The 144179-nt window shown below is 50.6% G+C and overlaps 2 protein-coding genes across 3 annotated transcripts in view; one reads left to right on the top strand and one right to left on the bottom strand.

Annotated features, from left to right (window-relative positions):
• Nucleotides 1-21475, bottom strand: part of rpap1 (RNA polymerase II associated protein 1) — a 145216-nt gene extending 123741 nt beyond the window's left edge. Inside the window, 3 exon segments of the mRNA XM_038790256.1 lie at nt 4023-4165; nt 14290-14490; nt 21353-21475. Of these exon segments, the coding sequence (XP_038646184.1) occupies nt 4023-4165; nt 14290-14467 (321 nt within the window). The 5' untranslated portion in view covers nt 14468-14490; nt 21353-21475.
• Nucleotides 21476-37416: 15941 nt separating this feature from the next.
• Nucleotides 37417-119382, top strand: LOC119956637 (transmembrane protein 151B). 2 transcript variants are annotated; one of them, XM_038783988.1, is made up of 3 exons: nt 37417-37704; nt 115350-116719; nt 117102-119382. In XM_038783988.1, the coding sequence occupies exons 1-3, from the start codon at nt 37618-37620 to the stop codon at nt 117136-117138; spliced, it is 1494 nt and encodes a 497-aa protein (XP_038639916.1). In that variant the 5' UTR covers nt 37417-37617; the 3' UTR covers nt 117139-119382. The 2 variants fall into 2 exon arrangements, with proteins under 2 accessions (XP_038639916.1, XP_038639908.1); XM_038783980.1 differs by having other exon boundaries at nt 115350-119382.
• The last annotated feature ends 24797 nt before the right edge of the window (nt 119383-144179 follow it).

The raw sequence follows: 144179 nt of genomic DNA, 5'->3' as shown, positions 1-144179 counted from the left end.
ATCGAGACACAGGGTTCAACCATGGGGACCAAATTCGCACATCAATATGCCAACACCTTCATGCACAAGTTTAAACAAGACTTCCTCACCGCACAGGACCTTCAACCGACGTTATAAACCAGATACATCGATGACATTTTTTTCCTTTGGACCCACGGTGAAGAATCACAAACGATTACACAATGACATCAATAGGTTCCATCCCACCATCAGACTCACCATGGACTACTCTCCAGAATCGGTTGCATTCTTGGACACACTCATCTCCATCAAGGATGATCACCTCAGCACTTTGCTTTACCGCAAGCCCACGGATAACCTCACAATGCACCACTTCTCCGGCTTCCACCCAAAACACATTAAAGAAGCCATCCCTTATGGACAAGCCCTCCTTATACACAGGATCTGCTCAGACGAGGAGGAGCGTAACAGACATCTACAGGCGCTGAAAGTTGCCCTCGTATGAACAGGATATGGCGCTTGACTCATCGATCGACAGTTCCAACGCGTCACAGCAAAAAAACACACCGACCTCCTCAGAAGACAAACATGGGACACAACTGACAGAGTACGCTTCGTCGTCCAGTACTTCCTTGGAGCGGAGAAACTACGACATCTTCTTCGCAGCCTTCAACACGTCATCGATGAAGATGAACATCTTGCCAAGGTCATCCCCACACACTCACTACTTGCCTTCAAACAACCGCGCATCCTCGAACAGGCCATTGTTTGCAGCAAACTACCAAGCCTTCAGAACAGCGACCATGACACCACACAACCCTGCCATGGCAATCTCTGCAAGACGTGCCTGATCATCGACATGGGTACCGCCATTACACGCGAGAACACCACCCACCAGGTACGTGGTACATACTCGTGCAACTCAGCCAACGTTGTCTACCTCATAAGCTGCATGAAAGGATATCCCAAAGCGTGGTACATTGGCGAGACCATGCAGACGCTGCGACAACGGATGAACGGACATCGCGCGACAATCGGCAGGCAGGAATGTTCCCTTCCAGTTGGGGAACATTCAGCAGTCAAGGGCATTCAGCCTCTGATCTTCGGTAAGCGTTCGCCAAAGCGTTCTCCAAGGTGAACAACGCAGAATCATCGAGCAGAAACTTATAGCCAAGTTCTGCACACACGAGTACGGCCTCAACCGGGACCTTGGATTCATATCGCATTACATTCAACCCCCACCATCTGGCCTGGTGAAATCCTACCAAATAGAACATAGAACATAGAACAGTACAGCACAGAACAGGCCCTTCGGCCCTCGATGTTGTGCCGAGCAATGATCACCCTACTCAAACCCACGTATCCACCCTATACCCGTAACACAACAACCCCCCCCCAACCTTACCTTTTAGGACACTACGGGCAATTTAGCACGGCCAATCCACCTAACCCGCACATCTTTGGACTGTGGGAGGAAACCGGAGCACCCGGAGGAAACCCACGCACACACGGGGAGGACGTGCAGACTCCGCACAGACAGTGACCCAGCCGGGAATCGAACCTGGGACCGTGGAGCTGTGAAGCATTTATGCTAACCTCCATGCTACCGTGCTGCCCCTAATGTCCTGGCTTGAGACAATTCACACCTCTTTAACCTGTGATTATCCCTCTCTCCAGTTGTTCCATCTGGACCTGTAAGGACTTAATTACCTGCAAAGACTCGATCTCAAAGTATCGTCTTGCATCATTGACTTTGTCTATATATATGTTTCTGGAACCCACCTCTTCATTCACCTGAGAAAGGAGCTGCGCTCTGAAAGCTAGTGATTTGAAACAAACCTGTTGGACTTTAATCTGATGTTGTCAGACTTCTTACTATGCTCACCCCAGTCCAACGTCGGCATCGCCACATCATGAGTATTTGTTGGCAGTTTATACATCATTGTAAGCTCGACTCCATGTCGCTGTTAGCCCCTATTTGTAGGAATCATCTCTTTGTGCCAGCGGGCCTAGACTCGAAGTTCAGGTCAGGTCTGGAGAGGTTTAGGGACCTGTTTTTGGAGTATAGATTTTTTGGTTTTGTGGAACTGGTGGACAGTGAGGCTCTTCACATGGTCAACTCATACACTAGGCTTAGCTTGATTCAGTCAAAATGGTGCACAGGCACATCTGACCAAGGCGAGGATGAGTGTTCTTTTCTCGAGGGTAGAGGATAGGTGCGAACGTTGTTCTCAGGGGCCAGCGAATCATACCCACATGTTCTGGTTGTGTCCTAAGCTAGTAAACTGTTGGATCTCCTTCTTTAACACCATGCCAGGGGTTCTTGATGTCGAGCTGGAGCCTTGGCTGCTGGTGCCATTTTGGGGTTTCGGACTCGCTGATGCTGCAGATTGGGGTGTTCACTTGTCAGAAAAACTAGAAGCAGAGGACACAATCTCAGACTAAAGGGACAGTCCTTTAAAACAGAAATGAGGAGGAATTTCTTCAGCCAGAGGGTGGTGAATCTGTGGAACTCTTTGCCGCAGAAGGCTGTGGAGGCCAAATCACTGAGTGTCTTTAAGATAAAGATAGATAGGTTCTTGATTATTAAAGGGCTAAGGGGTGATGGGGCGAAGACAGGAGAATGGGGATCAGAAAAATATCAGCCACGATTGAATGGCAGGGCAAACCCGATGGGCCGAGTGCCTAATTCTGCTCCTATGTCTTATGGAGATCTCCTACCCCGCCCAGTGTCTCGGCCTGGTTGGGTGACCTAACGGAGTTCCTATATCTAGAAAAGGTCAAATACACCTTTAGGTGGTCGGTGGAAGATGGCAACCATTCATTTCCTTTTTCAGAGAGTTAGTCACCGTCAGGGGAACCGGAGCACCCAGAGGAAACCCACACAGGCACGGAAGAAAGTGCAAATTCCACACGGTCACTCAAAGTTGGAATCGACCATGATCCCTGGCGCTGTGAGGCACAGTGCTAACTACTGTGCCGCCTCTCGGAGTGCTCTGAAGTAGCTTTCTCAAAAATTATGGTCTTATTTAACATACCAATGATTACAAAGTGCCTTTCACAACTCTGGGCTGCCCCAAATTGTATTACAGCCAATGAATGATTTTTGAATAACAGTCACGGGTATAATCTAGGAAATACAGCAGCCAATTAGCTTAGAGCCCCACAAACATCATGTAGTTATGACCAGATAATCTGTTTTAACGATATTGGTTAAGCGATAAATACTGGCCAATACATTTAATTACTGTTCTACAAAATAGTGCCATGGAACCTTTGATGTCACCAGAGAGGACAGACAGGGCCTAGTTTAGCAATTCATCTGGAAGTTCGCACCTCACACTACTCTGGAATGCCAGGCTAGTTTCTGTATTCAAGCCTGTGGAGTGGGACTCTATCTCAAAATCTTCTGACTCAAGAGGGTGGCAGTGCTACTAATTCAGCCAGATGGAACATAGCGATGCAAAGCCCAGTGACAACGAGTGGATCATCAATCTATTGAGTGGAGACAAAACATTTGGGGTAGCACGATGGTACAGTGGTTAGCACTGTTGCCTCACAGCAGTTAGCACTGTTGCCTTAAAGTGCCAGGACCCGGGTTCAATTTTGGCCACTGTCTATGTGGAGTCTGCACGTTCTACCCGTGTGTGCGTGGGTTTCCTTCGGGTGCTCCGGTTTCCTCCCACAGTCCAAAGATGTGAGTGTTAGGTAAATTGGCCATGATAAATTGTTCCTTCGTGTCTCGGGATGTGCAAGTTAGGTTATGGAGGTACAGGCATTGGGGGGAGTGGGCAAGGTGGAATGCTCATTCGGTGGGGTTGGTGCAGACTCGATGGGCAGAGTGGCCTCCTTCTATACTGTGGGGGTTTTATGATATAACCAGATACCAGCGAGTGTGCATGATAGGTCTGATAGCTTGAGACAATGAGCCAATGATAAGAATAAGGCTTCCAGGCTCCTTGGAACCTTTTTACACACAAGGAACCTTTTTTCACACAAGCGCTGCTATTTTCCACATGAGCATCCTGGCGTGAGACACCTTGAATTTGTGCAAAACTTACGATAATCTTTGACAAGACAGCTGTGATGTGTCTATCCTGTAGATCCATCTGCTCCTCACCATCATCTCCTTGGAATCTAACTTTTCCTGCCTTGGATTTTTTGGGTGGAGTTGGCATTAATGATGGAGGACAGTCAGGAAGACCTGAAACAAAATAGACAAACAGTTGGCTTCTGGTCTGCAGCTGCAAGGTCCCACAGACAGCACTGTGATAATGATCAAATTGTCTGTTTTAGTCACATTGGTTGAGAATTGAGTATTGGCTGGGAGATGAAGGAGAACTCTCCTGTTCTTCTTTTAATCATGCCATGGAAACTCTTAGCCAACTTGAAAGCGCAGACTAATTTTAATGTTGCATTGAAAAAGCAGCAATCGGACTTCCGGTTGCGGCTATGACCAGCTAAGTCGCACGTTTGGCTGCTCCTGCTACAAAGGTGTTTTCGGGCCGATTGGAGGGCCCCAACGGCGCTGTAAGGACAAATCCCGGTGGGGGAAGGCTCCCTGAAGAGAACCAGACCAACTTTATGGTCGGTACCCGGAGTGGGGTGGTAAAGAAAGCAACAGCAGCTCCCAAAAAAAAGCGGGGGAAGAAGACCAAAATGGCGGCCGGTGGAGCACCCGAGGAATGGAGGAAATGGGCGGAGGAGCAGCAGGCCGCTCTCCTGCGCTTCTTTACGGAGCTGAAAATGGAGCTCTTGGAGTCAATGAATGCGACGACCACCAGGCTGATGGGAGCCCAGGCGACCCAAGAGGCGTCGATTCGGGAGCTGCAACAGGAGATGACTGTGAGGGAGGAGGAGGCCACGGTCCTCGTGGGAAAGGTAGAGGTGCACGAGGCACTCCACCTGAAATGGCAGAGCCGTTTTGAGGAGCTGGATACCCGAATGAGGCGGAAGAACCTGAGAATCTTGGGTCTGGCAGAAGGCCTGGAGGGGTCAGACCTCCCGGGATATGTAGCAGAAATGCTGAGCTCCCTGATGGGGGCAGGGGCCGTCCCTTCGCCCCTGGAGCTGGAAGAGGCCTACAGGGTCATGGCTAGGAGGCCAAGAGCAAATGAGCCCCCGAGGGCGGTGCTGGTGCGGTTCCAGCGACTCAGCGACCGTGAGAGAGTGCTGGAGTGGGCCAAGAGGGAAAGGAGCAGCAAGTGGGAGAATTCGACGGTGAGGGTCTACCAGGACTGGAGTGCGGAGGTGGCAAAGCGGCGGGCCCGGTACAACCGGACGAAGGCGGTGCTACATGCAAAACGGATCAGGTTCGGAATGCTGCAGCCAGCGCGCTTGTGGGTCACCTACAGGAACCAACACCACTATTTTGAGTCCCCAGAGGAGGCGTGGGCCTTTGTACAGGAAGAGAAACTGGACTCGAATTAGACCCAGGGGATACTTGGCGGCCGTAGCCGCTCGGGTACTTTCAGCTGAATTCTTTGTTTGGATTTTGAACTCTTGCTGTGGTTTTTCTTCTGATGTTTTTTCCCCCTTTGCCAACTTCCCTTAGTTATTGTTATTGTGGTTATTCATGGTTATTTATGGTTATTTATGCTGTTTGGTAGAGGGCGACTGTTAAGTACATTGTTATTTGTTATTTATCTGTTATTTATAATGTTAAGTTGGGGAGGTGGGACGGGGGGGAGAGCAGATCGGGGATATGGGCTCCTAGGGGGGGTTCTTTTACAGGCATGGACGGGGACGGGGGTGGAACTGAAGATGGCGGGGTGGGGTGTGGCAGGGCGAAAGCGCGGGCTTTCCTCTGTTTTCCCGCGCGCGGGGCAGAGGAGGGGGGAGGGGAGGAGTGCGGGGCGTGGCTAGCAATGGCGACCTTTCCCGCGCTGGAGCGGGGCCAGGGAGGAGTGGCAAGGGGGGGGGAGGCCCCCCCCCGAGCCGGGGGGAGTCGGAGTGGGGCAGGAGCAGCCGGGTCAGCGTGAACCAGCTGACTTACGGGAGTACGATGGGGGGTACATCGGGGCTAGGAGGGGTCCTAGCCTGGGGGGGGGGGGGGGGGAGGGGGGTTAGGGAGGGACACCGGGTTGCTGCTGAAAAGACCAGAAACGGGAAGTGGAGGACTGGAGAGGTGGGGGGAGGGGGACATCGCCATGGGGAGCGGGTCAGAAGGGGAGGGTCGACCCGGGGCGAGCAGGGAACAGGACATGGCTAATCGGCAGGGGAAGGGGGCAGGTCGTCCCGCGACCCGGCTGATCACTTGGAACGTGAGGGGGTTGAATGGGTCGGTCAAGAGATCAAGGGTATTCTCACACCTGAAGGGACTGAAGGCTGATGTAGCAATGTTACAGGAGACCCATTTGAAGGTAGTGGACCAGGTTCGCCTGAGAAGGGGGTGGGTGGGACAGGTGTTCCACTCTGGATTGGACGCAAAGAACCGGGGGGTGGCGATTCTGGTGGGAAAGAGGGTGTCGTTCGTGGCGGAGGAGGTGGTGGCGGATAAGGAGGGTAGGTATGTGATGGTGAAGGGTAAGCTGCAGGGGGAGAAAGTGGTGATGGTCAACGTATATGCCCCGAACTGGGATGACGCGGGTTTTATGAGGCGCCTATTGGGCCTCATTCCGGGACTGGAGGCAGGGGGCTTGATCATGGGGGGGGACTTTAACACAGTGCTGGACCCCGGGCTAGACAGATCGAGCGCAAGGACCAATAGGAGGCCGGCAGCGGCAGAAGTGCTGAGGGGGTACATGGAGCAGATGGGAGGAGTAGACCCATGGAGGTTTGGTAGGCCGAGGGCGAGGGAGTATTCCTTTTTCTCCCACGTCCATAGAGTGTACTCCAGAATCGATTTCTTCGTGTTGAGCAGGGGGCTGATCCCGAGGGTACGGGAAGCTGAGTACTCGGCCATTGCGATCTCTGATCATGCACCGCATTGGGTGGATGTGGAAATGGGGGAGGCGCGGGACCAGCGCCCGCTGTGGCGGCTGGATGTGGGGCTGTTAGCGGACGACGAGGTGTGTAAAAGGGTCCGGAAGAGCATTGAGAGCTATCTGGACTTGAATGACACGGGTGAGGTGCAGGTGGGGATGGTCTGGGAGGCCCTGAAGGCAGTGATCAGGGGAGAGCTGATCTCCATAAGGGCGCATAGAGAAAGAAAGGAGAGGCAGGAGAGGGAGAGGCTGGTGGGGGAGCTATTGGAAGTGGATAGGAGATATGCGGAGGCACCAGAGGAGGGGCAGCTGGAAGAACGGCGCAGCCTGCAGGTCAAGTTCGACCTGCTGACCACCAGGAAGGCAGAGACGCAGTGGAGAAGGGCACAGGGCGCGGTCTATGAGTATGGGGAAAAGGCGAGCAGGATGCTGGCACACCAGCTTCGCAAACGAGATGCGGCTAGGGAGATTGGGGGAGTGAAGGAGAGGGGCGGGAAGGTAGTGCAGAAGGGGCAAGAAGTGAACGGGGTCTTCAGGGATTTTTACAAGGAGTTGTATCGGTCTGAGCCGCCGACAAGGAGAGGGGGAATGGAGGACTTCCTAAACAAATTGAGGTTCCCAAGGGTCCAGGAGGGGCTGGTAGAAGGGCTGGGGGCGCCAATAGGGCTAGAAGAGCTAGTCAAGGGAATAGGTCAGATGCAAGCGGGGAAGGCGCCGGGGCCAGATGGGTTCCCGGTGGAATTCTATAAGAAAAATGTGGACTTGGTGGGACCGGTACTGGTACGAGCCTTTAATGAGGCGCGAGAGGGGGGGGTTCTGCCCCCGACAATGTCGCAGGCTCTGATCTCCCTGATACTGAAGCGGGATAAAGACCCCGTGCAGTGCGGGTCCTACAGGCCTATCTCGCTTCTGAACGTGGATGCCAAGTTGCTGGCAAAGATCCTGGCAGCTAGAATAGAGGATTGTGTGCCAGGGGTAATCCATGAGGACCAGACGGGGTTCGTGAAGGGGCGGCAGCTCAACACGAACGTGCGGAGATTGCTGAATGTAATTATGATGCCGGCAGTGGAGGGGGAGGCTGAGATAGTGGTAGCGCTGGACGCGGAGAAGGCATTCGATAGGGTGGAGTGGGAGTACCTGTGGGAGACGTTGAAACGGTTTGGGTTTGGGGAAGGGTTTATTAAGTGGGTGAAGTTGCTCTACTCGGCCCCGACGGCGAGTGTAGTGACAAACGGGAGGAGGTCGGAGTATTTCGGGCTCCACCGAGGGACCAGGCAGGGATGTCCCCTATCCCCCCTACTTTTCGCACTGGCGATTGAACCGTTGGCGATGGCACTGAGGGGTTCAGGGGGGTGGAGAGGACTGACTAGGGGAGGGGAGGAACATCGAGTATCGCTGTATGCGGATGATCTACTGCTGTACGTGGCAGACCCAGAAGGGGGAATGCCGGAGATAATGGAACTATTAGCAGAGTTTGGGGACTTTTCGGGGTACAAATTAAATTTGGGCAAAAGCGAGGTTTTTGTGATACACCCGGGGGACCAGGGAGAGGGTATTGGGAGACTCCCCTTCAAGCGAGCAGGAAAGAGCTTTAGGTACTTAGGGGTGCAGGTGGCAAGGAACTGGGGGACCCTCCACAAGTTGAACTTTTCCAGGCTGGTGGAACAGATGGAGGAGGAGTTTAAGAGGTGGGACATGGTACCGTTGTCGCTGGCGGGGAGGGTGCAGTCAATCAAAATGACGGTCCTCCCAAGGTTCTTGTTTTTATTTCAGTGCTTGCCCATCTTCCTCCCTAGGGCCTTCTTCAAAAAGGTGACGAGTAGCATCATGAGCTACGTGTGGGCGCATGGCACCCCAAGGGTGAGGAGGGTCTTTTTGGAGCGGAGTAGGGACAGTGGAGGGCTGGCACTGCCCAATCTCTCGGGGTACTACTGGGCGGCAAATGTGTCAATGGTGCGCAAGTGGATGATGGAAGGGGAGGGGGCAGCTTGGAAACGAATGGAGAGGGCGTCCTGTGGCAACACAAGCCTGGGGGCCCTAGTAACGGCACCATGGCCGCTCCCCCCCACGAGGTACACCACGAGCCCGGTGGTGGCGGCCACCCTCAAGATATGGGGGCAGTGGAGGCGACATAGGGGTGAAATGGGAGGTCTGTTGGCGGCGCCAATAAGAGGGAACCATAGATTCATCCCGGGGAACATCGACGGGGGATTTCAGAGCTGGTACAGGGTGGGCATACGGCAGCTGAAGGACCTGTTTATAGAGGGGAGGTTTGCGAGCCTGGGAGGGCTGGAGGAGAAGTTTGAGCTCCCCCCGGGAAACATGTTCAGATATTTACAAGTGAAGGCATTTGCTAGGCGGCAGGTGGAGGGGTTTCCCCTGCTCCCCAGTAAGGGGGCGAGTGATAGGGTGCTCTCGGGGGTCTGGGTCGGAGGGGGGAAGATATCAGACATCTACAAGATAATGCAGGAGGCGGAAGCAGCATTGGGGGAGGAGCTGAAAGCCAAGTGGGAAGGGGAGCTGGGAGAGCAGATAGAAGACGGGACGTGGGCGGATGCACTGGAGAAGGTCAACTCTTCCTCCTCGTGTGCGAGACTGAGCCTCATTCAATTTAAGGTGCTGCATAGAGCTCACATGACGGGGACAAGGATGAGCCGGTTCTTTGGGGGTGAGGACAGGTGTGTCAGATGTCTGGGAAGCCCAGCGAACCATGTGCATATGTTCTGGGCATGTCCGGTGCTGGAAGGGTTCTGGAAGGGGGTGGCAAGGACGGTGTCGAAGGTGGTGGGGTCCAGGGTCAAACCAGGATGGGGGCTTGCGATCTTTGGGGTCGGGGTAGAACCGGGGGTACAGGAGGCTAGGGAGGCCGGAATACTGGCCTTTGCGTCCCTAGTGGCTCGACGAAGGATATTAATTCAATGGAAGGACGCGAGGCCTCCAAGCGTTGAAACTTGGATTAACGATATGGCTAGCTATATTCAGCTGGAAAGGATCAAATTTGCCCTGAGAGGGTCGGTACAGGGATTCGCCAGGCGGTGGCAACCTTTCCTTGACTTTTTAGATCAGAGATAGACGTTCGGGGTCGTGGCAGCAGCAACCCGGGGGGGGGGGGGGGGGGGGGGGGGGGAGGGGAGGGGGGGGGGCAGCAAGGGTCGTGGGGGGACACGCACGACTGTAACACGGGCAAGCCTGCTCGCTGCTCATGTCTGAAACTGTAGGCTGCCTTGGTTGTTAAGGTTGCCTGGGGGGGGGGGGGGGGGGGGGGGGGGGGGGGGGGGACTGTGTGCGCGCGAGAGGGCGGGCGAGGGAGGGACATTTGCCTAGAGGGATTGTGTTGTAAATAATTTAAAAATTAGTAGGGGTAAATGTCTGTATGGAAAAACTCTTTCAATAAAAATTATTTAAAAAAAAAGAAAAAGCAGCAATCCCTCAGTACTGGACTGAAACGTTTGCCTAGATTTTGTGCTCATGTCTCCAGAGTAGGACTTCAAACCATAACCTTCCGAGATGTGATCACATTAGCATAAGAAACTGTCCAAAGGTCATCGATTTTGGATGAAAAAGGGACATTGGTGAAAAGCTAAGAACAGTGGAGGGACGTCAAGGAGATTGAGGGGTTCATGTAACAGATTTTTTAAAAGTGTAATCAGGCACAAAAAATAATCAAAGACCAATGCATTTATGACAAGGTGGCAAGATGATTTTCACAGTAACTTCGTTGCACTGTTGTGACACTAATAAAGATTATTATATGTAGAAGGGAGTAAGTTTTTGTACAGCTATACAAAATCCTCATCGCACTACATCTGGAGTACAGAGCACCATGCCCTCGAAAAGGATTAACTGGAGGGCAGCTCAGATTCACCAGAATCGTACCAGAGCTCAAGGTTAAATTTTGAGGAGAGATTGGATAAACTAGTCTCGTGTTCCCAGGAATTTAGAAAGCTGTGAGGTGATATGATTAAGGTTCATACACCATTTGGGTGAAATTTGTACCAGTGCAACACTGGGAAGGTCTAATGGTCAACATTCATAACAACACAAGTCGTCTACTAAAAAAGGACAACATTATAGTGGAATGAAGCACATGGAAATCCCAGCCAGGTGTGTTGTAAACATGGGGAATATAAAGAACTCGGAAAATTAGCCACAGCTACAACATAAATGTCCAACGTCAAGTCCTGGTATATGCAAACACCAGCACCGGCCCACTGCACCTCCCGCTTCTGCTTCGTCCAGCTTAACACCTTCTCCTTCATGTGGTACTTGTGAAAGCAGATGATCACTGCCCTTGGCGGCTCATTTAACTTTGGCTTCGGCCTCAGTGACCATTGAGCTCGGTTCAGTTCATACCGGGAGGGCTCCTCACTCTCCTCAGTCAACTCCGCCAACATCTTGGTGCCTCGAGCGGTTCTCCAGGTCCTCCAGCTTTGCTAAAAGCCCCTTATTGGCCTTGACCACCCTCCGCAGCTCATCCCCCGTCGAGGTGACCTGATCACTGTGCTGTGACATGGCTTCCTCCACTCCCTTCATCCTCTCGCTCTGCTCCCTCACCTTGACCGATGACTTCGCCACAGCCACCCTCGCCGGGGCGACTGCCTCCTCCACCAACGTCTTGAAGGCCACTGCCATCTCCTTCCTCTATGTGCTTCGCAACCTGCTTCTCCAGCTCCAAAGACTCACCTCAAGTCATCCTCTCTGCTGTGAACAGTATGGCCCCACCCAGCAGCCCAGCCTCCACCATCATGCCAGCTCCCTGGCTGGCCCTCTCACTCGAACGTGAACACTCACTTCTTCACGACTGTTTGTCATAATCCTTTTGTCATCCTTTGCCTTCCTTGTACATTCTTTCAATTCACAAATTACCCCCAGGACCGGACTTTAAAACTCCTAAAAGCACGCCTCAAGCAGGAGCCACCAGCATGCGGCTTCCTCTCTACATGCCGCCACCGGAAGTCAATCAGAATGGATTAATAAAATGTGGATTCTAATACTGACTGGGATAGACAGATTCCTGGTCTCTCAGGGAATCAAGTGATTTGGGGATCGGGCAGGAAAGTGGAGTTTAGAATCACGAAATTGTTATGGCTCAGGAGAAGGCAATTTGGCCCATCGTGTCTGCAAACAAGCATCATGATTTAGTGCCATTCCTCTGCCTTTTCCCTGTATAGTTGAAGTCCAAAGATACGTAGGTTCGGTCGAGTGGCCGGCTAAATTGCCCCGTAGTGTCTGACAGTTAAGTGTGTGTGGGGGGGGTGGGGGGGTGGGGAACAGGCAGGATGCTCTTTCAGAGGGTAAATACAGACTCGATGGGCCGAATAGCCTCCTTCTGCAGTGTAGGGATTCTATGATCAGCTATGATTGTAATGAATGGTGGAGCAGGTTTGAAGGGCCATATGGTCCTTTCCTGCTCCTATCTCTTGTGTTAAGATATCGAGAGGTAAGAAGTGAAGGATTTCAACGTGGAGGCTGAAATTATTGTAATGTTGACACATTGGTTTGTGGGAAGCCTTAATTAATTTTCTCTCACATACATACAACAATATTAAATACAGACATGACAAATGATGAAAGATCACTGCAAAAATTGACTTGATGCTGAGTTTAATGATGATGCCCATTTCATTTTGGGGGAAAAAACATACCATCTTCAGGATAACTAAAATAATTAGTTTAATCTAAAATAAAAGCAAAATACTGCAGAAGCTGGAAATAGAACCATAGAAAAGTTACGGTGCAGAAAGGGGCCATTCATGTCTGCGCCGGCCAAAAAAAGGGAAAAAAAAGAAACTAGACGCTCATTTCAATCCCACTTTCCAGCACCTGGTCAGTAGCCTTGCAGGTTACAGCACTTTAGATGCAGATCCAGGTGACATTTAAATGAATTGAGCATTTCAGCCTCAACCACTAACTTGGGCGCCAACTTAGGCAGTGAATTCCAGACGCCCACTACCCTCTGCATGAAAATATTTTTCCCCTATTTCCTCTACCAATCACCTTAAATCTATGCCCCCAGGTATCTGACCCCTCAGCTGGGGAAAACAAGTCTTTATTGTCTATCCTATCCAGGTCCCTCAAAATTTTGTATACCTCAATTAGGTCACCCCTCAGCCTCCTCGGTTCTAAGGAAAACGATCCTAGCCTATCCCATCTCTCCTCATCACTGAAAGTTTCAAGCTCTGGCGACATTCTGAAATAAATCTGGACAAATCTGAAATAAAACAAGAAATGCTGCAAAGACTCAGCAGGTTGGGCAACATCGGTGAGTTAACGTTTCAAAGTCCAATACAACTCTTTTTCAGAAAGGAAAAAAAATTATTTAATCTATTGTATCTGAATTGATACACATAAATCGGACTGAGGGACTAGGAAAGTCTTAAATTTGGTGCAGAACTCTGCAAACGAAATTAAATAGCTGTCGATGAAAATCGCTTATTCAGTCAGGGTAAGCGATAGGAGGGAGGGGGGTCAGGTCTGTAAGGAAACAGCACACATGCTCCATCAGAATGCGATAAACGGCATGCGAAACTGTTCGTAGTTGAAAAATGCACGTGCTAAACTTGTCAAAATCAGCTTAACACTGAAAGTAATTATCTTATAGATATATTAGTTTCATGTTGAGATGTCAACCATGAACTGAAGTAAATTCAAAAATGTAATATGCACAATGGAAGGGGTTAAAGTGGGGGAGGGTGGGGTGCGCAGATCGCAGAAGGGATTAAGGGGACCTGAAACAAGAGAAGCACCGTGATCCATTGTTTCTCTCTTCAGCCCTGCTTAAAATGTTGAAATTATTCGATCGCGAGGAACTATTTCCTCTGGTTGGGGAATCAAGAAGACGATCATTTTAAAATTGGGAGTTAGCCATTCAGGAGGAAAGCCTTGAAGTACCTTTTGGAATTCTCTCCCCAAAAGCCTGTGGATGCTGGAGTACAATTGGAGCTTTCAGTACTGAGATTGATAGGTGAGTTCTGAAGAAGTCACACTGGACGTGAAACATTAACTCTAACTCTCTCCAAAGAAGTTGCCAGATCTGCGGGAAATTTCCAGCACTTCCTGTTTTTATTTCAGATTTCCAGCATCCACAATATTTTATTTTATTTCTATGGATAGATTTTTGTTGTCAAGGAATATGGACTAATACAGGATAATGAGACTGAGGTCTTGATCAGCCATGATCTGATTAAATGGTGGAGCAGGTTCGAGGACCAAATGGCCGACTCACATTGTTATCCATAATTCTTAATATATCAATTAGTACCCAATTAAAAATGTCCCGATACGACAAGCTCTTACCACTAAAAAGCCTGGTTTCATTCCTGCTCATCCCTAACCCCCTTACATTAGATCCATCACCTGATTCCCACAGTAAGGCTACAGAACAAAAAAAATAAATTCAAACCTTCCAAAGTGACCATGTCCCGTAGGTCTGTATTGGCATGGCCTCCATCAGTATTTTCCAATTCTACTTTCCTCTTGTTTACGACTTTGGCAGCTGGAGATGTTCCTGCTGCGAGGAACTGCTGCTGGAACAGGAGGAGATCGTCCTCAGATTCTCCAGGCTTCGGTCTACACAACATCTTTCTTGGTTTATGATGGCCTCCTGTAAATGGGAGAGTGGTACAGTCAGTCTCACTGCACTGGAAGGCACATAACTGAGATAATATCATTTTGGACAGCCCATTTCACTGGTTGCTGTCAGCATTAGAATCGCCCGGCATAGGAGGCCACTTGGCCCATCATTTCTGTACCAACTATTTGAAAGAGCTATCCAATTAGTCGCACAACCTGCCCTTTTCCCATAGTTCGACAAACATTTCCTTTTCATGGATTTACCCAATTGCCTTTTCTAAGTTACTGCTTCAAGTACCCTTTCAGGCAAATGTGTTCCAGATCAAAGCAACATGTGGCAAAAAACCAAATTTTCTTCCCTCTGGTTCTTTTGATGATTATCAGAATCTGAAGCCTCTGGTTACTGACCCTGCCATCAAGGGAAACAGTTTCTCGCTATCTACGCGGTCAAAACTGCTCAATTTTGGACCCTTCCATTAACTCTCCCATGAATCTTTTTGAATCTCTGTGCATAACTGAAGCTCCTCAGGCCTGGTATCATTTTGGTGAATCTCCTGCATCTCCAGAGCCTAAAGGTGGCTGCCTGAATTTGGACAAAATGCTTCAGCTGGGGCCTAACCAATGGTACCCCACTTTCTCCTCCTCCCTTAATGCAGGGAAAAGTGATTAGCAATTACTGATTTCCAACTGCCGAAGCCCTTGACTGCGGTCCACTGGCAATAACAGACCTGGGGCCACTGGGCGTCTGTCAATCCAGGCACGGAGTGGCACCAGATCTTTCGACTGCAAGAGGTTTAACTGCCAAGCCCTGTCCCATCTTGATCTGTTGTTCATCCACGAGCATTTTCCAGTGGGAGATGGTGGCTTGGATTGAGGTTGGGAGAGTGGGCGAAATAAAAACCATGGTTGATTTCCCATTTCACCTTAATGATCTGGAACGGAGATGTCAATAGCAGCCAGAAATCAGGAAACTTATGGGAAACCATGGCCCAATTGTTTTACCACTAATGCAAAATGTATTCCAAAAATAAAGTCTGGAATTTCAGTAGAGCCTTTTGAGACCTCTGGAACTCAAAAGCAGTTTAGAATCAATGAAGTACTTTTGAAATGCAATCACAATAATGTAGGAAAGGCAGCAGCCAAACCTGTTCACAGCAAGGTTCCACAAAAACAATGTGATAATAGCCAGGTAATCTGTTTTAGTGATGTTTGTTGGGGAATTAATATTTGCCAGGATACTCTTGCACTCTTCTTCAAAGTAAAATTAACTGAGAGGATAGAGCCTGGATTCAACAACTCATCTGAAAGATGGTACCTCAGACAACACTTGTCAACAGATAGCACTTTCTTGGTATAACACTGCAGAGTCATTCTGGACTATGGGCTCAAGTCTCCGTACCCATGACCTCCTTGACTCAGAGTCAAGAGTGCCAGCACAAAGTCACAGGCGACAGTTTCTTCTTTTCAACTCTTAAAGAGTGCTAAATGTAATAAAGGAACAGGCTGATGGTCCTCCATCTTAACCTTGCTTAATACAGAAATGTTGCAGGATAATGACAATCTGGAAGCAAATATTTTATTTAAGGTGGCACGGTAGCATAGTGGTTAGCACTGCTGCTTACAGCCCCAGGGTCCCAGGTTCGATCCCCGGATTGGGTCACTGTCTTTGCGGAGTCTGCACGTTCTCCCCGTGTCTGCGTGGGTTTCCTCCCACACGTGCCAAAAGACGTGCTGTTTGGTGAATTGGACATTCCGAATTCTCAGTGTACCCGAACAGGCGCCGGAAGGTGGCAACTAGGGGCTTTTCAGCAGTGTTAATGTAAGCCGACTTGTGGCAATAAAGATTTTTTTAAATTAAAATTTAAAATCCCTGCAACTTGAATCCAATGGTCCATTCCACAGGCATCAGAACTGCAGGCAGTCCACAATGGAATTGACACCCGATGCATGGCTGGGCTATAAAGGAGCAGTTCCTCACAGTCACCCTATTGTGTCAGGCCTAACCCGTGTCCTGGTCTGCCAACCTTCACCATAGCTCCAACTGGACAGGAATCGATCTTGCAGCCTGCGTTCAGACTACCCGTCTGAAAGGGCCAGCCACAAACCATCCAGTTCAAAGGTTCAGGAATCAACTTAGAAACCCAGCACGGAAAATCTGCAGAAAAGCCAAACCGTACATCGTTCAATTAAAAATATAGGGCAGTCCATAGGTAAAATATTCACCACTCTCTGACCATCCCAGATTTGTCATTCTGCTTATACTCATGAAGAAGTTTTTTTGGCCAATGATTCAAGAGGAGGAAAAATTAAGAAAGCGACTGAGTATGAAGAAACTGTAAGGAGGAGGAAGGCAGAATTAGAGAAAGCAATGCACATCAGTGCCTGCCCTTCCCTCTCTTCTTTCGGCTCTCCCTCATGCTGTTGGCCCGTCCATCCCTCTCCTATTGTGCTTTGCTCTGGGCTAAACATGCCTATTTCAGGTTCTGTTCATATCCCTCCAGCAGGTTTATTTGATACGTCCTCTGTAGGTGGAGAGTTAGCTTTTTGTGCTACTTTGCTTCTCATTTTTAGCCTACACCACTGGCTAGCAGCAAAAGATGGCCAACTGTGCAAGTCTCCCCCTCTCCATACAAAGCGTCTCCACTGTCAAGTCCCTCAGCTATGCCTCCTCACGGTGACTCAAGGAAACTGGGTCTCTCGTGGCCCCCGGCTGAAGTTTCTGAGGAACTCCGAGAAATTTTGGCCCTCAGGCATCCATCTGCCCACTGGTATGTGCACACGCCTTGGCATGCATGATCCAAACTCCCAGCTGCAACTGAATAGCTCTGGAGTAGAGGCCAAAGGGGACTGATGTCTAAATTGGTCATCTTTCATGCAACTCCTGCAAACAAACAAGTATCAAATATAGTACTTTATATTTCTTTGCAGTTTGGGGCACCTTACTGACCACTTTAATCACATTTTGGTTTGATATTTTTAAGCTTAATTTGTGATTCACATTTTGTTTTAGGCAGTTTCCCTCGAAGGGACTGTCCTTATTATTTGTCCCTCAGTTTATTAGATTTAGTTTACTTGGTTGTTTGTGTTCATCAAAATAGTTGGACTCAGCCCAGGAGGTCCAGAGGGAGACCCTGACGTTTGGGCAGCCCAGGGTCTCCATAAACTTTAACCAGGCTTGCAACCCAGAGAGGACATCCCAGTTTTGCTGCAGAGCATGAACACAACACAGGAGGCAGCAGTTAGGAGTGATGAGCACAACTCAACTAACACAGGGAGCAGGTGGGAAGGGCCAGTGTCCTACTGGTCAACCACCACCCATCTCAAGTCAGGCAATCCCCAAGAGGCAGCTGCGATCCATCTGCTTCAATAAGTGTTTGGGAGCTTAGAGTCTCTGCACAGCAAGTGGATGGAACCCCTCGCACCAGGCAAACAAACAAAAGGGAAGATGCCGACACTTCGATTGGCAAGACGGAATCTCAGGACCAAGTGCACGGGACTGATAGATGACTTGCAGGCCTTGATAATGTCTGTGTAGACATGCAATTTGATAAGCTGACCATTGATGTGGCTTCCCTCACAAGAGACCAGGCTCATTGAAAACAGATCATTGAAAGAAAAACATTATGTGTTCATGTGGCAGGGGAGGAGTTTGGAGGAAACACATGAGCAAGGTGTAGGCTTCACTGTAAGGGACTCGCTACTATCGATGATAAACCCTCCAAAAAATGGTTCAAAATGCGTTTCTCCACCTGCCTCATAACTCAAACAAGACGAGTTAGCCTCATGAGTATTTATGCTCCAACATTGCACTCCCGGACACAGGTGAAAGATCAGTTGTGTGGGGAGCTTGATATTGCTATCAGCAGAATCTCTAAATCAGAACATCTCCTACTTGGGCCATAGGACATGGTCTTCCTGCCTGGAACATCATAGCCTGGGAAAAATAAATGAGAATGGACAGAGACTATTTATGCTTCGCTGCTACAATGAGCTTTTTGTAACTAACACCTTCTATCGGAACAAATCATGCCATAAGGTGTTCTGGAGACATCCAGGATCAGCTGGATTTGACCATGACCAGGCGTGACTCTCTGCTCTGAACAGTGCTGACTGTGATACAGATAACACCCTGGTGTGCATCAGTTTAGGATAAAACATCAAAGAAAAACTCAATTCAAAGCAGAAGTGACCCTCGTATCAAAGTCAACCATACTGCCCACCCAGATAAAACCCATAATTTCCTCAACTCGACTCTACAGGCACTCCCTGACATTTCCAGTGTGCAGAAAATAATGGAATATAGTTCAAGACACCATGGACAATACTGCGCTCTCAACAGATGGGAAGCAGGAGCAGAAAAGTGCTGACTGGTTCAGTACTAACATCACTGTGAGGGAGCCCATCATTGAAGCCAAGCAGTTTGCTCTCATTAATTACAAGAAAGATCTGCTGCTGGAAGGAAAGTCGAACAGACTGTCAGGCGATACGCCAATGACTACAACTTTACCAGAATATCCAGATGTCCTTCGATGCCATGAACAATAGGGGAAAGTCTGAATCAATAAAAAGGGAAACACATGCATCAGCCATGGCAAGAAAATGGCTCCACTGAAAACAAAACTTGCTATGGGCAAAGCTCCAGGTGCTGATGACATGCCACCTGAACTCATCAAACACGGGAAACCAGCATTCCAACAGCATCGGCACAAACTCCTGTCTCTGATGGAGGGAGGGGGCCGTGTCCCAGGTTATGCGTGATACAAGGGTTATGACCCTGTACCAGAACTAGGGCGACTGCGGTGATTGCAACAACGATCTAAGCATCTTTCTGTTGAGCATCTTGGGAAAAATATGTGCCCATGTTGTCCTTGTCAGATTGCAGATCTTGGTTAAACACTTCTATTCTGAGTCCTAGTGTGGTTTCAGAACTGGAAGATCTACAATTGGCATGATCTTCTCAGTCCAGCAGCTGCAAGGGAAATGCTGTGAACAAAGGAGACCACTACATATTGTCTTCATCGGTCTCACCAAGGCCATGTGGGCAAAGCCAATCATTTTAGCTGCTGGAGAAAATTGTCTGCCCACTGAAGGTGCTCAGTGTGATCTCGTCTATCTACAACAATATGATGGATGAGATCAGCTATGACGGAACAACATTGGAACCATTGAGGTCCACACTGGGGCCAAACAGTTGTGTTCTGGAACCAACACTCTGAAATATTCTTCTGTGTTGTGGCCTTATGTCTTTGGTCATCTACACAAACCCAAACTGACAGAATCTTGCTCGCCTGAGATCCAAAATAAAAGTGCAATGTCCTCATCGGACATTTGTTCTACACCGATCGTGCCATACCAGCATTCCAGACCTAGGAACACCTTCAGCAGCAAATGGACCGACTCTCTCCCGCCTATGTAGAGTTTGATTTGATCATCAGCATCAAAAGAAATGTCACAGTCCAGGATAATGTATACTGCCAACTATTAGCATTAACAATGTGACACAGAGGGTTGTTGATAACTTCACATAACTCAGCTTCACAAACACCAGCAATCTGTCATTTAATGATGAAATCAACATGCCATCAAAAAAGCTGCAACGATTATATCCAAGCTGAGTAGGAGAATGTGGAACAGAAATTTGACTGAAAACGTCATACTGTGAGTCTACCAAACCTGTGTCGTCCACGACCGAGGACCCGGGTTCGATCCTGGCCCCGGGGGCCACTGACTGTGTGGAGTTTGCACATTCTCCCCATTTCTGCATGGATCTCACCCCCACAACCCAAAAGGATGTGCAGGGGAGGTGAGTTGGTCATGCTAATTTGCTCCTTAGTTGGAAAAAAAATTAGGTACTCTGAATTTAAATTTTTAAAAATCTGTGTCCTCAACACATTCCACTGCTGTGGTGCGACCTCAACAAAAAATGGTAGGCAGGGGAAATGGCTGAACAGTTTCAACCTTCGCTGTCACAGGTGTATCCTCGCCATCCCCTGGCAGGACAGTCACCAACTCAGAGGTCCTGCAGTGTGCTAATCCCATAAGTATACACCCATTGTCAAGCCCAATGGCACCTCCACTGGCTCAGCCACATTCATTGGATGGATGGCGGTTGTATACCCTTGGACCTCTGTATGATAAACCCGTCGCTGGGTCATGACCTTCTGGATATCCATACCTCTACTCCAAGGACACTAGCAATGAAATAGGAAGATGGCAGACGTTGAAACCGACGACTAGGAGACTGTCACCGATGAAGGGAAGAGGCAAACAGAAATGAAAAGCTGAACTGGCTGAGAAGAGCATCCAGAAAAACAGAGACCAGTGAATTGTGCAGCTTCTCAGCCACTGTCTTCCTCTGCAGCAAATGCATCAGAGATGGTCATTCTTGAATGGGGTTCCTAACGAAAATGAAAATCGCTTTATTGTCACGAGTAGGCTTCAATGAAGTTACTGTGAAAAGCCCCTAGTCGCCACATTCCGGATCCTGTCCCGGGAAGCTGGTACGGGAATCGAACCGTGCTGCTGGCCTGCTTGGTCTGCTTTAAAAGCCAGCAATTTAGCCCAGTGAGCTAAACCATCCCCTAACTACCACCAGTTGATGCTTAACAGAGTTGACCGTTGACCATCATAGCACAAACTATCGTTTTGCAAAACAGAAGATTAGCAGGACTGTCCCTCACCCCCAAGAACTGAGTTTACTCAACAGACATTGCTATTGCATCTTAAAAGTTAATGCCTGCCCACCAATCTCCTGTGTACACCATTCCCTCTCTCCTTCCCTGAAGGATCTCTGCACCCTCGGTATCTATCTCTCTCTCTCTGGCTTAGCTATTTCCTGGGAAACATCTCCTCGGATATTTCCCCGTCTCCCTCTCTCCCTGGCCCTCGCTTACTTCTGACTTCACCGCCTCCTCTTGCAAACCACACCAACAGCCACTTCCGCCCCGCTCGGTGTTACACACATAAAGCTCCCCTCAGCTTCCTGTCGGTGCCGGCTACCGACGCCTCATTCCCCGCAGTGCGGCGGTTAAATCTATCCCCCCGCAACTTCCTTCCGCCCGCTCTCAAGTTCCGAGCAGCTGTGGGAAGAGTGGGGAAGAGGCTTAAACAAACCTGCTGCTGCTGCTGAACTGAAATAACCTGACAACGCAGGGCTCTTCTTCATTGAAGGCAGCAATGAGCTAACACTCCAACAGTAAAATAAAAGCAAATTCCTGCGGATCTGGAATCTGAAAGAAAAACAGAAAAAACTTGACAATCTCAGCAGGTCTGACAGCACCTGGAACTTTAACAAAGAATCATCCAGACTCGAAATATTAGCTCCCTTCTCTCTCCACAGCTGCTGTCAGAGCTGCTGAGATTGTGTGTTTTGTTATTAAACATTAAAAGTTGGGGTGGATATACTCTTGTGGGCCAGTCCTCATCCCAAGCTCCAGGTTTAAATAAATATCTCATTAGGGCTCCAGGTAAATGTCCAACATCACAACAGTGACTGTTTTTCGAAAGTACCTCAGAAGCAGCTAACCCCAGCAATTTTTTTTCCACTTTGAAATTTCAGGAGGGGTTATTTCAGGAGGGGTTACACCCTGCCCCCCCCCTTGCTCTCCCGGCGGCCTCATTCCCCTGCAAACGGAGAAAGAGCTCGGATCGGTTGTTTCCATTACATTGACACCAGTCAACTCTACATTGACACCAGTCAACTGGCCATTGTTTTCCAAAGTAGATCTTGCTTTATTGCAATGTGAATTGGTGGAGGTGGAATTCTGAGAGGGAAAGGTGCAGAAAGGAAATTTACCTCAGTTTTCTGCCCGGCAACAAGCCCTCAGCCATCTGCACCGGATAACACGATGACTGGCCATTTAAAAACAGAAAATGCTGGACAATCTCACCAAGTCTGACAGCATCTGTGGAGAGAGAAAGGAGCCAACGTTTCAAGTCTGGATGCCTCAAGGCCCTCAAACGATGCCTGGGACTGTTCTACTACGCCCAGTGGGTCCCCCAACTATGCGGACAAAGTCCGCCCACTTATTCAAACCACCACATTTCCCTGATGGCTGAGGCCCGCTCGGCCTTCAGCCACATCAAGGCCGACATCACCAAGGCAGCTGTGCACGCGGTAGACGAGTCCGTCCCCTTTCAGGTAGAGAGCGATGCGTCAGACGTCGCACTGGCCACCACACTCAACCAGGTGGGCAGGCCAGTAGCATTCTTCTCTAGAACCCTCTACGCTTCTGAAATCCGACACTCCTCGGTCACGAAGGAAGCACAAGCCATAGTGGAAGCTGTGCGTCACTGGAGGCACTACCTAGCTGGTAGGAGGTTCACCCTCATCACCGGCCAGCGGTCGGTCACCTTCATGTTTGACAACGCACAACGGGGCAAAATAAAAAATGACAAAATCCTGAGGTGGAGAATCGAACTCTGCACCCACAATTACGATATCAAGTATCGTCCTGGGAAGGTCAACGAGCCCCAGATGCCCTGTCCCGCGGCACATGCCAGCTCGCAAGATGTCCGACTTCAGGCTCTCTACAATGACCTCTGTCACCCGGGGGCCACCCGGCTTACCCACTTTATTAAGGCCCGCAATCTGCCCTTCTCCACCGAGGAGGTCAAGGCCATGACCAGGGACTGCCAGGTTTGCGCAGAGTGCAAACCGCACTTCTACCAGCCAGACAAGGCCCGCCTGGTAAAGGGCTCCCGGCCCTTTGAGCACCTAAGTATGGACTTCAAAGGGCCCCTCCATTCCACCAACCGTAATATATACTTTCTAACCATCGTCAATGATGGATTTTTTTGTGGTGAGCCGAGCGGTGCTGGTGGGGTCGGTAGGGGCAGAGTCTGCAGGGATTGTGGTCTCAGACTATGTGCCACACTGGTTAGATGTGAGGCTTTGTTCGGGAAAGGTGCAGAAGCCGGGATGGGGGTTGGACTTGGGAATTTTGGCCGATAAGGAGTTTTGTGGTGATTAAGGACTCTGTGGAACTCAACCTGAATGGTGAGGAATTAACAGCTATGTTCTGGGAGGCCTTGAAGGTGGTGGTCCGAGGGGAAATTATTTTGTTCAAAGCGTATCGGGATAGGATGAGGAGGGAGGAGCTCTGGTGGTTATTGGACGAGATAGTTGAGGTGGGCAGGAGATACTCGACGGCCCCCACAAAGGAACTGTTGGCAGAGAGGAAGAAGTTGTAGGGGCAGTTTGATCAGTTGACAACGGGTAAGGTGGTGGGGCAGCTGCGGAGGGAGGGGGGTGTGTGGTATTGTGTGAAGCAAATAATGGCATGATGGGAAAACTAGTCAAGTCTTCTTGGTACAATTGAATTTAAACTGATTTCACATAACCTAAGGCACAGATACAAATACACAGATACAAACAGCCGAGGTCAACTTGACCTGAGAACTGGGTGACTCGGAAATTCTAGGATAAGGCGTGTTTGCCATGAGACTAGAAGCAGTCTCAATACATACCAAGCTGAAAAACTGTCTCTTCCTGTACGTAAACAAATTTGTCCATTTCTTAAAACAAAGACAAGATAATGATATGAGACTCCAGTCCCCTAAAGGTCAGCAAGGTGACGCCATTGTAACGATTATTACTTATGTTTTACTTTCGATCAAATTCCTGACCAAGCTGTATTCATGTTATCTTGATCCTATAATGTATAAAAATCGCCTTATTCTTCTGTAATATCGCAGACTTGGGACGGACGCAGCAGTTTGTATTTGACTGCCTTCCGACTTCAAGTCTCAGCCATACTGCTAGCAGTCAGTTCTAATTCGTAAATAAAGCTTAGTTTTGCTTACCTAATGAATCATGTTTGCATCGTTCTATCACAGTCCAGAAGCGGGGAAAATATTGACTACGACAGGTGCAATATGAGTATGGGAAGAAGGCGAGTCGTATGTTGGCCCACCAGTTGTGGCATCAGGCAGCATTCAGCAAAACTTTGCAGGTGAAGGCGGAGAAAGGATAGGTGGTGTCGGAGCTGGAGACGATAAATGAGGAGTTTAAAGCTTTCTACAAGTGCTTGTATACGGCTGGGCCGGTGGGGTGGCAGAGGATAAGGGGCTGTTTCTAGATGAGTTGGAGTACCCAGAGTTGGAAGTCGAGAAGAGTCAGGCATTGGAGGAACCGTTGGGATTAAGGGAGGTGATGGAGTGCATTAGTACAGCTGGCTTGTAATGCAGAACAAGGCCAGCAGCATGGGTTCAATTCCCGTACCGGCCTCCCCGAACAGGTGCTGGGATGTGGCGACTAGGGGCTTTTCACAGTAACTTCACTGAAGCCTACTTGTGACAATAAGCGATTATTATTATTATTGTTAGTAGTAGTCGGATGCAGTTGGGCCGGACTACTTTCCGGTCGAGTTTTACAAGTAGTTTGCAACTGAGTTAGCCCCCCAACAGGTGGGTATGTTTAGTGAAGCTGTGAAAAAGGGGGAGTTGCCGGCCACGTTAGCGCAGGCGTCAATTTTGTTGATCCCGATAAAGGGGATGGATCCTGCAGGCCCATTTCACTGCGAAACACGGACATGAAAGCCTTGGCGTAGGCGTTGGCTTGTAAGGTTGGAGGGATGCGTTTCTGAGGTGGTTTCTGAGGACCAAATGTGTTTTGTGAGGGGGAGGCAGCTCTCCAGTAACATTAGGAGGTTGCTGAATGTAATAATGACTCCGTCAGGGTGATGGGAGCCAGAGGTAATAGTGTCCATGGATGCAGAGGAGGCATTCACCGGAGTAGAATGGAGGTATCTGTTTGAAGTTTTGGGAAGGTTTGGGCTTGGGCCGAAATTTGTAGCGTGGGTTTGATTGTTGTAGGTGCGTGTGGGCGGCATGGTAACACAGTGGTTAGCACCGTTGCTTCACAGTCCAGCGTCAGGTTCGATTCCCGGTTTAGGTCACTGTCTGTGCAGATTCTGCACCTTCTCCCCGTGTCTGTGGGTTTTCTTCAGGATCTCCGTTTTCCTCCCACAGTCCAAAGACGTGCAGGTTAGGTGGATTGGCCATGCTAAATTGCCCGTATTGTCCAAAGGGGTTGTGTGGGGTTGCTGGGTTACGGGTATGGGGCGGAGATGTGGGCTTAAGTGGGGTGCTGCTTCCAAGAGCCGGTGCAGGCTCGATGGGCTGAATGGCCTTCTTCTACACAGTAAAATCCATGTTTATGCGTCTCCCATGGCTAGTGTGTGCTGTGAGGAGGATGCAAAGGGGCTACAGGGTGACTTGGACAGGCTGGCTGAGTGGGCAAATAAAATAAAAATAAGAATAAAAAATAAATACTTGGCAAATGCAATATAACGTGGGTAAATGTGAGGTTATCCACTTTCGTAGCAAAAAACAGGAAGTCAGATAATTACCTGAATGGTGGCAGTTTAGGAAAAGGGGAAGTGCAATGAGATCTGGGTGTGATGGAGGAACAGTCGCTGAAGGTTGGCATGCTGGGACAGCAGGCGGGGAGGAAAGCTAATGGCATACTGGCTTCATAGTGAGAGGATTTGAGTATAGGAGTAGGCATGTCTTTCTCCAGTTATACAGGTGTGGTGATCTACCACTGTATATATATGTGTGTGCCTGTATTAGGGGATGTACAGCAGTACCTGTATTACAGGTTTACCGGTAAGCCCCTGCCGGCTAGCTCCGCCCACAGGGAGCAGTATAAATATTCATGAATACTCCTGAGCTGCCATTCTACAGCTGCAGCCAAAGGAATAACATCTCACGGTAATAAAGCCTCTCTTGTACCGATTCGAGTCTTTGTGTGCAATTGTTAGCGCATCAATTTATTACCGTGAGATTTTCCACATCATGGACAGCAGAATTAAACCCGATCGCCTGCAGCTGGATCCGCAATCGCCGAACGCCAGAAAAGACTTTAACTACTGGCTGGCTGTCTTCGAGGCCTACATCACTTCTGCGGACCCTACACCATCGGAAGCTCAGAAAATTCAACTCCTCTACTCAAGGTTGAGCTCCAGCGTGTTCCCGCTGATACAGGACGCGCCGAACTACGCCCGCACCATGGAACCTCTCAACGAAAATTACGTCCAGTCGACGAACACTCTGTTTGCGAGGCATGTACTCGCCACTCGCGTCCAGCAACCGGGTGAGTCGATTGAGGACTTCTGGTGGGCCCTTATCCCTCTAGTACTGGACTGCGAGTGCCAGGCCGTCACGGCCACGGAACATTCGAATCTCCTCTTGCGGGATGCCTTTGTGACGGGTATTGCATCGGACCCCATCCGGCAATGACTGCTGGAAGAGGCCGCGCTCGATCTTGCGGTGACAAAGACTTTAGCGTTCTCTATGATGGTCGCTTCCCGTAATGTACAATCCTACCCCGCCCACCGCGCGGCCCACCCATCCCCTCGTGGACCCCGCAACCGACCCCCCCGACTGGGGCCGCTCCCGCGCAGTATGCCTGCACTGCTCGCCGCACTGCGCACCCTGGGGGTCCCCGCTGCTACTTCTGCGGCAAGCAGAAGCACCCCCGCCAGCGCTGCCCGGCCCGCGCCGCGACCTGTAAATCCTGTGGCAAGAAAGGCCACTTTGCAGCGGTGTGTCAGTCCCGCGCAGTTGCCGCTATCGCGCCCGAACTCTCCCCCTCGCCTCAGCCGATCGCGCAATGGGCTCCGCCGTCCGCTGCTCCCGGGGCCACGTGCGACCGGTGGGCGCCGTCATCTTCCGCCGCCCCGCAATGTGCGCACCATGGGCACCGCCATCTTCCTTCCCCAACTCCACATTCGATCAGTGGGTGCCGCCATCTTGCCCCGCCCCCGCAACGTGCGCTGCATGGGCACCGCCATCTTCTTCCCCGCAGGTACTTCGGACGCCGCCATTTTGTCCTGCCCTCGGGACTGGACCACGGGACCCGGGTCGCTGTAGCTACTCATCAGACTCTACGGACACTTTGGACGATTTCCCGCTACTCGCCTCCATGACGCTCGACCAATCCCGTCCTCGCAACTTGGCTACCGCTTCTACGACGGTGCTCATCAACGGCCAAGCGACCTCCTGCCTCATCGACTCCGGGAGCACGGACAGTTTCATCCATCCAGACACGGTAAGGCGCTGCTCCCTCGCGGTCCATCCTGCCAACCAGCGGATCTCCCTGGCCTCCGGGTCCCACTCTGTCCAGATCCGGGGCTTCTGTCTGGTCAGACTCACTGTACAAGGCGTGGAATTCAGCCGTTTCCGCCTGTACGTTCTCCCCAACCTCTGTGCGACACTTTTACTGGGCCTGGACTTCCAATGTAACCTCCAGAGCCTCACCCTCAAATTTGGCGGACCCCTACCTCCCCTCACCGTTTGCGGCCTCATGACCCTCAAGGTTGACCCTCCCTCCCTCATTGCCAATCTGACTGCAGATTGCTAGCCCATCGCCACCATTAGCAGACGGTACAGCACCCAGGACAAGACCTTCATCAGGTCCGAGGTCCAGCGGCTGCTTCAGGAGGGTATTATCAAGGCCAGCAACAGTCCCTGGAGAGTCCAAGTGGTGGTGGTTAAAACTGGGGAGAAACACAGGATGGTCGTGGACTACAGCCAGACCATCAACCGGTACACGCAGCTCGACGCGTACCCCCTCCCTCGCATATCTGATATGGTCAATCAGATTGCACAGTACCGGGTCTTCTCAACGATTCACCTGAAATCCGCCTACCATCAGCTCCCCATCCGTAAATCGGACCGTCCCTACACTGCCTTCGAGGCGGACGGCCGACTGTATCAATTTCTTAGGGTTCCCTTCGGCGTCACTAACGGGGTCTCGGTATTTCAACGAGAAATGGACCGAATGGTTGACCGGTACGGACTGTGGGCCACGTTTCCGTACTTAGACAATGTCACCATCTGTGGCCACGACCAGCAGGACCATGACACCAACCTTGCCAAATTTCTCCACACTGCATCTCTCCTCAACCTCACTTATAACAAGGAGAAGTGCGTGTTCCGCACAGGCCGTTTGGCCATCCTCGGCTACGTAGTACTAAACGGACTACTGGGGCCCGATCCCGACTGCATGCGCCCCCTCATGGAGCTTCCTCTCCCCCACTGCCCCAAGGTTCTCAAACGATGCCTGGGGTTCTTTTCTTACTACGCCCAGTGGGTCCCACGATACGCGAACAAGGTCCGCCCACTGATCCAGTCCACACAATTTCCCCTCACGGCCGAGGCACAACAGGCCTTCGCCCGTAATCGCTCAGACATAGCCAAGGCCGGGATGAACGCAGTAGACGAGGCACTGCCCTTCCAAGTAGAGAGCGACGCTTCAGATGTCGCCCTTGCCGCCACTCTAAACCAGGCAGGCAGACCCGTGGCATTCTTTTCCCGCACCCTCCATGCCTCCGAAATTCAACATTCCTCTGTTGAAAAGGAGGCCCAGGAAATTGTTGAAGCGGTGCGGCACTGGAGGCATTACCTGACCAGCAGGTGATTCACTCTCCTCACTGACCAACGGTCGGTTGCCTTCATGTTTAACAACACGCAGCAGGGCAAGATCAAAAATTATAAAATCTTGAGATGGAGAATCGAGCTCTCCACCTATAATTACGAGACCTTGTATCGCCCCGGCAAGTTCAACGAGCCCCCAGACGCCCTCTCCCGAGGTACATGTGCCAGCGCACAAGTGGACCAGCTCCGTGCCCTGCACGGCAGCCTTTGCCATCCGGGGGTCACACGGTTTTACCACCTAGTCAAAGCCCGCAATCTGCCCTACTTCGTCGAGGAAGTACGGACAGTCACCAGGGACTGCCAGGTCTGTGCTGAGTGCAAGCCGCACTTCTACCGGCCAGACCGCACGTGCCTGGTGAAAGCGTCACGCCCCTTTGAACACCTCAGCATGGATTTCAAAGGACCCCCTCCCCTCCACCGACCGCAACACCTACATCCTTAGTGTGGTCGATGAATTCTCTAGGTTCCCCTTCGCCATCCCATGCCCGGATATGACGTCTGCCACAGTCATCAAGGCCCTTGATCCCATATTCGCTCTGTTCGGTTTCCCCGACTACATCCACAGTGACAGGGGATCCTCATTCATGAGCGATGAGCTGCGTCAGTTCCTGCTCAGCAGGGGTATGGCCTCCAGCAGGACGACCAGCTACAACCCCCGGGGAAACGGGCAGATAGAGAGGGAGAACGGGACGGTATGGAGGGCCGTCCAGCTGGCCCTACGGTCCAGAAACCTCCCAGCTGCTCGCTGACAGCAGGTCCTCCCTGATGCACTCCACTCCATTCGGTCACTACTGTGCACCGCGACTAACAATACACCCCATGAACGTGTTTTTACGTTCTCTAGGAAATCTACATCTGGGCTGTCGCTCCCGACATGGCTCGCAGCTCCAGGGCCGGTCCTACTTCGTAGGCATGTCAGGCTCCACAAGGCAGACCCTCTGGTGGAAAGGGTACGCCTGCTCCACGCAAACCCCCAGTATGTCTACGTGGAGTTTCCCGACGGCCGCCAGGATACAGTCTCGCTCAGGGACCTGGCTCCCTCGGGTGCCGATCACATGCCCACACCCCTCCCTACCCACGCGTCACCCTCCTTTACCCCGGCGCCCCTGACTTCAGCCCCACCAGGTCCATCCCTCATTCCCCTGCCCACACTAGAGGACATGGAATATTTCGGCATGCTCCCGGAGTCATCCAGCCACTGGCCAGCACCAACACCGCCAGCACCAACACCGCCAGCACCAACACCGCCACCACCGACGCCGTCGACGCCGACACCGCCTGTGCAGACGTCGCCACCGCTGCTGCGTCGCTCTCAATGAACCGTCAGACCGCCGGTCAGACTCAACCTGTGACGGGCACCGGGTTGCAAGATGGACACTTGATTCCCCCCCCCCCTGGTAAATAAGTCACGGATTGTGTATAATAGTTTCACGTCACCCCCGCCGGACTCATTTTTAACAGGGGGTGAATGTGGTGATCTACCACTGTATATATATGTGTGTGCCTCTATTAGGGGATGTACAGCAGTACCTGTATTACAGATTTACCGATAAGCCCCTGCCGGCTAGCTCCGCCCACAGGGAGCAGTATAAATATTCATGAGTACTCCTGAGCTGCCATTCTACAGCTGTAGGCGAAGGAATAACATCTCACGGTAATAAAGCCTCTCTTGTACCGATTCGAGTCTTTGTGTGCAATTGGTAGCGCATCAACAGGTGAGGCCACACCTTGAGTATTGTGTGCAGTTTTGGTCTCCTAGTTTGAGGAAGGACATTCTTGCTATTGACGGTATCCAGAGAAGGTTCACCAGGCTAATTCCCGGGATGGCAGGACTGAGTATGAAGAAAAACTGGATCGACTGGGCTTGTACTCACTGGGGTTTGGAAGAATGAGAAGGGATCGCATAGAAACATAAAATGCTGATGGGACTGGACAGGCTAGGTGTGGAAAGAATGCTCCCGATGTTCGGCAGGTCTAGAACTAGGGGTCACAGCCTAAGATTAAGGGGTAAGCCATTCAGGACTGACATGAGGAAGTACTTCTCTCAGAGAGTTTTGAACTAATGGAATTCACTACCAGACAAAGCTGATGTGAGTTTGTTGGATATATTCAAGAGGGAGTTGGATGTGGTCAGTGTGGCTAAAGGGATCAAGCGGTATGCAGCGAAAGAGAGAGTGAGATACTGAATTTTCATGATCAGCCATGGGATTTGCACATTCTTCCCGTGTCTGCATGGGTTTCGCCCCCACAACCCAAAAGATGTGCAGGGTGGGTGGATTGGCACACTAAATTGCCCCTTAATTGGCAAAAATGAATTAGGTACTCTAAATTTATTTATTTTTTAAATGTTTCTACTTTTGAACGAAAGAGGCAAGTTCAGGGCATTTTAGGGTTGCATACGGGACTAGGCAGGGGTGCCCGCTGAGGCCGTTGTTGTTTGCGTTGGCGATTGAGCCCTTGGCAATGGCCCTTTGGGCGTCGGCTGAGTGGCAAGGGATTGTGAGGGGAGTGAGGGAGCACTGGGTAGCATTGTATGAGGACGACCTGCTGTTGTTTGTGGCTGAGCCATTGGAAAGTATGGGCAGAATTATGAGCTTGTTGGAGATATTCAGAGTGTTTTCCGGCTATAGGTTGAATGGAGGGAAGAGTGAGGTATTCCCAGTGAACGCAGTGGGGGAGAGGCCAAACCTGGGGGTGTTCCCATTTAAGGTGGCAACAGTCCCAACACCCGAGCCAGCACTGCCCGGCCCGTAACGCAAACTGCAGCAGCTGCGGGAGAACAGGATATTTGCCAAAGTTTGCCTGGCCAGGTCCAAGAACTCTAACTCACAGGCCCGATCCTCAGACTCACAGGCCTGCAGACCCCGCAGTGTGGCAGCGTGTCTGCCGACTCCACCCCCTGCAGATGCATCATCAGCCTTGTGCTATCCATGGGGGCAGCCATATTCCAGCCCTCACAGCACGTGCAACTCATGGGGGCCGCCATCTTGGCCATCCACATGCGATCTATGGGGGCTGCCATCTTGGACGCCATCTGCTACGCCGCTCAACGTGTACGATCAACAAGGGCAGCCATCGCGGCGCCGCCCCAGCACCTCCGACCACGCTGACTACCCGCAACTCAGCGCGGTCACCCTGGACCAGTCGCGACCCACGCACCTCCGGAGCTCTATAATGACCGTCCGGATCAACGGGCACGAGACGCCTTGTCTTTTCGACTCCGGGAGCACAGAGAGCTTCATTCACCCGGACATGGTAAGACGCTGCTCGCTCACAATTTTCCCGGCGCACCAAACCATCTCCCTCGCCTCTGGGTCGCACTTAGCAATACAGGGCGCTGAGTACGCCAATTTTAAGTTATATGTGCTCCCAGACCACTGCGCTCCTCTCCTATCAGGACTAGATTTCCAATGCAACCTCAGGAGCCTAACCCTGAAGTTCGGGGGGCCCCTACCCCCACTCACCATATGCAGCCTCGCGACCCTAAAAGTTGACCATCCCCCACTCTTCGCAAACCTCACCACTGACTGCAAACCAGTCGCCATCAGAAGCAGGCGGTATAGCATGCAGGACAGGACTTTTATCTGTGCGGCGTGATCAATGAACAGAGAAACGAAGGAGTAGTCCGAATCGAAGGCTTTAATCTACAAGAAGTGTGCCCAGCAGCAGGAGTACAGAAAGAACGATTGCTGCTGGGAAACACGGGTTCTTATACTCCGCCTTGACCAATGGGAAGACAACACTTGGGCCAATGGGCTGCGAGCCTTCTCCACCAATCGCAGCTCACACTCCCAGGTACCGTAGTACCTCTAGTCATACTACCACAATCAGGTCTGAGGTCCAGCGACTCTTGCGGGAGGGATCATCGAGGTCAGCAATTGCTCCTGGAGAGCTCAGGTGGTGGTCGTCAAGACCAGGGAAAAGAACCGGATGGTTGTAGATTACAGCCAAACCATAAACCTGGAAGACCGGCCTACTGACCCTGCGGTCCAGGAATCTCCCAGTTTCCCACTGGCAGGAGGTCCTCCCCGATGCACTCCACTCTATTAGGTCCCTACTTTGCATGGCCACAAATGAGACCCCTCATGACCTCCTATTTGTTTTCCCTAGAAGATCCACCTCAGGGGCCTCGCTTCCGTCCTGGCTGAAGACACTGGGGCCGGTCCTACTCAGAAAGCACGTCAGGAGCCATAAGTCCGATCCTCTGGTAGAGAGGGTCCAGCTCCTACACTCCAACCCCCAGTATGTTTATATCGAACACCCCGATGGCCGACAGGATACGGTCTCCCTCCGGGATCTGGCGCTCGCTGGTTCCACCACCACCACCACCGCCCCTCCACCATATCCCACCCAACCTACCACGACCAGCGCCCCCGCCCCATATGGCTCCCGCGCTCCCTCTCGCCCGCCATCCCCCTTCACCGATCCACAGGAATGAAGCTCCAGAAGAGACACTCCCAGAGTCCATGTCTGTACCCCCACCGGCGCCCTCACTACTGATGCCAGCATGGATGAGTTTGACACCCGGGCCAGCAACAATGCCAGAGCTTCGGCGATCACAGCACACAATCCGTGTGCCGGACCGGCTGAACTTATGAACCCGTCACCCCCGCCGGACCTCATTTCTTTTAATAGGGGGTGAATGTGGTAAATGTATTATGCCAATAATCCACCAGTGTAGTTGTATCTGTGCTATGCTGTAGTCCTTGTGGGCTTCTCCTGTGGGCCATTATATGGCATTATCCATAGGGGAACATGTTGGGGCATGTATGGGCTCCTCCTATTGCTCCTCCCCTTGAAAGGAGGTATAAAGAGCAGTCGACCTGTAGGCGGGTCTCAGTATTGGTTCAATCGCAGGCAGGCACTGTTCTAAGTTGATTAAAGCCACGGTTTACTTCTACTCTTGTCTCGAGTGAATTGATGGTCGCATCACAATGTTTCTCCCGAAGGCCATTTTCCGGAAGGTGGAGTCACTGGTCTCAGACATTGTGTGGGCAGGTTAGGTGCCGAGGGTGAGGTGGGCTCTGTTACATAGGCTCAGGCAGTGAGGAGGGGGTTGATGCTCCCGAACCTGATGCACTACTATTGGGCAGCGAACGTGGAGAAGGTGAGGTGGTGGTGTTGAGGGCATGGGGTACAAAATGGATCAGGTTGGAGGAGACGTCCTGTAGGGGGCTCAGGTTTGAGGGTTCTGGTGATGGCCCCATTGCCGCTGGGCCCCAGAAATTATACAGAGTCCAGTGGTGGAGTCGACTATTAAGATGTGGAATCAGGTGAGGAGGCACTTTAAATTTGGCCACGTGTTGGTACCGACACCACTGTATGGGAACCACAGGTTTAAGCTGGGGAGTATGGATGGGATGTATAGGTGGTGGAAGGAGGAGGGGTTGAAGTGAGTCAGGGATGTGTTCTTGGAGAGGAAATTTGCTGAGTTGAATGAGCTGCCGGAGAGGTTTGAGTTACCGAGGGGGAAAGAGTTTAGGTACTGGCAGGTGTGGGACGTAACGCATAAGGAGCTACTGACATTTCCCCAACTATCAGAGTACACACGACTGGAGAAACTGCTGCTCCCTGATGAGGTGGGGGAGGGCAGGATTGGGGACATAGACAAGTGGTTGGGTGAGCAGGGTGAGGTGCTGGTGGAAAGGATTTAGCGGAAGTGAGAGGGGGACTTCGGGAGCGGGATAGGATGGGGGCTCTGGTATGAGACGATGCGGCGAGTGAACTTAACTTCCTCCTGTGCTAGAATGAGCTTGATTCAGGTTGAAGTGGTGCACAAGGTACCCATGACTTGTGTTCGGGTGAATAGGTTCATCCCAGGGGTAACGGATAGATGGGAGAAGTGTGGGCCGGGGGCCGGCGAATCACATTCACATGTTTTGGGGTTGCGAGAGGTTGGAGAGCTTCTCAGAGGCTTATTGGAACCTTAATGTGGATGGTGGGAGCTGAGGGGAAGCCAGACCCCATGGTGGTGATCTTTGGGGTTTCGCAGCTGTTGGAGGGGCAGGGGGCCGATGTCACGGCCTTCACCTTTCTGATTGCCCAGTGAGGGATTCTTTAGAACTGGAGGACAGATACACCATGGGGGGTTTCGGCTTGGCTCGGAGACCTGTATGTGTTTCTCCGGTTGGAAAAGATGAAGTTTGCCTTGAGGGGATCGGAAGAGGGTTTTGAGGTTTGGTGGCAGCCGTTCATTACGATATTTGTGGAGCTGTTCATGGTGGGGGGAGGGGAGGGAGGGGTTTAAAGGGGGAAAATGTACAAATTGTTATCTCTGTTTTGTTGGAATGCGGTGTTATTATTGCTTATATTTGGAATAAAATATCTTGATAAAATGATTCCACCCTTCACTTCTCAGTCTCATCATACTTTTACTCTCTCTCTCGATTCCCCCCTCTCCCTCTTGCACAATTATTTCCCCCTGCAATATGTTCCCCTTTGTCCTCTCTTTGCCTATCTCTTATTCTTCTCAGGGCCACCTAATCGCTCTTTTTCTCTGTACTTTGTACATTTCTCCTTCTTTCTTTCTCCTCCCCCCCCCCCCCCCCCTCCATTGCTCGTGGCCTTTCCCTTTTGTTTCATGTCTTTTTCCTCCATTTTCTCTCTATCTGCCTGTTTTTCCTTCTTCCTACTGTTCCAATGCTCTCTCTTCTCCTCCACTTTGTCTCCTGGCTCTTTCCCTTTCTTCCTTCTTTCACCAGCTTTCCTCTTTTCCCACCCCATCCCTGTTTCCCTTTCATTCACCCTGTTTGTTCTTCCCTTTCTCAGCTTCCCAAATTATTCTTTATTCATAAAATTGATAAAAATTCAAAGTTGTCATTACATAAAAGATTGGTTTCTTCAAATACTGTCTGTTACTCACTACATATACAATTACAGTTAGTATTTACAAGATTCATTACATTTCAAAGACACAGCCTGAGGGTTTTTAACCCAGTTTCCTGCCCCTCAGATTGTGGCCTTTCCCTACACTTTAGTGCATCCTTCAGCATGTAGCCCTGGGCTTTGGAATATGTCAATTTGTAAAACTCGCTCAAGGGCAATTCTTTGCACTGGACAGTTTTGGGCAGACCAAAGTGTGTCTTTCACTCAGTTGACTCTCCTCCACCTGCAGTTGGTGTTTATCTCAGAGTGCAGCTCTAGGAACAGCACCACAGAGCTGCTCGGAATGAACTTCGACAAAAACCACCTCATCTCGAACTGGACCCGCTTTGCAAAAGTACATTCCAGAAGGAAATGGGTCTCTTCCCCACCACAATTGCTTCCAGGATGGCACGGGGAAGTAGTGAGACTCCAGGCATGCTGGAAGGATCTGACATGGAGGACCCTTCTCATCACCAGCTAAGCTACATCTTGGTGCTGGTTTGAAAGTTCAGGCAATGAGGCGTTCTGAAAAATAACTTTGACAGTCTGCTCAGGGACCAATCCAAAAGGATCCACCATCTTCTTTTCCCACCTTGCGACTGTTACATACGGACCACTGCCTATTGCACTTGTGGTCAAAGGTGTTTTTCTACATTACCTTCACCATGAAGTACAAGTGGTATGACATGGTCTAGCTGTCTGGAACATTCTGTGGCAACATGCCAGACCCAATCTTCACACCACAGGGAATAGATAGAACCTTAGCACATCACAACATTGCTGTTTCCAGGCAGAGGGTTTATGTACAGCTTGATTAAGCTTCGCATAAAGGTGGACTTCAGGACGAGCGCTATTTTTTTTGATTTCTTCACAGGGTGCGGGTGTCGCCGGCTAGACCAGCATCTTTTGCCCATCCCTAATTGCCCTTGAGAAGGTGGTGGAGAGCCGCCTTCTTGAACCCCTGCAGTCCATGCGGAGCAGGTATACCCACAGTGCTGGTAGGGAGGGAGTTCCAGGATGTTGCCCCAGCAGCAGTGAAGGAACGCCGATATATTTCCAAGTCGGGGTGGTGAGTGACTTGGAGGGGAACCTCCAGGCGGTGGGGTTCCCAGGTATCTGCTGCTCGTGTCCTTCCAGATGGTAAAGATTGTGGGTTTGGAAGGTGCTGTCTAAGGAGCTTTGGTGAGCTTTGCCTCTGTTCATGGGTAGTGGAGGGAGGGAATGTTTGTGGAAGAGGGGTGCCGATCACACAGGTTGCTTTGTCCAAGATGGTGTTGAGCTTCTTGGGTGTTGTTGGAGCTGCACTCATCCAGGCAAGTGGAGAGTATTCCATTACACCCCTGACTTGTGCCTTGTAGAAGGTGGACAGGCTTTGGGGGATCGGAAAATGAGTTACTTGCTGCAGGATTCCCAGCCTCTGCTTTGGTAGTATTTATAGGGTGGTTCAGTTCAGTTTCTGGACACTGTGTTGGGAAGCTTTTTTCTCCCTGTATTACCTGTTTCAATGACTTTCCTTTCGTCCACCTTGCTTTATTCTGCTGTCGCCGTGTGTGCCTCAGCCTCCACAAGGGTGACACAGTGACTGAACTATCTTGAGGTGCTGTGTGTGTGTGAGAGAGGGGAGGAGCTGGGCACAACCCAAAGAGATGAGGCTGCAATGAGAGAGGAGTGAGTGATAGAGAGAGACCCTGAATACATGAAGAAGGCTTGGGACCGTTCTGCAACCTTGGAGGGAACCTGCCTGTGGGAAATGCACCCGCTTTAAAGCCAGCAGCATGCAGCTGATCGGGGCTGGTGGTGCTGCAGTCAGCGGAGCTTTAGCCCGCCTGGGCTGGCCTTGAATCCAGCGCAAATGCAGCCGCAGAGGACGGCGTCGGTGCCGCCTGCAGCCAACGGCATCCCGGGCCAGGAGGATGGATCTGCGGAGGTCCGGGAGGAGGTGAGCCCAGGGCAGGGTTACTGACAGCCCCTGTCAGGGGCAAGCAGCACTCGGGTGCATTTTATTTTGGGCGGGGGAGGGAGCGAGAGGAAAGTTGCAAAATCATCAATTTGAAAAAAAAGGCAGCCGAAGCTGAATGTGGGGAGAGTGGCTCAGCCCCTGACAGTGCAGGTGGAACCAGCAGGGGGGGGGGGGGGGGTGGATCTGCAAACTCCCATTTCTCAAATGCACTCTCTGCTTTCATTGTGTTTCCCTCTTTCTTGTTTTGGTCAGATGGTTTGTTAAGTTTTCGCCGGCGTTTCGGGGTTAAGGTCAATTCCAAGCCTTTAGGAAGAATGAGATCTGTGATTGTAACTGAAAGGGAGGGAGATGCGCCCCCCCCCCCCCCCCCCCGGAGGCGGGGCGGGGAGACAGGGAGACAGAGAGAGCAAGGGAAGATAACAGTGAGGACCCAGGGGGAGAGAGAGGGTGACAGTGAGACCCAGAGAGAGAGAGAGCGGGAGAGAGAGAGAGAGAGAGAGTAACAGTGAGATCCAGAGAGAGAGAGAGCCGGAGAGAGAGAGAGTGACAGTGAGATCCAGAGAGAGAGAGAGAGAGACAGTGAGACCCAGAGAGAGAGAGAGAGAGGGTGACAGTGAGACCCAGAGAGAGAGAGAGCCGGAGAGAGAGAGAGTGACAGTGAGATCCAGAGAGCGGGAGAGAGAGAGAGTGACAGTGAGATCCAGAGAGAGAGAGAGCGAGAGAGTGACAGTGAGATCCAGAGAGAGAGCGGGAGAGAGAGAGTGACAGTGAGATCCAGAGAGAGAGAGAGAGAGAGAGTGACAGTGAGATCCAGAGAGAGAGAGAGCGGGAGAGAGAGAGAGAGTGACAGTGAGATCCAGAGAGAGAGAGAGAGAGAGAGTGACAGTGAGATCCAGAGAGAGAGAGAGCGGGAGAGAGAGAGAGAGTGACAGTGAGATCCAGAGAGAGAGAGAGAGAGAGAGTGACAGTGAGATCCAGAGAGAGAGAGAGCGGGGGAGAGAGAGAGAGTGACCGTGAGATCCAGAGAGAGAGAGAGAGAGCGGGAGAGAGAGAGAGAGGGTGACAGTGAGATCCAGAGAGAGAGAGAGCGAGAGCGGGAGAGAGCGAGAGTAACAGTGAGATCCAGAGAGAGAGAGAGAGAGAGAGAGTGACAGTGAGATCCAGAGAGAGAGTGAGAGAGCGAGAGAGTGACAGTGAGATCCAGAGAGAGAGAGAGAGCGGGAGAGAGAGAGAGAGGGTGACAGTGAGACCCAGAGAGAGAGAGAGAGAGCGGGAGAGAGCGAGAGTAACAGTGAGATCCAGAGAGAGAGAGAGAGAGAGAGAGAGAGTGACAGTGAGATCCAGAGAGAGAGAGAGAGCGAGAGAGTGACAGTGAGATCCAGAGAGAGAGAGAGAGCAGGAGAGAGAGAGAGAGGGTGACAGTGAGACCCAGAGAGAGAGAGAGAGAGCGGGAGAGAGCGAGAGTAACAGTGAGATCCAGAGAGAGAGAGAGAGAGTGACAGTGAGATCCAGAGAGAGAGTGAGAGAGCGAGAGAGTGACAGTGAGATCCAGAGAGAGAGAGAGCGGGAGAGAGAGCGTGACAGTGGAGACCCAGGGAGAGAGAGAGAGAGAGAGAGAGAGTGACAGTGAGCACCCAGAGAGAGAGAGTGACAGTGAGCACCCAGAGAGAGAGAGAGAGGGTGACAGTGAGATCGAGAGAGAGAGAGCGGGAGAGAGAGAGAGAGTGACAGTGAGATCCAGAGAGAGAGAGAGAGTGACAGTGAGATCCAGAGAGAGAGTGAGCGGGAGAGAGAGAGAGTGACAGTGAGATCCAGAGAGAGAGAGAGCGGGAGAGAGAGAGAGAGAGAGAGTGACAGTGAGATCCAGAGAGAGAGAGAGAGAGAGAGCGGGAGAGAGAGAGAGTGACAGTGGAGACCCAGGGAGAGAGAGAGAGAGAGTGTGACAGTGAGCACCCAGAGAGAGAGAGAGAGTGACAGTGAGCACCCAGAGAGAGAGAGAGGGGGTGACAGTGAGCACCCAGAGAGAGGGAGAGAGGGTGACAGTGAGATCGAGAGAGAGAGAGAGAGAGAGAGTGACAGTGAGATCCAGAGAGAGAGCGGGGGGAGAGAGAGAGAGAGAGAGAGTGACAGTGAGATCCAGAGAGAGAGAGTGACAGTGAGAACCAGAGAGAGAGAGAGAGAGTGACAGTGAGACCCAGAGAGAGAGAGGGTGACAGTGAGCACCCAGAGAGAGAGAGAGAGAGTGACAGTGAGACCCAGAGAGAGAGAGAGAGAGGGTGACAGTGAGCACCCAGCGAGAGAGAGAGAGAGAGAGAGAGTGTGACAGTGATGACCCAGAGAGAGATAGAGACAGAGAGTGACAGTGGAGACCCAGGAAGAGAGAGAGAGAGAGAGAGAGAGTGAGCACCCAGAGAGAGGGAGAGGGAGAGAGAGAGAGGGTGAAAGTGAGGACCAGAGAGAGGGAGAGAGAGAGAGAGAGAGGGTGACAGTGAGATCCAGAGAGAGAGAGAGTGACAGTGACAACCCAGAGAGATAGAGTGACAGTGAGCACCCAGAGAGAGAGAGAGAGAGGGGGGGGGGGGGGGTGACAGTGAGGACCAGAGAGAGAGAGTGACAGTGAGGACCAGAGAGAGAGAGAGAGAGGGGGGGGGGGTGACAGTGAGGACCAGAGAGAGAGGGTGACAGTGGAGACCCAGGGAGAGAGAGAGGGTGATAGTGAGGACCAGAGAGAGAGAGAGAGAGAGGACAGTGGCGACCCAGAGAGAGAGAGAGAGAGTTAGTGGAGACCCAGAGAGAGACAGAGTGACAGTGGAGACCCAGGAAGAGAGAGAGAGAGAGACAGTTGAGACCCAGAGAGAGAGAGAGGGTGACAGTGGAGATCCAGGAAGAGAGAGAGAGAGAGACAGTGGAGACCCAGAGAGAGAGAGAGTGACAGTGGAGACCCAGGAAGAGAGAGAGAGAGTGACAGGGAGACCCAGGGAGAGAGAGAGAGAGTGACAGTAGAGACCCAGGGAGAGAGAGATAGTGAGGACCCAGAGAGAGAGAGAGAGAGTGACAGTAGAGACCCAGGGAGAGAGAGAGAGAGGACCCAGAGAGAGAGAGAGAGAGAGAGTGACAGGGAGACCCAGGGAGAGAGAGAGCGAGAGAGAGAGAGAGGGAGGACCCAGAGAGAGAGAGAGAGAGAGAGTGACAGGGAGACCCAGAGAGAGAGAGAGAGACAGTGGAGACCCAGGAAGAGAGAGTGACAGTGGAGACCCAGGAAGAGAGAGAGAGAGACAGTGGAGACCCAGGGAGAGAGAGAGAGAGAGAGTGACAGTGAGCACCCAGAGAGAGAGAGAGAGTGACAGTGGAGATCCAGGAAGAGAGAGAGAGAGACAGTGGAGATCCAGGAAGAGGGAGAGAGAGACAGTGGAGACCCAGAGAGAGAGAGAGAGTGACAGTGGAGACCCAGAGAGAGAGAGAGAGACAGTGGAGACCCAGGGAGAGAGAGAGAGTGACAGTGGAGACCCAGGGAGAGAGAGAGAGACAGTGGAGACCCAGGGAGAGAGAGAGAGAGACAGTGGAGACCCAGGGAGAGAGAGAGAGAGAGAGTGACAGTGAGCACACAGAGAGAGAGAGAGAGTGACAGTGGAGATCCAGGAAGAGAGAGAGAGAGACAGTGGAGATCCAGGAAGAGGGAGAGAGAGACAGTGGAGACCCAGAGAGAGAGAGTGACAGTGGAGACCCAGGAAGAGAGAGAGAGAGAGAGAGAGAGTGACAGTAGAGACCCAAGGAGAGAGAGATAGTGAAAACCCAGAGAGAGAGAGAGAGAGAGAGACAGTAGAGACCCAGGGAGAGAGAGAGAGAGGACCCAGGGAGAGAGAGAGAGAGTGACAGGGAGACCCAGGGAGAGAGAGAGAGAGAGAGAGGACCCAGAGAGAGAGTGATAGGGAGACCCAGAGAGAGAGAGAGAGACAGAGGAGACCCAGGAAGAGAGAGAGAGTGACAGTGGAGACCCAGAGAGAGAGAGAGAGAGAGAGACAGTGGAGACCCAGGGAGAGAGAGAGAGACAGTGGAGACCCAGGGAGAGAGAGAGAGAGAGACAGTGGAGACCCAGAGAGAGAGAGAGAGCGACAGTGGAGACCCAGGGAGAGAGAGAGAGAGACAGAGAGTGACAGTAGAGACCCAGGGAGAGAGAGATAGTGAGGACCCAGAGAGAGAGAGAGAGTGACAGTAGGGACCCAGCGAGAGAGAGAGAGTGACAGGGAGACCCAGGGAGAGAGAGAGAGAGAAACAGTGGAGACCCAGGAAGAGAGAGAGAGTGACAGTGGAGACCCAGGGAGAGAGAGAGAGAGACAGTGGAGACCCAGGAAGAGAGAGAGAGAGAGGACCCAGAGAGAGAGAGTGACAGTAGAGACCCAGGGAGAGAGAGATAGTGAGGACCCAGAGAGAGAGAGAGAGAGTGACAGTAGGGACCCAGCGAGAGAGAGAGAGAGTGACAGGGAGACCCAGGGAGAGAGAGAGAGAGAAACAGTGGAGACCCAGGAAGAGAGAGAGAGTGACAGTGGAGACCCAGGGAGAGAGAGAGAGAGACAGTGGAGACCCAGGGAGAGAGAGAGAGAGAGAGGACCCAGAGAGAGAGAGAGAGAGTGACAGTGGAGACCCAGGGAGAGGGAGAGAGAGACAGTGGAGACCCAGGGAGAGAGAGAGAGTGACAGTGGAGACCCAGGGAGAGAGTATATTTATGTGTGTGTGTGGTATGGTCACCTCGACATAGAGTGTGACAGGAATCTGGAGAGCCTCGGGGCAAGATATGGGTGTAGAGAGTTTGGTGGATAGATTGAATGAAACAGACCCCAGATGGAGAGAGAGAGAGCCAGATAAAGCGGGACACACAGGGAGAGGCAGAGGCAGTTCCCCGGGTATGGAAAGGAGAGACCTGCATCCAACCTGGAGCTGGAAGAAAAGCCTGGTGGGGAAAGCCTGAGGTTTCTCCAGTCAGAAAGCAGCTGACAGGGGTTAGGGTGGGATAGAGATAGGAGGGAGGAGAGGGGAGAGAGAGCAGACTTGTTGTTTGGGTATCTAGTTCCTCCAGCTAACCCCCCCCCCCCCCCCTCTCCTCAGCAACACGATTGCAAAGGTTTGGGAAATGCCTGGGACTGTCAGCGAGCTCGGGCTCCCCGAGTTCACAGGGACTCCCCATTGGGTCTCACCAGGGCAGCAGTATCCGGGCTGGTGTGGTCAGTGCCACTCAGAGGGGTGAAGGCAGGATGCCACCCGGTGATGGGTGTGAGTGTGCGGAAGCCTCTCTGTGCACTGGCTGAGATGTGCCTGCCCTGTGTGTGTGTCTCCCCGTACTGCAGTCTTCTCACTGCAGTTTCATGCAGGGGCCTCTGATGGGAATTAGTGAAGCGTTTAAACGACTGGCATTTGCTGTGTGCAGGCACCACCAGCTGCTTCCATTTTAGCACACCTCAGATTCATTACCCCCCAGCAGGCATTCGGCTGATATCGCTGCCATTGAACCCATTCACCGGGGAAGACACACAATCAGCATGATGTCATTGAGATAGAACAGCAGAGCTTGTCTGTTTGGACATGTGTGGGCAATCGGATTGGTCCCAGTATCTGGGATTGAACACACTGTCTGGGATTGTTCCCAGTATCTGGGATTGTACACACTGTCTGGGATTGTACACACTGTCTGGGATTGTTCCCAGTATCTGGGATTGTACACACTGTCTGGGAATGTCCCCAGTATCTGGGATTGTACACACTGTCCGGGATTGTCCCCAGTATCTGGGATTGTACACACTGTCTGGGATTGTACCCAGTATCTGGGATTGTACACACTGTCTGGGAATGTCCCGAGTATCTGGGATTGTACACACTGTCTGGGAATGTCCCCGGTATCTGGGATTGTACACACTGTCTGGGATTGTACCCAGTATCTGAGATTGTACACACCATCTGGGATTGTACACACTGTCTGGGAATGTCCCCAGTATCCTGGGATTGTACACACTGTCTGGGATTGTCCCCAGTATCTGGGATTGTACACACTGTCTGGGAATGTCCCCAGTATCTGGGATTGTACACACTGTCTGGGATTGTACACACTGTCTGGGATTGTTCCCAGTATCTGGGATTGTACACACTATCTGGGAATGTCCCCAGTATCTGGGATTGTACACACTGTCTGGGATTGTACCCAGTATCTGGGATTGTACACACTGTCTGGGAATGTCCCCGGTATCTGGGATTGTACACAATATCTGGGAATGTACCCGAGTATCTGGGATTGTACACACCATCTGGGATTGTACACACTGTCTGGGATTGTACACACTGTCTGGGAATGTCCCCAGTATCTGGGATTGTACACACTGTCTGGGAATGTCCCCAGTATCTGGGATTGTACACACTGTCTGGGAATGTCCCCAGTATCTGGGGTTGTACACACTGTCTAGGATTGTACACACTATTTGGGATTGTTCCCAGTATCTGGGATTGTACACACTATCTGGGAATGTCCTCAGTATTTGGGATTGTACACACTGTCTGGGATTGTACCCAGTATCTGGGATTGTACACACCATCTGGGATTGTACACACTGTCTATGATTGTACACTCTGTCTGGGAATGTCCCCAGTATCTGGGATTATATACACTGTCCGGAATTGTGCGCACTGTCTGGGATTGTGCACACTGTCTGGGATTGTACACACTGTCTGGGATTGTTCCCAGTATCTGGGATTGTACACACTGTCTGGGATTATACACACTGTCTGGGAATGTCCCCAGTATCTGGGATTGTACACACTGTCTGGAATTGTACACAGTACCTGGGATTGTACACACTGTCTGGGAATGTCCCCAGTATCTGGGATTGTACACACTGTCTGGGAATGTCCCCAGTATCTGGGATTGACACACTGTCTGGGACTGTACACACTGGGAATGTCCCCAGTATCTGGGATTGTACACACAGTCGTGGATTGTACACACTGTCTGGGAATGCCCCAGTATCTAGGATTGTACACACTGTCTGGGATTGTTCCCAGTATCTGGGATTGTACACACTGTCTGGGAATGTCCCCAGTATCTGGGATTGTACACACTGTCTGGGATTGTACCCAGTATCTGGGATTGTACACACTGTCTGGGATTGTTCCCAGTATCTGGGATTTTACACACTGTCTGGGATTGTACACACTGTCTGGGATCGTACACACTGTCTGGGATTGTTCACTGTATCTGGAATTGTACACACTGTCTGGGATTGTCCCCAGTATCTGGGATTGTCCCCAGTATCTGGGATTGTACACACTGTCTGGGATTGTACACACTGTCTGGGATTGTCCCCAGTATCTGGGATTGTACACACTGTCTGGGATTGTCCCCAGTATCAGGGATTGTCCCCAGTACCTGGGATTATACACACGGTCTGGGATTGTCCCCAGTATCTGAGATTGTACCCAGTATCTGGGATTGTAAACACTGTCTGGGATTGTACACACTAACTGGGAATATCCCCAGTATCTGGGATTTTCCCCAGTGCCTGGGATTATACACACTGTCTGGGACTGTACAAACTGTCTGGAATTGTACCAGTATCTGGGATTGTTTCCCAGTATCTGGGATTGTACACACTGACTGGGAATGTCCCCAGTATCTGGGATTGTCCCCAGTATCTGGGATTGTGCACACTGTCCGGGATTGTCCCCAGTATCTGGGATTGTCCCCGGTATCTGGGATTGTACACACTGTCTGGGATTGTCCCCGGTATCTTTAATTGTACACACTAACTGGGAATGTCCCCAGTATCTGGGATTGTACACACTGACTGGGAATGTCCCCAGTATCTGGGATTGGCCCCAGTATCTGGGACTGTACACACTGTCTGGGATTGTACACACTAACTGGGAATGTCCCCAGTATCTGGGATTGTACACGCTGACTGGGAATGTCCCCAGTATCTGGGATTGTCCCCAGTATCTGGGATTGTGCACACTGTCCGGGATTGTCCCTTTAATTGTACACACTAACTGGGAATGTCCCCAGTATCTGGGATTGTACACACTGTCTGGGATTGTACCCAGTATCTGGGAATGTCCCCAGTATCTGGGATTGTCCCCGGTATCTGGGATTGTACACACTGTCTGGGATTGTCCCCGGTATCTTTAATTGTACACACTAACTGGGAATGTCCCCAGTATCTGGGATTGTACACACTGACTGGGAATGTCCCCAGTATCTGGGATTGGCCCCAGTATCTGGGATTGTACACACTGTCTGGGATTGTACACACTAACTGGGAATGTCCCCAGTATCTGGGATTGTACACGCTGACTGGGAATGTCCCCAGTATCTGGGATTGGCCCCAGTATCTGGGATTGTACACACTGTCTGGGATTGTCCCCGGTATCTTTAATTGTACACACTAACTGGGAATGTCCCCAGTATCTGGGATTGTACACACTGTCTGGGATTGTACCCAGTATCTGGGAATGTCCCCAGTATCTGGGATTATACACGCTGTCTGGGATTATACACACTGTCTGGGACTGTACACACTGTCTGGAATTGTACCAGTATCTGGGATTGTCCCCCAGTATCTGGGATTGTACCCCAGTATCTCGGATTGTACCCCAGTATCTGGGATTGTACACACTTTCTGGGATTATACACACTGTCTGGGACTGTACACACTGTCAAGGATTGTCCCCGGTATCTGGGATTGTACACACTGACTGGGAATGTCCCCAGTATATGGATCAAAAAGACTGTCTGGGATTGTTCCCAGTATCTGGAATTGTACCAGTATCTAGGATTGTCCCCCAGTATCTGGGATTGTACACACTGACTGGGAATATCCCCAGTATCTGGGATTGTTCCCCGTAGTTGGGATTGTACACACTGTCTGGGACTGTACACACTGTCTGGAATTGTACCAGTATCTGGGATTGTCTCCAGTATCTGGGATTGTACACACTGACTGGGAATGTCCCCAGTATCTGGGATTGTCCCCAGTATCTGGGATTGTCCCCAGTATCTGGGATTGTACACACTGTCCGGGATTGTCCCCGGTATCTGGGATTGTACACACTGTCTGGGATTGTTCCCAGTATCTGGGATTGTACACACTGCCTGGGATTGTTCCCAGTATCTGGGATTGTACACACTGTATGGGATTGTTCCCAGTATCTGGGATTGTACACACTGTCTGGGATTGTTCCCAGTATCTGGGATTGTACACACGGTCTGAGATTGTCCCCAGTATCTGGGATTGTACACACCATCTGGGAATGTCCCCAATATCTGGGATTGTCCCCAGTATCTGGGATTGTACACACGGTCTAGGATTGTCCCCAGTATCTGGCATTGTAAACACTGTCCGGGATTGTCCCCAGTATCTGGGATTGTACACACTGTCCGGGATTGTACCAGTATCTGGGATTGTAAACGCAGTCGGGGATCGTACACAGTATCTGGGATTGTACACACTGTCTGGGATTGTACCCAGTATCTCCCAGTATCTGGGATTGTACACACTGTCTGGGATTGTACCCAGTATCTGGGATTGTACACACTGTCTGGGATTGTACCCACTATCTGGGATTGTTCCCAGTATCTGGGATTGTACACACTGTCTGGGATTGTACACACTGTCTGGGATTGGCCCCAGTATCTGGGATTGTACGCACTGTCTGGGATTGTCCCCAGTATCTGGGATTGTACACACTGTCTGGGATTGTACCCAGTATCTGGGATTGTACACACTGTCTGGGATTGTACCCACTATCTGGGATTGTTCCCAGTATCTGGGATTGTACACACTGTCTGGGATTGTACCCACTGTCTGGGATTGTCCCCAGTATCTGGGATTTTCCCCAGTGTCTGGGAGTGTACACACTGTCTGGGATTGTCCCCAGTATCTGGAATTGTCCCCCAGTATCTGGGATTGTACACACTGTCTGGGATTGTCCCCAGTATCTGGGATTGTCCCCCAGTATCTGGGATTGTACACACTGTCTGGGATTGTACCCAGTATCTGGGATTGTTCCCAGTATCTGGGATTGTACACACTGTCTGGGATTGTCCCTAGTATCTGGGATTGTACACACTGTCTGGGATTGTACACACTGTCTGGGATTGTCCCCAGTATCTGGGATTGTACACACTGTCTGGGATTGTCCCCAGTATCTGGGATTGTACACACTGTCTGGGATTGTACACACTGTCTGGGATTGTCCCCAGTATCTGGGATTGTCCCCCAGTATCTGGGATTGTACACACTGTCTGGGATTGTTCCCAGTATCTGGGATTGTACTGGGATTGTTCCCAGTATCTGGGATTGTACACACTGTGTGGGATTGTCCCCAGTATCTGGAATTGTACCCAGTATCTGGGATTGTACACACTGTCTTGGATGTACACAGTATCTGGGATTGTACACAGTATCTGGGATTGTACACACTGTCTGGGATTGTCCCCAGTATCTAGGATTGTACACACTGTCTTGGATTGTACACAGTATCTGGGATTGTACACACTGTCTTGGATTGTACACAGTGTCTGGGATTGTACACAGTATCTGGGATTGTACACGGTATCCGGGATTGTACACCGTATCCGGGATTGTATCTAGTATCTGGGATTGTACACAGTGTTCAGGATGTAATCCAGTACCTACGATTGTATACAGCAGTTGGGATTTTAGACTGGCATTATACCCACTATTTGGGATTGTACCGAGTATATGGGACAGTATGTGGGATATCCAGATATTGGGTGGCATGGTGGCACAGTGGTTAGCCCTGCTGCCTCACAGCACCAGCGACCCGGGTTAAATTCCGGCCTCGGGTGACTGTGTGGAATTTGCACGTTCTCCCTGTGGTCTGCGCGGGTTTCCTCCCGGTGCTCCGGTTTCCTCCCACAGTCCAAAGATATGCAGGTTTGGTGGATTGTCCACTCTAAATTGCTCCTTATTATCCAAAAGGTTAGGTGGGGTTGCTGGGTTACGGGGATAGGATGGGGACATGGGCCTAGGTAGAGTGCTCTTTCAGAGGGTCGGTGCAGACTCGATGGGCCAAATGGCCTTTTGCTGCACTGTAGGGATTCCATGATTGTATGATCTGGGATTGTACTCAGTAGTTGGGATTGTATAGTGGCATTATACCCATTATTTGGGATTGTACCCAGTATCTGGGATTGTACACATTACCTGGTATTGTCTCAATATATCTGGAAATGTATCCAGTATGCCTTTGATTTCCCAATACCTGTGACTGTACCCTGTGTCTAAATTATAGTCAATATATATAGGATTTATCCCACATGGGATAATCATATACCAGCAGTCTCTGATTCAGCCCATTCAGCATGTGCTATACAATTCAGTGTCACATTCCAGATACCTCCTATATCCCTGCAAATTAGTTCTCATATGTCCAACTTCCTTCAGAACGTTCCTGTGGAATCTGATCCCACCAGCTGTCAGTTTGTGCATGTTGATCCTCTCTTTGTTGTCCCTTCCATTTCTGTCCATAAGTCTTTGAGGTTCATGATCAGTCACCAATCTACTTACGAGAGGAAAGTTTCTCCCGACTTCCTCTGTCAAAACCCCTCACAATTTGGAATACCTCCTTCAGGTTTTCCCTTAATCTCGTCCTTAATCAGAAGAATTCTACTAGCTCCAATCTCTCCACATAACTGAAGACCCTCAGCCTGGTAAATCCCTCTGCGAATCCTTCACGGTCTTCTTAAAGTGGGGTTCCCAGAATTGTACGCAGTATTCCAGCTGAGGGCTAACCGGTGAATCGGAAAGGTTTAGTGCAGGGGTGGGCAAACTTTTCCGTGCAAGGGCCACATTCAGAAATTCACAATTTTAAAGGGCCGCATAGTATATTAATTAATAGTCCCGGTTGTAACCAATTAGCGTGCGGCATATACCTCAGCGCTTCCCCCGGCGGCATCCTGCCTTTAGCCCTCTTTTTCTATACTTTTCAAAAATGGTGCTTCACCCGGTTATGATTCTGGGCGCCTCATATAGAACATAGAACATAGAACAGTACAGCACAGAACAGGCCCTTCGGCCCTCGATGTTGTGCCGAGCAATGATCACCCTACTCAAGTCAACGTATCCACCCTATACCAGTAACCCAACAGCCCCCCCCATTAACCTTATTAAAAAAAAAATATTTTTTTTTAAATGACTTGATCTTGGTGGGCCGCATAAAGACCTTTGCGGCCCGCGGGCCGTAGTTTGCCCACCCCTGGTTTAGTGTGACTTCCTCATTTACACCTCCGCCCGTATGAAAGGCAACAGTCCCGTGTTCCCAATGGTGGACGTGTCCAGAACCAGGGGTCACAGTCTGAGGATTCAGGGTAAACCATATCGGACAGATGTGAGGAGACATTTCTACACCCAAAGAGCGGTGAGCCTGTGGAATTCATTACCACAGGAAGTAATTGATGCTAAAACATTGAATATATTCAAGAGGCGGTTGGATTTAGCACTTGAGGAGAATCGGATCAAAGGCTATGGGGAGAAAGCAGGATTAGGCTATTCAGTTGGAAGATCAGCCATGATCGTGATAAATGGCGGAGCAGGCTCGAAGGGCCAAAAGGCCTCCTCCTGCTCCTATCTTCTATGTATCTATGTAAGCTTTCTTAACTGCCTTATCAACTTGCCCTACCACTGTCAATAATTTGTGACTGCACCTCCAGCTGCCTCTGCTCTTGCACTCCCTTAAAATAGTAGCAATTAGATTATATCACTTTTCATTACTATTTCTCTCAAAGTGTAACATTTCACACTTAGCAGCATTAAATTGTAACTGCCATGTATCTGCTCATTTCACCAGTCTATCTATATCTTCCTGGGGTCTCTGACTATCCTGCTCACAATTTGCTACACTGGTAAGTTTTGTATCATCTCCAAACTTTGAAACCGTACATCCTACATCCAGGTCCAGGATATTAAAACAAATAAAAGCAATAGTCCTGCAGTCCACCCCAGGGCAGACCCCATTGCATTCTCCTCCACAGTCACCAACATACCCCATCACCACTAGTAGGAGTGTCGAGCTGATACGGCACAGACGGGGCCATTTGGCCCATATTGCCCATGCTGGCCCAAATACTTCCAGGTGCCCTTTCTAATTTTATTTTCCTGCACACGACCCATAACCCTGTAGAAGGGCAGCACGGTAGCATTGTGGATAGCACAATTGCTTCACAGCTCCAGGGTCCCAGGTTCGATTCCCGGCTTGGGTCACTGTCTGTGCGGAGTCTGCACGTTCTCCCCGTGTCTGCGTGGGTTTCCTCCGGGTGCTCCGGTTTCCTCCCACTGTCCAAAGATGTGCAGGTTAGGTGAATTGGCCATGATAAATTGCCCTTAGTGTCCAAAATTGCCCTTAGTGTTGGGTGGGGTTACTGGGTTATGGGGATAGGGTGGAGGTGTTGACCTCGGGTAGGGTGCTCTTTCCAAGAGCCGGTGCAGACTCGATGGCCCGAGTGGCCTCCTTCTGCACTGTAAATGCTATGATTACAGCACTTAAGGGTCAGGTCCAGGAACCTTTTAAAAGAGTTTAGGTCTCTGCCTCCACCACCAATTCGGGCAGTGAATTCCAGACACTCACCACCCACTGTGTGAAAATGATTTTTCCTCTCATGTCCCCTCTAATCCTTCTGCCACTTCGCTTGAATCCATGACCCCTGGTTTTTGAACTCTCTGCCAAGGGGAACAGGTTCCTCCTGTCTAATCTATCTCGACCCCTCACAATTTTGTTCACTCAACCATGTCACCCTTCAGACTTCTCTGTTCCAAGGAAAACAACCCCAACCTCTCCAATCTCTCCTCATAACTACCATTCTCCAGCCCTATCAACAATCTAGTAAATCTTCTCTGCCCTCTCTCCAGACCAATTCCACCCTTCCTGTAACGTGGTGCCCAGAACTGCGCACAATACTCCAGTTGTGACCTCACCAGTGACTTACACAATTCCATCATTATATCCCTTCTTTTGTATCCTATACCTCTGCCATTGAAGGAGAGCATTCCATATGCTTCCTTTACAACCTTATCTACCTGTACTGCTACCTTTAGGGACCTGTGCCTCCAATCCTTTAGTCAATTATCTACCCAAGTGACACTGTTCCTTTATTCCATGCACTTTTATTTTATTAATAAATCATTTAATGTGGCAATTTCTTAAATGCTTTTTAGAAGTTCATATTTGCAACAGCTATTCCACTACTTTCATAAGCCCTCTCCATTATTTAAGAAAGAATTGTACTCACTATCCAGGAAGATGCCCATTATCCGCATTCTGTCTGGTTTCTGGGAATGTACGTTGTATCTGTGGCTATCCTCACCATCTTAGACTTTACTCACTATCACGTTCCCAATATATTTATTTATTTATTTATTTGTTCACAATTTGTGGGCATTACTGGCTAGGCATGCATTTCTTACCCATCCGTAATTACCCTTGCAAAGAAGGAGGTGAGCCGCCACCTCAAAACGCTGTAGTCCATGTGATGTAGGTACGCCACTGTGCTGTTAGGGTGGGAGTTCCAGGATTTTGGCACAGCGACAGTGAAGGAACGGTGATATATTTCCAAGTCAGGATGGTGTGTGGCTTGGAGGGGAACTTGCAGGTGGTGGTGTTCCCACAAATCTATTGCCCTTGTCCTTCTAGGTGGTAAAAGTCACGGTTTCAGAAGGTGCTGGTGAAGGAGCCATTGCTCGTTGCTGCAGTGGCTCTTGTATATGGTACACACTGCTGCTACTGTGCATCAGTGGTGGCGGGACTGAATGTTTATTATGGTGGCTGGGGTGTTAATCAAGCAGGCTGCTTTGTCCTTGAATTGCACTCTTTGTTTGGGACAGTACCTACTCCACGTTCCCTGTACCTGCTCCACATTCCCCTGTACATGTTCCACGTTCCCCTGTACCTGCTCCACGTTCCCTGTACATGTTCCACATTCCCTGTACCTGCTCCACGTTCCCCTGTACCTGCTCCACGTTCCCCTGTACCTGCTCCACGTTCCCCTGTACCTGCTCCACGTTCCCCTGTACCTGCTCCACTTTCCCTGTACCTGCTCCACGTTCCCTGTACCTGCTCCACGTTCCCCTGTACCTGCTCCACGTTCCCCTGTACCTGCTCCACTTTCCCTGTACCTGCTCCACGTTCCCCTGTACCTGCTCCACTTTCCCTGTACCTGCTCCACGTTCCCCTGTACCTGCTCCACATTCCCCTGTACCTGCTCCACGTTCACCTATACATGTTCCACATTCCCCTGTACCTGCTCCACATTCCCCTATACCTGCTCCACGTTCCCTGTACATGTTCCACATTCCCCTGTACCTGCTCCACATTCCCCTGTACCTGCTCCACGTTCCCTGTACATGTTCCACATTCCCCTGTACCTGCTCCATGTTCCCCTAAACCTGCTCCACGTTCCCCTGTACCTGCTCCACGTTCCCCTGTACCTGCTCCACATTCCCTGTACATGTTCCACATTCCCCTGTACCTGCTCCACGTTACCCTAAACCTGCTCCACGTTCCCCTGTACCTGCTCCACGTTCCCCTGAACCTGCTCCACGTTCCCCTGTACCTGCTCCACGTTCCCCTGTACCTGCTCCACATTCCCTGTCCCTGTTCCACATTCCCCTGTACCTGCTCCACGTTCCCCTATACCTGCTCCACGTTCCCCTGTACCTGCTCCACGTTCCCCTATACATGCTCCACGTTCCCCTGTACCTGCTCCACGTTCCCCTGTACCTGCTCCACGTTCCCCTGCACCTGCTCCACATTCCCCTATACCTGCTCCACGTTCCCCTGTAACTGCTCCACGTTCCCCTATACATGTTCCACATTCCCCTGTACCTGCTCCACATTCCCCTATACCTGCTCCACGTTCCCCTGTACCTGCTCCACGTTCCCCTGTACATGTTCCACATTCCCCTATACCTGCTCCACGTTCCCCTGTACCTGCTCCACGTTCCCCTATACGTGCTCCACGTTCCCCTGTACCTGCTCCACGTTCCCCTGTACCTGCTCCACGTTCCCCTGTACCTGCTCCACGTTCCCCTGTACCTGCTCCACGTTCCCCTGTACCTGCTCCACATTCCCCTGTACATGTTCCACGTTCTCCTGTACCTGCTCCACGTTCCCCTCTACCTGCTCCACATTCCCCGAACCTGTTCCACATTCCCCTGTACCTGCTCCACGTTCCCCTGTACCTGCTCCACATTCCCTGTACCTGTTCCATATTCCCCTGTACCTGCTCCACGTTCCCCTGTACCTGCTCCACGTTCCCCTATACCTGCTCCACGTTCCCCTGTACCTGCTCCACGTTCCCCTATACATGCTCCACGTTCCCCTGTACCTGCTCCACGTTCCCTGTACCTGCTCCACGTTCCCCTGTACCTGCTCCACGTTCCCCTGTACCTGCTCCACGTTCCCCTGTACCTGCTCCACGTTCCCCTGTACATGTTCCACGTTCTCCTGTACCTGCTCCACGTTCCCCTCTACCTGCTCCACATTCCCCGAACCTGTTCCACATTCCCCTGTACCTGCTCCACGGTCCCCTGTACCTGCTCCACGTTCTCTTGTACCTGCTCCACATTCCCCTCTACCTGCTCCACATTCCCCTGTACCTGCTCCACGTTCCCTGTACATGTTCCACATTCCCTGTACCTGCTCCACGTTCCCCTGTACCTGCTCCACGTTCCCCTGTACCTGCTCCACGTTCCCCTGTACCTGCTCCACATTCCCCTGTACCTGCTCCACGTTCCCCTGTACCTGCTCCACATTCCCCTGTACCTGTTCCATATTCCCCTGTACCTGCTCCACGTTCCCCTGTACCTGTTCCATATTCCTCTGTACCTGCTCCACATTCCCCGTACCTGCTCCACATTCCCCTGTACCTGTTCCATATTCCCCTGTACCTGCTCCACGTTCCCTGAACCTGTTCCACATTCTCCTGTTCCTGTTCCACGTTCCCTGTACCTGCTCCACATTCCCCTGTACCTGTTCCATATTCCCCTGTACCTGCTCCACTTCCCCCTGTGATGTACCGTCAATTACGACGAGATGAGAATGGTGGAAAAATCGAGGCTTTATTGAACAAGATGTGCCTCCTGTAGCTGGAACCAGAATGGCTGGAGCGCAGGAGAGCAGACACTTTTATATGCCGCCTACTGGGCGGAGCCAGCAGGCTGGGATTTACCATTGAACCTGTAATATACGGGCACTGCCGTAATTCACACAATATGCCACTAGTGGTGACTACAAGACCCTGTACCTGCTCCACATTTCCCTCTACCTGTTCCACGTTCCCTGTACCTGCTCCAGGTTCCCCTGAACCTGCTCCACATGTTCCTAGACCTGCTCTTCGTTCTCCTCCACTTGCTCCACATTCCCCTGTATCTGCTCCACATTCCCCTGTATCTGATCCACATTCCTCTGTATCTACTCTACATTCCCCTGTTCCTGCTTTACATTCCCCTGTGCTTGCTCTGCATTCCCCTGTTTTTGCTCCACATTCACTGTACTGGCTCCATGTTCCCCTGTACCAGCTGCACATATCCCTGTATCTGCTCCATATTCCCCTGTATCTGCTCCACATTTCCCTGTACCTGTTTCATGTTCCACTGTACCTGCTCCACATTCCCCTGTACATAGAACATACAGTGCAGAAGGAGGCCATTCGGCCCATCAAGTCTGTACTGACCCTCTTAAGCCCTCACTTCCACCCTATCCCCGGAACCCAATAACCCCTCGTAATCTTTTTGGCCACATGACCAATCCACCTAACCTGCACGTCTTTGGACTGTGGGAGGAAACCGGAGCACTCGGAGGAAACCCATGCAGACACGGGGAGAACATGCAGACTCTCCGCACAGACAGTGACCCAGTGGGGAATCGAACCTGGGACCCTGGAGCTTTGAAGCCACAGTGCTAACCACTGTGCTACCGTGCTTCACATTCCCCTGTATCTGCTCCACATTCCCCTGTATCTGTTCCACATTCCCCTGTACCTGTTTCATGTTCCACTGTAGCTGCTCCACATTTCCCTGTCCCGGATCCACATTCCCTGTTCCTCTTACGTCTTCCCAAATAACCTATTAGCGTAGGATCATAAGCTAGTAAAGATCAGAAGGACGCCATTTGTTTCATCATGCCCATGCTGGCTCTCCTGCACATCTATCCAACTGGCCCCACTTTCCTCCTCAATTCCAATTTATCCCACAGGTCTGTTTCCTTCAAATATTTGCCTCATTTCCTTTTCAACATTATTGTCGAATCTGCTTTCAGCCAAGGTTTTTACACGTTGTGTCTGGTTATATTGACCAATGCCTCAATTTGCTGTCCTTTTTTTTATTAACCCTTCTGCCACTAAAAGAACTCCTCCTCATTTACTCCATCCAATCTGTTTACGATATTGAATAGCTCTATCAAATCGTCTCTTGCTGTTAGAACCTACCCGGATCCTATTGGTTGGGGATAATTGGTTGCCCCGGTTGGGGACAATTGGTTGCCCCAAGATCCTTGAGGACTATGAGCTCTCCCAATGAGAGGGGGGGAGGGGGGGGGTGCAATCATTGGCAGTGCAGCTGTATAAATAGAGCTGGCCAGGGTGGTACTGGTGAGAGAGGGAAGCAGTAGTGAACTGTTGGCACCGTGTACATATTGTTGGAAATCAAGTTAATTTCTGTTTGACTCTGCAAACTCGTGCTTGATTCCTCCTGGCCCTTATTCCAGGGAAAACCCCAGACTCACCAGTTTCCCCACACAACTGAAGTCCCTCATCCATGGTATCATTTGAATAAATCTCTTTGGCACCCCTTCTAAGGCCTTGACCTCCTTCATAAAGTATGCTAGCCAGAATTGGGTACAAAAGTCCAGCTGAGTCCTTTTATTTATTTTTAAATATAGAGTACCCAATTCGTTTTTTTATCCGATTAAGGGACAATTTTTAACATGGCCATTCCACCTTGCCTGCACACCTTTGGGTTGTGGGGGTGAGGCCCATGCAAACATGAGGAGAATGTGCAAACTCCACACAGACAGTGACCTGGGGCCGGAATCGAACGCAGGTCCTCAGTGCTATACAACAGCAGTGCTAACCACTATGCAACTGTGCCGCCTACTCCAGCTGAGTCCTAACCTGTTTTTATAAATGTTTAGCTTCTTTGCCTTTGTATGCATATGCCCCTGTTGATGTAGGGAAGGATCCAACATGTTTATTTTGACAGTTTTCTTAACTTGCCCTGCATTCTTCAGAGATTTGTGTATGTAAAATCCCCAGGTCTCTTGGTTCTTGCACCTCCTTTAAAAGTGTGTCATTTAGTTTGTATTGCCTTGCATTCCTCCAACTGAAATGAATCACACCATACTTCAATTAATTAAAAACTCCATCTGTCACATGCTGTCCAGTTCACTCCTCTCTCTATGACCTCCTGAAGTCACTTACTATTCTCCTAATTGTTCACTTTTGAGTTCTGTGTTAGCCGCAAACTTTGAAATCATGATCTGCATACTCAAGTCTATGTATTAATATATATCAAACAGGACAGTAGTCCTGACATAAATCCCTGTGGATCGGGAGACTGCCCTCCAGCCTGAACAAAATGGTTCACCAGGACCCTCTTCTTAGTGACCCTCAGCCAATTTCGTATCCTCCCTGCTATTGTCTCTTTGGCCCTATGGGTTATAATTCTGTTAACCAAGTCTTTCTGGTACTTTGCTAATAGCGTTTGAAAGTCCATATAGACATTGTCAACTGAATGATCCTTATCAGCTCGTTCCGTACCTCCCTCAAAGGATTCAATCAATTGTCAGACATAATTTGCCTTTACCAAATCCATGCCAACTATCATTGATGAGATCATATTGTTCCAACTACTAATTAGTTTTGTTCCTGATTATTGACGCTAAACAGTTGCCCACCACTCATGTTAAACTGACTAGCCTGCAGTTTCTTCCAGGGACACAGCGCAAGCAATGTAGCCCAAGAAAAAACAAATCTGAAATTTGCATCAGGATAAAATGAAGGATTAAAAGCTGAGCAGAACTGGAGTTCTTTAAAACGCAGCCACTCCCGTGCTCACACAACATGATCTCCGCCATCTCTTCCTTTAGTCATGAAGGCTGTACCTTCTCAACCTTGCTTCTCGCCTGAGGTGTGGTGATCCTCAGGTCAAGTCACCACCAGTCAGCTCTCCCCATCAAAGGGGAAAGCAGCCTATAGTCATCTGGAACCATGGCGACTTTACCTTTACCGTTACCCTCTTTTAACGGCCTCCCATTGTTCATTTACTGTTATGTCTTCCAGTTTTCAATTCCAATCCACCTGTGCCAGCTCCCTTTTCAACTAACTCAAGTTAGCCTTCCTTCAGTTAAATATTTTCACACTTCATTGCCCTTGTCCTTTTCTATAACAATTCTAAACTTGACGGACATGATCACAGTTCCCCAAATGCTTTCCCATTGGAATATGCTCCACTTGACCTACTTCTTTCCCCAGAACCAGATGCAAGGCCTGTTTCTTTCCACAACGGCTGAAAACACAGTGGCCAAGAAAGTTCTCTTGTGCATATGTCAGGGATTTCTTCCTTTTTTTGTTCTTTGCACCTCATGGTCCCAATGCAACAGACGGGATTTTCCCATCCTGCCCACCGGGGGACTGGAAATTCCCGCCTGAATTCAACAGGCCTTTTGCTGGTCTGCCACATTTTCCATTCCACTTGCTGCGGTTATTGTTGTGGGTGGGACTGGAAAATCCCACCCAATTGAAGCTCCCATTATCACCATTTTGTAGTTCTTCGCATCATTTGGCTGATTAGATACATTTCTCTATCTTGTAGCCTGTAGGATATATCCAGTAATCTAATAGCCCCTCTCTTGCTCCTTAATTCGAGCCACATGGATTCTATGTTTAATTCCTCACACATATCGTTCTTCTCACTCTCTGATAGTTTCTTCCATCAATACTGCCATCTTCCTATTCTCTACCCAACCTCTCAATTCTCTCCTAGATCTCTATGCACCTTATTTTTCCTCTTTACTGTTTCAACATGATACCCACCCCGTTGTCCAATAGTCCATACACTGCCCCACGGCCTAGATAACCTTCCCAATAGGACATTGCTGTCAGCTCTGTTGAGGTGCATCCCATCCACCTTGAACAGATCCTTCCCCGCCAAAACTAGTCTTGATGCCCAGGGATCCTGATTCAGCTCACCCTCTCCACAAACACCCACCCGCATGCGCTGACCCCCACACTCCAGACCATTCCTCTAGCCACATGTTAAGACCATAAGATATAGGAGTAGAATTAGGCCAATCGGCACATTGAGTTTGCTTCACCATTCGATCATGGCTATGTTCCTCTCCTGCTATCCCTAATCTCAACACTGGGAATAATCTGAAACTCCTCTGTCATATCCTCCTGAGTTCCTGATTCCTCTCTGTAAAACCTTAATCCTTTTCCTACAAATGACAGTGGATCCCACCTGGACCACGATCTTTTGGCAGCTAGCTTCTGCACAACAAAATGTTCCGTGCAGTGACATCCGTTGCCCTGGCTTCACCACTTCTATCTAGACTGAGGGTAACAATGGCTTGGGGAGTGCAGAAGAGTGTATCTATGGCACCATGGGGCAATTGCCCGCAAAAGGGGCAAAGAAAATTGTGACTGCAATGATAATTTTCCCCTCTACCCACTCCCTCTGTTTAGCTGTACCAACACCCTGATTTCCTGTGCCTGCTTCCCATGTTTTCCTGCACCTGCTCGACCTGTTTTCTTGCTCTGCCTGTTTTTCTGTTCTATCTATTTTCCTGCATTGCCTGTTTTTCTGTAACTTCTCTACCTGTTTTCCTGCACCTGCTCTGACTGATTCCCTATGACTGTTCCACTTATACTCCTGCACTTGCTCCGCCTATTTTCCTGTGCTAGCTCCAGCTGTTTTCCTGCACCAACTCTGCCTGTTTCCCAGTACCTGCTCCACCTGTGTTCCCGTGCCTGCTCCACCTGTGTTCCCGTGCCTGCTCCACCTGTGTTCCCGTGCCTGCTCCACCTGTGTTCCCGTGCCTGCTCCACCTGTGTTCCCGTGCCTGCTCCACCTGTGTTCCCGTGCCTGCTCCACCTGTGTTCCCGTGCCTGCTCCACCTGTTTCCCTGTCCCTGCTCCACCTGTGTTCCCGTGCCTGCTCCACCTGTGTTCCCGTGCCTGCTCCACCTGTTTCCCTGTCCCTGCTCCACCTGTGTTCCCGTGCCTGCTCCACCTGTGTTCCCGTGCCTGTTCCACCTGTTTCCTGTGCCTGCTCCACCTGTGTTCCCGTGCCTGTTCCACCTGTTTTCCCGTGCCTGCTCCACCTGTGTTCCCGTGCCTGCTCCACCTGTGTTCCCGTGCCTGCTCCACCTGTGTTCCCGTGCCTGCTCCACCTGTGTTCCCGTGCCTGTTCCACCTGTTTTCCCGTGCCTGCTCCACCTGTTTTCCTGTGCCTGCTCCACCTGTTTTCCCGTGCCTGCTCCACCTGTTTCCCTGTACCTGCTCCACCCGTTTCCCTGTGCCTGCTCCACCTGTTTTCCTGTACCTGCTCCACCTGTTTCCCTGTACCTGCTCCTCCTGTTTCCCTGTACCTGCTCCACCTGTTTTCCTGTGCCTGTTCTGCCTCTTTTCCTGTACCTGCTCCACCTGTTTCCCTGTACCTGCTCCACCTGTTTCCCTGTACCTGCTCCACCTGTTTCCCTGTCCCTGCTCCACCTGTTTCCCGTGCCTGCTCCACCTGTTTTCCTGTGCCTGCTCCACCTGTTTCCCATGCCTGCTCCACCTGTTTCCCCGTGCCTGTTCCACCTGTTTTCTGCTCCACCTGTTTTCCTGTGCCTGCTCCACCTGTTTTCCCGTGCCTGTTCCACCTGTTTTCTGCTCCACCTGTTTTCCCGTGCCTGCTCCATCTGTTTTCCCCGTGCCTGCTCCATCTGTTTTCCCGTGCCTGCTCCTCCTGTTTTCCCGTGCCTGTTCCACCTGTTTCCCGTGCCTGTTCCACCTGTTTTCTGCTCCACCTGTTTTCCCGTGCCTGCTCCATCTGTTTTCCCGTGCCTGCTCCATCTGTTTTCCTGTGCCTGTTCCGCCTGTTTTCCCGTGCCTGCACCACCTGTTTTCCTGTGCCTGCTCCTCCTGTTTTCCCGTGCCTGTTCCACCTGTTTCCCGTGCCTGTTCCACCTGTTTCCTGTGCCTGCTCCACCTGTTTTCCCGTGCCTGCTCCACCTGTTTCCCGTGCCTGCTCCACCTGTTTTCCCGTGCCTGCTCCACCTGTTTCCCTGTGCCTGTTCCACCTTTTTCCCTGTCCCTGCTCCACCTGTTTCCCTGTACCTGCTCCACCTGTTTTCCCGTGCCTGCTCCACCTGTTTTCCCGTGCCTGCTCCACCTGTTTCCCTGTACCTGCTCCACCTGTTTCCCGTGCCTGCTCCACCTGTTTCCCGTGCCTGCTCCACCTGTTTTCCCGTGCCTGCTCCACCAGTTTCCTGTGCCTGCTCTGCCTGTTTTCATGTACCTGCTGCAAATGTTTCCCTGTGCCTGCTCAGTTTGTTTTCCTGTAACTTCTCCACCTGTTTTGCTGCACATGCTCCACTTGTTTTCCTCTTCTACCTGTTTTCATGCTCCACCTGCTTTCTTGTGCCTGCTCCGCCAATTTCTGGCACCTACGCTGCCTGTTTTCATACAGCTGCTTTCTTGTGCTCACTGCTCCTGTTTTCCTGCACCTTCTCCGACTGTTTCTCTGTACCTGCTCCAATTATTTTCCTGCACCAACTCCGCCTGTTTTCCTGTATTTGCTACACTTGTTTCCCTGTGCCTCATCTACTTCTTTTGAAGCACCTGCTCCTCCTGTTTCCCTGTCCCTGCTCCACCTGTTTCCCTGTACCTGCTCCTCCTGTTTCCCTGTCCCTGCTCCACCTGTTTCCCTGTCCCTGCTCCACCTGTTTCCCTGTACCTGCTCCTCCTGTTTCCCTGTCCCTGCTCCACCTGTTTCCCTGTCCCTGCTCCACCTGTTTCCCTGTACCTGCTCCACCTGTTTCCCTGTACCTGCTCCACCTGTTTCCCTGTCCCTGCTCCACTTATTTCCCTGTACCTGCTCCTCCTGTTTCCCTTTACCTGCTTCACCCGTTTCCCTGTACCTGCTCCACCTGTTTCCCTGTACCTGCTCCTCCTGTTTCCCTGTCCCTGCTCCACCTGTTTCCCTGTCTCTGCTCCACCTGTTTCCTGTGCCTGCTCCACCTGTTTCCCTGTACCTGCTCCACCTGTTTCCCTGTACCTGCTCCACCTGTTTCCCTGTACCTGCTCCACCTGTTTCCCTGTACCTGCTCCTCCTGTTTCCCTGTCCCTGCTCCACCTGTTTCCCTGTACCTGCTCCACCTGTTTCCCTGTACCTGCTCCACCTGTTTTCCTGTGCCTGCTCCACCTGTTTCCCTGTACCTGCTCCACCTGTTTCCCTGTACCTGCTCCACCTGTACCTGCTCCTCCTGTTTCCCTGTACCTGCTCCTCCTGTTTCCCTGTACCTGTTCCACCTGTTTCCCTGTACCTGTTCCACCTGTTTCCCTGTACCTGCTCCTCCTGTTTCCCTGTACCTGCTCCTCCTGTTTCCCTGTACATGCTCCACCTGTTTCCCTGTACCTGCTCCTCCTGTTTCCCTGTACCTGCTCCTCCTGTTTCCCTGCCCCTGCTCCACCTGTTTCCCTGTACCTGCTCCACCTGTTTCCCTGTACCTGCTCCACCACCTGTTTCCCTGTACCTGCTCCACCCGTTTCCCTGTACCTGCTCCACCTGTTTCCCTGTACGTGCTCCACCTGTTTCCCTGTACCTGCTCCACCTGTTTTCCTGTGCCTGCTCCACCTGTTTCCCTGTACCTGCTCCTCCTGTTTCCCTGTACCTGCTCCACCTGTTTCCCTGTACCTGCTCCTCCTGTTTCCCTGTACCTGCTCCACCTGTCCCTGCACCCCCTGTTTCCCTGTACCTGCTCCACCTGTCCCTGCTCCACCTGTTTCCCTGTACCTGCTCCACCCGTTTCCCTGTACCTGCTCCACCTGTACCTGCTCCACCTGTACCTGCTCCTCCTGTTTCCCTGTCCCTGCTCCACCTGTACCTGCTTCACCAGTTTCCCTGTCCCTGCTCCTCCTGTTTCACTGTACCTGCTCCACCTGTTTCACTGTACCTGCTCCACCTGTTTTCCTGCACCTGTTCCACCTGTTTTCCTACAGCTGCACCCACTCTGCCTGTTTCCCTGCACCCACTCTGCCTGTTTCCCTGCACCCTCTCTGCCTGTTTCCCTGCACCCACTCTGCCTGTTTCCCTGCACCCTCTCTGCCTGCTTTCCTGCACCCACCCTGCCTGTTTCCCTACACCCACTCCACCTGTTTTCCTGCACCTGTTCCCTTCTTTTCTTGCAACCACTCCCACGGTTTTTTACATACACCTGCTACATTTGTGTCCCTGTGCGTGCTCTGCTTGTTTTTGTGTACCTGTTCCACCTGTTTTCCTGCACCTGCTCTACCTGTTTCCCTGTCCCTGCTCCACCTGTTTCCCTGTCCCTGCTCCACCTGTTTCCCTGTCCCTGCTCCACCTGTTTCCCTGTCCCTGCTCCACCTGTTTCCCTGTCCCTGCTCCACCTGTTTCACTGTACCTGATCCACCTGTTTCCCTGTCCCTGCTCCACCTGTTTCCCTGTACCTGCTCCACCTGTTTCCCTGTCCCTGCTCCACCTGTTTCCCTGCCCCTGCTCCACCTGTTTCCCTGTACCTGCTCCACCTGTCCCTGCTCCACCTGTTTCCCTGTACCTGCTCCACCTGTTTCCCTGTACCTGCTCCACCTGTCCCTGCTCCACCTGTTTCCCTGTACCTGCTCCACCTGTCCCTGCTCCACATGTTTCCCTGTACCTGCTCCACCTGTCACTGCTCCACCTGTTTCCCTGTACCTGATCCACCTGTTTCCCTGTCCCTGCTCCACCTGTTTCCCTGTCCCTGCTCCACCTGTTTCCCTGTACCTGCCCCTCCTGTTTCCCTGTACATGCTCCACCTGTTTCCCTGTACCTGCTCCTCCTGTTTCCCTGTACCTGCTCCACCTGCTTCACCTGTCCCTGCTCCACCTGTTTCCCTGTACCTGCTCTACCTGTTTCCCTGTACCTGCTCCTCCTGTTTCCCTGTACATGCTCCACCTGTTTCCCTGTACCTGCTCTACCTGTTTCCCTGTACCTGCTCCTCCTGTTTCCCTGTACATGCTCCACCTGTTTCCCTGTCCCTGCTCCACCTGTTTCCCTGTCCCTGCTCCACCTGTTTCCCTGTACCTGCTCCTCCTGTTTCCCTGTACATGCTCCACCTGTTTCCCTGTACCTGCTCCTCCTGTACCTGCTCCTCCTGTTTCCCTGTACCTGCTCCTCCTGTACCTGCTCCTCCTGTTTCCCTGTCCCTGCTCCACCTGTTTCCCTGTACCTGCTCCTCCTGTTTCCCTGTACCTTCTCCACCCGTTTCCCTGTACCTGCTCCTCCTGTTTCCCTGTACATGCTCCACCTGTTTCCCTGTACCTGCTCCTCCTGTTTCCCTGTACCTGCTCCACCTGCTTCACCTGTCCCTGCACCCCCTGTTTCCCTGTACCTGCTCCACCTGTTTCCCTGTACCTGCTCCACCTGTTTCCCTGTACCTGCTCCACCTGTCCCTGCACCCCCTGTTTCCCTGTACCTGCTCCACCTGTTTCCCTGTACCTGCTCCACCTGTACCTGCTCCACCTGTCCCTGCTCCACCTGTACCTGCTCCTCCTGTGTCCCTGTACCTGCTCCTCCTGTTTTCCTGTACCTGCTCCACTTGTTTCACTGTACCTGCTCCACCTGTTTTCCTGTACCTGCTCCACCTGTTTCCCTGTACCTGCTCCACCTGTACCTGCTCCACCTGTCCCTGCTCCACCTGTACCTGCTCCTCCTGTGTCCCTGTACCTGCTCCTCCTGTTTTCCTGTACCTGCTCCACTTGTTTCACTGTACCTGCTCCACCTGTTTTCCTGCACCTGCTCCATCAATATCCCTGCACCTGATTCACCTGCTTTCCTGCAAACTCTCCACCTGTTTTCCTACAGCTGCACCCACTCTGCCTGTTTCCCTGCACCCACTCTGCCTGTTTCCCTGCACCCACTCTGCCTGTTTCCCTGCACCCACTCTGCCTGTTTCCCTGCACCCACCCTGCCTGTTTCCCTGCACCCACTCTGCCTGTTTTCCTGCACCCACTCTGCCTGTTTTCCTACACCCACTCCACCTGCTTTGCTGCACCTGTTCCCTTCTTTTCTTGCACCCACTCCCACTGTTTTATATATACACCTGCTACGTTTGTGTCCCTGTGCCTGCTCTGCTTGTATTTGTGTACCTGCTCCTCCTGTTTCCCTGTCCCTGCTCCTCCTGTTTCCCTGTACCTGCTCCTCCTGTTTCCCTGTACCTGCTCCACCTGTTTCCCTGTACCTGCTCCTCCTGTTTCCCTGTCCCTGCTCCTCCTGTTTCCCTGTACCTGCTCCACCTGTTTCCCTGTCCCTGTTCCACCTGTTTCCCTGTGCCTGCTCCTCCTGTTTCCCTGTACATGCTCCTCCTGTTTCCCTGTACCTGCTCCTCCTGTTTTCCTGCACCTGCTCCACCTGTTTCCCTGTACCTGCTCCTCCTGTTTCCCTGTACCTGCTCCACACGTTTCCCTGTACCTGCTCCACACGTTTCCCTGTACCTGCTCCACCTGTTTCCCTGTACCTACTCCACCAATTTCCCTGTACCTGCTCCTCCTGTTTCCCTGTACCTGCTCCTCCTGTTTTCCTGTACCTGCTCCACCTGTTTCCCTGTACCTGCTCCTCCTGTTTCCCTGCCCCTGCTCCACCTGTTTCCCTGTACCTGCTCCTCCTGTTTCCCTGTACCTGCTCCACCTGTTTTCCTGTACCTGCTCCACCTGTTTCCCTTTACCTGCTCCTCCTGTTTCCCTGTACCTGCTCCACCTGTTTCCCTGTACCTGCTCCACCTGTTTTCCCCGTGCCTGCTCCACCTGTTTCCCTGTACCTGCTCCTCCTGTTTCCCTGTACCTGCTCCACCTGTCCCTGCACCTGTTCCACCTGTTTCCCTGTGCCGGCTCCTCCTGTTTTCCTGTATCTGCTCCACCTGTTTCCCTGTACCTGCTCCACCTGTTTTCCTGTACCTGCTCCTCCTGTTTCCCTGTACCTGCTCCTCCTGTTTTCCTGTACCTGCTCCACTTGTTTCACTGTAACTGCTCTACCAGTTTTCCTGCACCTGCTTCATCAATATCCCTGCACCTGATCCACCTGCTTTCCTGCAAACTCTCCACCTGTTTTCCTACAGCTGCACCCACTCTGCCTGTTTCCCTGCACCCACTCTGTCTGTTTCCCTGCACCCACTCTGCCTGTTTCCCTGCACCCACTCTGCCTGTTTCCCTGCACCCACTCTGCCTGTTTTCCTGCACCCACTCCACCTGTTTTCCTGCACCTGTTCCCTTCTTTTCTTGCACCCACTCCCACTGTTTTTTCCTGCACCCTCTGCCTGTTTTCCTGCACCCACTCCTTGTGCCCGTTCTCAGTTTTCTCCTGCTTGCTTGAGGTTCACCTGTTCCTGATCCGTGCCTGCTCTATGACCTCCCTACCTGCTTCGTGGTGGTCTTATCTGCTCCATTCCTCTGAAGCCATGTTCCTCAATACCTGCTCCATTTTATTCTATTATTCATTCATGGGATGTGGTTACATAGGCAAGGCCAGCATTTAATTGTACACCTCTAATTGACTTGAAATAACTGTGGTGAGCCTGTTTTTTAAATGCAGCTGTTCATTTTTGTTTCCGCTGTTCCAACTTCCTCTTTTTTTTTAATAGACAATTTTATTGAGGTATTTTTGGCATTGTAAACAATAACAATATACATTAGTGTGCAGATACCAATTACAAAAAACATAGTGCAAATAACAGTACCACTCTCGCAGATAGACCCGCCTATTCTTCCCCCCTACTCTACACTATTCACCTGCAAGTACCGAAAGTCATTCCCCCTCGCCAGCCCGAAACTCTCCTCCAGCGCTCTCATGTTCGCGAAGCTCTCTTCCAGGAGCAAGTCGCCCATCCTTCCCACCCCCGCCCTCCACCATGCTCGAAACCCGCCATCCATCTTCCCCGGGACAAATCGGTGGTTGTCACATATTGGGGACCAGACCGACGCTCCCACTTCCCCCGCATGCTTCCTCCATTGGCCCCAAATCCGCAAAGCCGCCACCACTACAGGGCTGGTGGAGTACCTGGCTGCCGGGAACGGCAGGGGAGCTGTGGCCAGGGCTGCCAAGCTGGTACCCCTGCACGAAGCAGCCTCCACCCGCTCCCAAACCGACTCCGTACCCACCATCCATTTCCTTATCATGGCTATGTTAGCCGCCCAGTAGTAGTTGCTGAGGTTTGGCAACGCCAGCCCCCCCTCGCTACAGTTCCGTTCCAGCATCCCCCTCTTTACCCGTGGGGACTCCCCCGCCCAAACAAATCCCAGGATGATTTTATTCATTCTTTTAAAGAAGGACCGCGGAATGAAAATAGGGAGACACTGAAAAATAAACAGGAACCTTGGGAGGATCGTCATCTTCACTGTCTGTACTCTCCCCGCTAGTGACAGCGGGAGTGCATCCCACCTCTGAAACTCGCTCCTCATTTGCTCCACCAGCCTGGACAAGTTCAACTTATGCATCTTACCCCAGTCACGCGCCACTTGTATCCCGAAGTACCTAAAACTTTCCCCAACCAGCCTAAATGGTAGCTCCCTCAGCCTATTCTCCTGACCCCTCGCCTGCACCACAAACATCTCGCTGTTTGCCATGTTCAACTTCTAGCCCGAAAACCGGCCAAACTCCCCTAGGATATCCATAATCCCGTCCATCCCTGTCGCTGGATCTGACACATACAAAAGCAGGTCATCCGCGTAGAGCGAGACCTTGTATTCTATCCCCCCCCCCCCCCCCCCCCCCCCCCCCCCCGACCATTCCCTTGCCGCTCTCAGAGCAATTGCCAGCGGTTCTATGGCCAATGCAAACAGCAGTGGAGAGAGGGGGCATCCCTGTCTTGTTCCGCGTTGTAGTCTAAAATACTCAGATGTCGTCCTGTTCATCCTTACACGAGCCTCCGGGGCCTGATATAGCAGTTTAACCCAGTCCACAAAGCCCTCTCCAAACCCAAACCGTCCCAGCACCTCCCATAAATAGTCCCACTCCACCCAGTCAAAAGCCTTTTCGGCATCCATTGCCCCCACTACCTCCACCTCTCTGCCCTCCGGGGGCATCATAATCACATTGAGTAGCCTTGCAGGTTGGCTACCAGCTGCCTGCCCTTAACAAACCCCGTTTGGTCCTCCACAATCACGTCCGGTACCCAGGCTTCGATTCTGGACGCCAGGATCTTGGCCAGCAGTTTAGTGTCCACATTAATCAGGGAGATTGGCCTATAGGACCCACAGACCTCCGGATCCTTATCCCGTTTTAATATCAGCAAGATGGTGGTTTGCGACATTGTCAGGGGTAACACCCCATTGTCCCTCGCCTCGTTAAACACCCTAACCAGCACCGGCCCCAGTATCCCCGAGAACGTTTTGTAGAACTCCACTGGATACCCATCTGGCCCCGGGGCTTTACCCGACTGCATGGCCTTCAGGACCCCCATTACTTCTTCAGTTCTAATCGGGACCCCCAGCCCTCTACCATCCCCCGGCCCACCTTTGGGAAGGTCAGCCCATCTAAGAAGCGCCTCATCCCCTCCGGCTCCATGGGGGGTTCCGAGGTATACAGCTTACTGTAAAAGTCCCTGAATACCTTGTTCAATCCTTCCGGGTCTCCCACCCGGTTCCCTGCCCCGTCCCTATCTCCCTGGCCGCCTCCCTCTTCCTAAGTTGCTGTGCAAGCATTCTGCTGGCTTTCTCCCCATACTCATACACCGTGCCCCTGGCCTTTCTGAGTTGCTCTACGGCCTTCCCAGTGGATAGCGCTCCCAGCTCCACCTGCAGTCTCCGTCGTTCCCTAAGTAGCTCTGCCCTCGGGGACTCTGCATATTCCCTATCCGTCCGTGTCATCTCCTGCACCAGTCTGTCCCTCTCTGCCCTATCCGCTCTGTCCCTATGGGCTCGGATTAAGATCAGTTCCCCTCTCACCACCGCCTTCAGCGCCTCCCAGAGCACCGCTGCTGAGACTTCCCCTGCATCGTTGACCTTCAGGTAGTCCTGCATGCATTTCCCCACTCTCTCACACACCCTCTCCTCTGCCAACAATCCCACCTCTAATCTCCATTGTGGACACTGGTAACTTTCTTTGCAGACCAGCAGGTCGACCCAATGTGGAGCATAGTCCGAAATAGTGATCGCCGAGTATTCTGTATCCCTCACCCCCTCAAAAAAGTCCCTACTCATAATAAAGAAGTCAATACGAGAATAAACCTGTGAACATGTGAATAGAACAAGAACTCCTTCCCCGTCGGCCGGCTGATTCTCCAGGGGTCTACCTCCCCCCCCCCCCCCCCCCCCCCCCATTTATTCCATGAACCCTCTCAGTTCCCTTGCCATTGCCGGGACCCTTCCCGTTCTGGAGCACGACCGGACCAGGTCGGGGTCGAGGACTGTATTAAAGTCCCCACCCATAATCAACTTGTGCGAATCCAAGTTGGGGATTTTCCTCAGCAGCCTTTTGATGAAATCTACATCATCCCAGTTTGGAGCATAAACATTCACTAGGATCACCTTCACCCCCTCAAGCTTGCCCCGGACCATAAGAAATCTACCACCCCCATCCGCAACTGTGCTGTCCGCCTCAAATTTAACCCGTTTGTTAATCATGATCGCGACCCCTCTAGTCTTAGCGTCAAGCCCCGAATGGAAGACCTGGCTAACCCAGCCCTTCCATAATCTAATCTGGTCCACCACTTTCAAATGTGTCTCCTGCAGCAACATTACATCCGCCTTCAGAGCCAGTAAGTGCGCGAACACACGTGTCCTCTTGACCGGCCCGTTTAACACTCTAACATTCCAGGTGATCAGCCTGGTTGGAGGGCACCCTGCCCCCCCCCCCCCCCCCCCCAACGCCGATCAGCCATCCCCCTTCTTGGGCCCACCCCCTTCCCATGTGCCGTGCCTCCCCTGGTCCGCCTCTTGGCAGTTCCCACCCCCGACCCCTTCCCTGTTACCTGGTTCAGTTCCCTCCCTTATCAGCAGATCATCTTTCCCCCTCCCCCCACCCCCAGCAACAACCCCCTGTAACCTAACCCCTGCCATATACTGGCTGTATACACATCCCCCACCTCGCTCCCGTCGACTAGCTCAAAGCAGCTAGCCTGGTGGCTCTCAACTCCGGCGCCAACATGTCTCCCACCTATTGTCCCCCCACTCCACTCCCTCCCAGCCATCAACACCACCTCCCCAGAACAGCCCTGTTCGAGCAATCGTTCTGGGACCGAGACAGAGAGAAAACAAACAAAGAACAAAGCTCGCCCCCACAATAGTGCAATTCAAACTGTGTAATGAGGTGGGCGCTACCACCCACCCCCCTCCCAACATTCCCAGAAAAATAGCAAAAAGAACCCGAACAGCCCCCCAGCACCCAATAACTTAAACTTTAACTATCACTTTGGCTTTAACTTTCAAACAGGCAAACACAAACACAAGAACACCCCCAATTTTCAGTAAAAGAGCATGCCGAACGACATCGCTAACATGAAGGGCAATCTACGAACAAATGCAAACATCCCTTAATACACTCTGACTTGAGTCCATGGGTCCTCAGTTCAGCACCAGTCCATGCCCCTTAGCGAAGTCCATCGCTTCCTCCGGGTCGTCAAAATAATGTTGCTGTTCCCGGTATGTGGCCCAAAGCCTCGCCGTGAAAAGTAGCCTAAACTTGACCTTTTTAAACAGGATCTCTTTAATTTGTCTGTCGGCTGCCCTCCTTCTGGCCACCTCCTGGTAGATGCGCAGGACACTGTTGTTCCATGAGCAGCTCCTCGCGCTCTTGGCCCACTGTAGAACCCGCTCCTTGTCCACGAACCTATGGAACCTGACCACCATCGCCCAGCGCCCCCCTCCCCCCCCCCCCCCCCCCCCCCCCCCCCGTGGCTGCCTCGCCTGCACTCTATGTGCCCTGTCCAGCTCCAACGGACGTGGGAAGAAATCATTCCCCACCAGCTTCTGCAGCATGTCTGCCACATATGCCGTGGCATCCACTCCCTCGGCCCCCTCCGGGAGCCCAATGATTCTCAGATTCTGCCGGCGAGACCTATTTTCCAGGTCCTCCAGCTTGTCCATCAGCCTTGCTTGCTGCTCCTTCTACTTACTAATTTCCACATCCGCTACCGTTTGGAAATCCGCCTGCTCTTCCACTGTCTTCTCCAGTGCCTGGACCTTCAGCCTCCAGCCTCTGGTCCAGTCGCTCCACCGCTTTCTGGAGCGGTTCCAAATTATCCCGCTTCAGTGCTGCGAAGCGCTCTTTCATGACCTGCAGCATGTTGTCTAGTGCTGCCTGGACCGTCCTTTCCGTGGTCCATTCGTCGGCCATCTTTCCTGCCATCTTTGTTCAGCCCCTTCTTCGCCTGTTTTCGCTCCCTTCTGCTCCTTAAGTCCATACAACTCTGTATGGATTCAGATCTAGAGTGCTATTGCTTTTCACTCCAGCGCTCAAAAGTTGAAAAAGGTCAGGGGAAAAGGTCTAAAAGTGGTGAGTGCCACCAAATGCACAACTTACTCCCTCATAACCGCCACCGGAAGTCGTTCCAACTTCCTCTTAACCCGCTTCATGTTCACATCTGTCTTTTGCACTTTCCTTGTTCCTGTGTAGTTGATTGATGTTGGGATTTTCCTGCTTTTGTAGTTGCTCCAAGTTCCTTCTCCACATTCTACCATACATATTTGCTTTTCCTATCCACCAGCACCATGCATTTTTAAAATTGGTTCTTGGGGTGTGAGTGATGCTGGGAAGGCCAGCATTTATTGACCATCCTAACCGAGTGGCTTGCTCTACCATTTCAGGGGGCAGTTAAGAATCAACCACATTGCTGTCGGTCTGGAGTCACATGCAGGCCTGACTCTGAAAGATGAAGGATTTCCTCCCCTATAGGCTATTAGTGAACCAAAGTGATTTCCATGAAAATCTAGTTAGTATTGTGATCATTACAGCTACAGAGGGCAGTCAGTTGTGTGCCACGCTGCCATCAGGACGTTGCTGCTCTGTGGACACATTTGTCAAAAATTCATCCGGTTTAAATATTGCAATGAAATGTGACTCAACATCATTGCCACTCTTCCTTGAAGCTTGACCCCTGCCTGACATTTGCCGTGTAACTACAAAGCTGAAAAATGTTTTATTAAGAACTTCCATCTCACTGAGGACAATCCACATCCAACAACCTGCTCTGAAAACTCTGCTCACATTTGACAGCTCTGACAAATTCCACCATAGCAACTGAGGCAATCTACATCATTTTAAAATAATCAATATTTTAAATAAAACAACCCACCACATACTTTTTTTAAAAAAACAGGGGCAGCATGGTGGTGCAGTGGTTAGCACTGCTGCCTCATGGCGGGGAGGACCAGGGTCTGATCCCGGTCCCAGACCTCTGTCCGTGTAGAGTTTGCACATTCTCCCCGTGTTTGCGTCGGTCTCACCCCACAACCCCAAGATATGCAGCGTCGGTGGATTGGCCACACTAAGTTGCCCCTCAGTTGGAAAAAAAATTGGGTAAAAAGTAAATTTTCCCTAACTCCCAATGTTAATGAATTCTCTAAAGTATTTCAGTATCAGGATCTGCATCTGCAAAAGGGTCACCAAAGCTTTCCTTGGGCCATGTTAGTTTTGTTGAAATTGGTCCATTATTGTTTGAGCTTTATTGTTTACAGACAAGGCAACTAACAGGGGAGAAAACATGACCTAATTAATGAGGTGGTTAATGGGAATAGTATTTTATTCCATATTTATTTATTAATTGAGTTTAAAATCCTCCAACAGCAGAAGTGAGACTTGAACTCATGTCGCCGGAACTTTCAGCCGGGCTTCTGGATTATTGGTCCAGTAGAATTACCATTCATATAACATCTCCCTCTGTACCTGTTTCATATTCTCCTTCACCTGCATAAGAACAGAAGAAATAGGAGCAGGTGTGGTCTATTTGGCTCTTCATGTTGACTCCTCCTTCCATTAAAATCATGGCTGCTCTTTTATCTCAACTCCATCCTCTCCCACTATCCCCCTATCTGTTAAATCTCAATTGGATCAACTCTTACTCCTCTAACCTCCAGGGAATATGGACATAGTCTACCCAATCTCTCCTCATAGGACAATCCCTCATCCCAGCAGCCACTCTACTCAATATTCGTTATAGTCACTCTGTGGCAAGTACAAGCTTCCTGATGTAAGGAGACCAAAACAATGTACAAAATACAAGGGGCGGAATTCTCCGCTCGCGGGAAAAATCGGGAAGGCCGTTGTGAACTCGGCCGAGTTTCACGACGGCCTCGGAGGCCGCTCCTCTCACCGTATTCACCCCCACCCGGGGGGCTAAATGCGGCGCTCCGTTATTCTCGGCGGCCGGGCCTTGACACTTGCGTCAAGGCGGCACGCCGAGAATGACGCGACGGCGGCGCCTATGTGACGTCAGTCGTGCATGCGCAGGTTGGCCGGCTCCAACCTGCGCATGCGCGACTGACGTCACGACGGTTGACGGCTCAAACCCGCGCATGCACGGTGGCCGTCTTCCCTCCGCTGCCCTGCAAGATGTGGCGGCGTGATCTTGCGGGGCGGCGGAGGGGACAGAGTGCGTCCCGTTGAGACGCCGGCCCGACGATCGGTGGGCACCGATTGCGGGCCAGTCCCCTCCCGAGAACGGCCGTGGTGCTCACTCCCCTCTCCGCCCCCCACTAGCCACAAACAGGCCTTTGGCACCCATGTTCACGACGGCAGCGATCAGGTGTGGTTGCCGCCGTCGTGAAACGGTCGCGAACGGCAGGCCGCTCAGCCCATCCGGGTTGGAGAATCGCCGGTCGCCGTGAAAAACGGCGATTCTGCCGAGAGGGGGGTGGGAGAATCGTGGGGGGCGCCAGGGGGGCATGAAATGAGTCGCCTGGCTCTCCCGCGATTCTGCCACCCGGTGTGGGGAGCGGAGAATTGCGCCCAAGTTGTAGTAAGTGTCCTTCCTGTTTCTTCCCGTATTTCCCTTTCTTTTATTTGTCGCTACTATTTTTGATCCATTGATGATTAATGGACTTGAAGTCATGCAGCAGAGAGGAGTGAGGAATTCAGAAGTTACAGGAGTGAACATTCTGCTAAATTTGGACGGGAGACCTCAGACATTTTGGCACCAGAGAGAGACAAGGTGGGACTCGATTCATTTAATTGGCTGGTGGTCAATGAATTGGCAAAAGGCCGCACCCCGCCCGGTAACAGGTGATGATTGGATCCTATCCCAGTGGGATGATTCTCAGGGACCTCAAGGAGCCATTTAATCCGCGAAACACAGAGCCAGGGACCTGCTCACTCTCTCTCCTCCGTATTTTCTTCAGGAAAGCTGTATAACTGCTGTATTTCGGAAGCTCCAGAGAATCTGAATGAATGAATCTACAGGAAAGACTATTGCAAGTTGCAATTGAGACTTTTGACATGCAAGCTTACTGTGAAGGAAGGTGTGCTAAAAACCACCCAAGGACTCTTTTTCCTTTTACTTATTTATGGGGAGGCAGTGGCGTTGTGGTATTATCACTGGACTAGTAAACCAGAAACCCAGAGTAAAATTACAGGGTCCCAGGTTCAAATCCCATCTGCAGATGGTGACATTTGAATTCAATAACAACCGGATTTAAAAGTCTAACGATAACCATGAAACAACTGTCGATAGTCGCAAAATCCCATCTGGTTCACTAATGTCCTTTAGGGAAGGAAACCTGGCATCCTTACCTGGTCTGGCCACAATGTGACTTCACACCAAATGGTTGACTCTTATCTGCCCCCTCAAGGGCAATTAGGGATGGGCAATAAATGCAGACCCAGCCAGCTCATGTCCCATGAACGAAAACAAAAATACTTTTCTTCCCCTCTGTGTTTGTCTTGTGTGTGTCTGTGTGTGTAGAGAGTGGGGGCAAGTTAAAGTGGGAGAATCAGTAATTAGATGATGTTAACCAGTTGTATTTGCTACATATTTAATGATAGTTCTTGTTATTAATAAAAAGTAATTGGGCTAGATTCTCCTTTCCTGAGGCGAAGTGTTGGCGCAAACGGAGAATCTGCGGGAGGTTCACGACAGGAAAATTGCACGAACCCCTCACCGATTCTTGTACCGGTGAAGGGGCTAGCACTGCTGCCGTGTAAAACTCCCACGCATCGCGCCGGAGAATGGCTGGGTCCCGGGCTGCGCATGCGCCGTAAAACATGGCGCCGGTCATGTGCGATCCCTAACCTGCCAACCGCGACCCCACAGCCCATCCCCTGGCCACCCCCCACCCCTAACAGAAGACCCTCCCGGCCAGCGGCTGGACACTATCCACATGCCGGGTTGCCGACAGCTGGGAGCGCACGTGGCTTGCGCCGTCGGGAAGTTGGCCCATTGGGGGCAAAGCATCGCGGGTGGGCCAGCCGATGACACACCAACAGCGTTGCAACAGTGTGCAGCGCATTTACAATGGCGACGGTTTGGAGGGGGTGGAGTATGGCAGATCACCGTCAAATCAGCGCCGGCACCGATTCCAGTGTCGGAATCCATTCTCCGCCCGATTGGCAATCCCGATTTTGGCGTCGGGCTACGAAAAACCAGCCCATTGTGTTTAACTTTAAAAACTTGGTGACTGTAATTATTGGGCAGCCACGGGCCAAAGACTTTGGGTACTTTTCTCAGAATTATTGGTCAGTTAACTTGTGTTGCGACTCCGGGTCAAGGACTTGAATTGACCACGCACTAGCATAGGGTAGTAAAATCTCACCAATGTCCTGTCAAATTGTACGAAGACGTCTTCACATTTATACTCTAATCACCTTGTAACAAAGGGTAGAATCTTATTTGCTTTGCTCTACCTGTAAGCTAGCTTTCTGTGATTTGTGTACATGGCTGCGCAGGTCCATCTGAGTACAAACGTATCCCAGTGCATTCCTTCATGCTTCACTACATTGTCTTCCATCTGCCAGGTTCTTATCCACTCATCCTGCCTGTCTATATTCCTCTACAGCCACTTTCTATCCTCATCAATTAATAAATAAATCGAGAATAAAATATTATTCTCACTAATTCCCTCATTTATCAGGTCATGCTTTCTCCCCGTTGTTCCTCAGTGATTGGGCCATGCTCTGCTCCGTCTCGGCCATTTCCATCTGAGAGCGGGACATGCCACGCAGAACCTCATCAGGGTCAGCCTGGTGCTGGCGGACATCCCCCAGTGAGTCGGACATTCTGCCAAGGCCCTCAGCCATGGCCGTCACCGTGGCCACCTTCACTCATGGTGCCGACGTCATGCACCAGGCTCACTGCGGTTGCCAGGATAGTAGTCAGTACCACGCATTGCCGGTGACAGCTCCAACGCCTGAGGTCTCCGGGACTCCTCCAAGCATCTCCCTCTGAATGTCTCCCTCTGAATGTCCCGGCCGCATCCTAACATTTCCATCAGCTCCAGAATGACCTCTTCCACAGGCTCCTCAGCGTCAGGCTGAGACCCAGCTGGGTCCAGGGATCCAGCAGACCTCCGACCGCTGTCTCACTGGGGGTTCCTGCCTCCACCTGATGTGCATCAGCAGCAGTGTGGGGCTCACCAGTTTGTGCCCCAGAAGCCTGTCCACTAACGTTTCCAACTAAGGTGCTTGTCTCTGCGCTGGTGGAGGGTGGGGATGACAGCTGTGCTGCGACTATTATGGTGGCATCCTCAGAGCTCTCCTCCGAGGTGGTCTCATGGGGGACTGGAGAGGGGGCCACCTAGGATTGGCCGGCGCTGTCGGCTGGAGGGCCATTGGGAGAATGGACATGTGGTCAATGGGAGGGGTGGGTGAGTCAGTAAGGCAATAACAACTCACGTTTGACAGATCCTCCAGGTGATTCCTCACCATGCGGCGTCCGCCAGCCTCCATGTTGGTGACCGCCCTGCCCTCGGCCATACCGGTCATCTCCAGGGCCCGCTCCTCGAAGACGGTAAGGCTTCTGATGTCCAACTCACTGATGCCAGTCTGGGCCCTCTCCCGCCGAGTGTGGGAGAGCTTTTCCTGAGGAGACACAGATAGGGGATCGTTGGCCGCATGTGCGGTTCACAGTGTTAGGAGGGGGGGGGAGGTGTGAATGAAAGGTTGGGGGATTGAAGGGAGAGGGGGTGGAGGGAGGGTTGGGGGGTCGCATGGTGATTTGGTGGGTGGATGCTCCCATGGCGGTGAAAAGGTCTCAGTGGGGGGGCATTGGTATCCACTCACTTGTGCGGACTGGTGTATGTTGTTGAAATTTTTCCTGCACTGGATGCCAGTCCTCCTGGACTAACTCCTGGTGACAGCCGCTGTCACCTTGTCCCAGGCAGCACTGGTTGCCCCATGGCTGACCCTCCTGGACCCTTGGGTGAGGCCTCCACAGCATCCAACAGCTTCCCCAGGTCTGCAATCCGAATCTTGGGGCTGATCTCCTCAGTGCCATTGTTGCGAGCTGCCTGGGGTTGGTTGAGCAAATGCTGCTTAAGTGCTTCTCGACCTTGTTAGCGGGGGACTGACGAATCAGTTGGCGAGCCTTCATTTGCGGCAAGAAGCCCATGAGGCCTCGTTAAGTGGACCAATTAATGATTAACTGCATTGCTGGCCTCGCTGGGCTGAGCGCCAGGAAACTCGCAGCAGTTCCCGCTCGCTACAACACATAGAAATCTTTTTGGAGAATCACGCCCAATGTATTCACTAATTCTGCAGCTACCTCTGTTAAAACCTGAGGAGACAGCTCGTCAGGTCCAGAGAGTTTCTTGGATGTCATCCCATTAATTTTGCCAGCACCACTTGTTTACTTTTACGGGTTTCTTTAAGTAGCTCATTCTTGTTGGACCCTTGGTTACCCACTATTTTCAGGATGTTTATCCTGTTTCCTACCATGAAATCAGATACAAAGGTGGGATTTTCCAGCCGTAGCCAGCTTGCCATTGGCTGCCGGTGGGATCAGCCAGTCCCGCCAATGTCTATGGCATGTTCCGTAGCTCGCTCATCCTGCTGCTGTGGAACCCACCACTGCGAGTCCGATCGGCTAGAACATCCCACCCAAAGTCTTTTTTAATGTCTCTGCCATGTCCTTATTTCCCATTATAATTCCACCATCCCTCTGTCTCGAATAAACCCACATTTACGTTCACTATTTCCTCCCTATTTAAATAGCCGTACAAACATTTATTACCTGTTTCTTTGGGCATGATTTAATGTCCGCATTGCACCTGGCACAAATCTGGGCCCACCGACTAAATAACGGAAAAGGCCGAAATTGAGATACGTGCCTGGCGAGAATCAGTTTGCTATTTAACTGGCCCATTCCCACGACGAGTTACAATCACACCCAAATACGGCAAGCATATCATTGCATTCATTTCCATCTCATTAGCGAGATTCAAGTCGAATGCAACGGCCTCCTGGGAATTAACCGGCTCCCCAGTGAGAAATCACCCGGGTGTCGTTTAGTACTCCTTTTCAAAAACGTGAAGCTGATGCAGTGGTTGCTGAGGGGACTGAGGAGGTGAGTAGCCATTTCCATGTTCCGGCATGCAGCTCGGGTGCACTGGAGTGGCCCAGTGCATGGGGGAGGGACGGTGGGGGCGGAGGGTCTGAAGCATTCCAGGTCGGGGGTCGACCCTGGGCAAGGGTAGGGTGGGCGGCAATGGGGGCGTGTGGGGAGCTTTTCGTCTGAGGTCTTCAAGCCATCTTTAAATATTGTGGATATCCATAACAGGGGAAATTACAGCTACTGCCTGCCTGTCCTTCCAAACACTTCCAGGATAGAGCTCTTGGTTCTCTGCTGAAGGTCACTTTAATTCCCTTGTCCTCCCTTTAGCATGTTTCCTCCTGCTGGGGATGAATTTCTATTGTGCCTCCTGAATAACACCCCAAAACCCCTGCCGTTGCTGTTCCACTGTCTTCCCTGCTCGGCTCCTTTTCCAATCAACTCTCGCTAGCTCCTCCATCATGTCTTTGTGGTTACCTGTATTCAATTGTAAAACAGTTACATCTGATTCCAGCTTCTCCCTCTCGAACTGCAGGGTAAATTCTATCATATTGTGGTCACTGCCCCCTAAGGGTTGGGGGTCGCATGGAGAGTTGGCGGGTGGATGCTCCCATGGCGGCGAAAAGGTCTCAGTGGGGGGGCATTGGTATCCACTCACTTGTGCGGACTGGTGTATGTTGAATTGTTTCCTGCACTGGATGCCAGTCCTCCTGGACTAACTCCTGGTGACAGCCGCTGTCACCTTGTCCCAGGCAGCACTGGTTGCCCCATGGCTGACCCTCCTGGACCCTCGGGTGAACCCTACACAGCATCCAACAGCTTCCCCAGTTCCTGCTCACTACCACTCTTCAAAATCTGTACACAGGACCACACCCTTAGAAATTCTTTGGTTGAATTGCGCCGGTTGTTTCTGCTCCATATTCCGCTGCATCAGCCCCACATTCCCCTGTCTCTGCTACACATTTGCCTGTATCAGTTCCATATTTGCCTGTATCTGCTCCACATTCCCCTGTACCTGCTCCAAGTTCCACTCTACCACTCCACATTCTCCTGTATCCACTCCACGTTTGCCTGTATCTGCTCCAAGTTTCCTTCTACCGCTCCACATACCCCAGTATCTGCTCCATGTTCCCCTCTACCTGCTTAACATTCTCCTGTACCTGCTCCACATACCCCAATATCTGCTCCACATTCCACCCTACCTGCTCCAGGTTCGCCTGTACCTGCTCCATATTCCTGTGTATCAGCTCTATGTTCCCCTGTATCTGCTTCATCTTCTCCTGTATCTGGTTCACATTTTCCTGTATCTGCCCCACATTCTCCTGTATTAGCTCCATATGCCCCTATATCAACTACACTTTTACCTGTACCTGTTCCACATTCCCCTGCGTCTGCTCCACTTGCCCCGTCCCTACTCCATGTTCCCTGTATCTGTTCCGTGTTCCCCTGTTCCTAAAGTGCAATCCCCTACATCTGCACCATGTTCCTCTGTTCCTGCTTCACATTGCATGTACCTGTTCCATGTTCCGCTGTACTTGTCCACTTCCTCTATATCTGCTCCACGTTCCCCTGTATCTGCTCCACGTTCCCTGTACCTGTTCCATGTTCCCCTGTATTTGCTCCATATTCCCCTTTAGCTGTTCCATATTCCCGTCTCTGCTCCACATTCCCTGTACCTGTTCTATTCCTCATTCCCGATATCCACTCCACATTCCCCTGCATCCGCTCCACATTTGCCTGTAACCGATCCACGTTCCCTGTATCTGCTCCATATTCCTCTGTACCTGCTCCATATTTCTCTATGTCCGCTCCACATTACCCTCTAGTCCCTCCATATTTGCCTGTACCTGCTCCACATTCCCCTGTACCTGCTCCATGTTCTCATGTATCTACTCCACATCCCCTGTATCTGCTCCAAGTTCATCTCTACCTGCCCCACATACCCATTTACCTGCCCGAAGTTCACCTGTACCTGTTTCACATTCCCCTGTACCTGCTCTATGTTCCCCTGTAGCTGCTGCACATTCCTCTGTACCTGTTCCAAGTTTACCTGTAACTGCTCCACCTTCCCCTGTATCCGCTTCACATTTCACTGTACCTGCTCCAGGTTGGCCTCTACCCATTGCACATTCCCCTGTACCTGCTCCCCATTCCCCGTTCCCCTGTATCAGCTCTATGTTCCCCTGTATCTGCTTCATCTTCTCCTGTATCTGGTTCACATTTTCCTGTATCTGCCCCACATTCTCCTGTATTAGCTCCATATGCCCCTATATCAACTACACTTTTACCTGTACCTGTTCCACATTCCCCTGCGTCTGCTCCACTTGCCCCATCCCTACTCCATGTTCCCTGTATCTGTTCCGTGTTCCCCTGTTCCTGAAGTGCAATCCCCTACATCTGCACCATGTTCCTCTGTTCCTGCTTCACATTGCATGTACCTGTTCCATGTTCCGCTGTACTTGTCCACTTCCTCTATATCTGCTCCACGTTCCCCTGTATCTGCTCCACGTTCCCTGTACCTGTTCCATGTTCCCCTGTATTTGCTCCATATTCCCCTTTAGCTGTTCCATATTCCCGTCTCTGCTCCACATTCCCTGTACCTGTTCTATTCCTCATTCCCGATATCCACTCCACATTCCCCTGCATCCGCTCCACATTTGCCTGTAACCGATCCACGTTCCCTGTATCTGCTCCATATTCCTCTGTACCTGCTCCATATTTCTCTATGTCCGCTCCACATTACCCTCTAGTCCCTCCATATTTGCCTGTACCTGCTCCACATTCCCCTGTACCTGCTCCATGTTCTCATGTATCTACTCCACATCCCCTGTATCTGCTCCAAGTTCATCTCTACCTGCCCCACATACCCATTTACCTGCCCGAAGTTCACCTGTACCTGTTTCACATTCCCCTGTACCTGCTCTATGTTCCCCTGTAGCTGCTGCACATTCCTCTGTACCTGTTCCAAGTTTACCTGTAACTGCTCCACCTTCCCCTGTATCCGCTTCACATTTCACTGTACCTGCTCCAGGTTGGCCTCTACCCATTGCACATTCCCCTGTACCTGCTCCCCATTCCCCGTTCCCCTGTATCAGCTCTATGTTCCCCTGTATCTGCTCCACATTCCATTGGCCTGTTCCACATTCCCCTGTCTCTGCTCCATGTTCTGTTCCACGTTCTGCGTTTGATAAGGTTCCCCGCGGTCGGCTATTGCAGAAAATACGGAGGCTGGGGATTGAGGGTGATTTAGAAATGTGGATCAGAAATTGGCTAGTTGAAAGAAGACAGAGAGTGGTAGTTGATGGGAAATGTTCAGAATGGAGTTCAGTTACGAGTGGCGTACCACAAGGATCTGTTCTGGGGCCGTTGCTGTTTGTCATTTTTATAAATGACCTAGAGGAGGGCGCAGAAGGATGGGTGAGTAAATTTGCAGACGACACTAAAGTCGGTGGAGTTGTAGACAGTGCGGAAGGATGTTGCAGGTTACAGAGGGACATAGATAAGCTGCAGAGCTGGGCTGAGAGGTGGCAAATGGAGTTTAATGTGGAGAAGTGTGAGGTGATTCACTTTGGAAAGAATAACAGAAATGCAGAATATTTGGCTAATGGTAAAATTCTTGGTAGTGTGGATGAGCAGAGGGATCTCGGTGTCCATGTACATAGATCCCTGAAAGTTGCCACCCAGGTTGATAGGGTTGTGAAGAAGGCCTATGGTATGTTGGCCTTTATTGGTAGAGGGATTGAGTTCCGGAGCCATGAGGTCATGTTGCAGTTGTACAAAACTCTAGTACGGCCGCATTTGGAGTATTGCGTACAGTTCTGGTCGCCTCATTATAGGAAGGACGTGGAAGCTTTGGAACGGGTGCAGAGGAGATTTACCAGGATGTTGCCTGGTATGAAGGGAAAATTTTATGAGGAAAGGCTGATTGACTTGAGGTTGTTTTCGTTAGAGAGAAGAAGGTTAAGAGGTGACTTAATAGAGGCATACAAAATGATCAGAGGGTTAGATAGGGTGGACAGCGAGAGCCTTCTCCCGCGGATGGAGGTGGCTAGCACGAGGGGACATAGCCTTAAATTGAGAGGTAATAGATATAGGACAGACGTCAGAGGTGGGTTTTTTACGCAAAGAGTGGTGAGGCCGTGGAATGCCCTACCTGCAACAGTAGTGAACACGCCAACATTGAGGGCATTAAAAAATTTATTGGATAAGCAAATGGATGATAAGGGCATAGTGTAGGTTAGATGGCCTTTAGATTTTTTCCATGTCGGTGCAACATCGAGGGCCGAAGGGCCTGTACTGCGCTGTATCGTTCTATGTTCTATGTTCTATGTTCTCCTGTATCTGTTCCACAATCCCCCGTATCTGCCGCAAATTCCTCCAGAGTTGTGAGTTGCGAACCTGTTTTGACCAGGTTGGGACATCATTGTCCCACCCATGATGATGTGCTAAACTAATCTGTATTAGATTTTGCAATTCATGGAACAGTCAAAATTCAGTAATTGTTTGACTAAAAGTGCCTGCAGAAGTTTTATGTTGATGTAGTTTAGTAAATGGGGAGGTTCAGGTTATATCAGTAGGCGGGCAGTGAAGAAACCTCAGATTTAAAGGAGATTCCGAGAAACATCCCGTTGCAGTGAGATTGCAGCATAAGTTCCCATGTTGTGGAATAAGATTGATGGGCTGCTGGGGAAAACATCAGCAGTGAAAGTTGGGGAAATTCCATCATCATCAGCCTTGTGTCAGTTGTCCTATTCTCTCCTCTGACACACCCGGGGCGAAATTCTCTGACCCCCCCAGCTGGGTCGGAGAATCGCCTGGGGGCGCCTAAAATCCCGCCCCCGCCGTGGCAGAGATTCTCCGCCACCTGGGAAGTGGCGGCGGCGGAATCTCGCCACTCTGATCGGAGAGGCCCCTGCGGCGATTCTCCGGCCCGGATGGGCCGAAGTCCCGCCGCTGGGAGGCCTCTCCCGCCGCCGAGATTTAAACCACCTCTGGAACGGCGGGATCAGCGGCGCGAGCAGGCCCCCGGGGTCCTTGGGGGTGCGATCGAACCCCGGGGAGTGCCCCCACGGTGGCCTGGCCCGCGATCGGGGCCCCCCGCTCAGACTCCGGGCCAGTGCCCTGGCTGCACTATTTCTCCTTCCGCGGCCGCCATGGCGGAAGCGGAAGAGAACCCGACATTGCGCATGCGCCGGCAGTGACGTCAGCGGCCAGCTGCTGCTGATGTCACTGCCGGCGCATGCGCCGACCGGCGAAAGCCTTTTGGCCAGCCCCGCTGCCGATGGGCGCCGTTTTTTTGCGCCAGTCTTCTGGTGCAAACCGCTCCGGTGCGGGGCTAGCCCCCAAAGGTGGGGAGAATTCCCCACCTTTGGGGAGGCCCGACCCCTGAGTGGTTCGCGCCACTCCCCTACGCCGGCACCCTCCGTCACGCCGGGTTGGGGAGAATGCCGCCCCTGATCATGGGTGTGAATCACATTGTGGAGATTTATGCATAAAATCCCGCTGGCACCCCAGTGCAGTAATGAGGGAATGTTGCACTGTAGGAGGTGCAGTTTTTCAATGAGACATTAAACTGAGGCCATGTCTACTCTCTCATGCTGATGTAAATGATCCTGCAGCGCTGTTTGCAGAAGAGTAGGTGGTGGTTTCTAGATGTCTGGATCTAATTTTATTCCTGAACCAACATCCCCCCCCTCAAATGATTATCCTCTCATTATCTCATTGCTATTTCTGGGACTTTGCTGTGTGCACATTGACTGTGACATTATCGCCAATGACTACATTTCTTAACAATTCATTGGTCGGGATTTTTCCGTCCCACCCACGGTGATGTGCCTCACTGGCGGGGCGGGAAAACCGCCTAGCAGGAACGGGAAACCCCGCCCATTGTCAGATATTTTGCTTTGAGATGTGGTGAAGTTTTGAAAGGCACTATAAATGGAAGGAGATGAGGAGAGCTGGCTGGTAACATCCCGCAGTTTTAAAGAGGAAGCAGCAGCCACCCTCCCACTCCTTTTGCAGGCAGTTTGATTTGAAGTGGTCCCTTTAAAAGCCACTAGTTTGGCTGAGAACACTGAAAAGTAACGCAACCCAACTTCACAATGCGCCAGAATTGCCCCGGTTCAGATAAATCTCTTGTATACTGGCGCAAGCAGGGGGAAGGTCATCAGGCCATTAAAAACGTTTTTAAAATTAATTTTCTTCGCTATTTTTGTCCATCAGGTTATATGAATATTGGATATGGGAAAACAGTCTGTCTGGGTAGAGGAATTGAGGCAGGAGATCATGTAATAAAACCTCCAGGATCAAATGTGGGCAGCAGGGTAGCACAAATGGATAGCACTGTGGCTTCACAGATCCAGGGTCCCAGGTTCAATTCCCCGCTGGGTCACTGTGTGCGGAGTCTGCACGTTCTCCCCGTGTGTGCGTGGGTTTCCTCCAGGTGCTCTGGTTTCCTCCCACAGCCCAAAGACATGCAGGTTAGGTGGATTAGCCATGCTAAATTGCCCTTTATTGTCCAAAAAGGTTAGATGGGGCTATTGGGTTACAGAGATAGGGTGGAAGTGAGGGCTTAAGTGGGTCGGTGCAGACTCAATGGGCCGAATGGTCTCCTTCTGCACTGTATGTTCTATGTTCTTAATCCAGCCAGAGTTGGAAATCCTATCCAATGTCAATGTCAGATATAAAGATGATGTGGAGATGCCAGCGTTGCACTGGGGTGAGCACAGTAAGAAGTCTTACAACACCAGGTTAAAGTCCAACATCTAGCTTTCTGTAGCGGTAGCGGTTTTGAATCTAGCTTTCGGAGCGCTGCTCCTTCATCAGGTGAAAGATATAAAGATGGCATTGAGTGGCTGTTTTATTGTGTTAGCTTGTCAGACGTCAGCAGGCTGGTTTCCCAATGATTAAAGATAAAAGTAATTCAATGTATGGAAGTAATGTTTGTCTTACCTACCATATACTGCGCCCACATGCACTGTTCTACAAACATTAAAAGCTGTTACATGATTGAACTGATCTCGCTCTGTTCCCTTACTATTAGCTTGGTATTTTGGTTGCTAACTCTGCAGCATTGAATAGTCCAGGGAAAATCAACATGATTTAACACGGTTAAGAGCTACTTTATAGCCAATAACATAGCATGTGTTTATGGCCCCCCATCTTGCGACGAACCTGTCTTTAGTTTGTGAAGGCAACAGGTGTGATAATGTTATTGTACTTGAGAGGCTTGGACTAACACTCTGGGGATGTGAGTTCAAATCTCATTGCTGCTACAGGTGGTGAAACTCATTTGGTTCACAAGTGCCGTTTAAGGAAGAAAATCTGCCAACCTTACCCACTCTGGCCAATGTGGGAATCCAGAGCCACATCAAAGTGGTTGACTCTTAGCTGCCCTGTCAAATGGCCTAACGAGACGCTCATGTAAAACCGCTACAGAAAAGTGAAAGAAGAATAAAACTGGATGGACCAATCTGGGCAGCAGAAATGGCAAAGGCGCATCCTTCCCAGTTGACCCGGCAGTCTTCCTTGTCAGTATCTGGGGGTTGTGCTAAATCATACCTAACAAGCAAAGTCCCAGACACCTCCGTCGCCAATTCTGGGTATGTCCTGTCCCGTGTCCTCTTTAACCTATTTGTCGCAAACGTATCTGTCCATGACAGTACTGGTAGGAGTAAACGTCATATACTCCTTTGGAGGTGAAGTCCCATCTTTGTGTTGAGGACACCCTCCATCATGTTGTGTGACACTATTGCAATGCTAAATGGACAAGTGACCATCCATCAGACATTGTGGGTCATAGCAGCAGAATTGTATTCACCCACAATCTGTCACCTCATGTTCTGGCATATCCTTCACTCTACCATTACCACCAAGCCTGAGGACTAAGCCTGATTTAATGCACATTGTAAAAGAACACGCTAGGGGCAGTGCAAAGAATAACTAAAAATTAGGTGCCAACCTGATGAAGCTACAGCACCGGGCTATAGGCATGCCAAGCAGCAATAGCAGAATGCTACAGACCAGCTTAAGTGATCCCACGGCCAATAGATCAGGTCAAAGCTCTGTAGTCCTGTCAGTCCTAGTCCTGAATAGTCATAGACAGTTGAACAACTATCAGGAGGAGAAGGCTCCACAAGTACTCCCATCCTCGATAGCCCCACCCTGCCCTGATAGGGGAGCCCAGCACATGGGTGCAAAAGACAAGGTCGAAGTATTTATGTCCATCTTCAGTCATAGATGCTGAGTGGATGATCCATCTCTTGAGGTCCCCAGCATCATGAATGTTAGTCTTCGGCCAATTCGATTCACTCCATGTGACATTAAGAACCGGCTGATGACATTGGATGCATCAAAGGCAATGAGTCCTGACAACAACCCAGATGTTGGACTGAAGACTTGCACTCCAGTGCTTGTCACACCCCTAGCCAAGCTGTTCCAGTCCAGCTGAAACACTAGTTTCTACCCAGGAATGTGGAAAATTGCCCAGGCATGTCCTGACCAGAAAAAGTAGATCCAGTCCAATCTGGCCATTTACCATCCCATTAGTCTACTCTCGATCATGAATCAAATTAATTTTAGACTGTGCCATCAACAGCACATACCCAGCAATAGCTTGCTAACCAATGCTTAGTTTGTGTTTTGCCATAGCCATTGAGCTCCAGACATCCCAGAGGTGAGGTCAGAGTGACTTCCCTTGCCATCAAGGCAACATTTGACCGAGTGTGGTATCAAGGAGCTCAACAAAATTGAAGTCAATGGGACTCCATTGAAGGAAAAATGGTTGTAGTTCTTGGAAGCTATCGTGTTAGCCTCACAACATCATTCCAGGAGTTCCTCAACGTAGTGTCCTGACCTAGGCCAACCATCTTCAGCTATTCATCAATGACCTTCCCTGCTATCATAAGGTCAAGAGTGGGGAGGTTCGCTGATGCTTGCACAATGTTCTGACTCTTTTGCAACTCCTCAGATATTGAAGCCGCCTGTGCCCGCATGCAGTATTCTGAATTGGGGAGACAATGCCGAGTAACATTATTTCACATAGGCGCCAGGCAATGGTCATCTCCAACAAGAATGAATCCAATCATCGGCTCTTGACATTTCAATGACATTATCATCACTAATTCCCCCACTATCAAAATCCTGGCGATTACCATTGACCAGAAACCAACTGGACTAGCCATATAAATGCTGTGGCTACAACAGCAGGTCAGAGGTTGGGAATTGTGTGCCGAGTAACTCACTTCCTAACTCCCCAAAGCATGCCCATCATCTACAAGGCACAAGTCATGAGTGTAATGGGGTAGACTCCACTGCCTAGATGAATCCATGAACACACTGGTTTAACACCATTGAGAGCAAAATCCACTGCGGTAGTGAATGGCACAGTGATAACACACTGTGCTAGTGAATAGGATGTGGATCCTACACTGTGCTAGTGAATGGGACACTGATATCACACTGTGCAAGTGAGTGGCATGCTGATATCACACTGTGCCAGTGAATGGGACACTGATATCACACTGTGCCAGTGAATGGAATGCTGATATCACACTGTGCCAGTGAATGGGGTGCTGATATCACACTGTGCCAGTGAATGGAATGCTGATATCACACTGTGCCAGTGAATGGGGTGCTGATATCACACTGTGCCAGTGAATGGGATGCTGATATCACATTGTGCCAGTGAATAGGATGCTGATATCACACTGTGCCAGTGAATGAAAATGAAATGAAATGAAAATCGCTTATTGTCACGAGTAGGCTTCAATGAAGTTACTGTGAAAAGCCCCTAGTCGCCACATTCCGGCGCCTGTCCGGGGAGGCTGGTACGGGAATCGAACCGTGCTGCTGGCCTGCTTGGTCTGCTTTATAAGCCAGCGATTTAGCCTTGTGAGCTAAACCAGCCCCAATATCACACTGATATCACACTGTGCCAGTGAATGGGATGCTGATATCACACTGTGCCAGTGAATGGGATGGTGATATCACACTGTGCCAGTGAATGGGATGCTGATATCACACTGTGCCAGTGAATGGGATGCTGGTATCACTGTGCCAGTGAATGGGATGCTGATATCACACTGTGTCAGTGAATGGGATGCTGATATCACACTGTGCCAGTGAATGGGATGCTGATATCACACTGTGCCAGTGAATGGGATGCTGATATCACATTGTGCCAGTGAATGGGATGCTGATATCACACTGAGCCAGTGAATGGGATGCTGATATCACACTGTGTCAGTGAATGGGATGCTGATATCACACTGAGCCAGTGAATGGGATGCTGATATCACACTGTGCCAGTGAATGGGATGCTGATATCACACTGTGTCAGTGAATGGGATGCTGATATCACACTGTGCCAGTGAATGGGATGCTGATATCACCCTGTGCCAGTGAATGGGATGCTGATATCACACTGTGCCAGTGAATGGGATGCTGATATCACACTGAGCCAGTGAATGGGATGCTGATATCACACTGTGCCAGTGAATGGGATGCTGATATCACACAGTGCCAGTGAATGGGATGCTGATATCACACTGTGCTAGTGAATGGGATGCTGATATTATACTGTGCCAGTGAATGGGATGTTGATATCACACTGTGCCAGTGAATGGGATGCTGGTATCACACTGTGCCAGTGAATGGGATGCTGATATCACACTGTGCTAGTGAATGGGATGCTGATATCACACTGTGTCAGTGAATGGGATGCTGATATCACACTGTGCCAGTGAATGGGATGCTGATATCACACTGTGTCAGTGAATGGGATGCTGATATCACACTGCCAGTGAATGGGATGCTGATATCACACTGTGCTAGTGAATGGGATGCTGATATCACACTGTGTCAGTGAATGGGATGCTGATATCACACTGTGCCAGTGAATGGGATGCTGATATCACACTGTGTCAGTGAATGGGATGCTGATATCACACTGCGCCAGTGAATGGAATGCTGATATCACACTGTGCCAGTGAATGGGATGCTGATATCACACTGTGCCAGTGAATGGGATGCTGATATTATACTGTGCCAGTGAATGGGATGTTGATATCACACTGTGCCAGTGAATGGGATGCTGATATTATACTGTGCCAGTGAATGGGATGTTGATATCACACTGTGCCAGTGAATGGGATGCTGATATTATACTGTGCCAGTGAATGGGATGTTGATATCACACTATGCTAGTGAATGGGATGCTGATATTATACTGAGCCAGTGAATGGGATGCTGGTATCACACTGTGCCAGTGAATGGGATGCTGATATTATACTGTGCCAGTGAATGGGATGTTGATATCACACTGTGCCAGTGAATGGGATGCTGGTATCACACTGTGCCAGTGAATGGGATGCTGATATTATACTGTGCCAGTGCATGGGATGCTGATATCACATTGTGCCAGTGAATGGGATGCTGGTATCACACTGTGCCAGTGAATGGGATGCTGATATTATACTGTGCCAGTGAATGGGATGTTGATATCACACTGTGCCAGTGAATGGGATGCTGATATCACACTGTGCCAGTGAATGGGATGCTGATATCACACTGTGCCAGTGAATGGGATGTTGATATCACACTGTGCTAGTGAATGGGATGCTGATATCACACTGTGCCAGTGAATGGGATGTTGATATCACACTGTGCTAGTGAATGGGATGCTGATATCACATTGTGCCAGTGAATGGGATGTTGATATCACATTGTGCCAGTGAATGGGATGCTGGTATCACACTGTGCCAGTGAATGGGATGCTGATATCACACTGTGCCAGTGAATGGGGTGCTGATATCACACTGTGCCAGTGAATGGAATGCTGATATCACACTGCGCCAGTGAATGGAATGCTGATATCACACTGTGCCAGTGAATGGGATGCTGATATCACACTGTGCCAGTGAATGGGATGCTGATATCACACTGTGCCAGTGAATGGGGTGCTGATATCACACTGTGCCAGTGAATGGGATGCTGATATCACACTGTGCCAGTGAATGGGATGCTGATATCACACTGCGCCAGTGAATGGGATGCTGATATCACACTGCGCCAGTGAATGGGATGCTGATATCACATTGTGCCAGTGAATGGGATGCTGGTATCACACTGCGCCAGTGAATGGAATGCTGATATCACACTGCGCCAGTGAATGGGATGCTGATATCACATTGTGCCAGTGAATGGGATGCTGGTATCACATTGTGCCAGTGAATGGGATGCTGGTATCACACTGTGCCAGTGAATGGGATGCTGGTATCACACTGTGCTAGTGAATGGGATGCTGATGTCACACTGAGCCAGTGAATGGGATGCTGGTATCACATTGTGCCAGTGAATGGGATGCTGGTATCACACTGTGCCAGTGAATAGGATGGTGATATCACACTGTGCCAGTGAATGGGATGCTGGTATCACACTGTGCCAGTGAATGGGATGCTGATATCACACTGCGCCAGTGAATGGGATGGTGATATCACACTGTGCCAGTGAATGGGATGCTGATATCACATTGTGCCAGTGAATGGGATGCTGATATCACACTGTGCCAGTGAATGGGATGCTGGTATCACACTGTGCTAGTGAATGGAATGCTGATATCACACTGAGCCAGTGAATGGGATGCTGATATCACACTGTGCCAGTGAATGGGATGCTGATATCACACTGAGCCAGTGAATGGGATGCTGATATCACACTGTGCCAGTGAATGGGATGCTGATATCACACTGTGCCAGTGAATGGGATGCTGATATCACACTGTGTCAGTGAATGGGATGCTGATATCACATTGTGCCAGTGAATGGGATGCTGATATCACACTGTGCCAGTGAATGGGATGCTGATATCACACTGTGTCAGTGAATGGGATGCTGATATCACACTGTGCCAGTGAATGGGATGCTGATATCACACTGTGCCAGTGAATGGGATGCTGATATCACACTGTGCCAGTGAACGGGATGCTGATATTATACTGTGCCAGTGAATGGGATGCTGATATCACACTGTGCCAGTGAATGGGATGCTGATATCACATTGTGCCCGTGAATGGGATGCTGATATCACACTGTGCCAGTGAATGGGATGCTGATATCACACTGTGCCAGTGAATGGGATGCTGATATCACACTGTGCCAGTGAATGGGATGCTGATATTATACTGTGCCAGTGAATGGGATGCTGATATCACACTGTGCCAGTGAATGGGATGCTGATATTATACTGTGCCAGTGAATGGGATGCTGATATTATACTGTGCCAGTGAATGGGATGCTGATATTATACTGTGCCAGTGAATGGGATGTTGATATCACACTGCGCCAGTGAATGGGATGCTGATATCACATTGTGCCAGTGAATGGGATGCTGATATCACACTGTGCCAGTGAATGGGATGCTGATATCACACTGTGCCAGTGAATGGAATGCTGATATCACACTGTGCCAGTGAATGGGATGCTGATATCACACTGTGCCAGTGAATGGGATGCTGATATCACACTGTGCCAGTGAATGGGATGCTGATATCACACTGTGCCAGTGAATGGGATGCTGATACTACATTTTGCCAGTGAATGGGATGCTGATACTACATTTTGCCAGTGAATGGGATGCTGATATCACACTGCGCCAGTGAATGGGATGCTGATATTATACTGTGCCAGTGAATGGGATGCTGATATCACACTGCGCCAGTGAATGGGATGCTGAGATCACACTGTGCCAGTGAATGGGATGCTGAGATCACACTGCGCCAGTGAATGGGATGCTGATATTATACTGTGCCAGTGAATGGGATGCTGATATCACACTGTGCCCGTGAATGGGATGCTGAGATCACACTGCGCCAGTGAATGGGATGCTGATATTATACCGTGCCAGTGAATGGGATGCTGATATCACACTGAGCCAGTGAATGGGATGCTGATATTATACTGTGCCAGTGAATGGGATGCTGATATCACACTGCGCCAGTGAATGGGATGCTGATATCACACTGTGTCAGTGAATGGGATGCTGATATCACACTGAGCCAGTGAATGGGATGCTGATATCACACTGTGCTAGTGAATGGGATGCTGATATCACACTGTGTCAGTGAATGGGATGCTGATATCACACTGTGCCAGTGAATGGGATGCTGATATCACACTGTGCCAGTGAATGGGATGCTGATATCACATTGTGCCAGTGAATGGGATGCTGATATCACACTGTGCCAGTGAATGGGATGCTGATATCACACAGTGCCAGTGAATGGGATGCTGATATCACACTGTGTCAGTGAATGGGATGCTGATATCACACTGAGCCAGTGAATGGGATGCTGATATCACACTGTGTCAGTGAATGGGATGCTGATATCACACTGTGCCAGTGAATGGGATGCTGATATCACCCTGTGCCAGTGAATGGGATGCTGATATCACACTGTGCCAGTGAATGGGATGCTGATATCACACTGAGCCAGTGAATGGGATGCTGATATCACACTGTGCCAGTGAATGGGATGCTGATATCACACAGTGCCAGTGAATGGGATGCTGATATCACACTGTGCTAGTGAATGGGATGCTGATATTATACTGTGCCAGTGAATGGGATGTTGATATCACACTGTGCCAGTGAATGGGATGCTGGTATCACACTGTGCCAGTGAATGGGATGCTGATATCACACTGTGCTAGTGAATGGGATGCTGATATCACACTGTGTCAGTGAATGGGATGCTGATATCACACTGTGCCAGTGAATGGGATGCTGATATCACACTGTGTCAGTGAATGGGATGCTGATATCACACTGTGCCAGTGAATGGGATGCTGATATCACACTGTGCTAGTGAATGGGATGCTGATATCACACTGTGTCAGTGAATGGGATGCTGATATCACACTGTGCCAGTGAATGGGATGCTGATATCACACTGTGTCAGTGAATGGGATGCTGATATCACACTGCGCCAGTGAATGGAATGCTGATATCACACTGTGCCAGTGAATGGGATGCTGATATCACACTGTGCCAGTGAATGGGATGCTGATATTATACTGTGCCAGTGAATGGGATGTTGATATCACACTGTGCCAGTGAATGGGATGCTGATATTATACTGTGCCAGTGAATGGGATGTTGATATCACACTGTGCCAGTGAATGGGATGCTGATATTATACTGTGCCAGTGAATGGGATGTTGATATCACACTATGCTAGTGAATGGGATGCTGATATTATACTGAGCCAGTGAATGGGATGCTGGTATCACACTGTGCCAGTGAATGGGATGCTGATATTATACTGTGCCAGTGAATGGGATGTTGATATCACACTGTGCCAGTGAATGGGATGCTGGTATCACACTGTGCCAGTGAATGGGATGCTGATATTATACTGTGCCAGTGAATGGGATGCTGATATCACATTGTGCCAGTGAATGGGATGCTGGTATCACACTGTGCCAGTGAATGGGATGCTGATATTATACTGTGCCAGTGAATGGGATGTTGATATCACACTGTGCCAGTGAATGGGATGCTGATATCACACTGTGCCAGTGAATGGGATGCTGATATCACACTGTGCCAGTGAATGGGATGTTGATATCACACTGTGCTAGTGAATGGGATGCTGATATCACACTGTGCCAGTGAATGGGATGTTGATATCACACTGTGCTAGTGAATGGGATGCTGATATCACATTGTGCCAGTGAATGGGATGTTGATATCACATTGTGCCAGTGAATGGGATGCTGGTATCACACTGTGCCAGTGAATGGGATGCTGATATCACACTGTGCCAGTGAATGGGGTGCTGATATCACACTGTGCCAGTGAATGGAATGCTGATATCACACTGCGCCAGTGAATGGAATGCTGATATCACACTGTGCCAGTGAATGGGATGCTGATATCACACTGTGCCAGTGAATGGGATGCTGATATCACACTGTGCCAGTGAATGGGGTGCTGATATCACACTGTGCCAGTGAATGGGATGCTGATATCACACTGTGCCAGTGAATGGGATGCTGATATCACACTGCGCCAGTGAATGGGATGCTGATATCACACTGCGCCAGTGAATGGGATGCTGATATCACATTGTGCCAGTGAATGGGATGCTGGTATCACACTGCGCCAGTGAATGGAATGCTGATATCACACTGCGCCAGTGAATGGGATGCTGATATCACATTGTGCCAGTGAATGGGATGCTGGTATCACATTGTGCCAGTGAATGGGATGCTGGTATCACACTGTGCCAGTGAATGGGATGCTGGTATCACACTGTGCTAGTGAATGGGATGCTGATGTCACACTGAGCCAGTGAATGGGATGCTGGTATCACATTGTGCCAGTGAATGGGATGCTGGTATCACACTGTGCCAGTGAATGGGATGGTGATATCACACTGTGCCAGTGAATGGGATGCTGGTATCACACTGTGCCAGTGAATGGGATGCTGATATCACACTGCGCCAGTGAATGGGATGGTGATATCACACTGTGCCAGTGAATGGGATGCTGATATCACATTGTGCCAGTGAATGGGATGCTGATATCACACTGTGCCAGTGAATGGGATGCTGGTATCACACTGTGCTAGTGAATGGAATGCTGATATCACACTGAGCCAGTGAATGGGATGCTGATATCACACTGTGCCAGTGAATGGGATGCTGATATCACACTGAGCCAGTGAATGGGATGCTGATATCACACTGTGCCAGTGAATGGGATGCTGATATCACACTGTGCCAGTGAATGGGATGCTGATATCACACTGTGTCAGTGAATGGGATGCTGATATCACATTGTGCCAGTGAATGGGATGCTGATATCACACTGTGCCGGTGAATGGGATGCTGATATCACACTGTGTCAGTGAATGGGATGCTGATATCACACTGTGCCAGTGAATGGGATGCTGATATCACACTGTGCCAGTGAATGGGATGCTGATATCACACTGTGCCAGTGAATGGGATGCTGATATTATACTGTGCCAGTGAATGGGATGCTGATATCACACTGTGCCAGTGAATGGGATGCTGATATCACATTGTGCCAGTGAATGGGATGCTGATATCACACTGTGCCAGTGAATGGGATGCTGATATCACACTGTGCCAGTGAATGGGATGCTGATATCACACTGTGCCAGTGAATGGGATGCTGATATTATACTGTGCCAGTGAATGGGATGCTGATATCACACTGTGCCAGTGAATGGGATGCTGATATTATACTGTGCCAGTGAATGGGATGCTGATATTATACTGTGCCAGTGAATGGGATGCTGATATTATACTGTGCCAGTGAATGGGATGTTGATATCACACTGCGCCAGTGAATGGGATGCTGATATCACATTGTGCCAGTGAATGGGATGCTGATATCACACTGTGCCAGTGAATGGGATGCTGATATCACACTGTGCCAGTGAATGGAATGCTGATATCACACTGTGCCAGTGAATGGGATGCTGATATCACACTGTGCCAGTGAATGGGATGCTGATATCACACTGTGCCAGTGAATGGGATGCTGATATCACACTGTGCCAGTGAATGGGATGCTGATATCACACTGTGCCAGTGAATGGGATGCTGATATTATACTGTGCCAGTGAATGGGATGCTGATATCACACTGTGCCAGTGAATGGGATGCTGATATTATACTGTGCCAGTGAATGGGATGCTGATATTATACTGTGCCAGTGAATGGGATGCTGATATTATACTGTGCCAGTGAATGGGATGTTGATATCACACTGCGCCAGTGAATGGGATGCTAATATCACATTGTGCCAGTGAATGGGATGCTGATATCACACTGTGCCAGTGAATGGGATGCTGATATCACACTGTGCCAGTGAATGGAATGCTGATATCACACTGTGCCAGTGAATGGGATGCTGATATCACACTGTGCCAGTGAATGGGATGCTGATATCACACTGTGCCAGTGAATGGGATGCTGATATCACACTGTGCCAGTGAATGGGATGCTGATACTACATTTTGCCAGTGAATGGGATGCTGATACTACATTTTGCCAGTGAATGGGATGCTGATATCACACTGCGCCAGTGAATGGGATGCTGATATTATACTGTGCCAGTGAATGGGATGCTGATATCACACTGCGCCAGTGAATGGGATGCTGAGATCACACTGTGCCAGTGAATGGGATGCTGAGATCACACTGCGCCAGTGAATGGGATGCTGATATTATACTGTGCCAGTGAATGGGATGCTGATATCACACTGTGCCCGTGAATGGGATGCTGAGATCACACTGCGCCAGTGAATGGGATGCTGATATTATACCGTGCCAGTGAATGGGATGCTGATATCACACTGAGCCAGTGAATGGGATGCTGATATTATACTGTGCCAGTGAATGGGATGCTGATATCACACTGCGCCAGTGAATGGGATGCTGATATCACACTGTGTCAGTGAATGGGATGCTGATATCACACTGAGCCAGTGAATGGGATGCTGATATCACACTGTGCTTGTGAATGGGATGCTGATATCACACTGTGTCAGTGAATGGGATGCTGATATCACACTGTGCCAGTGAATGGGATGCTGATATCACACTGTGCCAGTGAATGGGATGCTGATATCACATTGTGCCAGTGAATGGGATGCTGATATCACACTGTGCCAGTGAATGGGATGCTGATATCACACTGTGCCAGTGAATGGGATGCTGATATCACACTGCGCCAGTGAATGGGATGCTGATATTACACTTTGCCAGTGAATGGGATGCTGATATTATACTGTGCCAGTGAATGGGATGCTGATATTATACTGTGCTAGTGAATGGGATTCTGATATCACACTGTGTCAGTGAATTGCATGCTAATATTACATTGTGCTAGTGAATGGCATGCTTATATTGCACTGAGCTAGTGAATGAGGTGCTGATAAAGGAGTTGCTGAGTTTACAAGTTTGCAGTTTTAGAAATAACTCACCTTTCAAATATAGGAGACCAATCAGTCATACGCTCCAAACTGCAGCATGAATCACTGTGTCATTAAATTAATTGTATTAACTACAACCCAAGGGCCTGAGAGACTAGTGCATGATATGCAGAGTCAATAGGATGGTCCCTTGGCTGTCAAAGCTAAATAATTACATGCACAAATGGTGCATATTGATTGTATTGTTTCGGTTTTAAATTTGAGACTATTAGAAGACTGCCAAGCGGATAACACAAATTTGCTTTGATATCTTTAAACCTCTGCTGTCAGGCTGACAATTTCACAATTGCTGTGTGTCCTTGGAATGAGCATAGCTGAAATAAATTTGTAAAGAAAACCTTCAAAATTGGACTTTCATCCCTTGCAAAGGCACAAAATTGAACTTGTTATGATTGCAATAGGGACAGGTAACTTTTGAAAAGAAATTTCATTTCCCCATGATTAACTCAAAAGAACGCACAATACGAATTTTGTGCCACCCCCCCCCCCCCCCCCCCCTTCCTCCCCCCAGCCTGGTGGGTCCTGAGGCCAACAGCTGATTAATCCAAGTGTGGAGTAATGATTGGCTGGCTGCCAATCAATGCTCAATAGGGTGTGAGATGCAGCGGACCTGTTGGAGCTGGCGGGGTTGCGTTCCCTGCTGACCCTCTGGGTGGCATGTGCCGAGCGTTCTCTGGCCTGAAAATTCAGGTCCATGTTTTAATGGAAACTGTTTACCGTGACAAACATCAAAATGAAACCACAACAAAGAACATAACAGTAATCTTCATAAGCTTTTAAATTAAAAGCAACATTCCGAACAAAACACTCCCCATTCCTCTTTTAACTTCAAGCAAGGACCCCTGGGTTTAATATACAAGCGCTGTCTCCGGGTGATTCGGGACAACGTTTGTCAGCCCTCTGTTCACAAGGGAGAACACTACTTAAACCAGTGTTCTTCAAACATTTTTTCCGGGGACCGATTTTTACCAACCAGCCAACCTTCGGGATCCAACCCGGCCGACCTTAGCGACCCACGCTGGCCGACCAACGCAACCCATGCCTGCCGACCTTCGCGACCCACGCCGGCCGACCTTCGCGACCCACCATTTTCTCTAAATCTTGTTTGCTGCTGACAAAAATGGAGGAAATGGTTTTGAGTCCCTTTGGCCCTCGTACACGCTCCCCCAATGGAACCTGTTGGATGAAGGTGAAGCCTTCCGGTGTTGGAAAGTATGGAGTCTCCATCTGTCCAAAGCTCTGAATTTTTTTTCCTGTAAAATTTTAACAAATAAACCCCCCCCTCCCCCGGAACTTGTAAAATAAATGAAAAAATGAATAAACCCCCCCCCCGAACTGTAAAAAAAAATGAATAAAATAAACGGGAAAAAAAATTAAACTAATAAAATAAATGAATAAAAACTTAAAACAAAAACATGCAAACGTTTAAAAAAATAGCGGCCGCACTGCGCATGCGTGCCCAATTTGCGCATGCGCACCAATCATCGTGCGCGCATGCGCAATATGGGCAAATATTTTTAAACATGTTCCCGGCCACTTACAGCCGGCGTTATGAAAAGCCGGCTGCTGTGCGGGGATTTGCGCGATTGGGAGCGCCGCAGACAGTGGCTCCGTGACCCTCCCGACACTCGCCCGCGACCCACCAACTTTGAAGAAGACTTCACAGATGCATTTGAGGCCTGTAGCTTGAGAGGTGCCACACAAGTCCCTGCTCGAGTCCTGGAATGATCCTCAGGTGTAGAAGTTCAGGGCTGCTGTGAGCTTCACAGACACTGGGAGTGGGTTATCCTCCTCCTCCACGTATTGCCAAGTCTGCAAGGACATGGAACAGGTCCTTTTGTTGAGGTGGAGCTTCCTGCAGAACTGACTGTCTGAAAGACCAACGATGCCTGTACACCTCGGGTTGTCACCGGCCTTCCCCTCCGGATGGACAATCGGGTCCTCATGGTGTGGGGCGGGGCCCTCGCTGCCTCGAGTCTCTGTCGATGCTGCTGCTGCTGCCTCACCCAGCGTCTGGTCACTGGGTCGACGATATCGTCCATCACGTGCAATATCTGTCAGGAACTGGTAAGGGTGTGAGACTGACAACCAGTGGTGTCTTCCACCCGGGACCCTCCAGTCGCCTCATTGCTTCTCCCTTCCCCATCTGACAGTCCCTGCCCACACACCCCTGGCTACAGCAGGGGCCCATGCTCACGGGACTCCAGACTCTGTACCCCAAACACCTGCACATAACCTTACCTGAGATTGGCGCTGGTTCACTCCCTGGTGCACACATTTGCCCTCTTGTCATGGAAATGTCCCTGGTGCTGGGCCTAGTCTCTGAGTGTTCGGATGTTGGCTGCTGTGTCCTAGGTGTTGCCTCCTGCAGCGTTCAGGCACAGTGTCTAGGCATCACGGTCTGATTGGGATGCCAGGCAATAACCCCCACATGCCACATGCCCTGCCCACCCACGGGAATCCACTTGGGATGTGTGAAGTGCTCACTTAACTACAATTGCCCGGTGGCGCAGTGGTTAGCATTGAGGACCCAGGTTTAATCCCGGCCCTGGGTCACTGTCCATGTGGAGTTTGCACATTCTCCCTGTGTCTGTGCGTGTTTCACTCCCACAACCCAAAGATGTGCAGGTTAGGTGCATTGGCCACGCTAAATTGCCCCTTAATTGAAAAAATATATAATTGGGTACTCTACATTTATGAAGAAAAAAACACTCCAATTGCCAATTCACAATTAACTATAGCCTTCAGCCGTGCAGCCAGAGGCCTCCGCGGTCAGTGGGAGTTATGGGTGGTCGGTGGGGCAGGTGGGCCGGGATTGCCCCCGGAATGGGACCATATGGTCCAAGATTTAGCACGGTGGACCCACTGGCGGTGAGAGACCCATCTCCTCCAGCCCCCCCCCCCCTCCGCCCCCCTGCCGAGCCAAGGCCATGGGCAACCACTGCCACCCCCATGCTCTGCAACCCTTCCACCCGATGGCTGGCCCCCCGTGGCTCCCCCAGCCCCCTCCAAGCACCGGGACAGCAACCCCAGTGCCCCCGGGTTCTTTGCCGGTAAGTGAAGATGGCTGCTCGCCTCCTCAGCACCCTGAAGCAGCTCTTCTGCCAGCTTCACATTTTTAAAAAGGTGTACTAATCGACGCCCACACGAGCACATGCTGAGGAGGCTGTTAGATATCGGGGCCGCTCCTGTTAATTGAAGATTCGGCTTAAGTGGTGATTATTGATTTCTTGCCATGCCACGGCAGGATCCTGATTTTGTGAATGGGAGCTGGCTGATGAGATCGTAAACAGATCGGTGCCCAAAGCGGTTCTCGATTTTGGCCCTTCCCGCAACTTTTTTTAAACAAATTTAGAGTACCGAGTTCTTTTTTTCAATTAAGGGGCAATTAAACGTGGCCAATCCACCTACTCAGCACACCTTTAGGTTGTGGGGGTGAAACCCACGCAGACAGGAGGAGAATGTACAAACTCCACATGGACAGTGAACCAGGTTTTCACTGCCAATATCTTCCGCGGAGCTTCATTAGGCAGATCTGACAGTCTTTAGTTCTTCATGAATTTGGACTTTTCCTTCTAAGCGTGACTCACAATTCCTCTGCAGTTCCCCAGCTTTGGACACAGACTGCCCTCTCACAGACTGCTCCCAGGTTGACTGCTTCACAGACTGTGAAAACAACAGAGACATATTAAATCAAAGGAATCTTTCTCTCTCAACCCATCACCATGACGTGGCACACCGGATCTGTTTTCAGATGAAAATGCCAATCAATTATCTTTAACTTCAGACTTTTCCTTTGACCTGAAAAGTATACAGATGCTTTAAACCTTCCCTTATTTCCAACGTATCTTCAAACCCTTCCAGATCGGTGGAAAATACATTAATAATCTCAGACCCCAGTTTACATCTTAACTTCAAACCCTCTTCCAAGATGCTTTCAATTCTCCTCAGGAGAGATTCAGAGAATCTATTATAGAGATGGGCGGCATGGTAGCACAGTGGTTAGCACTGTTGCTTCACACTCCATCCCAGTTTCAATTCACGGCTTTGGTCACTGTCTGTGTGGAGTTTTCACATTCTCCCTGTGTCTGCGTGGGTTTCCTCTGGGTGCTCCGGTTTCCTCCCACAAGTCCCGAAAGACGTGCTGTTGGGTGAATTGGACATTAGGAATTCTTGCTCCATGTACCCAAACAGGTGTCGGTATGTGGCGATTAGGGGCTTTCCACAGTAACTTCATTGCAATGTTAATGTAAGCCTACTTGTGATAATAAAGATTGTAAAAACATTAAAGGGCAGCACTGCACAGTGGGTAGCCCAGCTGCCTCATGGCGCCGAGGTCTCAGGTTCGATCCCAGCTCTGGGTCACTGTCTGTATGGAGTTTGCACATTCTCCCCGTGTTTGCGTGGGTTTCGCCCCCACAACCCAAAGATGTGCAGGGTAGGTGGATTGGCCACAGTAAATTGCACCTTAATTGGAAAAATGAATTGGGTACTCTAATTTTTTTTTTAAAGAAAATATTATAAAAACATTAACACTGCAAAGAAGATACAGTGAAAAGCCCCTAGTCACTACACTCCTGTGCCTGTTCGGGTACATGGAGGGAGAATTCAGAATGTCCAATTCACTTAACAGTGCGTCTTTCAGGACTTGTGGGAGTAAACCGGAGCACCCGGAGGAAACCCATGCAGACAAGAGGAGAACGTGCAGACTCCAAACAGACAGTGACCCAAGCCGGGAATCGAACCTGAGGCCCTGGAGCTGTGAAGCAACAGTGCTAACCACTGTGCTACCGGGCTATAATCGTTGTTGTGAATACCTCTCATCAAGATACCGAGCAGTATAATAAGATTTCCCCATTTATTTGCAACTTCATGCCTAATGGGACAGCACGGTGGAGCAGTGGGTTAGCCCTGCAGCCTCACGGCGCCGAGGTCCCAGGTTCGATCCCGGCTCTGGGTCACTGTCCGTGTGGAGTTTGCACATTCTCCCCGTGTTTGTGTGGGTTTCGCCCCCACAACCCAAAGATGTGCAGGCTAGGTGGATTGGCCACGCTAAATTGCCCCTTAATTGGAAAAAATAAATTGGGAACTCTAAATTTATTTTTTAAAAACTTCATGCCTAACTATCCAGAGCCAAGCTTTTTAGGATGACAGGGTTACCCACCTACCACCCAAAAAGTCAGCGAGGGACACATCCCTGCCCATACTAGCTGTCTCCCAGTCATTTAACATTCCAACAGATGTTAATTGGCTGGAAATGGGGCTTACACCCCTCGGTCAGGAGGAAGTCCCGCCTAAAGGAGCTGCTGCTCAATCTGATTGGCTGACAGCTCTCTAGTCCCTGCAGTGCCACAAGCTGCAGTGGACAGGACTGGGACTGCAAGCAGTCCCCAGAGTCGACATCCTGGGAGTCCAGGGCCAAGTAAGTATGAGTGTCTTAGGGTGGGGAGGGAAGATGAGGTCCAAGGAGTAGGGGAGGGGCAGAAGGTGTGATGGTGTTGCTGGAGTGGCCAGGAAATTGGGGAGGTGGACAGCGAGGAGAGGAAACCCATGCCGGCCAAATCTTTAGCGGGAGGGAAGCAATGTGGAAAGGAGGCTGTTGATGGAGGCTGTTACTGGGAGTTTTCCCCCACCCCAACCTTCCTGCCCAAGGCCTGAGCAGGGCCACATTCCAGGCTCTCCTCCTCCTGCTCTCAGGAGCACGTTGGGAGATCAACCAGAAAACTGGTCAGTCATGAAACATTAATTGATCACTTGACAGCCTCGATTGGGGCAAAGGCTGGAGGAAACCAGCCTAACCCGCAACATCTCACCATAAAATTGTGACGAGGTCGGGGTGGGTGGTAGCCTGGTGAGAAGGCCTTCCAAGGGATGTTGCAGGATTTTGTTTGAACTGGGAATTCAGATTTAACTGGCACAATCTTAAAATTGGAGCTGAGTGAAATTGGGAACCTCTGTTTCACACAAAAGGAGTGTGGAAATCTGGAATTTGCTCTAGAATGGTGGATGCCGATGGTTAGTTGATTGTTCAAGATTGAGGTTGATTATTAGAATCCATAGAATCCCTGAAGTGCAGAAGGAGGCCATTGGGCCCATTGAGTCTGCACTAACCCTCTGAAAGAGCACCGTACCCAGGCCCACTCCTCCAGCCTATCCCTGCAACCCTGTAACCCCATCTAACCTGCACATCTTTGGGCACTAAGGGGTAAATTAGCAGGGCCAATCTACCTAACCTGCACACCTTTGAATTGTGGGAGGAAACCGGAGCACCCGGATTGAAACCCACGCAGACACGGGGAGAACGTGAAAACTCCACACAGACAAGACCACAATCGAACCCGGGTCCCTGGCACTGTGAGGCAGCAGGGCTAACCACTGTGCCACCGTGCTGGAGGCGTAGGGGGTACAAGGGATGGGGAGCAAAGATGGGTAAATGGAGTTGCGTTACAATCAGACCTGATCTAATTGAATGGCAGGAAAGGCTGAAGGGGCTGAATGGTCTACTCCTGTTCCTGTATTTCCAAGTTCCTTATTTTGATTTTGTTCGATAGCATTCAACAGTTAATAATGAACCTGTTCTACATCAGCTTTGACAAAGAGTCATCCAAACTCGAAACGTTAGCTCCCTTCTCTCTCTACACAGATGCTGTCAGAGCTGCTAAGATTGTCCAGTATTTTATGTTCCTGTTCGACATATGTCCTGTTTTAACTTTTTTAAATCTCAAGGGGAATAAAAAATTGGGAGAGATGTTCATAGCTAAGTTTGCTCAAGGCAAGCTGGCTGAGCAAAATTTTAAAAATAACTGAATAGTAATGTGTTGGAATATCATTGATGTGCAAAGCGTCGGGTGACAATTGAAATTCCCTACAATGGTGCGAAAACACCATCCATACATAAATCTCCATCGCAGTCTGATACACTCATGACCTCATTCTGAGAAACAGAGTATTAATAACCATAACTAAATGGCTGTTGTCAAAACGTTAAACTCTTCAGCTAAATAATTCACCTGCTTTACAGCACACGTTCTCCTTTAGAAGGCTGAACCCTTTTCAATCACTGTAATAGAGCTGACACAGCACTGCAGACAGAATATGAGCAGACATCCCCCGATGGGCCTTCCAGGCAGATAATCACCTTTTAACCACACGATTTACCTTGGAAAGCTCACAATTCCTCTGTCTGGCATGGCTCTCAAGACAAAAACAAGCTGAAAACCTGGTCAGAACCGGGTAGGCAGCATCTAGTGGAGGATTTCAGCAATTGCATTGTCGTGCAGAGATAACGGCCTAGTCATTCGGCTGAGCAAGGCCAATTTTTCACACGGCTGGTGGACAGGAAGCAGGTGCTCATTAGAGGCGAAATGTGCACCGGTTGTCATATTGATAAGTATTGAAAAATTGATGTGTGGTGCACGTGGAAAGTGCCATTAACTTGATTGAATGTGCAAAATAAGTGGAGGAGTTGGGGGCCAGACCTGTTTGAGGCCCCTCATTCAAAGTCTGATTTGCCCTGAGGCACTCCAGGAAGCAGGTCACATGTGACATAACAGGCAGCCCATGAGAAGGCTACGATCAGCAGGTATTATTATCATATATACTTATATGAATGTGAAGACACAGGAGGCATAGAGGCTTCAGAACCTGATTCCATGTTAAAAGAGCCCATGTTGTCACTGACCATGATTTTCTGCACCCCCTCTATCACCCCCTCCCGCCCCCAACCCTCCACTAATCATTCTCTTGCGGCTGTTATCCCCCTTCCTGATTCCACCCCCCCCCCCCATTCCAGTCATCACACATTCTTTATCTAACCAACCACTGGTGGCCGTGCCTTAGTCTTAAACTCTGGAATTCTCTTTCAAATCTCTGCCTTTATTTCCTCCATTAAGATACTCTTTAAAACCTACCTCTTTGGCCAGGCTAGTCAGCTTTCCTGATTTCTACTCCCGTGGCTCAGTATCAAATTTCAGTTGATGACTCTGTTGTGAAGAGCCTCTAGACATTACGTAATGGTAAAGCTTTAAGTTGTTGTAGTTCATCACGGTAACAACGCAGACTAAGCGCTAACGCTGGCGTGGAAACAGTGTTGTTTTACAACAGCAGAAATGGTGCAACAGCTGCACCAATTCAGCAACTCTAACTGGGTTAGCACCATCGCCACGTGGATCACAATCGGTTCCATGTGAAATGGCGGTGGATTCGGCGGGTCCGTGATTGCCGCACGAGGCTCACACGCCTCAGCCGCACTTAACAATCCATCCCCCACACACACCGTCCCAGCCAACAAGATGGCTGCAAGGAGAGGGATGCTGAGCTGGACACCCTCTGAGATGCTGAGGAGGAGAGGCAGCTGATCCTGTACCCCGGCCCAGTAGGAAGGCCTGGGCGCAGCTGGCAGACGCAGTCAGCACCGTGGGCAACGTCACCAGAACTGGCATACAGTGCCGGAAGAATCTCCACCACCTCCTCAGGGCGGCCAGGGTGAGTAGGCAGCCCCTGGCACTAACCCTGCCCCCCCCCCCCCCCACACACCCGTAACCCTGCCCCTCCCCCCCCGGGGACAACCAAACAACCACCCTGTCCCACAAGCCACCACTCATACCAGCCACAATGGCCGGGTGCCCTGGTCACTGATGCCATCACCTACCCAGTCCCTGGACTGCTTGCGTCGGAACGGCTAACAGTGTCGCTGTTTGTGTTTGCTCCCAGCCCCCCCCCCCCCGACCCCCCCCCCCCCCCCCCCCCCCCCGCCCCCCCGCGGAGGTCGGCGGCAGGTGAGTAAGTGAGACCTGCTCAGATGCGGATCCCCATGACATATGTGTGGGAACCCCCCCTCCCACCCCCCCAAATCCCCTTCACCCTTATCCTCTCCCCCTACGCCCCCCCCCCCCCCCCCCCGACCCGCTGTCTAATCATACATGGCATCTTGTGTCTTACAGGAGCTGCCGGAGATGGGGCCAGTCCATCTGAGGCCCCCTGCCCCCAGTCAGTGACAGAGCTGGTGCCCCCCAGATGGCCGAGCACTGACGGGGAAAACAGTCCGAACACCAGCCCTCTGCCCGAGACTCAGGACACCCCAAAGCCCGGGTCGGAGGAGGACACGGACTTTCCATCACTACTGTCTCCAACACCCTCCACCATCTCAGAGACTATCACCTCGGTTGGGCACTTTAGTGAGGCCCCTGGGACACTATCTGGTGCGCACCACACAGTCGGTCCAGGACAGCAAGTCGAAATAGGAGCAGCCGAGGGGCCAGACGGTCGGAATCAGCTGCCGTCCAGACGGGTCCCGGACTCCTGGAACATCCAGTCCCACCCACAGTGCAGGTGCAGTCAGAGACCCAGGGACTACAGGAGGGGATGATGGCTGGCTTCCAGCACCTGTAGGCTCAGGTGGAGGAGTCCATCCGTGTGCAGGAGCAGGGGGTGTGCCGGTCACGCGTGCCACCCAGGCCGACACCGCACAGGTGGCGTCCGCAGTGGAGGTAATGGGAGTGACGGTGTCGGTTATGGGTCAGCGTGTGCAAGGCCTGGGGCATTCTGTGCAGGTGGGGGCCATGACCCAGGAGAAGGCTGCCCTCTCACAGGCAGCCATGTGCCAGAGCCACCTGGACATTGCAGCGGCGCTCCTCAACGTGGCCCAGTCACAGCAGGCAGTGGCTGAGAATGTCGGTGGCATTGCCCAGGCGCTGGCCGACGTGGCGCAAACACTGGGCAGGTTGGCCCAGTCACAGAGGGAGGTGCCCCAGTCCCAGAGGGACGTGGCCCAGTCACTGGCTGACGTGGCACAGACCCTCAGGGTGGTGGCACAGTCCCAGACGGAAATGGTCCACTCCCTGTGCTCCATGGCTGCGAACGTGCAGACCTTGGTCGAGACCAGAGTGGGCCTCCAGGACTGGCAGAGGCAGGTGGTGGGAGGGGGGCCTCAGAGGATGGCTCTGCTCGCACCCCCATCCCATGGAGCAGCCCCGGGGGCCATCGGGCACCCGAGGGAGGAGGAGGTGCTGGGGCCCATGCCGGCGACCCCCGCAGGGGAGGTGCCAGAACAGCGCAGCACCTCGGACTCCCCCCCACCTCCTGTCCCTGGTGCATCTGGTGGGCAGCGGGCAGAACAAGGCGGCACCACGCCACCCAGGATCCCCGAGCAGCGGCCGGGCCCATCGACGCCGGGTCACCCCAGGAGACGTGCGCCAACGGTGACCCTTGTAGCAGGGCAGGAGCCACAGCAGGCTGCCTCCACCCCTGCTATACCGTCTGGGGAACCACCTAAGTGCAGTGTTAGGGCCCGTAAGGCCTGAAAGCTAGACACCTGTTAAGTTGACACGGGTGCAGGGCACAGTTGAGTTATAGGGGCTAGGGCACAGACTGTATATATTTCTCCACAATAAACACCTGGTAACACATTTGAAACCTGCCTCGGTACTCTGTCTGATGGGTGTGAGTGTGGGCCGGTCAGTGCTGGGCCAGGGGAGTGGGGGACTAGTGCAGACCCCGCGGGTGGACCGTCCTCCCCACCCTCCCACCCCCTGCCTCAAATGTACCCAGCACCCCACCCCACCCGTGTGATGGAGTGGCCAGCTCGCATGCAGGGATCACCCAGGTGGAAGGTGCTGCTGTGGGCATGAGTCAGACATTGTCTAACGATGTGGAGCACGGAGCTCATCGCAGAGCGGGTTGTCATCATCCTCCACCCCATGGACCAGATTCACTGTCACTGCCAACCGAGTGCCCCCAGCTTGGCACGCCGCAGGTATGTGTCGTGGAGTGTGTATGCATGTGGGGGGTTTGGTGGTGTGGGAGGTGACGGGGTGTGGATCTGTGATGGTACTGTCTGTGCCCCTGGCCAGCGACCCCCCCAGTCGATGAACCGTGTTGCGATCGGGGCGTCCCGTGTGCGGTGGCCCTGGCGATGTGAGGCCTCCTGGGTATGCCAGGGCCCATGTCCCACTCATTGTCCCCTTCCCCTGCATCCTCCTCGTCGGACGAAGCCTGCCCTTCCTCCTCCTCCAGCACATCGCCCCTCTGCTGTGTGATGTTGCGGAGGACGCAGCAGACCACCATGATGCAGGCGACCCTCCCAGCCTCGTACCGGAGGGCCCCTCCAGAGCAGTCCAGGCACCTGAAGCGCATCTTGAGAATGCCAAAGCACCGCTCGTCCACACCCCTGGTCGCTGTAAGGGCATCGTCGTATAGGGTCTCCGCGTTGGTCTGTGGCCTCCGGAAAGGTGTCATCAGCCACGACCGCAGCGGCTAAATCCTGTCATCCAGCAGCCAACCCCGCAACCGGGGGGTGGGGGGGGGGGCTCTCAAACGTGTCGGGGATCACCGAGTGTGCTGAGGTGAATGTGTCGTGCACGCTGCCCTGGTATCAGGTGCAGATGTGCATAATGCGCATCTGTTGATCGCAGATGTACCTGTGCACCGCTGTCTGCGAGATCCCAGGCAGGTTCTCACTCGGCGACTGGAAGGACACCATCGCAGAAAGGTTGAGGACAACCATCACCTTGACAGTCACCGGGAGCAGGTGTCCTCCCCATATCCCTGCAGTGCCAGATGTGTCATCATCTGGCAGATGTGTCGCACAATCTCTCTGCTCATAGAACATAGAACATGCAGTGTAGAAGGAGGCCACTCAGCCCATCGAGACCGCACTGACCCACCCACCCACCTCATCCGCAGTCTTCATCAGCATGCCCAGTCTGGCAGCTCCTCGAACGACATGCGGTTGCGGTACACGTTGGGGTCTCATCCGGTGTCCCCTTGGCACCTCCTCCTCCTCCTCGGCCTGTTGGGCGGCCGGCCCTCCAGCCTGTGCAGTTGCCACCTGCCCCTCTGCAGCCCTCTCCTCTGCTGCAGCCTCCACCTCCTCTCTGGGCGGTTCCACTCACGCTGCCGCAGGGCAACTTGCAGAGCTGCGGCCATCGCCATAGCGGCCAGCATCGCGGGTTGGTGTCCGAATGCCATTCTCTGCAGGGGTGAAAGGCCAACAGGTTATCATGGCGCCTACTCCCGTGCCCATCCAGGTACCATGTGCTACATGGTGGCCCCTGTTGGCACTGCGGGCCCCATCGGTGCCCCCGGTCCTGGTGTCCGTCCCTGCTGCCAAGGGTTTCGTTGGTTGGCACTGCCCTCTCTGGGGGTTGCCATGGGTGTTGCCCTGGGTGGTTCCCCCGGTTGGTGGCAGCTGGTTGGGTGGAATGTTCGGGGGCGGGGGGGGGGGGGGGGGGGGTCCGCGCGCTGTCGTGAGGGGTGGGGTGTGTGGCTGGGCGCACCCATACAGCCGGTGTCACTGTGTAGAACCAGGGACCAGGGTGAGTGGTCAGCAAGATGACTACTGTAATGGCGGTTGGTGCCTGGGCACCCCCCAGTCCTGTGGGGAGGGGGGAAGGCACCCCGGCTGCTCTGCCTATCCGCCGGCAGCCCGCAGCTTCCTACTTTCTCTCTCTCGCTCGGCAGCCAGGACGCCAGGTGCTTGATTTTTATAACCAGAAGTGAACGACGCCATCGGGAAAACGGCTCATTGGAGGCGCTGAATCGCGGAGGTCCCGGATCATTGGGTGTCAGGCCCGCTAATGATTTGCCTACTGTACTTCTAGTTCATGCGGCGAGCGATAGATTTACTCCATTTTTGGGGTGCGGAGCATACCGATTTGGCGTCAAACCGGTGCCTACCTCAATTTTGGCGTCGGAAGCTATTCTCCGCCAAGCACGTTCGCGATTTTGGTGTCGGCAAACAGAGAATCCTGTCCCCTATGTGAGAGGGAGACAGGGTTCTAATCTAGTGGGCATCCAAGAACCAATGATCCCAACAAGCACTGCTAGTGAGGAGCCTTGTCCACTAATAGCACACTTTGACAAACCACTGGTATGCTCTCCACCACGGGTCTGTCTAGTCAATTTAATAGAGTGGGAAGTGTTCAGTACACATGAACATTAGGTAAAAGCTGCCTGGCAATGGGGTGAGCTCTGAAAATGACTCCTTAGAAAGCTGGAACAAGTATTCTCTCTGGGATCGGTTGTCATGAATGATGTTCCTGGCAGGCCCACTTGTAAATGTGCCCATGCCTTTCTTCCCATCGATGTCCATGCCACTGAATGTTATTTATGGCAGAGTATTTGATGGGATTTGAATCCAATGGATGCTCCACAAATTGAGGTCCAAATGTGAGGGCATGAGGCAGCAGGTGACATCTCAGTTGCATATTGGCACTGATCAAGCCTTGGGGTGAAAACACAACAGAATAGGATTCCATCCCAACTCTTAGCCTGTATGTTGCTTCCATGCAGAACTCAACCCCAAAGGACGATCTCACATAGCCCTGATTCAACACATGACTTTTATCTCCCTCCGTTCTTGGGCAGACAGGGCTCAGAAACTTTCCAAAATAATGGGCGTGATTTAATGGCCGCTTAAGCGAGAGTGCGACAAGGCATTAGATCGCGATAGAGGCCAAAAATGAGAACTAGGCGGCGATCGGTTTGCGATCTAACTGGCCCGCTCGCTTTGGTGAAATTAGGATCCTGCCGTAGTGTGGCAAGAAACCAATAATCATCACTTGAGCCCATCTCCATACAATTAACGGGAGTAACCCCCTATCTAACCCCCCCCCCCCCCCCCCCCCCCCTCCGTGATCTAACGGCCTCTCCAGCACGCAATCACACGGACGCCGATTAGGACTGTTTTTAAAACGTGAAGCTGGTGGAAAGGCGGCTGCGAGGAGGTTAGTGACCACCTTTGCTCCCAGACAATGAGCCGGGAGCACTGTGGTTGCTGCCCTGGTCGGGGAGGGCCACCACCAGTTGAGACTGGGTGGGGGGGGGGTTGTCTGAGCGCCGAGACGTCTGCCATGCCACCCCTTTGTGATCCTGTTCTGGGGGAAACCCCAGCCCCTGCCCCACTGATAACCCATAACTCCCACTGACCGCGGAGGCCTCTGGCCATGTGGCTGAAGGCGATTGCTAATTGAGAATTGACAATCGTGGTTAAGTGAGCACTTCACACCTCCCAAGTGGATCCCTGTGAGTGGGTGAGCTATGTAGCATGTGAGGGTTATTGCCTAGCATCCCAATCCGACTGTGATATCAGGACACGGTCAGGATCAGGAAGATACTTCTGCAGAGACGATGGCAGGTGGGGGGGTTGGGCCTCCCGAATTTATTGTATTATTACTGGGCGGCGAATGCTGAGAAGGTGAGAACTTGGGTCAGAGGGGTGGGGGGGAGGTCCCAGTGGGTCAGAATGGAGGAGAGTCTGTGCAGGGAGTTGGGCTGAGGGTGTTGGCAACAGCGCCGCTCCCAATGGCCCCGGGTAAATATTCTGGGAGTCCGGTGGTGGTGGCAACGCTGAAGATTTGGAGGCAGTTGCGCCAGCACTTCAAGATGTGGGCGGGGTCAAGAGAGATGCCGATTGGGAGGAACCATAGGTTTGAGCCAGGGAAGTGGGATGGGAGGTTTCAGAGATGGGAGGAGAGGGGAGTTAGGGTATTAAAGGACCTGTTCCTGGGAAGTCGCTTTGTGAGGCTGGAGGAGTTGGAGGATAAATATGGGCTGGGGCAGGAGGAAGCTCCGGGATTTTGCCAAGAAGGAGGTTCAGAGCTTCCTAATAGCACCAGCATCCACATTGTTGGAAGAGGTATTGACGACAGGGGGAAATGGAGAAGGGGGTGGTGTAGGCGATCTATGGGAGGATTTTGAGGGAGGGTAAGGTATTCTTGGAGAAGATTAAAACCAATTGGTGGGGGAAGAGTTGGGGGAAGACTATCTGTGGAGTGAGGTGCTCCGGAGGGGAAACGCCTCAACCTTGTGCATGAGGTTGGGCTGATATAGTTAAAGGTGGTGTACAGGGCGCACCTGATGAGGGCGAGGATGAGCCGACTCTTTGAAGGGGTGGAAGATGTATGTGAGCGCTGTGGGAGGAGCCCCGCAAACCATGTTCACATGTTTTGGTACAGCCTGTAGCTGGAGGGATATTGGAGGGAGGTCTTTAAGGTCATCTCGGTGGTAGTACATGTGAGTTTTGAACCAGGACCCCTAGAAGCCATTTTCAGGGTGTCATACCATCCGGGCTGCAGACGGTGCGGGGGCAGATGTTTTAGCCTCGCTGATTGCCCGGAGGCAGATCTTACTGGGGTGGAAGTCAGCTTGGCAGGGGACCTGCTGGAATTTTTGACGCTCGAGAAGATGAAGTTTGAGTTGAGGAGGAGGATGGAAGGGTTCTACAATTCATTGGCATTGTGTATCTTGCACTTTCAAGAATTGGATGCCATCGGACATTTGGGGGAGAGGGGGGGCTAGTAGGGGGGGAAGGGGTACTAATGCTAGTACATTATTTACTGTTTACTGTGTATGGGATGGCCGTTGCTACTCTTTTGGTCTTTTTTCTTTTGTTCTATTTGGAATGTATGGATGACGTTTGGTTTGTATGTTGATGGGATGCTGGTTGTGGGATTGATATTGTATTTCTTATTGTTGGTTGTCTTTTGTTGGTTGTCTATTTGATGAAAATGCGGAAAATAAGAAGAATTTTAAAAAATGTTAAAAAGGGGAACTTAATGGCTCTTGAATTAGTCAGAGGGTTTTATCATCTGGCTTTCTGTCTCTGAAAGGAGATCCGTGGCCTGCAATTGACTCCATGGTGTGCTGGTCATACCATATCTGGTTGGCCCTATAGTCCTTCCAGTCCTTCCTTTTGTACATTTGTGTGCACATTGACATAAGAGCTCAGGGTTATCTTGCTTGCTGAATGTCCGATCCTTCTCCCCATGAAGAAGGCCTCACTGCCCAATCCAAGCTCTATATTGACAGCAACTCAAAGATTGCAAATTTGGTGTGGGAAGAACAATCCACCTACACTCTGCCTGTGATACTGAAATGGGGAATGAGGAAATAGGACAGGAGGAGGAGAGTTGGAGAGGGATAATTATAAAGAGGAACTCAGTGAAGTTGACTTGACTCACATTAGATTTTTAATCATCTGAAAAGTGAAATATAATGGTGAAGTCAGCAGGTTTTTATATGTGGGACTATGGAAAGAACTAAAACATACAAGCACAAAATTCATACTATCCAGATAAGACATGAGGCTGAACAGACCTTTCACCCAACAGAAGGCTGGAGATGCAAATGCTGGTTTTATTGAATTATATGGATTAGTATAGAGAGAGATAATCAAATGCAGAGTACTGATCTCATGAAAGATCATCCTGAGATTTTAACACTGTTTCTCTCTCCACAGATGCTGCCAGACCTGCTGTGTATTTCCAGCATTTTCTGTTTTTATTCCAGAATTCTAGCATTCACAGTATTGTATCTTTTCCAGAGTATCATAGAATCCCTACAGTGCAGAAGGTGGCCAATTGGCCCATCGTGTCTGCACCAACTCTCTGAAAGAACACCCGAACTAGACCTTCTCGCCGCCCTAACCCCATAACCCCAACTATCCAGCAATCCTTGGACACTAAGGGGCAATTTAGCATGGCCAATGCACCTAACCTGCACATCCTTAGACACTAAGGGGCAATTTAGCATGGCCAATCCACCGAACCTGCACATCCTTAGACACTAAGGGGCAATTTAGCATGGCCAATCCACCGAACCTGCACATCACTGGACACTAAGGGGCAATTTAGCATGGCCAATCCAGCCAACGTGCACATCTTTAGACTGTGGGAGGAAACCAGAGCACCAGGAGAAACCCATGCAGACAAGGGAAGAACGTGCAAACACCAAAGACAGTGACCCGAGGCTGGAATCGAAACCGGGTCCCTGGTGCTGTGGCAGAGTGCTCACCGCTGTGCCACCATATCACATCAATGCACAACATGACGGTTGCTGAGTTCTGGGGATCCTGGACTGGGATTTGTAAGGAAGGCAATGGGTTACGGATAGATAATTTAGGATGTGGCATTGGATGGATGCACTGCCTTGCGCCAAAGCTATGTTTGGGAGTATGGTTGTCCATCTCATCCTCAGAAGGCTCTGGAGATTAGACAGAGATCACGAGAGAATGGGATGTGTAACGGCCAATAGAACAAAGATAAAATCAGGCAGAGCCCTTGATAGATTCGGCAGGTGATCATCATCATCGTCATATTTATTATCGTCACAAGTAGGCTTACATTAACACTGTAATGAAAATCCCCTAAACATCCATTTAATAATGATCTTTATTGTCACAAGTAGGCTTACATTAACACTGCAATGAAGTTACTGTGAAAAGCCCCCAGTCGCCACATTCCGGCGCCTGTTCGGGTACACCGAGGGGGAGTTTAGAATGTCCAATTCACCTAACAGCACGTCTATCGGGACTTGTGGGAGGAAACCGGAGCACCTGGAGGAAACCCACGCAGACACGGGGAGAACGTGTTGACTCCGCACAGACAGTGACCCAAGCTGGGAATCGACACTGGGACCCTGGGGCTGTGAAGCAATAGTGCTAACCACTGTGCTATCGTGCCACCTGTTTGGTCTATGAAAGGAGATTGAATTGAGCAGAGTTCATGATGAAGCAGACTGTACATGGTTTGGGGAAGAGAATTAGTTGAAGTGGGGTTCAGAATGGAGTGAATTATGTATGCAATTTGGTAGATGAAGTCAGCTGAGTCTAGGACAGAGCAGATTGCATGGGGCTACAGCAAGAAATTAGATGGGAAAGAGCAATAGACGGAGTTTTAGACATGGTCTGTGGGAGAATATTAAATGGTCTTGAGCCCAGAATAGAGGGCATTCTACAAGGGAAGAGTGAGCTTGAAGTGCTACATTTTCTTATTCCATGTTTCCATGCTATATGAATTTAGAAAAAGTTGGTTGCCACTGGTAATAATAATTCTGCATTTCTTGTTTCCTTTTGCTTCCTGGAATGAACTACAAGCAGCAGAGACCAGCGAAACAGTCACTGAGTACCTCAGTTTGCCGGGAATCGCACTGGAAGTGTCTGATCCTCTCTCTTCTTATGTATGGATGCCTGGGGGCTGTGGCCTGGTGCCAGTTAACCCGAGTCACCAAACTCAGCTTCGACAGCTCCCTGAAGGGCAAGTCAATGATCTACCACGACAGCCCTTGCTCCAATGGATATGTTTACATCCCGCTGGCCTTCCTGGGAATGCTCTACATGGTCTACCTGGTGGAATGCTGGCACTGCCACGCTCGGAGTGAATTCCAGTACAAAGCAGACATCGACAGTGTCTACGAGCGAATAGGCTGCATGCAGCAGGCCACCCCCTGCATCTGGTGGAAGGCCATTAGCTACCACTTTGTGCGACGCACACGCCAGGTGACCCGCTACCGCAACGGCGATGCCTACACTACCACGCAAGTGTACCACGAGCGGGTCAACACACATGTGGCCGAGGCAGAGTTCGAGTACGGCCGGTGCGGCGTGCGCGATGTGTCGAAGGAGCTGCTGGGTCTGGAGTGCTACCCAGCCACCAGGCTGCGTTTCACCAAGTGTTTCAGCTTTGCCAACACCGAGTCGGAGAACTGCTACCTGAACCAGCGGGCACACTTTTTCAGCGAAATCGAGGGACTAGATGACTACATGGAGGCCCGGGAGGGGATGCAGCTCAAGAATGTGGACTTCAAGGATTACATGATGGTTTATGTAAACCCTGACCGCCTCCCATGGTACATTTCGCACTACGCCTTCTGGGTGGCAGGTCTACTCATGCTATCTTGGCCTCTCAGGGTCTTAGTGGAATATCGGACTGCCTATGTCCACTATCACGTGGAGAAGCTCTTTGGGCTGGAGTACGTGGGGGTGACCCCAACAGAGGAGACCGGCCCGAGCTCTCCAGTGGCCCGAGTTGGCACTGTGGACAGCACTGAGCTCGAGTGGCACATCCGCACCAACAGGCAGCTCATCCCCAGCTACTCGGAGGCTGTACTGATGGACCTGGCCTCCTTGTCCATCTGCAATGGCTACTCGGCTTGCGGCATTGTCCGCCCGGACTGCGACGGCAGGTCCAGCAGCTCCTCCATCTTCTCCCGCAATGTGTGCCGCAGCCACTCCCGCTTCTCCCTTGACACCAGCCGTTTCTCGCTCTGCCGCGTACATGGGTCCCGCCGCACCGGCCTGTGGCATAGCCGGAGCAGCAACATCAACGAGCGCTGTCGCGACGACCAGTGTCGCTCCTACTCCAGTCAGCTGGCGGTCAGCGAGAACCCACCAAACTACCACGATGCCCGCTTTTTCCCGGTGCTGATTGTCCACCGGCCCTGTCAGGGTAGCGAGGGGGAGGGGCGCAGGTATTACATCCGAAGAAACTCCTGCCTCGAAACGTCTTTGTGACCTCCTGCGTTTGGTTCTGACCCACGTTAATTCCCGTCCCCTCCATGTCTCAAATTTATAATCCCGATCCTCTTGTTCAAATCCTACCATAGTCTTGCCTTCCCTCTATCTCTCTAACCTTGTCCTCAAGAACCTTCAAGCCTCCATGATCTCTGTGCTCCTCCAATTCTGACCACTTGTGAACTCCCCCTTCCTCCACTCCACAATCAGCTGCCCAGTCCCAAAGTTACGAATTCTCTCCCTGAACTTCCCCATGTGTCTCTCTCTTTCCTTGTCCTTCGAACCCCTCCTTCGAACCTACCTCTTTAACTAAAATTTTGGTTGTCTGCCCCAATACAGCTTCTTGTGGCTCGGTGTCATCAAAGGTGCTATATAAATGCAAATTGTTGTCGCTGCCTCCAGGACCGTCCAGGTTGGGCCAACATCCAGGGTTTGTGATCTTCTCCAGATGGCAATGACGATCAGCGTGCATGCACTTCCTATCCACGGGCTCTGCCACAGGCTCGAACCTCAAGAAGCACTGAGAGCCGGTGAGATCTCTTCTGGGTTGCCTTTATAAGCTGCTGACAGTGAGCTCACAAAAGATCCTGAAAATGTTTTTTCCATTTCAATCGTTTTGAGCAATAGATGACTGTGGAAAAGAAAGGAGACGGCACTGTGCATTCCTGAATTCGGAGGAGGAGAGATTTTTGGTCGAATGGGTATGGACCATAGGCAAATCTGAAAAACCAAATTAACAACACACATTAATGTCAAACACAAAGCCTGATATTGGTTTGCTTTCATCCTTTAGGAGGGAATCCCACTGAACGACTTGATAGCCCCAGATGCTATAGGAATTGTCTATAATGTATTGCTGTATGGGGAGAAGCTACTGGCATCTTTCAGTTGTCCCCTGTTACACACTTTAGAGCAGCTGGTTTGAGACCATTTGGGAGCAGCCATTTTCTACAGAGTTCCTTTCTTTAGACCATCGGCAAATGTTGAGGGGTGGACAGGTGATGGGGTTGGATGGGTGGTGGTCATTCTCACACTGTTGTGAAATTCCTCTGTCCACCATTGTACCGCCTGTATTAAAGTATACTGATTTCACACCGTGCTATTTCACCCCAGTTGAATGGGGACACTACTAATAAACCCACAAGCGGTGGCACTCTCTAATGAGGCCCTGCATAAGATGTCCGCCGCCCAGGCTGTCTCCAGTTGGCAGCTCAGCTTGGGGGAGGGCATGACAGGAAAGGATTCCAAGGTAAATCTCAAACGCCAAGTGGCTCTAAATCCTCCCCAGTTCTCTGTTTAGATCTTACCACACAATCTCTCGCTCTCTGTGTAAAGTAGTTAAATCTATATTGCCTGTATCTCAACTCTCTTCTATTCATTGCCCTAGAGTTTGTGTTAATCTCAAAACACATGGAATTAATGGAGTTCAATTTGTAATTCTTCAACAATTGAGTAAGATCTACATCTGCAGAAGAATTTGATATAAACATGAAAAGGAAAGTTTGCAGGGATATGGGGTTAGAGCAACAGAAGTGGAACCTCTTGAATAGCTTTGTTTAAAGAGCTAGCACAGACACAATGGACCGAATGGCCTCCTGCTGTGTTGTAATATTCTGTCACCTGCCAGAAGTGTTCTTCATGCAAAGAATAGTAGAAATCTCAAATTCTTCCCCCTCGAACATGTTGAGGCTAGTTAAATTGAAAATGTCCAAACGGATTTCAATTAGACAAGAGCATTAAGAGTCGAGGACTAAGATGGATAAATGGAGTTAAGATACAGATAAATGGCGATAAATACAGATAAATGGATATAAAATGAAGATAAATGGAGTTAAGTTAGAGATAATAAATGAAGTTAAGATACGGATCAATGGAGTTAAGTTACAAATCAGTGGATATAAAGTATAGAAAAATGGAGTTAAGATACAGGTAAATGAAGATAAAATGCAAATAAATGGAGTTAAGTTAGAGATAATAAATGGAGTTAAGATACGGATCAATAGAGTTAAGTTACAAATCAGTTGAGATAAAGTATAGAAAAATGGAGTTAATATACAGATAAATGAAGATAAAATGCAAATAAATGGAGTTCAGATAGAGATAATAAATTGAGTTCAGATTCAGATTGGATCAATGGAGATAAAGGGCAGGATTCTCCATTCATTCGCGTGTTGGGATTTTCAGTCCCGCTGCAGTGAATGGGGATTTGACTGAGCCCAAATACTCCGTCCTTGCTGGCAGGGGTTGGCTCACAATGGAGAATTCTGGCCAAATTACAAATAAATGGAGTGGAGATGCAGGTCTAGCATGAGGGGCTGAAAGGCTATCTCCTGTTCCTATGCTCCTGAGCAACCAATTCAAGGCTGGAATAATTTGAAATAGAGTCGAAATTTATTGGTGGCTACGACCCTCAGCTTGTTCCTGGCCGTACTGTGATCCATGATGCGGGCTGTCATTGCTCAGGATTGTTCTGCAATTTCCATACCCAAGAATGAATCGACTGGAGAGAAAAATCCATAGAATTCCTACAGTACAGAAGGAGGCCATTTAGCCCATCTGGTCTGCACCAACCCTCTGAAAGAGCATCCTACCTAGGCCCACTCCCCCACCCTATACCTATATCCTAAAATATGCATCTTTGGACACTAAGGGGCAATTTAACATGGCCAATCCACCTAACATGCACTCTTTGGACTGTGGGAGAAAACCAGAGCACCCGGAGGAAACCCATGCAGACATGTGGGGAACATGCAAACTCCACACAGTCACCCAAGGCTGGAATAGAAACCGGGTCCCTGGTGATTTGAGGGAGCAGTGCTAACCACTGTGCCACCACAGGACATTTGGTTTAACCAAAGGGCTTGTTTGTTTTCCAATTGGTGAGGGAAGGAGGGACCCTGTGAAGATGGGCACATCAGGTAACCAATGGTGTGTGTTTGTTGGGGGGAGGGTCAGTTATAAGTCATGTGATGACACCTCTTGGAATTGGCGACCCAACCAGTCAGCTGCACCTTTAGGTGGGGATTTAGCAGGGAGCTCATTCTCGTCCTCCCTCCAGAGAGCATCCCACCATTGAAGACAGAGTGGCCGCTAAGATTGTTACCCAAGTATATAAGACATTTGTCTTTGGTGACTTTGAATGCAAAAGTTTCCCATGGGTGCGTAAGGATAGTTATTAAGGATGATTATCTGGACCTTCTGACGTAAGGGGTAAATTCCAGGTTCCACTGTTTATAGCACATAGAACATACAGTGCAGAAGGAGGCCATTCAGCCCATCGGGTCTGCACCGACCCACTTAAGCCCTCATTTCCACCCTATCCCCATAACCCAATAACTCCTCCTAACCTTTTTGGTCACAAAGGGCAATTTATCATGGCCAATTCACCTGACCTGCACGTCTTTGGACTGTGGGAGGAATCCAGAGCACCCGGAGGAAACCCACGCAGACACGGGGAGAAAGTGCACACTCCGCACAGTGACCCAGCGGGGAATCGAACCTGGGACCCTGGCGCTGTGAAGCCACAGTGATATCCACTTGTGCTACCGTGCAAGCCAACAATAGAGAATTCTGGCTGGAAGTGCCACATAGTTTTGAGGGACTGATAAATACAGTGGGATCTTTCTGTGTTCCTTTGTGCTTGGTTTGGGGGGGGGGGGGGGGGGGTGAATTTGACCGGAACCTAGATTGACAGGGTGGTTGATTCAAGGCCTCCTGCCTTGGGGTGCTGTTGCAAACTGCATAGTTCAAAGGATAGCTTTGGATGGAGTGGCCCTTCTGCCCATTCAGTGGTATCCTTTTCAAATACCAACCTTTTTATCTCCAGCTATCAGCTATTATTCAGTTGGTGTAACACTCAGACCAGGAGGTTGTGGGGTCAAGTCCCAGTGAGAAGAGTTGGGCATGTAATCCCGGCTGGGCCTTCAACGCCCTGCTGAGGGAGCGCTGCACTGTCAGAGGTGCTGGCTTTTCCATAAATTGCTAATTACATCCTTTCCAGTTTGCCACTCTGAGGCCAAAGCAGGAACCCCTTGGAGTGGTTGGGAAACACTGTCTCTAGGTCAGACATAAAGGAGTGCACTATTTGCATCATCAATCTTGTTATTCTGGGTCTGAAATGAGAAAAACTTTCACAACCTCAAACAGCAATGTGATAACAACCAGATAATCTTTTTAAATTGTGTTGGCTGTGGGATAAGCATTGGTCAGGACCAGCTCCTGTTCAAAATAGTGCCAGGGAATATTTTGAACTGCATGAGGGCAGACAGGGCCATAGTTTAAGATAACACCTGAAAGACAGGAATGAAAGCAGAAAATGCTCTGAAACCTCAGCAGGTCTGGGAGCATCTATGGAGAGAGAAACGGGGTTAACAGGCAGGATTTACCATCTGTTCACGCCGGCGGGAAATTCCAGCCCCAAGCCGGTGCACGAGTTTCCGGGCGACAAGGGGCGCAGTCAACGGGAAAACCTGTTGACAAGGGCGGGACCGGTAGATCCTGCTGGCTGGCCACCTCTGCTGCTGGAAAACACGTGGCGGGTTGGTGGGAAAATCTCCCCCCCCCCCCCCCCCCCCAACATTCCAATCCACATTCAGTCATAATGGACTTGAAACGTTAACTGTTTCTCTCTCCACAGATGCTGACAGACTTGCTGAGTTTTTCCAGCATTTTCTGTTTTTATTTCAGGTTTCCAGCATCTGCAGTATTTCGCTTTCATCTGAAAGACGATGCCCGCAATAGTTTCCACACTCTGGTGCAGCACTGATGCCTGCAATAGTTTCCACACTCTGGTGCAGCACTGATGCCTGCAATAGTTTCCACGCTCTGGTGCAGCACTGATGCCTGCAATAGTTTCCACACTCTGGTGCAGCACTGGGACCGTCAGCCTGGATTTGTGTCCAAGTCTCTTAAAGTGAGATTTGACGCCGGATCCAGCTGATTGAAAGGCAAGCTTGTTACCCCACAGAGCCACAGGGGAGGTTTACTCTGAATACGCTCGATGATTTCCTTGAGCTGGCTTGTTCTCGATGAGCTGCAGATGAGCCAGAAATCTGTGCCTGCGCCTGCTTTTAGCCTGTTTGTGGGTATACACCAACTGGCATGGAGTGGGGAAAGCAGAGATTACTGTATCTATCAGGTCTTGAATAGCTAGGAGTGAATTAGGACTAACATCCTGGCTAGGAATGACCTAGAATTTACAACACAGAAGTGAGGCATTCATTCCAGTCGATTACAGCTGAGCTGATGGGAGTGACACTACAGTTGGCTCACTGCCCACAGGGAGACGCTAAATGGACCAGGATTCCTAACGGCTAACCTTATTTTGCTGGAAGTGCACATGTGGGAACATCAGATCAGGAAGGGGTTTGGCTACGATGCCTCCTGTAGTGGAATAGTCAGTGACTAGTCTATGCTCACAAGGCCGCTGTGGTATCACACTCCAGCAGGGAGTGGCGAGCAACGAAACAAAAGCAGTTGGCATGAGAGATCAGAGCTAGACTTCCGTCAACTTCTTCAACCCGCTGGAATAAACAGAAGACGCCGGGGAGAATTGCTCACGTGACGTTGGGGAGGCCCTGAAGGCTTTGAGGAGTGAGCTGTACAAGTCCCTCTGCTGCGGGCTAACTGCTGACTTTGGATGTTTTGCTGTGTCTAAATGTCACCTGATTTGTCAGCCCTGGTCTGTTTTAACTGCAAACATTGTGGAGTATTGCACTGGGACTAACTATGCAAACATACGCTCGCTCCTTTGTAAGTCAAGGCTGTTGGAGATGGGAGTGAGGAGGCAGAGAACAGCCAACTGGAGCACCTGAATGTATTTATGTTGTCTCTCCCCGAGCAGCAGCTCTCTCTCTGTCCACGGGTCGGTGGGTTCATAGTCTTCCTACTGACTGAGCACCCCTCCCACCCTCCTGCAACCTTGGGCGTACGACTGTAACTTTCTTATTCTGATACTTTTTTGAAATAATAAAAAAAAAACAAGTTTGAAATAAAAGTTCGCGTCGCCTCCTCTGTGCGGATTGTTGCAGCAGTCATGGGCTCGTCCTGTCAGGGATTTGCCAATTGCCCAGGATTTCCCTGGAGTGTCTACGGATTTGGGGGGGGGGGGGGGGGGGGTTGAGGAGAAGATAGGCTATTGACAAAGTCAAGAATCGTCCAATCAGGTAAGGACGGACCTGTGGGGAGGCGGGACGTGATGATTGACATGTCGAGCAGCCAATGGGGAGTCATGTGCTCTACATCTGGGAAGCTTTGGGATCCCATAGTGCGTCTGGAGGACAGGGCTAGGGTGGGGGAGGGATTAGGGTTATGCCAGACATTGGAAGCATGTCCAAAAAAAGAAAATGCAGGTGAATGCTCCAGCACTGCCGGGGTGGGATGTCACAGTGGGGGGAAGTAATAATCAGGTTGTGGTGGAGATGTTTAGAATGCTAAAGGACTTCGACAAGATAGACTGCTTCCTCTGGTGGGGGGAACTAAAGGATCAGGGGGTATAATCTTAAAGTTAAAGCTTCTGCCGATGTCAAAAATGGCATAACCTCTTCTTGCCCCTCAGCAGAGGCTGCTGGTCCCATAGCGTGGTGAAGGCTGACCGCAGGGAAGTGCTGCTGAAGGTGAGTGAAATGCCGGAAAGTGGTTTCCAAGAAGGTGGCAATCACAATGAAGCCACTCCTGAGAGAAGAAGTGCCCTGAACAGCAGTCTTTCAGAATAATGGTCATGGCTGAAGCTCTATAGTGCAACTGCTCAAAGCCTTCCCAGCCTGTTAGTTTGATTGAAGGACATATTCCCTTTGTGCACTCACCTCATAGAATTTACAGTGTTGAGGGAAGCCATTCAGCCCATCGAGTCTGCACTGGCCCTTAGAAAGGGCAACCCACTTAAGCCCCATGCCTCCAACCTATCCCCTTGGCCTATCCACCTAATCTGCACATCTTTGGACTGTGAGAGGAAACCGGAGCACCTGGAGGAAACCCACGCAGACACGGGGAGAAAGTGCAAATTCCACACACACAGTCACCTGTGGCCGGAATTGAACACAGGTCCCTAGAACTGTGAGGAAGCAATGAACAAAGAAAAGTACAGCACAGGAACAGGCCCTTCGGCCCTCCAAGCCTGTGCCGACCATGCTGCCCGTCTAAACTAAAATCTTCTCCACTTCCTGGGTCCGTTTCCCTCTATTCCCATCCACCATGCCGTCAAGTGACCCTGGCTGGGAAATTCAGGATTGAAGGTTAAAATAATTCCTTGTTAACTTTTTAATTACCTGAATTACTGACCCAACAAATTCATGGGGCTTTCCGCTCACCTTAAATCCTGCCTTGGTGGGCTGATGCCCTGGAGAGGGTAAATTCTTCCTCCTCGTGTGCGTGGCTTAACCTCATCCAATTCAAGGTGCTGCATAGGGCCCACATGACTGGGACGAGGATGAGTAGGTTCTTTGGGGGTGAAGATAGGTGTGTCAGGTGCTCTGGGAGTCCAGCGAACCATGCCCATATGTTCTGGGCATGCCCGACATTGGAGGAGTTCTGGAAGGGGGTGGCGAGGACGGTGTCAAGGGTGGTGGGATCCAGGGACAAGCCAGGATGGGGACTCGCGATCTTTGGGGTTGGGGTAGAGCCGGGAGTGCAGGAGGCGAAAGAGGCCGGTGTGCTGGCCTTTGCGTCCCTAGTAGCCCGGCGAAGGATTTTGCTACAGTGGAAGGACGCGAGGCCCCCAAGTGTGGAGACCTGGATCAATGACATGGCGGGCTTCATTAAGCTTGAGAAGGTTAAATTCGCCCTGAGAGGATTGGTGCAAGGGTTCTTTAAATGGTGGCAACCTTTCCTCGACTTCCTGGCTCAACGATAGGGTACTGGGACAGTAGCAGCAGCAACCTTGGGGGGGGGGGGGGGGGGGGGGGGGACGTTGATTATGTTTGCTTATTTTTATTTAAATTTGATTTATTTAATTTTAATTTATGGTTAAGTTCTCTTGTTGGAAGGGGGTGGGGGGAGTGTGATACATGTGATGTTACGGTATGGGGGGAATTGTGGGTGTTATGGGGCTGTTAGTTGCATATTACTGCTTGTTGCTATACTTGTTATATTTTTATATTTTCTGTAAAAAATTCCAATAAAAATTATTTTTAAAAAAAAACCGGCCTTGGTGAAACCTGCAAGAGGGCAGGGAGAGATTGGCAGCCCAATCCAACAGTATTTTCAGGAGATTTAACTGCCTTCTCTGGTCCGTAAAATTCAATTTCCCGCTCCACAGATGCTGCCAAACCTGTGGAGTATTTCCACCATTTTGAGTTTTAATTTCAGATTTCCGGCATCTGCAATATTATACATTTCTGTTGTAGAGTTTCTGTTGGGTAGAGGTACTTGGAGATCGGGAATTGAGATACAGGCCAACCATGGTCTAATAAATGGCTGAATGGTCTCTTCCTGTTCCTAATGCTCCCATTGGAGGAGCAGCTCCTTGTAGCCTGTTTCTAATGAGAACCGCCTTGTTGATGAGCAGATAACTCACGTAATATTGAAGAGGTGTGTTTATAACCTTCTGTTAGGCTGGGAGACCCACTGCCTCCATTGACAATTTGTTATGGGCCAGGGTTTAGAGAACCCCAAAGTGTATCATGGAGTTCACCTGACCCACAACTTTTAATAGATTGTGGTATGGGGAGCACACAGCCCACTCTACAGGTGTAGTACAACAGAAATGGAAAAGTATTTTTTTAAAGCAAAACAATGTTTATTCTATGAACTCAAGTTAACCTTTTTAAAACATAGAGTGAGCATCTTAGCAACCATTAATTCAAATACAACCCCCAAAGAGTACAACGCTAAGTAATGCTTACGCTGTCCTTTTAACATCCAGAAGACTTACAAAACATCCAGAACCTTTTAACATCCAGAAGACTTACAAAAAATATAACCTTTAACAGAAGCACATCAGGTTAAAGTCATAACTGAAAACATTTATAATTCTGAATTCACCAAATGATCAAGAGATAGTCTTTTCTTTTAAAAAAAAAATAATTGTTATTGAAAAATTTTGTATTTATATAACAACGAACCGCAATAAAATACCAACAATAACAAAAATGATAGCCGTCATAAACATTCGCCCATCCTCAACAACAAAACATATTAACAGCAACTTAAATTAACACAATGTTAAGTTACATAACCATAGAAAAAAAATAGAAACAATAATAAAGAACACCCCCCTCCCTCCCCCCCGGGTTGCTGCTGCTATTGACCAAGATACCTATCTTTGAGCCAGGAAGTCCAGAAAAGGCTGCCATCGTTTATAGAACCCTTGTATTGATCCTCTCAGGGCAAATTTGACCCTCTCCAATTTTATAAATCCCGCCATGTCACTGATCCAGGTCTCCACACTTGGGAGCCTCGCATCCTTCCACTGTAGCAGGATCCTTCGCCGGGCTACGAGGGACGCAAAGGCCAGGACACCGGCCTCTTTCGCCTCCTGCACTCCTGGCTCCACCGCAACTCCAAAAATCGTGAGTCCCTACCCTGGTTTGACCCTGGATCCAACCACCCTCGACACCGTCCCCGCCACCCCCTTCCAGAATTCTTCCAGTGCCGGGCATGCCCAAAACATATGGGCATGGTTCGCTGGACTCCCCGAACACCTGGTGCACCTATCCTCACCCCCAAAGAATCTACTCATCCAAGTCCCGGATATGTGGGCCTGGTGCAGCACCTTGAATTGGATGAGACTAAGCCTCGCACATGAAGAGGAAGAGTTGACTCTCTCCAAGGCATCCGCCCAAGTCCCGTCCTCTATCTGCTCCCCTAGTTCCCCTTCCCATTTAGCCTTCAGCTCCTCCACTGATGACTCCTCCACCTCCTGCATTACCTTATAAATGTCAGACACCTTCCCCTCTCCGACCCACACCCCCGAAAGCACTCTGTCCATCGTCCCCTGCGAGGGCAGCAGAGGGAATCCCTCTACCTGTCGCCTAGCAAAAGCCTTTACCTGCAAGTATCTGAACATGTTCCCTTGGAGGAGCCCAAATTTATCTTCCAGTTCCCCCAGGCCCGCAAACCTCCCGCCAATAAACAGGTCCCTCAGTTTACTGATGCCCACCCTATGCCACCCCCTAAATCACCCATCAATGTTCCCCGGGATGAACCGATGATTTCCACCTAATGAAGCCTCCATCGAGCCCCCCGTTTCCCCCCTATGCCGTCTCCACTGTCCCCAGATTCTTAGGGTCGCCGCCACCACCGTGCTCTTAGGAGAGAGCGGCAACGGCGCCGTTACCAAGGCACCCAGGCTCGTACCTCTACAAGACACCACCTCCATTCTTTTCCATGCCCCCCCCCCCCCATCACCCATTTACGCACCATTGACATATTGGCCGCCCAATAGTACCCCAAAAGGTTGGGCAGCGCCAGCCCGCCTCTATCCCTCCCTCGCTCCAGGAAAACCCTCTTCACTCTCGGAGTCCCATGTGCCCACACAAAGCTCAAAATACTGCTAGTCACTCTCCTAAAGAAGGCCCTGGGAATGAAGATAGGCAGGCACTGAAAGAGGCAGAAGAACCTCGGAAGCACCGTCATTTTGACGGACTGCACCCTCCCTGCCAACGACAATGGCAGTATGTCCCACCTCTTGAACTCCTCCTCCATCTGATCCACAAGCCTGGTGAAATTATGCTTGTGAAGAGTCCCCCAGTCCCTGGCCACCTGCACCCCCAGGTACCTAAAACTCTCCCCTGCCCTCCTAAGCGGGAGCCTACCAATTCCCTCCTCCTGGTCCCCAGGGTGCACCACAAACACCTCACTCTTGCCTAGATTTAGTTTATAGCCTGAAAAGGTCCCAAACTCAGCTAGCAGCTCCATCACCCCCGGCATCCCTCCCACCGGGTCCGCCACATACAGTAGCAGGTCATCGGCATACAACAACACCCTATGTTCCTCCCCACCCCGCACCAAACCCCTCCACCTCCCTGAATCCCTCAACGCCATCGCCAACGGCTCGATTGCCAATGCAAACAACAAGGGGGACAGGGGGCAACCCTGCCTGGTCCCTCGGTAAAGCCGGAAGTACTCCGACCTCCTCCCATTCGTGGCCACACACGCCATCGGGGCCTCATATAGCAGCCTCACCCATCTAATAAACCCTTCACCAAATCCAAACCTCCCCAACACCTCCCATAAGTACCCCCACTCCACTCTATCGAAGGCCTTCTCCGCATCCAGCGCCACCACTATCTCAGCCTCCCCCTCAATCGCCGGCATCATGATGACATTCAGCAACCTCCGCACATTCGTGTTCAGCTGCCTTCCCTTAACAAAACCTGTCTGCTCCTCTTGTACAACCCCTGGCACACAGTCCTCTATCCTGGTGGCCAGGATTTTTGCCAGCACCTTGGCATCCACATTAAGGAGAGATATGGGCCTGTATGAACCACACTGCTGGGGGGTCCTTGTCCCTCTTTAAGATTAAAGAAATCAGCGCCCGCGACATCGTCGGGGGCAAAGTCCCCACGCCTCATTAAGTGTCCGCACCAGCAAGGGGCCCACTAGGTCCACAAACTTTTTACAAAACTCCACCGGGAACCCATCCGGCTCCGGCGCCTTCCCTGACTGCATCTGCCCGATCCCCTTAACCAGCTCCTCCAGCTCAATCGGCGCCCCCAACCCCTCCACCTTCTCCTCCTGCACCTTCGGGAAAGAAAGCCCGTCGAGGAACCTCTCCATTCCCCTCCTCTCCACCGTTGGCTCCGACCGGTACAGTTCCCCGTAAAAATCCTTGAAGACCTCATTCACCTCTACCCCCTTCCGCACCACATTCCCACTCTTATCTCTCACTCCAGCAATTTCCCTAGCCGCATCCCGCTTGCGGAGCTGATGAGCCAGCATCCTACTCGCATTTTCACCATGTTCGTACACTACCGCTTGTGCCTTCCTCCACTGTGCCTCTGCCTTTCTAGTGGTCAGCAAATCAAATTTAGCCTATAGGCTGTGCCTCTCCCCCAACAATCCCTCCTCTGGTGCCTCCGCATACCTCCTATCTACCTCCAGCATCTTTCCCACCAGTCTATCCCTCTCACTCCTCTCGCTCCTCTCCCTGTGTGCCCGGATGGATATCAGCTCCCCACGAATCACTGCCTTCAAGGCTTCCCAGACCATCCCCACCCGGACCTCCCCCGTATCATTCACATCGAGGTACCCCTCAATACTTGCCCGAACCCTCCTGCACACCTCCTCCTCCGCCAACAACCCCACATCCAGCTGCTACAACGGGCGCTGGTAAGAGATAGTCTTTTCATGGCAGAGAGATCAACTGTACACCTGCTTTGTCTGGCTTCAGCTCCAAAACTGAAAACAAAATTAAAACACACCCTGCAGCAAACAACCTAAAACGAAAGTAAAAAGCGGACAGGCAGCCCAGCTCCACCCACTCTCTGACATCACTGCAGTGGTAAACACCTATTTCTTAAAGGTACTCTCACTACAGATATTTATATACACATCCATTTATAAACACACATTTCTTAAAGGTACTCTCACACGACACAATCCCATTCTCATCCCCAAAATAATTGCAGAAACAGTTTGAGATGGAGAATGATAAATGTTAGCAGCAGGTGGGTTCGAGCATAAGAATGTAAGAACTAGGAGCAGGAATAGGCTATCCGGCCAGCTGATCTGATTGTGGCTCAGCTCCACTTTCCTGCCTGTCCACCATCCATAACCCATCACTCATTTCTAAGTTGAAAATCTGTCGAGCTCCACCTTGAATATGTTCAATGATCCAGTCTCCACTGCTCTCTGGGGTAGAGAATTGCAAAGATTAACAACTCTCTGAGAGAAAGAATTCCTCCTCATCTCTGTCTTAAATGATGGGTCCCTTATTTTAAACTGTGCCCCCTGGTTCTAGATTCCCTCTAAAATGGCACAGTAGTTTCTCTCAGCTCTGGTTTAGGAGAGATTACAGAGGTTTCATTGAGTATCATAGAATTCACAGTGTAGAAGGAGACCATTCGGCCCATCGAGTCTGCACCGGCCCTTGGACGACACAATAGCAGTGGTTAGCACTGTGGCTTCACAGCTCCAGCGTTCCAGGTTCGATTCCTGCTTGGGTCTCTGTCTGCGTGGGCTTCCTCCGGGTGCTCCGGTTTCCTCCCACAAGCCCCGAAAGTTGTGCTTGTTCGGCAAATTGGACAATCTGAATTCTCCCTCAGTGTACCCGGACAGGTGCCGGAATATGGCGACTAGGGGATTTTCACAATAACTTAATTGCAGTGTTAATGGAAGCCTACTTGTGACAATAAAAGATTATTATTATTACTACATTAACCTTAGACTATTGTACCAATATGTGCCCTGGCAAATTGTTAAAGCAGACTGCCAATCTAATCGAGGGGTTCAGATGGTTTATATATAGAATAATGGATACCCAGGAGTGAGTTACAGACTGGAATCTAATCGAGGGGTTCAGATGGTTTATATATAGAATGATGGATACCCGGGAGTGAGTTACAGACTGGAATCTAATCGAGGGGTTCAGATGGTTTATATATAGAATGATGGATACCCGGGAGTGAGTTACAGACTGGAATCTAATCGAGGGGTTCAGATGGTTTATATATAGAATAATGGACACCCGGGAGTGAGTTACAGACTGGAATCTAATCGAGGGGTTCAGATGGTTTATATATAGAATTATGGATACCTGGGAGTGAGTTACAGACTGGAATCTAATCGAGGGTTCAGATGGTTTATATACAGAATAATGGATACCCGGGAGTGAGTTACAGACTCGAATCTAATCGAGGGGTTCAGATGGTTTACAAAAAGAATAATGTACTGGCCTCCCCGAACAGGCACCGGAATGTGGTGACTAGGGGCTTTTCACAGTAACTTCATTGAAGCCTACTTGTGACAATAAGCAATTATTATTATTATTATTATTATTATTACAAAAACCTGACTATCTGGTGGTCCTAACAAAGGAGGTTCCACAGGTCCATTGACAAATGTAACAACATTCCAAAGTGCTTTACTAGCGAATAACCTATTCTTTTTGAAGGGTAGTCACATTTACGTTGAATGAAATGAAGCTGCTAATATATACACAACATGGTGGCACAGTGGTTAGAACTGCTGCCTCACAGTGCCAGGGACCAGGGTTCAATTCCAGCCTTGGGTCACTGTCTGTGTGGAGATTGCACTTTCTCATTGTGTCTACATAGGTTTCCTCCAGGTGCTCCCGTTTCCTCCCACAGTCCAAAGATGTACTGGGTAGGTGGATTGGCCATACAAAATTGCCCCTTAGTGTCCATAAGACCTTAAGACATAGAAGCAGAATAGGCCACTAGGCCCATTGACTCTGCTCTGTCATTCAATCATGGCTGATATTTTTCTCATCCCCATTCTCCTGCCTTCTCCCCATAACCCCTGATCCCCTTATTATTCAAGAACCTATCTATCTCTGTCTTAAAGACACTCAGTGATTTGGCCGCCACAGCCGTCTGTAGCAAAGAGTTCCACAGATTCACCACCCTCTGGCTGAAGAAATTCCTCCTCATCTCTGTTTTAAAGGATCGTCTCTTTAGTTTGAGATTGTGTCTTCTGGTTCTAGTTTTTCCCACAAGTGGAAACATCCTCTCCACGTCCACTCTATCCAGGCCTCGAAGTAGCCTGTAAGTTTCAATAAGAGTCCCGCTCATCCTTCTAAACTCCAACAAATACAGACCCAGAGTCCACAACTGTTCCTCATATGACAAGTTCTTCATTCCAGGGATCATTCTTGTGAACCTCCTCTGGACCCTTTCCAAGGCCAGCACATCTTTCCTTAGATACGGGGCCCAAAACTGCTCACAATACTCCAAATGGGCCGTATACAGCCTCAGAAGTACATCCCTGGTTTGTATTCTAGCCCTCTTGACATGAATGCTAACATTACATTTGCCTTCCTAACTGCCGACTGGAACCTGCACGTTAACCTTGAGAATTGTGAACAAGGACTTCCAAGTCCAGGGATGTGAAGGTTCAATTATGGGGTTGCAGGGACAGGGTGGGATATAGATCGGTGCAGACTCAATGGGCTGAATGGCCTCCTTCTGCACTGTAGGGATTCAATGATCCAACAGCACTCAGGTGACAGCACAGAAACTGTCCATTTAGCCGAACCAATCCATGCAATGTGTGGAAGGGATATTAATAAGTTGCCCAATTGGAAGCATGCTGGGAATATTGTCTATATTTTAACACTGCTTTTGAACGAAAATAAGTAGGTCAGGTAACGTAAACAAAATACTGCTTAATATTTTGGACTCTGCCTTTTTATAGTAAGTTGTTCTTCCGAAGGACAACAAAATGCGTTCTCAAATTGTTTTTAAACCAAGGGCAAAACATTTGTATTTCCTCTTGCATTTGCCAGGGGCTGGTTTAGCTCACTCGGCTAAATAGCTGGCTTTTAAAGCAGGCCAGCAGCACGGTTCGATTCCTGTAGCAGCCTCCCCGGACAGGCGCTGGAATGTGGCGACTAGGGGCTTTTCACAGTAACTTCATTGAAGCCTACTCGTGACAATAAGTGATTTTCATTTCATTTCCAAGGTTTTATCTCTTTTGGTTGTTTATTTCACACTATAAATATCATGGTTTTTAACTGTATAATTCAAAGTACTGTGGAATGGCTACTTAGCCAGACTATGGGCCTCTCCGCAAATATTTGTGTCAAATAAATTTCCTGAAACTAAGCCTCGAAGAATTTGTCTTTATTATAATTTCCACGACACAATGTTTATGCTACACTTGAGCCCCCTTTCCCATCTAGCTCTTACCAGCCTAACTCTCAATTACCTTTGCCCTCATTTGCTTATCTAATTTCCCCTTACGCACATCGATACTATTCACTTCAACCACTCTATTTGGTAGCGAGTTCCACATTCTCACCACTTTCTGGTAAAGAAATATGTCTTGAATTCCCCAGTAGTTTTCTTGGTGAGTATCTTAAACTGATTTCCTCTCGTTATTACACCCACAGTGTTATTAAGGAGGGAGTTCCCAGATTTTGACATGCCAACAGTGAGGGAACGATGATATATTTCCAAGTCAGGCCAGTGTGTGGCCTGGAGAGGAATTTGCAGGTGGTGATGTTCCTATGTATCAAGGAGCTTCAGCAAAATTTAAACCAATGGGATTTAGGGGAAAAACTCTGGTTGGAGTCATATTTAGCAGAAGGGAAGATGATTGTGGTTGTTGAAGCCAAACATCTCAGCTCAAATGACCATTTCCAATTAGCATACATGTGGTCTTGTGTTGTAGCTTCACCAGGTTGGCACCTCATTTTTAGACATGCCTAGTGCTCCTTGCTATCCTGCAATCCTTGTTAAACCAAGGTAGGCCTACTGGCTCTTCTGGTAAACATTGAATGAGGGAAATACTGGATCATGAGGTTGCATACAGTAAATGGTTGAATACCCTCTGCTGAAGCTGATGCCCCACAGCATCCCACGGATATTCCAGTATTGAGCTGCTAGATCTGTTCTGAATCTATCCCATTTAGCACTGTGTTCATGCCACACAACACGATGGGGGGCATGCTCACTGTGAGGGTGGTACTTCATCTTCACAAGGACTTTTTGGTGGTGACTCCTACCAATGCTGTCATGGACAGATGCATCTGCATTTGCAACAGGTAGACTGGAGAGGCAAGGTCAAGTTGTATTCTTTCCCCTCTTGTTGGTTCCCCCACCACCTGCTGCAGGCCCATTCTGGCAGCTATGTCCTTTAGCTCAAGATTAGTAGTGGTGCTGATGAGCCACTCTTGCTGATGGACATTGAAGTCCCCCATCCAGAGTACATTCTGTGTCCTTGCTCCCCTTAATGCTTCCTCCAATTGTTCAACATGGAGGAGTACTGATTCACTAGCTATGGGGTGCAATAGATGGTAATTGGCGAGGGGTTTCTTTGCCCATGTTTGACCTGATGCTATAAGATGTACTGGAGTCCAGGGTCAATGTTGAGGAAATACCTGGGTCAACTCCCTTTGACTGTATTCCATTGTGCCGTCTGCCATCTCTGCTGGGTCTGTCCCTCCAATAGACAGGACACACCTATGGCTGCCAGTGATGGAGGCATCTGAAGCATTGGCTGTAAGGTATGATTCGGTGGATATTACTCAATCAAGAAGATGCTTAACTAGTCTCTCTGACACCTCTTCCAATTTTGGCATGGCTCCCGCCATGTTATTGAGGAGGACTTTGCAGGATTGATTGGGTAGGGTTGTGCCTTTGTCACTTCCTAGGTCGATGCTAAAGGGTTTTTTTGTTTTTATTCCTATATAACCTTTCTGTTCATAATATTGCAGACGCGGTCTAAGCAAAGTTTAATACGTGGTTAGCATAACATCTCTACTTTTCAGTTCAAGTTCACTAGAAACAAACTCGTACTTGATTCACTTTTTAGGGTCTTATTGACTTGTGTGTGTGCAACGTTTAGTGATTGGTCGATTTGTGTGGCCCGATCCCTTTGTTCTTCCATCCCATTTAAATTCTTATTTTCCAAGTAATATTTGACCTCCTTATTTTTTCTCACCAACACTTTTCTGTGTTGGAAATTCACTGCCAGTTAAATGCCCATTCTGTCAATTTATTCCCGTCTTTGTGTAATATGTTCCAATCCTCCTGTGTTGATTATTCCTCCCAAGTTTGATGCCGTCTGCAAATTAGAAATTGTGTTTTGCATCTTAAAATCTGAATCACTGATCAAAGTTGTGGACAACAACGCCCACAACACTGATCCTTGTGGAACCCCACTTCCAACTTTCTGCCACTCTGGATAACCACCCTTTATCCCTACTCTCTGCTATCTATTCTGTTAAAGCAGCGTTGCTCCTGCAGAGTGAGATGATGAGGCACTGAAATCCGTGGGTGAGGTTAAAGCTCACACCTTGTGCCTCTGAGGTGACAGTATTACTAACTGAACCACAACACCACTTACATTAAAAATTGAATTTCATTTAAACTCCTTCACAGCACAGAGTTCAGCACTGAGGTGGAGGGTCAACTATTAGCACTGGCTAATACTTAGCCCTCCACCTCAATCCTTTAAAGAATGGATGATTAGGGAAGCACGGCAGCATTGTGGATAGCACAATTGCTTCACAGCTCCAGGGTCCCACGTTCGATTCCAGCTTGGGTCACTGTCTGTGCGGAGACTGCACATCCTCCCCGTGTGTGCGTGGGTTTCCTCTGGGTACTCCGGTTTCCTCCCACAGTCCAAAGATGTGCAGGTTAGGTGGATTGGCCATGCTAAATTGCCCTTAGTGTCCAAAATTGTCCTTAGTGTTGGGTAGGGTTACTGGGTTATGAGGATAGGGTGGAGGTGTTGACCTTGGGTAGGGTGCTCTTTCCAAGAGCCGGTGCAGACTCGATGGGCCGAATGGCCTCCTTCTAAACTGTAAATTCTAGGCTATTGCTGTTTGTGGGAGCTCACTGTGTGCAAATTGGTTGCAGTGTTTCCTGAGTCTACGGGTATGGTTTACCGGCAGCAGTTACCCGCAGTCCTGAATATGCTTTGGCAACTTGAACCACCTGCAGCAGGTACATCAAAGCCCTGGAGCCCATCAGTGGTGCCTTCACAAGATCCTCCAAATCTGGTGGCAACAAAGGGAGCCCAACAGCATTGTCCTCTCCCAAGCCAACATGCCCAGCATTGAGGCACTAATCATGTGAAGCCATTTCCACAGGGAAGATCATGTCGTTGGTATGCCTGACACCCAACGCCCAAAGCTACTGCTCTACTTGGAACGCAGTCACGGAATCACGCTCCCAGGTTGATAATGGAAACACTTAAAGCATCCCGGAAGAGGTCAAACATCCCCCGCCGACTCATGGGAGTCCCTGTCTTGTGACCGACCAGAATGGAGTAGGTTAATTCCAGTAGGCATTAAACACACTGAAAGGCTTGAGTGGCCACACGCAGGGGTGAAATCGATGTGTCAGAGAGAGCGCACAAACATCCCGATGACACATCTATCTGACCCTTTAAGCACCGCCTGCTCCACATGTGGCAGAGTCTGCAGGTCCCACATTGGACACACCGGCCATCTCAGAACCCCTTGAACCAGACTGGAAGCCAGTCACTCTTCATCCTGAGGGGCTGCCTAAGAAAAGACGATAGTCACTACACTTCAAAAAAATTTAATTGGCTATAAAGCACTTTGGGATATCCTGAGGCTGTGAAAGGTGCTATATAAATGCACGTCTTTTTACTTATGGCTTCGTCCCTTTATATCCAGCTTGACAAAAATCCGAGAATTCATGGTCTCTTCGTTCATCCCGACATTTGCGGATGGGCTTCAGTCGTCTAGCTCCATTGTTTTCGATTTCTTCCCTAAACCCACCTCCCGCCTACCCTCGCGCCTCGCGCCCCCCCCCCCCCCCCCCCCCCCCCACCTTCCCTTCCCCACACACACAAACACACACACCTTTTCCCTTCCATCTCTCTTCTCTTTTAAATCCCTCTCTACAACACACTTTTTGACCAAGATATTAACTACCGTTTCTAATATCTCCTTCTCTGGCTTGAATATTCTGGTTACACCTGCATGGGTCTTTTCTTGAAGACTGCTACATAAATGCTGATCTTGAGTTTGACATGGGCTGCACGATTGAGTGTCTGTCATACAATCTATTTGTAATCAATACTTGACTTGGCCACCAGGTGGCAGAAGGAGCCACAACAAGCCAATTTGTCGCGTTCACTGAAACCAGCGGCTGATAGCGCATTAACTATCTCATGGCTGTAAGTATGGTTAATCCCACAGGAGCAGGGGGACGAAAACCCCCCCCCCCATCAGGATAGTCACCTGGAATGTGAGAGGTCGAACCCCAAAATGGGAAAGGTGTTCAACATGGTGAAGGAACTTGGTCTCTTTATGGAGCAGATGGGGGCGGTGGACCCATTGATGTTCACCCACCCAGGGCAGGAGCTCCCCTCCTTCTCCCCAATGCATAACGTATACTCTAGGATCGACTTTCTTTTGGTGGGGAAACCGGTGCTTCCAGAGCTGGTCAAGGTGAAAAACTCCACGATCGTAATCTCCAACCACGCTCCACAATATATGGATGTGAGGCTGGAGACAGGCAGTACCCAACGGCCCACATGGAGGTTGGACACTGCACTACTTGCCGATAAGGTCTTTTGTGAGAAAGTATCGCAGGCCATGGCTGAATACACAAAGAATAACCAGAAAGGGGAGGTCTCACCCTCCACGTTCTAGGAGGTGATAAAGGCTGTGATTAGAGGGAAAATGATCACCTTTAAAGTGCAGAGAGACAGGGAGGAGAGAGCGGCTCGGCAGCAGCTGGTCCACTCTATACAGGAGGTAGACTGTAAATATTCCGAGGCCCCGACTGTCAAGCTCCTGGTGGAGAGGAAAAAGCTACAGATGGACTTTGACCTGCTCTCCATGAGGAGAGAGGTGCACCAACTCTGCCAGGCATGGGGGACCCTTTAATATGGAGACAAAGCCACCCACCTGCTGGCTCACCATCTGAGAAAGCAGCTTGCCCCAAGAGAGATCACGCAAATTAGAGACAGCAGAGGCACATTGGAAACAGTCCCAGGCAAGGTCAACAAAACCTTCCGAGGCCTTTTGCCGGGGATTGTACACCTTGGAGCCTCCAGCAGGGGACTTGGGGATGAAACCGTTCCTCGATGGACTGGACATACCTGTCGTGGGGGAAGACAGGAAATGGGGCCTGGAAGCACCCCTAGAACTGGGAGAGTATAAGCTTCATGCAGGCGGGGAAGGTGCAGGGACCGGACGTGTTCCCGGCGAACTTCTACAAAACATCCGCGACAGCACTGGCCCCACACCTGCGGGAGATGTTCACAGACTCGCTGGTTAGGGGCACACTGCCACCTATGCTAGCACAAACCTCAATCTCACTAATATTGAAAAAAGACTAATACCCAGCAGAATGCGGTTCATGCAGGCCCATCTCACTACTAAATGTAGATGCCAAAATATTGGCCAAAATCCTAGCCAAGAGGCTGCAGGTCTGCATACCAGAGGTAGTCGCAGAAGATCAAACGGGCTTCGTCAAAGATAGACAGCTAAAATCGAACATCAGGCGCGTGCTGAGCGCCTGAGGTGATCATCTCCCTGGGCGCAGAAAAGGCCTTCGAAAGAGTTGAGTGGCAGTACCTTATAGAGGTGCTGGAGCAGTTTGGGTTCGGAACAGGATTCACCTCCTGGGTGAAGCTCCTGTATAATGCTCCCATGGCGAGCGTTCAGACTAATACCACCAGCTCTAAGTACTTCCAGCTGCACAGGCGCACGAGGCTGGGGTGACCGTTATCCCCGCTACTTTTTGCCTTGGCGATCGAACAACTAGCAATCGTGCTCAGGGCGGCAAAGAACTGGAGGGGGATCCAAAGGGGAGGCAGAGAGCACAGAGTCTCGCTCTATGCGGATGACCTGCTCCTCTACATCTCGGATCCACAAAGCAGCTTGGAAGGAATCATCGCGCCCCTGAAAGAGTTTGGAGCCTTCTCGGGCTACAAACTCAACATGAGCAAAAGTGAGATCTTCTCGGTGAACCTGCAAGAGGGAGGGGCGGAGCTGGTGGGACTGCCGTTTAAACAAGCCCAACACAAATTCCGCTGCCTGGGGGATTCAAATGCTCATGACTGGGCGGGGGGTTCACAAATGGAACCTGACCAGTCTGACAAAGGAAGTCAAAAAGGACCTGCAGAGATGGAACATACTCCCACTCTCCCTGGCGGGGAGAGTGCAGATGATCAAAATGAATGTGCTGCCCAGGTACCTCTTCCTACTTTGATCCATCCCGATCTATATTATCCCCAAGGCCTTTTTCAACTCACTGGGCAAACTAATCATGGCATTTGTGCGGGGGGGGGGGGGGGGGGGGGGGGGGGGGCTGCTAGCCCTCCCAAACCTACAGTACTACCACTGGGCAGCAACAGTAAAAAGAGTAATGGAATGAATAAAGAAGCCAGAAGCCCAGAAGCTGAATGGGTGCGCACGGAGGAGGCCTCCTGCAGGGAGACCTCACTCCGGGTCCTCGCCACGGCAGCATTCCCAACCCGACACAAAAAACACTCCAGCAGCCCTGTGGTGGAAGCTACGCTCCAGTCCTGGAACCAACTTCGGCAGCATTTTGGCCTACCCAAAATGTCCAACAAGGCCCCCACCTGCAATAACCACAGGTTCAACCCACTCACTTATGCCACCTTTAAAAGATGGAGACAGGACGGGGTGGGGGGGTTACATTGACAGTCAAAGACCTATACACCGACGGTAGGATGACAACGCTGGATGAACTGACGGAGAGATTTCAACTGGCTAAAGGTAACGAACTCAGACACCTGCAGCTTAGAAAGCTTCTTACAGAAAGAAACAAGGACATAACCCCGACCGCCACGACAGTCACTATTAAAAGAGCCACTGAACGCAGACATTCTAGGCAGGGAGAACTGTTGTGACATGTACGAACGACTGATTGAGAGGGCTGAGACCAAATTAGACGTGACGAGGAAGAAATGGGAGGAAGACCTGGGGTTTGAAATAGGGTGGGGACTCTGGAGCAAAGGACTACATAGGGTCAACTTCACCTCCACATGCGCAATGCTCAACCTAACGTAGGTAAAGGCGGTACAGAGAGCCTACTTGACCAGAACCCGAATGAGTAGGTTTTTCCCGGAGGTGGAGGACAGATATGAACGGTGCCAAGGAGGCCCGGCCAACCACGCCCACATGTTCTGGTCTTGCCCCAGATTTGCCGAGTACTGGTCTGCCTTCTTTGAGGCTATGCCCAAAGTGGTGGGGGTGAGGGTGGAGCCATGCTCGAAAGTGGCGGTCTTCGGGGTATCAGACCAGCCATATCTCTTCATGGGGAGGAGGGCTGACGCCCTTGCCTTTGCCTCTCTAATCGCTCAACGGAGAATCCTGCTCGGCTGGCGGTCAGCAGCACCACCCAAAGCTGCAGATTGGCTGTCCGACCTATCAGAATTTCTCCAAATGGAGAAAATCAAATTCGCCATGCATGCGTCGGAAGATGGCTTCCACAGAACATGGGAACCATTCACCCGATTGTTCCGCGGCCTGTTTGTGGCCAGAAACTAAGTAGCCAGGAGCTAGGACGAGGTAGCCAAGACACAATAGGAGAGAGAGGGGTGAGGGAAGACCCGGGGAGACACGAAGGGGTAGCCAAACCCAGCGAGAGAAATAGGGGTGGCAGGGAAAAAGAGGGCGGGAGGGAGGGGACGGGAGAAAACAATCGAGGAGAAACAGGAGGGAGAAAAGAGAGGGGAACACAAACGGGGGTAGAAAACGCAGGGGAAGACAACAGCCACAACGAATATAGCAAGACGAAAGGAGGACAAAAGAACGGGAAGAAGGAATGGTCCAATTCATGCATATGAATAATAAAAAACTGACCGAAATGTAGATAACATTAGGGGCACCACCCAGGTCCCCCCCCCCCCCCCCCCCCCCCCCCCCCCCCCCCCCCCCTCCCTTCTGTTAAAAAAAACTTTCTAATTTTGTATATGTAGTTATACCATGTCTAACAAAACCCAATCAAAACATGTTTTGTAAAAAACTCTCTGATGGCTATGTGGAGGCAATGGAAAAGTGACTTTTGCTCCCCCAGCGAGGATAATAGCATCCTAGAATGTATACCCAGCCACAAAATAAGGACTTGTATTTATATAACGTCTGTCAGAAGCTCAGGAAGTCCCAAAGCACTTTAATGGGCAATTAGGTACTTTTGAAAACATAGCAAATGTTTGCACAATCAGCCCCAGCAAGTTCCCACTAACAGCAATGATCATCTGAGTTTTACTGATGTTGGTTAAGGGGGAATATTGGTCATGACACTGGAGAAAATTCCCTGTTTTTTGAAATAATGCAATGGGCTCCTTTTCATCCTCTGGAAGGGGTAGATGGTTCCACATCCCATCAGAGAGACAGCGCCTGCGACCCTTAGTGGTTGAGCCCATCACCTTCTATTGGAGACTAGGTGGTCCTGTGCTGAGTTAGCTGATAGCAGCTGCGCACTCCTGGTGAGGTCAACCAATGTGGGACCCGAGGAAAGAGAACATCTCCACAGGGCTGCCAATCCCAATTGGCATCCACCAACCTTTCTTGGGTCCTCAGCTATTTACCGTCTATATTAATGACTTGGGGTAGCACAAGTGGATAGCACTGTGGCTTCACAGTGCTGGGGTCCCAGGTTCGATTCCCGCTGGGTCACTGTCTGTGCGGAGTCTGCACGTTCTCCCCGTATCTGCGTGGGTTTCCTCCGGGTGCTCCGGTTTCCTCCCACAGCCCAAAGACGTGCAGGTTAGGTGGATTGGACATGCTAAATTGCCCTTAGCGACCAAAAATGTTAGGAGGGGTTATTGGGTTACGGGGATAGGGTGGAAGTGAGGGCTTAAGTGGGTTGGTGCAGACTCGATGGGCCGAATGGCCTCCTTCTGCACTGTATGTTTTATGTTCTATGAGACAGAGAGTAATGTATCTAAGTTTGCTGATGATGCCAAGCTAGGTGGGAAGGTAAGCTGCGGGGAGGATATGGAGAGGCTGCAAAGAGACATAGACAGGTTAAGTGAGTAGGCTGCAGATGGAATATAATGTAGGGAAGCATGAGGTTATTCACTTGTTTGTACAAATATGAAAGCAGATTTTTTAAAAAGGTGTGAAATTTGTAAGTGTTGATGTTCGAAGAGACTCAGATGTGCTTATACAAGGAACGCAGAAAGTTAGCATGCAGATGCAGCAAGCAATTAGGAAGGTAAGTGGCATGTTGGCATTTATTGCAAGGGGATTGGAGTACAGTGTTTTGGTGAGACCGTATCTGGAGTACGGTGTGTAGTTTTGGGCTCTATATTAGAGTATACTTACACTGCAGGCGGTACAGCGACGGTTCAGTAGATTGGTCCCTGAGATGAGGGGAGGCACTGTGGCACAGCACCGGGGACCTGGGTTCAATTCCCACCTTGGGTGACTGTCTATGTGGAGTTTTCACTTTCTCACCACGTCTACATGAGTTTCCTCCGGGTGCTCCGGTTTCCTCCCACAGTCCAAAGGTGTGCGGGTTAGGTGGCTTGGCCATGCTAAAATTGCCCTTACTGTCCAGAAGTTTGGATGGGGTGTCGGGGCGGAGGGGTGGGCCTTGGTACAGAGAGGGTCAGTGCAGACTCGATGGGCCGAAGGCCTCCTTCTGCAATGTAGGGATTCTATGAAGGGATTGGTCCCTGAGGTGAGGGGATTGTCCCATGATGAGAGGCTGAGGGCGCGATTCTCCGCTGCCCACGACGGGTCGGAGAATAGCGGGAGGGCCCTTCCCAACATTTTTCCCGACCTCCCGCTATTCTCTCCCCCCCCCCCCCCCCCCCCCCGCCCCACGGCCGCCCCACGACACGAATCGCTGCTCGCCGTTTTTGAAGGCGAACAGCGATTCTCCCCTGGCCGATGGACCGAGTTCCCAGGCCTTTACGGCCGTTTTCACGAACACAAACACACCTGCTCTCGCCGTTCGTGAAAACAGCCGCAAAGTGCCGTCCCGGACAACCATGGCACCGATTGGCATGGCCGCACCACGGCCGTGCCAAGGGTGGCATGGGCCCGCGTTCGGTGCCCACCGATCGCGAGCAGCGGGTCCGATACCCGCGCACTCTTTGTTCCTCCGCCGCCCCACAGGATCAGTCCATGAGGCGGCTGAGGGGCATGACGGCCCGCGCATGCGCGGGTTTGACGCATAAGCGTGATGACGTCATCCACACATGCGCTTATTGGAGCCGTCCAGCCCGCGCATGTGCGGCTGATGTCATCGTGCACGTCAGCCGCTGTGACGCTTGGCGTGCGGGCTTAGCGACGGTCGCTAAACCCGCGATGCCGTGCTTCACGGGGCCGCGCTGCTAGCCCCGCCCGGGGGGAGAGAACGGGTCCCGTGAGGGGGGCGCGGAGGCTGCCGTGAAACCAAGGCCATTTCACGGCAGCCTTTACGATTCTCCGCATTTGCGGAGAATCGCGCCCTGGAGTAAATTGGGCTTCCATTCTCTGGAGCTGTTGAAGAATGTGAGGTGATCTCATTGATACGTACAAAGGTGGGAGCAGCACGGTAGCAGTGTGGGATAGCGCAATCGCTTAACAGCTCCAGGGTGCCCAGTTCGATTCCGGCTTGGGGTCACTGTCTTGCGGAGTCTGCACATCCTCCCCGTGTGTGCGTGGGTTTCCTCCCACATCCAAAGATGTGCAGGTTAGGTGGATGGGCCATGATAAATTTGCCCTTAGTGTCCAAAATTGCCCTTACGTGTTGGTTGGTGTCACGGGGTTATGGGGATAGGGTGGAGGTGTTAACCTTGGTATGTGCTCTTTCGAGGACCGGTGCAGACTCGTGGGCCGAAATGGCCTTCTGCCTGTAAAATTCCTATGAAAATTCTGAAGGGGTTGATGGATAGACACTGACATGTTGTTTCCGCTGGTCGAGAATCTAAAGACAGGGACACAGTCTCAGGATAATGGGCTGATTATTTAGGACTGAGATGAGGAAAAAATTACTTCATTCAAAGAAGGATTGTGAATCTTTGGTAATTCTCCGACACAAAAGGGAGTGGATGCCTCCTCACTGAATATGTTTTAAGGCTGAGTTCAGATTCTTTGTGTCTCTTGGGAATGAAGGGATATGGGGGGGAAGGAAGAAAAGCGAGTTGAGCCTGGGATCAGGCATTGATCATATTGAATGGCGGAGCAGACGGATGGGACGTATGGTCAATTCTGCTACCTCTTTCTTGTACCCTTGTGAGAAGTTGGTACAGCTGTCAAGCTTGCTCTTAATTATGATTTGTTGCCACCGCTCCTCAGCCACCTGCCCAACAGACCTGAAACAAACAACCTGCAGCTGATTCTATCAAAATTGGGTTGTCCATTCTGGATGTTTTTAAGTATTGTTATTTAAATTTAACATTTTTACATTTCACCCACGTAATATTGCAAAACAAAGGAAACTGAACACCAAACCATGAACCCAAAACAACCCCACCAACACCGTAACCAGCCTCCCGTCCTATACCCCCTCCCACCGCGTAGCAGTTTGACGGTAACCAGCTCCCCAAATGTAATATAAACAACTCTATCTTTATAAAACCCTTCAGTCACCCTCTAAAGCAAATTTCACCTTTTCCAAGTACAAGACTCCTTAGCTCCCCCAGCCACACCGTAGGCACCGGGTGAAGAAGCTGAACTCCACCCCAACAGGACCCCGCCTGTGAGCGTTCAGCGAGGTGAAGGCGCAAACATCGGCGCCCGTTCCCATCTGCAACTCCGCAGTCCGCCACCCTGATATGGCCCCCAGGGGACTGGGCTCTAAATCCACGTGCAAGATCACCGACATGGGTGTCGGAAAGTGAACCTCC

This window comes from Scyliorhinus canicula, chromosome 2, assembly GCF_902713615.1.
Source record: "Scyliorhinus canicula chromosome 2, sScyCan1.1, whole genome shotgun sequence".
NCBI classification, from domain to species: domain Eukaryota; kingdom Metazoa; phylum Chordata; class Chondrichthyes; order Carcharhiniformes; family Scyliorhinidae; genus Scyliorhinus; species Scyliorhinus canicula.
This window is presented reverse-complemented; position numbering and strand designations above follow the sequence as displayed.

What these genes read in the sequence shown, in the direction of transcription:
- LOC119956637 (XM_038783980.1), top strand. Translation starts at nt 37,618, where the DNA reads ATGCAGCCGCAGAGGACGGCGTCGGTGCCGCCTGCAGCCAACGGCATC. An exon ending in CTGCGGAGGTCCGGGAGGAG is followed by an intron (nt 37,705 to 115,349) that starts GTGAGCCCAGGG and finishes AACTACAAGCAG; the next exon opens with CAGAGACCAGCGAAACAGTC.